Below are 142,749 nucleotides of genomic sequence, written 5' to 3'. Positions count from 1 at the left end.
AACTTGTCATAATATGAATTGTAATGATATATTATTCATATAACTTTTTCTTAATTTTGAAACCTCTTTTTTCTCTCTCGTAAAGCCAATGTACATAAGGAACTCGGCTCATTGCAAAGATAAAGCAGCTGGAACGTAGTCCTTTGCCCCTACTCTCATCTCTCAGATCTCCTCTGGAGCTTGGGGCCCAGCCCCAGCAGGCAGAAGGGATACAGGAGCCAAGGGCACAGTTGTCACATGGGACAGGACAACACCAATGTTCACGTAGATGTTTGACCATGCAGAGCAAGGACACGCTGCAGTGGGTGTGTGGTGCACAGCCCAGTCTCCTGGAAGGCAGCTGAGACAGGCAAGTGCAGGAAAGAGGAGGCTGGTCCATTCCTTTGGTGGCATGGACAGTCCCAGAAGGTGCCCCAGGGCACCCATCACCCCCCAGCCTCCTTTGTCAGATATTTCTAGCACTACAAACTCACACCAGTTTGTGGGTGGTTTTGCTCTGTGGCCATCTCCATCCTCCTGCTGGTCTCGGCACCTGTGCTGGGGGAAGAGCCAGCCCTGCTCAGCCGCTCTTCTCACCCAGACCTTGGCCACCCTAGAGCAGGGCTGTTGGTGAGCCCTTGCATGGACACAGCTGGGGCTTGGCTGGATCTGGGCACTGGGGGACTACAAACGAAGGAGGGCTGATGGGGATGGACACTGAGGTCTGGCATGGGGGGTCTGGTGACAGCAGTTTCCCCACCCCAAACACACCCTGTCCTGTGCAGTATCTGATGAGGGAGGACCGTGGGGGCGTGTGTTGGGCAGTGGGGCTGGGCTGGCTCCGGAACGGGTCACAGATTGGAGCCACAACCCAACAGTCAGGAGGTGGAAGCAAGGACAGCCCATGAAGGAGAAATTTGGAAGTGTGACCTCTGCGTACAGGCACGTGTTTAGGAAAGCTGGCAATCACCTGGAGCTGACGGGGGCTGCAGGAAAGGTCAAGAGAAAAATGAAGAGCTTCAGTCACTGAGTTTGCAGTGAAGGCTGAGCAAGGAAGGTGCTGCTGAGTGATGGGGTGGAGGGGGCATAACTGCAGACACAGACGGGGCTGAGGCACTCGATGCCTTCTTTGCCTCAGGCTTTGCTGATAAGATCCCACAAGGACAAGTGCCAGTTCCTGGCCCTGCAGGGCACTCACCCTGGCCGTGGCACAGGCTGGGGAGCAGCTCTGTGGGAAAGGACTTGGTGGGCAGGGAGCTGGACAGGAGGCAGATATGTGCCCTGGTAGCAAGAGAGGAGAGCAGTGCCCTGGGCTGTACAACCAGGAGCATGGCCAGGACATGGTGGGGGAAAGCACTCCCCCTCTATGTGGAGGTTGTTAGGCCACACCCAGAACACTGTGTCCAGTTTTGGGAACCCCAGCACTGGAAAGGTTTGGCAAGCTGAAACAGGTTTAGTGAAGGGCCCTGAAGATGATCAGAGGCTGGATCACTTTCCCTGTGAGGAAAAGCTGATGAAGCTGGGCTTGTTCAGCCTGCAGAAGGGATGGCTGAGGGGCACCTCACAGCAAGGGGGAGGGCTCATCTTTTTTACCATGAGGCTAGCCAGACATTGCAACAAGCTTTGGTCACCACAAGACATTGTGAAATCCTCCATCCTTGGAGATTTTCAAGACCCAGGGACCAAGCCCTGAGCAAGCAGGTCTGGCCATATACCTGACCCTGTTTTGAGGTTCTATAGATCTTCCAAGGTCTGCTTTGAACCTCAGTGTTTTTATCATCCTGGGATCTCTTGTCTGATACCTATTCAGCAGATGAGAGAACAGATGTACATGGGGCACAAACCCTCCTGTTTTTTATGTGACCATGTAAACCAAGTCAGGTGAACTTCTCCTCCCCTCCATTTTCTGCAAGCAGAACCTGGGAGACACTGCGTCAGACAGCTCCGCATTACCCCTGAAGCTCATTGCATCAAGTTTTAGCACCCTCAAAGGCCATGGTCTGGACCCTGAAGCTCTTACCTGTTGATTTTGGAGAGTGCCCAGAGGAGGTCTCCCAAGATGGGGTTCAGAGCCTCAAGCTTATGGTCTATGTATAGAGAAGGAGAGACCTGGCATCTTTGGCCCAGTGGCAGACAGGCTCAGAGCAGTGTAGGAGTAGCCTGAGAGTGCTTGAAGGGTGGTTTCAGAGACGGTGGACCTTTGCTTCACAGTGAGAAACAACATGAGACAAAAAGAAAAGGAGAAAGTACAGCTTAGGAGGTTGAGATTTGACATGAAGAGAAAGAAATGTCTCTCCAAATGCTGTTCTGTGCTACAACAGGTCACTCTGAGGGAATTGAGATTAGTCCGTGTCTTCGTGTTTCGAGGAACAATCAGGGAGCACAGAGAGAGATGGGTAATGTTAGGGATATGGTCTGGTGAGATCAGGAGAGGGAAGCAAGGAAGATTTTGACAGCGTGCAGGGAAAGAGCCGCAGATATGAGACTCTGTAGGACAGGCTGTAGTGGAGATGGTCCAGGGCTGTGGCAAGGCTAGAAGCTCCCAACAGAGCCAAGGTCTTTACCCCCACTATGGCTGTTGCCTGGATCACCAAGGCCTGTCAGGAGACACCACAACTTGGTGGCACCAGGATATGAAGGCCTCCTGACCCCACCAAGGAGAGACCCATAGGCATCATACCGTACTCCTGCACATGGCACCACACATTCCCACATCACACTGCCCCAGGAAAAACCCTGAGCAAGGTGTGACCCACAGGATCTCCCTTCCCAGGGGCTGGGGGTCAGGCCATGGCCCTTTGTCTTCATGCAACACATGGAGGTTCACTCAGCATCAGAGCCACCTTTACATGGCCTTTGCCTTCCTCTCATCTCTGCCTCCCATTTTCTCCTGTAACCAGTCCCCAGGGAGGCTTTGTTGGTAACGATCCTCAGTGGGACCCATTAATACTCCCTGAGACTGTAGGGGTTGCTTCTGACATTGGCTCCTTCAGGGGTTTGTCCAGGCTCCTCTCAGTGTCTGAGGTTCATGGTCTCAGCATCAAATGCACCCTGGGGCTCATTAAAATGCAAAAAGCCATGTCTCTTCCATTTATTTCCTACAGTCTTAAGGTCTTGGACAGCTAATTGGAGGGTCTCCAGAGTGGACATAAAGGGGAAGATTTTTCTGAGTATTCAACATAAAAGTATTTTTTATTTTTAAGTTTCTTATTTTTTTTTCAATTTTATTACTTTTTCAGTTGTCAGAAGGAGTGATTGCAGCACTGCCCAGTTGATATGGATGCAGGGGATTTGCCAATGTTATCAGGATGGGTAGGACCAGCTCCTCCTGGAGGTCAGACACTGCATGGACAACCTGATTCCACACCCCTTCAGCCCTGCCATTTCTCTCATCACCCCCCTGGGACTTGCATCACTTTTCCTGACATCAGACTTCTGCACCCAGGTCTGCAGCTCCTCTGCACCAACTCCCACCTGCTTTTCTGAGAGACCTGGCTGCACACAGGCACAGCAGGGTTTCCTTCATTGCAAACAAAGGGAAGGAGAGAATGGTAAAGTTTAATAAACAAGAACCACATTTGGCAAATGTATGCTAAGTCTAAGGTGCTTCCAGTGAGGTTCACCACCCACAGGGATAACCTCACCGGAGATGCTTTTCACAGGTAGATACAAACACAGTGAACGAGCTGCATGAAGAGATAATCCTGTTGCTGACAGACGAGGCGAGGCTTCTCACTCTCTGAAGCTCAAAGAAGCACCTGGGTACTTGAGAGGGATCTGATTCTGATCAAGGTGCAAGGGCAGGGGGAAACTGGAGAGCATTGGAAAGGCCGTAGGTCCCCATGCGGCACCTGGGCTCTTGGCTCCTTGTGTCTCTCTACACAAGGAGTTTAGCTCCATTTTTACATGAGGTGTTTGGATCAAAAAAAAACAGGAATCAAATGCCGAGAATAATATTATTTAAGCGGAAATTTTAGAATCCTGGAATATTTAGGTTTGGAAGGAACCTTTAAATGTTGTCTAGTCTAACACCTCTGCAGGGAGCAGGGACATCTTCAACCAGATCAGGTTCCTCAGAGCCTCATCCAACATGGCCTTGAATTTTACCAGGTACGGGACATTCACCACCTCTCTGGGCAACCTGGGCCAGTGCTCCACCACCCTCAGTTTAAAAAAAAAATTCCTAATATCTAATCTAAATCTACCTCCCTTGTCAGAGACTGAAAATGTTAATTAATGTCTCAACATCGCTAAACGATGGATGGAACCGAGCAAAATGTCGACAAACCACAATGCTAAAAACTTCAATAACTGTGAAAGAGTCTAGACAAATATCCTGGTTTTGTAGCTGAAGCAGCAACATTTGCTTATAAACTCCAAGAACTGCAAAACGGGGTGTCTTGTTTTTGTACCCTTCCCCCAGAATAGAGCCAAACCCTGTGCATGAGCTCAGGCCCTGGACAGTACCAAGCATTGTGGGTCGTTAGGGTATGGCGACCGGAAGATATCGTGCTGTACGGAAAGATAGGGCCCCTCTCCTGATGACCCATAGCAGTCAGTTAGTGATGTAAGCAGAGGGAAATAACGTTGTAAACCCAAGCTATATAACGCCGTGTTACCCGTCAATAAACGCCATTTGCCGTCCACCACACTTGTGTCTGCGAGCTGATGGACCGAGCGGCCTGGGGGTGGTCATCGTGCCGTTCCTGAACCAGGTCGCCACGCCAACAAAGGCAACAAGTGGTGCCGAAACCCGGGAAGTCGCCTGGATGGGTGAACGGCGGCCAGAGCGGCAGGACCAGCCCGGCAGGGAGGATGCTCCCGGACCAACAAGGAGTATGGAAGGCCTTGTGAAGGTTGTATCACAATTACATAAGCAGTGGGGTATTGATTGTAAGCCCAAAGATTTTACTCTCGCAGTTGCGAGGCTTTTACAAATTGAGGTCATTGACCAGCCGGTGGCTATTCTCCGCCCCAAAGCGTGGGATAAATGCACTAAAGCATTAGCCGAGGAGACGATGTCCTCGGGTAGTGGGAAAAACCTTAAGTCGTGGGGGAAAGTCGTACAGGCCCTGCAGAAGGCCTTACAAGAGCAGGAAACATGGAGGGCGGCAAGGGACTCTTTGTTAGTCACTCCGAAATTGGGAGTCGGGGCAGCTACGCAGACTCCGCACCCCCCAAATGGCGATGATTCCGCGGAGTCTAAAAACTTACAAGAGGGCGACACACCCTCTCTACCCCTGAACCCTTTGCCCCCTCAATCCCCGAACCCTGACCCTATTACGGAGGGGCAGAAGCGCACACTGTCCTTCTGGAGTGGGTTAGCTGAGGATGCCGGGGGCGCCGAAGCCCGGGCGAGACCACCACCTTGTGCGCCTCAAAATGGCGCTGAACCCCGGGGGGAGGGTGGGGCGAAGATGTCCCCGCCAGGAACAGGGATTAAGCACTAGAGCTAACAAGCGCGCACAAAAGGGAAGGGGAGGAGAACGAGAAGGAGAAGGGTGGTAGGGGCGACCGGGAAGGGGAGGGGAGTGCGGGCGAAGGGCAGACAGCCAATCAGAGCGGCCCGCCGAGCAGAAGGTGGGGCGAACCAAGACAGAGGGACAAGCCAAGGGGGAGGGAACGGCCCGCCCACAAAGGAAGTGGGCGGGGCCCAACAAAAAAGCACCGGAACCTGGAAGTAACCAGTCAGTCCAGTTCTGATTCGGAATCAGGCAGTAGCTGGGATGAGTGGCTTGTAACTCATTCAGACTCAGAGGAGGAGGACACGAGGGTAAATAGAGTCAAAAGCAAAAATACCCCCAGCCAAAATAAAAAGGAATTGCGAGGGGAAGAAATTCCTCTCACGGATTGGAGGGAAATAAAGATTGCCTGTGCGGATTGGGTCCCAACAGCCACGCTGGCGTTCCCGGTCCGGGTGGCAGACGGGGGACAAAGGGTTTACTCGCCAATAAACCCCAAGGACATACAAGCGATTGTTAAAGCAATTGCGGACAAAGGGCTCAATTCTGCCTTGGTCTCTACCCGTATAGACGGTGTCTTCGGTGGGGACGACATGCTCCCATTTGATATAAAACAAACTTGTAGACTGATCTTTGACGGGGCAGGGATGATCGTTTTTAAACAAGAATGGGAGGACAACTGTGCAAAGCAACTAGCCCAAGTAACCGGGGCGGATCACCCACTACATGGCTCCAGCCTGCAGCGGCTGATGGGTTCTGACCCGACAATGATTACCCCCCAGGCGCAGGCCCAGGGCATGTGGGCCCATGAAGTTACGACAACTACGCGTGCGGCCAGAGAAGCTATTCGCACAGCCTCTAGAGCTATTGTCAAGCCATCGCCATGGTCCACAATAAAGCAAAATGAAAGCGAAAGCTTTACGCAATTTGTGGATCGCCTCCGGGCAGCGGTCGACTCCTCAACCCTGCCTTCAGAAGCGAAAGGCCTGGTTGTTGCAGATTGCTTACGTCAGCAGTGTAATTCAACAACCAAAGAAATCCTACGATCACTGCCAATGGGGTCAGATATCACGGACATGATTAAGCATGTCATGAATGAAGAGCATTTAGCCCCGATCCAGGCGGCTGTCCGCACCGCAATAGCTAATGTGATGGCATGTTTTAAATGCTGCCAGGTGCGCCACGTTGTAGCAAACTGCCCTCGGTTGGGGAACCTGCCAACAGCATCCCCCCAGCACCAAAATCAATCCAGAGGACCATGTTGGGCCTGTGGAAAGAAAGGAAACTTCGCCGATATCCACCCCCGTTCCAACCAGTCCCCTACCACCTGAACCAGTAGTTCCCTTAAGCAAATCAAATGTAAACCCCTACTACCAGCCCAACAAGCCGTTTCTTGATGTGTTAAACGCTGCCTTCTGGTCGCTGAATCAGTCAAACCCGAATATTACGAGTTCTTGCTGGTTATGCTATGATATGAATCCCCCCTTCTACAAGGGCGTCGCCCTCAATGCTTCATTTGACTATTCATCAGATATCAACCCTATCCAGTGTAGGTGGAACACACCACAAAAAAGAATTACCCTGAGCCAAGTCAGAGGCCAAGGCGTGTGTTTTGGTAATATCTCACTGGCAAACTGGGTTAGTGCTGTTTGTGCGAAAACCATTACGATTAATAGAACCTATAAATGGGCGATCCCGTCTACGTTCGGAATGTGGATCTGTCATCAATTGGGGGTAACCCCCTGTGTGTCCCTTGAACTTTTTAATGATTCCGCTGACATTTGTGTGCAAGTTTTGATTGTTCCTAGGGTCCTATATCATACAGAAGAAGAGATGTGCTATCATTGGGGAGAAGCTAACATCAGACTTCAAAAAAGAGAAGTACTGACAGCGGTAACGATAGCGATGTTGCTCGGTATGGGAGTAGCCGGCACGGCCACGGGAGTGACCTCCCTGGTTACGCAGCGACAAGGCCTGACTCAACTACAAATCGCCATCGATGAGGACCTGCAAAAAATCGAAAAATCCATAAGTTTTCTGGAACAATCCCTCTCCTCGCTCTCAGAAGTTGTTTTACAAAACAGACGGGGATCAGACCTCCTGTTCATGCAACAAGGAGGCCTCTGCGCCACCTTGAAAGAGGAATGTTGCTTTTATGTGGACCACACTGGAGTGGTCAGAGACTCGATAGCCACATTGCGAGAGGGATTGGAAAAACGGAAAAGGGAACGAGAGGCACAACAAAGTTGGTTTGCATCATGGTCTAGCTATTCACCGTGGTTAACCACCCTGATATCTACCCTGATAGGGCCGATCGCAATGATCGTGATAGCATTGATCTTCGGACCCTGTATATTAAACAGACTCGTGTCGTTCGTTAAGAGCCGGTTAGAGACAGTTAACATCATGTTAGTGGAACACAGGGAACACCGACAACTGCTTTAAGGTTGTGTTTGTTTAGAGTTATCCCCAATTACTCAGTTACTCCTAGTTATTCCCCATTTACCATCTGCCCAGTGTGCCTTATGCTCACTATCGCGAGATGATTACACAGTATTTTAAATTTGGTTTATTAGTAGTATTAGGTTTGCCTTTGCTTTTATACCCACTCACAAAGTGCCATTAATCGATCTTTTTAAGGTAACAACTGTTTTAAGATATATATATTTTAAGATTGTTGTAAAGCATAGAACAAGAACAGAATGTTTTAGCTAATTTAGTTATACACTTAGTATGTTTTTTATCCAAAATTACGGTGTATATATTCTTTTTGTATGCAAAGATTGAATTGGATCCAAAGTGTGTGTTTGTAACCGCGGTAGTAGTTTATTGTGTTCTGTCATTGTAGATTCTTTTGCTCCCTTGTTGTGGGACCCCGACGGTCCTGAATGGTGTCCTTTACACCACGATAACTCTTGTAAACTTGTGTTTGTTCCAGAGTGTAAGTGCTGTAATGAAAAGTTGTGGATAGTGTTTGGCTGGAATTTTGAGTGTCCTAGGTGAGTAAAGAGAGGGCTGTGTATGTGCACGCTGGAAAAGAGGAAGTCAGACTGAGGGAAAAGAGGAAGTAGTTGCCCAGTCGGATTCTGGGGGAGTGGCAGCCCCCGTCAGACTCTGGGGAAGGGGTGGTACAGCAACTGAGTTGCTGGACACGGAGCAAAGACAGGATGAGAGAATAAATCAATAAATATGGGAGGGGGTCAGAGTGGAGGAATATTAGAGAAAAGTTCTCTAGGTTGTGTACTCGCTCACTGGAAAGATATTGTTGGGACTGGAGGTACGGAAAGTAAAAAGACCTCTACCCAGAAGTGGCGAACCCATATACCCTACTGACTGTGTTGACACCTGAACCACTTTGGCTTGCTGCTCTGGATTTGAAGGATGCTTTCTTTTGCCACCCCCTCCATGAAGCCAGTCAAAATTGTTTGCTTTCGAATGGGAAAAGATTGTGATCTTTTAGCCAATTTAATTATGCATAGGGAGGGGGGAAATGTGGGTAGTTAGGGTCTGGTGACTGGAAGATATCGTGCTGTACAGAAAGATAGGGCCCCTCTCCTGATAACCAATAGCGTTTAGCTTGTGATGTAAGCAGACGGAAGTGACGGTGTAAACCCAAGCTATATAAGGCCGTGTTACCCATCAATAAAGGCCATTTGCTGTCCACCACAATGGTGTCTGCGAGCTGATGGACCAAGCGGCCTGGGGTTGGTCGCCGTGCCGTTCCTGAACCAGGTCGCCACGCCGTCAAAGGCAACACCCCCAGCCTCACTCATTGGCCATCTCCAGCATGGGCTGCTCACCCTAGGTTTATAGGGCAGTTTTGCTGTGAGGCCATCTCCATCCTCCTGCTGGGCCAAGGGCCGGTCTGGGGGAATGGCGAGCCCTGCCTGGACTCTGTCCTTTCCCAGATCCCAACAGACCCCAGAGCTGGGCAGTCTGCGAAGCCCCACATTGGACATGGCTGGGGCACCGCAGGGTTTGGGTGCTGGGGGAAGCTGTAAAAATCGGAAGGTCACGGGGGAGCTGTGATCTGATGGCTGTCATTGGGATCATAATGGGGGGACATTTCCCCACCCCTGAGGGTACCCTTCCCCATACCGAGCCTGCCCAGTGAGGCTGTGGGACTGTATGGGCAGCAGGGCTGAGCCAGCAGAGGGGCAGGACATTGACAGGGGCCATGAAGCAGCTGCCAGGAGGTGTCAACAAGGACAGAGGCAAAGGAGAAATACCTATATATTGCATTCACTGTGGAGGCATGTTTGAAGGAAAGGCAAAGCTCACCTGGAGATGCTGGTTGCCAGGGAAGTCAAGAGCAAAAAGAAGAGCTTTGATTGTTCCCCAGAGACTGAGACTGAACATGGAAAATGCATGGCTGCTGGTGAATGGGGAGGGGGATTTCACGACAGCAGATGCTGGAGGAGCTGAGGGACTCAGTGAGGCTGTCTCAGTCGTTACCTGAGTCTTTCCTGAAAAGGTCTCCAGGCATCTGTGCTCAGGGAAAGGGTTCAAGAAGCAGGACAGCACGTATTACCAAAAACCATCAGGAAATCCCACAGGGACAAGTGCCCGTTTCTGTCTCTGCAGGGCCCTCACCCTGGCCAGGGCACAGGCTGGGGCTGCCTGGCTGGGAGCAGCTCTGAGGGAAACGTTCTGATGGACAGTGAGCTGAACAGGAGACAGCTGTGTGCCCTGGTAGAAAGGGAGGAGAGCAGTGCCCTGGGCTGTTTGACCAGATCATGAGCCCCTTCCCAAATATTGTGTCCTGATTTCAGAGGCCAATATAGGGAAGATGATGGCAAACTGGAGCAGGTTTAGGAAAGGGCCCCAGAGATGGTTGAGGGCTGGAGTACTTGGCCTTTGCAAGAAGGCTGAGGGAGCTGGGCTTGTCCAGCCTGGAGAAAGGAAGATCTTGGGGGAACATGCAGCAGCATTGCACTGTTTCCAGGAAGAGTGAGTCAGGCTCACATCCATCATACACAAGACACAAGGACAGAAGGCAATGAGCTGAACACGAGGCTTAGGTTACATATAGAGAAAAAATTTTCCAACTTGAAGATAGTCAAGTGCTGGAAGCTGTTTCCCAGCTGTATGTGTCAACTCTGTCCCGCCAAGTCACCAAGATGTGTTTGGGTACAGCCCTGAGTAATCTGGTCTTGCCCTGATTTGAGCAGGAGGTTGGCTGAGACCCACCCTGAGGTCCTTTCCAGCCTGCATGATGCTGTCCTTCCTCCCTTTTCATGTTTTCAAATTAGGGAAAGACCTCAGGATCTGCTTGACCACAGAAATAATTCACAGAGGGATCAGGGCTGCTTCACAGGTGCCCTCAAAGAGCCCTGACCATATCCTTTGCTTCCCTTTTAATTCCCTGCACCCGAGGTCTTCCCTGTTACTGTCATAATACACTCAAAAAAAACCAACCTACACATTTAACCCTTTCCCCATTGGCTGTACGTTCCTTGTGTTGTTGTCTATTCTGTCATTTCTGAGATGCTTGCTGTGGTATTTTTTACCTTGGGCAGCAACTCCATCACACACATCAATGTCTTTCATTACCTGTAGTGTTCTGCAACTCCTCCTATTGTTCTCTTGTTTGAGGCATTGGCCCACACACCTTACATGTTGATGTGTTGGAGTTTCAGTCCAGAAGAACCTTGACACACGTGAGGCCTTAAGCAACAGAAACCTGAAGTTTTACAAGGCAAAGGGGTCAATGTCTGCATTGGGGGCAGAACAACCTCATGCAGCAGGGCAGGCTGTGACCTGACTGGCTGAAGAATGCCCTGGGCAGAAGAGCATTGCAGTTATGGGGAATGCCCTATGAGTCGGTGGGTTTCCCATTTAGAAAAGAAAATCAGGAGAAAGTCCAGAGGAAGTCTGTCATGATGGTGTTAGGGGCACATGAGCTGTGTGGAGAGGCTGAGGGAACTGGGGCTCTTTAATCTTCTGAAGGGGAGGCGCAGGGCAATCTAAAAGCAGGTGACACCTGCCTAGGCAGGTGGTAGGGCCAAGATTTTCTGCAGTGGCAGGTGGTATGGCAGGGACAAGAGCTAGAAGCTTGTTCCTGGGAGCTTCACACTGGGCCTTAGGAAAAAACTGGCTAGAAGGGTGGTGCTGCTCTGGAGCAGCACACGCAGAGACTCTCTGTGATCTCCATCTTTGGAGGTTTTCAGGTTTCAGCTCAACAAAGCCACAGCCAACCTGTCCCATGGCTGGTGATTACCCAAACTTGGGTGGGAGGCTGGACCAGAGACCATCAGCAGTCCCTTTTCCGACCATCCATTCCAAGTGCTTGTTCCTTGCAGTGTGCCCTGAGAGAAAGGACTCAACTGGAAGTGAGGGTGTCTGGCTCCTGGGGAAATTCGGGGTGGAATTCTCCTGTGCTCAGAAGCTCTCTAGTCCTTCCTTTCGTTCCAAGCAGGGCCAGCTCTGAGGTCTAAGAAGATTGCTCCACAAAAGTCAGCATCCATGTACAGTCTCCACTCGAGCCAGGCATCAATGCCACCACTGCAGAAATGGAGATGATGCATTGGACCGTCTCCTTGAACCCAGAATTTGGTATCCCGTGCCACCTGAGGTTCCTGGGAACACCCAAGCGTGTTGTCCAGAGAAGTGTGACTCCTCTTTAGATGTCCTTTGAGAGCGGCAAAAATAAGGCAAGCTGCATTGTCTGAACTCACAAATTCTCCAGTTAAGTTCCACAGCCTACAAGACATTTTCATTATTTGGCCTTATAGGAAGTGGAGTTCCTTGGGTCTCTTGTCTCCAGCCGGCTGCATTCACATTTCCAGCAAGGGGAAAAATTTTATTTCAGGTATCAATTTTTTTTTTCCGATCCTGCATGGAGGGCCAGGGCAGTTCTTTCATACAGTAGTGAGTGCTAGAAGGAAGATGGAGGTAGTGTGAATTGAAATGATTTGAACTCAAATGGAAGCTCAGATCCTGAGCTGGCAGGACAGCATTGGCTGCAGTTAGACATAAGCTACCTGAGACAGCTGTGAGTTCAGATCTCGTTGGCAGAGTTTCTCAGCTCAATGAGGAGGACAGGTTGTTGGGGACAGGGAAGATTCTTCCCTTACCCAAATCCCAGGATAGTGTCCAAACCATCCTTCCCTTGGCCGCCAGCATCCCATTTCCTGAGATGTGAAGATGATTGGGTCAGAGTCCTTCAATCTTTCATGTGTTTGTGTGATTTCTCTAAGAATATCAGTATTTAGAAAAAGAAAAAAAAGCCTTCCTCTGACTAAATATAAATTTATGTAATATAGCAGCCAGCTTCTGTAGTAGCAACTCAGAGCAATGCCAATTGAATCAGTGTTTGCAACACAAAGCATGATAACGCACCTAGTAGGACACATCTAAACTGGGTCAGATGAAGGGTGGTCTTGCGAAGGTCGCTCTTTGTGTCCCCAAGTGGTGTGAAAACTGCTCTTTTTTTTTTTTTTTTCCTACAGAAGGGCAGAGCATGAATCCCTGTCTCAGGCCAAGCTCCTTGCCAGGAAGCCACAGGCATGGGGGTAGCTCATTGGGTTCTTGCTGATGTTTCACTCGGCATCTGTTTGGATCGTGCTTTTCTGTGAGTACAGAAAAAGACAAGCATTTCATAAGAGGTGGTCGTAAAAGCTCTGTTACAGACAAGAAAGTTGACCATGAGGTCTGGAGGAAGCAAAGAAGATTGTAACAAGCACCAGGAAGATCCAGGAAGCTCAAGGTCTCTTCTGAAGAGGGATTGACCCTGAGCAGCAATGATTGGCCATGTGCAGGCCTGGGAGGGAAGGTCAGGGGATGTCAATGAGAAACAAGGCAAAGGCTGATGGCTTCAGCAAATCCTTAAACTATGTCTGAGGCCATAAATGGAAAGCAGCTGATGTTTACAAGTGGAGGAGGAGGAGAAGGTTTGTGCTTGGTATATGGCAGGAAGGAAGGTCCCTCATGGATGATAGAAGCACTTCTATCTTATACGCCTAGAAGATGGGGACTGCTCGCTTCTGGGAGTGGCTGTGCTCCTGCATGCTCCATGAACTGATGCTGTTCTCCTCCCCTCCTGTACTGCCCGCACCTGGATGGACCTCAGGAAACATCCATGAGCCTGGAGGATGCACAAACCACCTGGGCTGAGGTCTCATCACTGCACGGGAAGAGTGAAAACTTTGTGAGATATGGGAGTGCAGGAAGAGAGCAGAGTACGTGTGCCAGCAAGTGTGTAAAACACAGAAGACTTGAAATAGCAGGGGGTGGAGGGGTGTAGTGCTGAAGTGAAACAGGTTCAGTTTTGATTCTGAGGCAGCAGAAAAAGGAGGACATGCTGTTCAGTTCTGGGATATGGAGACAGAGCATTCAAGCAGATCTGGAGGGTTGGGACATCTGGGGTGATGGGGAAGCATTAGTAGCGCTTTGGAAGCTGAAGAGGTGATGGGGAACTCACAGCCAGTGGCAAAACCTCAGAAAATGATAATTTTGTTTTTGAGGAAATAGTCTGTGAGGACAGAGAGTCATCAGTAAATCTTGGGACAGCATGGAGCCACAGTGAAGTAGGGAAGCAGGGGTGGTGGTTAAAAATCTGTGGAGAAACAGGCACAGGCATAGGACAGCATAGAACAGCCTGTGGTGGGGATGGTCCCTTTGCTGGGGCTGAGACCCCCCAACAGATCAGAAATCCTTGTGCACTTGACTCGGACTGCCATCTCTTCCACTAAAGTCCCCTGAGGGGACACCAACTCCTTACAGCCACAGGGCCTTGTTTCCTCCTCTCCCACTCTCCAGAGAGCCTGGGAGGTGTCCTACTGCTGTTCTGCACTCAACGTCACACACCTCCTCATCCCACTGCCCCCAGGAAGAGCCCTGAGCAACCCACGAGGGAACGAATCCCCCTGACAAGGGTATGAGGGGCAGTGCCTGAACATCCTGCTTGATGAAACACTTCAAATGCTGTCACAGCCACTTCCACATTTGATTTTCAGCCTGTAAGCAGTGCCTCTGACTTTCTGCTTCAGGGACAGTCATCATGTCTCCTCATTCCTCCATGGTCCCTTCAGTGATGGCCCTCAGTGGGGACTGCTAACATCCTCAGAGACTTGAAAGTTTGCTGCGGACTTTTACTGCTCTAGAGGGCACTTGAATCCACTTTCGGTACCTGCAGTACAGGAACTTGGCACCAGAGAGCTCATTAACATGCAAAATTCCCTAACTAGCCAAGTCTCTGGGCATCAATTAATTCCTCAGTTCTTATGTGATTAATTAGGGAGTTTTCACAAGTGAAAAGATTTCAATAGTAAATAACAATAGGAAAGGATTTATTTTTCTTCCACTTTTCTTCATTTTTCAGCTTACACATTAAGTGATATCCGCAATCTCCAAATGGTATGGGAACCAAACATATTCGAGGGTGAATATGTAGGGAAGTCAAGACCCGGTATGTCAAACACTCTATGGGCAGTCTTCGTCCCTGCCTTCAACCTCACATTTCTCTCATCGGCCACCTGGGACTTAGAGCATCTTTGTTCAGATAGAGCTTTCTCCATTGTAGATAAAGTGCTAAAAGTAGCTGTGAGTTTCAACCCATTGGCCCGAGTTTCCACTGTTTTACTGGGAGAACGAGCTGCATCCAGACACAGAAGGCTGTGGGTGGACAAGGGACGAGCAACGAATATCATCTACCTGGACTTGTGCAAAGCTTTTGACACTGTCCCGCACAACATCCTTCTCTCTAAACTGGAGAGACATGGGTCTGATGGACGGACCACTCGGTGGATAAGGAGTTGGCTGGATGGCCGCACTCAGAGAGTGGTGGTTAACGGCTCAATGTCCATGTGGAGACCAGTGACGAGTGGCGTCCCTCAGGGGTCCATGCTGGGCCCAGCCCTGTGCAACATCTTTGTCGGTGACATGGACAGTGGGATAGAGTGCACCCTCAGCAAGTTCGCCCATGACACCAAGCTGTGTGGTGCCGTCAACACTCTGGAAGGGAGGGATGCCATCCAGAGGGACCTTGACAGGCTGGAGAGGTGGGCCCGTGCCAACCTCGTGAAGTTCAACCAGGCCAAGTGCAAGGTCCTGCACCTGGGTCATGGCAATCCCAGGCACAAATCCAGGCTGGGCGGGGAATGGATCGAGAGCAGCCCTGAGGAGAAGGACTTGGGAGTGCTGGTGGATGAGAAGCTCAACATGAGCAGGCAATGCGTGCTTGCGGCCCAGAAGGCCAACCACATCCTGGGCTGCATCCAGAGGAGTGTCGTGGGAGGTGATTCTGCCCCTGTACTCTGTCCTGGTGAGACCCCATGTGAAGTACTGTGTCCAGTTCTGGAGCCCCCAACACAAGAAGGACATGGACCAGTTGGAGAAGGTCCAGAGGAGGGCCACAAAGATGATAAAAGGGCTGGAGCACCTTTCCTATGAGGACAGGCTGAGAGAGTTGGGGCTGTTCAGCCTGCAGAAGAGGAGGCTCCGGGGAGACCTGATAGCGGTCTTCCAGTACCTGAAGGGGGCCTACAAGAAAGATGGGGAGAGGCTGTTCAGTAGGGCCTGTTGTGATAGGACAAGGAGTAATGGTTTTAAAATAGAGGGGAGTAGATTTAGATTGGATATTAGGAAAATTTCTTTACAGTGAGCGTTGTAGAACACTGCAACATGTTGCCCTGCGAGGTGGTGGAAGCCCCATTCCTGGAAACCTTCAAGGCCAGGCTGGATGAGGCTCTGAGCAACCTGATCTAGTCAGGGATGTCCCTGCTTCTTGCAGGGGGCTTGGACTAGATGACCTTTGAAGGTCCCTTCCAACCCTAACCATTCTATGATTCTATGATTCTATGTTTCTTAATTGCCAAAAAAAAAAAAAAGAAAAACAAATAAAGATATGGTTAAAAAAAAAATAATACGCTCGAGTGTTTCCACTGTTTTACTGGGAGAATGAGCTGCACCCAGACACAGAAGGATGTTTCTTAATTGTCAAAAAAAGAAAAACAAAGAAAGATATGCTTAAAAAAATATATTAAATACACTCCTTTTTGGTATGTTAAGTCCACCTTACGTCTTCTGAAGTCCACTCTCCACAGTGAATGGCCGTTGACCAATGGAAAACATGTTTTTGTGCCAAGCATGGTTTCTAAGACCCCCCAAAGCACCCCCTGCTCTGGACCCTGTTGAGTGAGCTCTGAAATGAGTTGTCTCAACTGAGATGCTTTGGCCTACCCTACCTGTCCACCAGCTCCTGCTCCAGAAATGCTCCCATAGCTCCAGGGTCACATTTCCCAGTCCCATGTGGGGGCTTCAGGCACCCCTGGGTATCCTGGAGGCAGTGGCCACCTCTGTGTGGGCCACTGCATCAACGCCGGAATGAAGATGTCAGGCAGAATTTGAAACGTGTAGGAAAAGATCTCAGTGTAATAAATGTGTAGGAATTCTTCAGTTTCAGAATATTGATGCTGCTTGTCTGTATATTCTTATGATTTTTTCATAGGTCATGGATCAGCAAACTGATGACCCTTTCTCTCACTCTGTGTGAACACTGATCTTGTTTGATCTTGGAAAAGAGAATATAGTGGGGGGCAGTGTTGAAAGCCCTGCTGGTGTCCTGGTAAATGACAGTGCTCTCCCCTCACCCAGAGGTGTGGAAGCAATGGTGATGGTCAGGCATGATCAGCCCTGGCTTCATCCAGTCACCTTCTCTTTCACACACCCGGGAAAGCAACACAAGAGGACACCCTCAGGGAGACATGTTCCTCATCCAATGTGGAGCTCAGCAGCTCCACCTCTGGACCTTTTGGAAAGATGCATGCAACGTACACTTTTTGCCTGTGGTTAGGGAGCCCCTCCAGTCTCCATGACCTTTCAGTGATGGAGAGTGGCCTTACTGTGACATCATGATGCTCTATCAGCACCCTTGGATGTAGCCCCTCCAGTAGCTTCTGACTGATAACATTTGAGTGTGCATCCTTGAAGACCAGTTCTAGTGAGCTCTGCTGCCTCTCAGTGCTTGTGACCATTGGATCCCCACTACACCTCCCTAGAAGAGGCCAAAGTCTGCTCCTCTAACATTCAGCATCTGCAGTCATCTATCCTCCTTCCCCACTCCCCTCGGGAGCTGGAACCCCTCTATCACAGGATCACAGCACCCAGTCTGCACATACCTGAGCAGGTCTCCATGCCTCCAGGTTTGCATTACCCTTGTTGGCCCATCTGGCAGCTGGGCAACTTGTTCCAAGTCACACCAGAAACCTCCTGGACTATTTTCCTCCTGCTGGATTCCCCTTCCAGAAAATGCCAGACTCATCTGGAAAAAAAAAACCTATGACAACTTCTCCACCGTGACTGTGGGTTCCTTATGTCCCACCATGAGAGGTCACCTTTACTGGTCTCTTCTCTGACCCTTCCCCACAAGAGCTCACTAAACATTTCACGCGCCCCACAGAGGAGCTTCATACTCAAAGTTAATTTCTTCACTTGCAGGGAACTCCACCCTAGATCCTTCCAGCCTGTCTTTCCTGAGAAAGTGGTACTGATCCATTGCAGCACTCTTGGGCATGGATGCAAAGGATGAGGAAAGGGTTGAGGTACTTAATGCCTTCTTTGCTTCAGCCTTTAATAGTAAGACCGGTTGTTCTCTGGGTACCCAGCCCTCTGAGCAGGATAGACCCCTGCAGGGCCCTACTGGCTAGGTGCCTCCAAACAGAGTTCCACACATTGACCACATCTCTCCAGCCTTACCACCCAGCTGGTATTTTGCCCATCTACTTATCCACTCATGCAGACTATGAGATCCTAACTTGACCACAAGAATAGTGTGGGGGATCATGCAGAAAGCCTTGCTGCTTTCCAGGTCAAAGACCACCACCACTCTCCTCGTGTCCAGTAGTCCTGTCCATTCATCACAGACAGCCAAGAGAATGGCCAGGGACAACCTAACTGGGCTAAATCCAGCCAGCTACTCTTTAAGGTACCCAAAAATGGGATCCATGTGGACATGCTCTGGATATCCAGCCTTTAACTCTTCTGCTCATTTTTGACAGATCCATGCAATATTTGGGTGCTGCAAGCCTCCAGGGAGCTCCACCAGTCTCCATGACATTTTGAAGCTGTTTGAGTGTGGCTTCATTGTGACACTAGCCTGGTGTCTCAGCAGAAATGGAATCTGAGACATTAAGGGCATAAGGGCCATTAAAGTCTCCAATAAGACCTGGAAGCTTTGATCTGGAGACCTCCTTGGGTTGCTACACTTCCTTACCCTGATGGCAGGTTCTTCCTCTCCCACCAGGATGTCACACCAACAGGCCTCTCCTCTCACCCTCACACACAAGGGCTCACCACATCCCACAGATGAGCTCCATACACACGATGAGCTCCTGCACACGGAGGGCATCCCCCTCTGGATCATTCCAGCCTGCCTCTCCTGAAAAGCCCGTGTGCACCACTGCAGCACCTCCAGCAGTGTGAGCTGTCCCACCACACCTCACCGTTTATTCCACCGATGCCAAAAGTCTGTGGTGGCACATGGGACTCCTGCTCCTCCTGCCTGTGCCCCAGGCTGAGGGCATTGGTGCCTGGTTGGGCTGCAGCACCTCAGCTGTGGCACCGGGGCCAAGCTCAGACTTGTCACAGGCAAGCATGGTAACAAGTGCCCAAGACCCCATGTGTGCAAATGCTTTGCTGGAGACCAGAGACATGCTGGAGTGCGTGGCAGATGACAGGGTAAAGATGAAATGAGGGACCCACTGAGTCCCCAAGGCCAGAGAAAACCAGGATTGGGCTCTGGAGCCCTGGCAGGAGAAGGCTTTGCTGTCTGTAGTGTCTCTGCTGCCCCTGAGGGGCTGTGGTGGAGGAGAAGCTGAGCTCCAGGAGGTCAAGGTGCTGCTGAAAATGTCCTTGGCTTTGGACATGCTGTGACGCACGAACACAGTCTAAATCATTTGACACTTCCTTGGTTGTATTGTCAATGGTCTGAGCAAAGGTTTGATGGAAAGAAGAACCAACCATGTTTGGGAGTAGCAAAATGATTTGAGACAGCAGTGTGATGGGCTTCCTGTTCATGAACTGGATGAACTTGGGTCACCCCTTGCCTCTCTGCAGTGGTGGGATTCAGTCAGTGGCTGACAGAAACTGAATCTCTCTGAGATGCCACCTGGGCTGGTGCAAAGGCTTCAAATTTGTTGGTGATGCTGTCTGGGGTATCTGCCCTGCACCTGCTCTGACAGGAATGGCAGAATTTCCCGCAGGGCCTGTGCTGTCCCTGCCAGCCCCATGCAGTTGTGCTGCAGCATGCTGGCATCTCCTGTAGCACTACAGGCCTGTAGCTGAGCAGCTGCCCTGCATCAGGTCAGGCAATGTGGGGATGTCCATGAGAAAACTGCCACTACAGGCAGTGGAGATCTAGGACACAGAGCTGAGGGAGACTTGGTTCCATTTCCTCAGCTGACTGCCTCTGTAGGCTACTTCAGACATAATGAACAGGGGAGGTTTTTGTTGCCCTAACTGCTGTCATTTCCATCTACCAAGCAAATTCCCCACCAGGCTCCAGAAGGATGCCCCAAGATGCTGTCCTCTCCATCAGCACTGCTTCAATTGGAGCTTGCAGCTGCCTGCACACCTCTTGGACAAACTCTGGTGTCACTTCAAATGTCACCAGGTGTTCAGAGCTGAACAACACCCTCAGTCACCAGGAATTACAAAGGGAGCTGAGAAAAACAGCTCACGTGCAGGTGCAGCTCTTTGTGCACAGCTGAATGGAGGCAAGAGGCATCCCACCTCCTCTGGGTCTGGGGTGTGCGTGGGAGGGAGATGGGTCCTGTTCCAGCCCTAGGACTGCAAACCCAGGGTGAGATGCCGTGACTGACTCTGCTGAGTCCTTTCCCTCAGCAGGGGTAAAGGAGATCCCTCCTTGTCACTGTCTGGGCACCCTGCCTAACAGAGGGACAAGGAAAGGTGATTCTCATGGCCAACTCTTCTCCGGAGAGGAGCAATGACACTGCTGGAAGGAAGTGTCTCTTCCCAGCTGCGGGAGGGAACATCCGTGATGACTTCAGCCTGTTTCCCAGCAGGTTCAGTGTTCAGAGAGGGACAGTCAGGGATTACTTCAGTCTGTTGCAAATGCTGTTCCCCAGGGATGACCCTTGTGCCTGTCAGGAGCTGTCAGCCCTGCAGCCCCAGGGACAGCTGGAGGGAGCCCAGAGGGGACAGAGAAAGTGCTGCCCTGGGCTGGGCCTCTGCTGCTGAGCTGGGCCGGGCTCCTGGGATGGAGGGAGCTGATGGTAACAGGGCAGCGCTGCAGAGAGACAGCTCTGCCCAGGAGCAGCTCCTCTGCCAAGCGCAGCAGGGCTGAGGGCTCTGCCTGCAGGAGCTGAGGGGAGAGGAGCGAGGCAGAGAGAGGATAAAGGCAGCCTGCGGTGGGAGGATGCCGAGAGCTCGGTGAGGCAGAAATCTTCACAGCCCTCTTTACGGTAAGTCCCTGGCTGCAGGGCATTGAAGCTGGTGTTCCTGGAGGGATCTCCTGGAGCTCGTTCATCCCACAGCCTGTAGGAACTGCCAGGACGATTCTCACAGTTTCCCCTGTGTAGGGGAGGAGGGGGACGAGCTCTTGAGCAGGGCTTCCCTGCTGCACCATCAGTAGGAGAGGGCATGATGTCTGCCCTGTGTGGGGGGTGAGTGCAAGGGTGCAAAGCCAGATGTGCAGCCAGGGGTGCCCAGGGCTGTCCTTCCGAGCTGGGTCCCTTCACCACTGTGTGTAGTGTGATGCGGCAGGGACTCAGCTGCCAGGGCTGTGGGGAGAAGCTGTGGGTGGAAGGAGAGACCCCTGACAGGACAGGGTCCTTCTGCTGTCGAGAGTGTGCTCCATGGGTCAGCGCTGCTTTAAGCTCCATGCTACCCCCAGGTCATTTCCAAAGGGATTTGTAAAGGGGATGGTCAAAGTGTGGTTTCCCTGAAAGGGAAGGAGTCTGTGCTTTGGGATCAGTCCTCTTGGTTGGCTGGGTGGGAAGTGGGAGAGGGGAATTTATTGTTCCACTCTTGAGGAGACACAGAGATGCCCGTTCTCTTTAGGACTCTCTGAGCTGCTCCTTAGCCCTTGCACAGGCAGAGCTGCCCCCACAACAGTTCCCTGCTGCCAGGAGGTGTTTGCAGGGCAGAGCTGAGCACACGGGGAGTGGGATGGGGCTCTGGTTCTGTGAGCACTGCCAGGGAAGAGACCTGGGCACAGAGAAGCGGTTCCCAGCAGAGACAGCTGCAGGTGGCAGACATTGTCAGAGAGGGAGAGGGAGCTGATGCCAGAAACATGGTGGGAGCGGGGATTCGGGCACCTCCCTGCCATGCCCTGCAGTGAAGGGACTGTTCCTGGAGCAATTCTCTGGTCTTCTTTTGTACACAGCAAAGCCTCCCCTGCCTCAGTGAAGGGGAACCTTGCCATCAGTTGCCTTCCCAGAAACCTGACCACCGAAGAGAGGGGTGAGGATGGCCACCAAAGAGGTTGAGCCAAGACACCAGCTCCATAGGTTTTGTCATGGAGATTTTTCCATGGAGGAAAAGCAACCAAACCTTCTCCTAACCTTTAGGGCCATAGACAATGCAATGTGTGCAGCTGGAAAAGCTCTGACTTTTTCTTCAGGACACTCCAGCTTTAGGATATTTGACTCTTTCCCCGGGGAGTCCTGCAGGGCTCCAGGCTGCCCTTCAGAGGGGCGCAACTGTCCCACGGTATCACTGCTTTTCCAGGTGCCCAGTGCAGGAAAATTTCCAGGGCTAGAGCCATGGAAATGCTGCTGAGCAGCTGTGTGCAGGCAGCTGTAATAAGCCCTCAGTGTCCCTGCCTGGGAGGAGAGCACCAAGATCGTCCCTGATTTTGAAGAGAAGGAGTGAGGTATAGGGTGGTGTACACTTGGAAACTGAATTCCTCTGCTCTCAGAAGTGTCCAGGTTTTTGGGGGGGAGAAACACGCGAGTGTGATTGTCCTCCAGCTCAAAAGAGGTGCCAGCACAGGGCAGCTGAGACCAGGGTCTGTCCTCATTCCACACTAAGGGACAGTTCCTTCACCTCTTGGCACTCACAGGATTTCACTTGGAGTGCAGCAGGAATGACAAGGACTCCAACAGTCCTCAGCTGTGGTGGAGCAACCAGAACAGAAAAAACCAAAGACAATCCCCACAGCTCACCTCCAGAGCTGGGAGAACTGGTAGTGACAATGCAGAAAGCTCTCTGAAAAGAGAAGTGGATTTCATGTGAGTTCACTCCATCTTCCTATTTACTTATTGCCATAGTGCAGGACTGAATCCTGCAGAGACCACGGCACAGCTCCCTGCTCCCAGAGTCACCCTCAGCCAGCACCAAATACAGATCATGGAGGGGACTGGGAAAAGGTCTTCCTGAAAGGGGAGATGAATTCTTGGAGGTATCTATGAGTAACTGAATAGATTTTGCCTAAATAAATCTGTCCTAATTTATTCATGCATTTTCCTCCTTGGACAGCCTTAAATCGCAGTGGAAGGAAATGTCCAACAGCAGCTCCATCACTGAGTTCCTCCTCCTGGCATTCGCAGACACACGGGAGCTGCAGCTCTTGCACTTCTGGCTCTTCCTGGGCATCTACCTGGCTGCCCTCCTGGCCAACGGCCTCATCATCACTGCCACAGCCTGCGACCACCGCCTCCACACCCCCATGTACTTCTTCCTCCTCAACCTCTCTGTCCTTGACCTGGGCTCCATCTCCACCACTGTTCCCAAATCCATGGCCAATTCCCTCTGGGACACCAGGGACATCCCATATGCAGGATGTGCTGCACAGGTTTTTCTTTTTTTCTTTTTCGTGTCAGCTGAGTATTATCTTCTCACAGTCATGGCCTATGACCGCTATGCTGCCATCTGCAGACCCCTGCACTACGGGACCCTCCTGGGCAGCAGAGCTTGTGTCCACATGGCAGCAGCTGCCTGGGGCAGTGGGTTTCTCCATGCTCTGCTGCACACTGCCAGTACATTTTCACTGCCACTCTGCAAGGGCAATGCTGTGGACCAGTTCTTCTGTGAAATCCCCCAGATCCTCAAGCTCTCCTGCTCAGACTCCTACCTCAGGGAAGCTGGGCTTCTTGTGCTCAGTGTCTGTTTCTCATTTGGCTGTTTTGTGTTCATTGTTGTGTCCTATGTGCAGATCTTCAGGGCTGTGCTGAGGATCCCCTCTGAGCAGGGACGGCACAAAGCCTTTTCCATGTGCCTCCCTCACCTGGCTGTGGTCTCCCTGTTTCTCAGCACAGGTATCTTTGCTAACCTTAAGCCCCCCTCCATCTCCTCTCCGTCCTTGGACCTGGCAGTGTCATTTCTGTACTCGGTGGTGCCTCCAGCAGTGAACCCCCTCATCTACAGTATGAGGAACCAGGAGCTCAAGGATGCCCTATGGAAACTGGCCCAATGGACAACATGTCTCTATCAGGAGTCTGCCTCCCCTTGTCCTCATGTTTCCCAGAGTTTATCTTAAGCCACATGTCTGGATGTATTTCCCTGTGGTAATTCTATCTATATATAATTTTCTAGGTTTATACTGCTTCTCCCAAGGCTTGATCCTGTTAAGCCTTGCACAGCACTCTGTCAGATGTGACCAGTCCACTAGCTGTTCCTCAATAAATGGAAATCTCCTGGGTGTAGTGTCTGAAGGCTGGTTTCTTCCTCCAAAAATGTTGCAAAAGTAAATTGGTCTTTTAAAAAGGTTTTCCTCTCTGCGTTCTCCTGGTGTTTGGGGTTATGCTCACAGTACAATTCATTTCCATTGGACCAAAAAGTTCTGCTTTTAAAGGCTGTCTTCTTGGGGTCCAATGGCCGTAGAGATGGTGCATGGGCTCCCCAATTACCTCCTCAGACTGTTTCAGGTATGACTGGCTGATGGTATATACAATGTCTCTGGAAATTAATTTGGAAAGATAAGGACAGAATGGGGATGTGCCATGTGCCTTGGGCTGGGAGTGAATGGAAACTCAGAAGGTGAAACACCTTCAAAGTTCAAGTCCTTCAAAAGTGAAGCATTAAATCACCAAACCCACAAATGAGGACTCTGTATTGCCATGGCAGTCAGTGGGGACCCAGCGGGTAGAAGGAGGGGAGATGTGGGTGCTGCCTGAGAAGCCCCAGGGCCAGGACTCTGGTCCTGGGTAATGGGGCTGGTGGGGGCAGAGAAGAGGGCAAATGGAGCTGGTATTGAGGATCACTTACAATACGTCTGCAGGAGACCCTGAGACTGACTGGCCTGTGTTTCCTTCTGTCATTATTGCAAGCAGCAGCCCTAGGGCCAATGGGGAGGCTGAGACCTCTCTGTGTCCTCCAGGAGCTGCTGTGCCCTTCAGAGGGGCTGGGGCTGCAGTGTGAGTGCCCAGAGCTCTGCAGCACCCTGCAGTGGGCAGTGCCATGGGGCCAGCCCAGACTGGGCTGCAGTCCTGGGCTGAGCTGTGCTGGAGAAAGGACAGGGGAGGTGGGGAGAGGTGGGGAGTGGCCGGGCTTGAAAGAGACTGGGAGAGGAAAACTCCGGTATACAACCAAGCTGTGTGAGTGTGCAACATGGAGCACACAGCAGGTTTCGCACTGTGCAGAACCAGGTGACCCAGTAAAGGAAGCAAGGCACCGTGGGCACAGAAGGACCCTCAATTGTCGCCATGTTCCCTTGACACTCCAAGGAAGCTGCTTTAGGAGAATTGTCCCAGATCAGTCCCACAAGCGACCATTTCTATCTCTGCCCATACAGTCCATCCTTGAGAAGGGACCTTAGCTGTATGCTCACCGACATCCTCCTCCATAGCTCACTTGTGCTCAACTCCACCACCACTATTAATAAAAAGGAAACCTCTGATGCAACAAATCTCATAGCTGTTGTCACAGCTGGTCTGTCAGCCAAGCCCTTTCTCAGACAGCTCCAGCTAGATCAGGTGCTCATGGCCTTGTCTTGACACCTATCAAAAATCTCCATTGATGGAGATCCCACCAGCTGCTCTGGGTCCTTGCTCCAGTGTTTGGCTCTGAGGGATTTCTCAAAAACCCAGATCTCTCAGCCTCTCCATGTCCATAACGTGCTCCAGGCCCCAAGCATCTTTCTGCCCTCTGCAGGACTCGCTCCCGTCTGTCAGGGCCTTCCTTGTGCTGGTGAGCCCCATCCTGGACACAGCAGTCCTGTGCCCCTGCCAACTTCTTGCATACCTCCAGCCTACCTGCTGTGGGGCAGAGTGTGAGAAAGAGGAAGCCTTTGTGCTCTGCCAGGGCTGTTCAGCAACAGCCAAAATGCTGCTGTGTTATCAGCACTGGGTCAGTTACAGATCCAAAGCACAGCACGCTGTGCACTTCTACAAAGGAGTTAACTCTATCCTTGCCAGATCCAGGAAAGAGTTACAGTTCATAGAGACGAGGAGTGAACGATGCCTTTTAAATGACCTGAGGAAATCTGTGGATCATGGACCCTGGCTCTTATGGGGGACTCAGTGTCCCCAGTATTCACTGGCCAAGTGAGACAGAAGGATGCAAAACAGCCCAGGAGGTTTTTTGTGGTGCTTCTGGAACATTTCTTAGCACAGCTGCCAAATGGGGCACCCAGTCTTCTGCTCCCCTGGACATGGTACTCCCAAAAGAGGAAGAGCTTGTGAGGGATGTGAAGACCAGTGTCCACCTTGGCTCTAGTGACCATGAAATTGTGGTCTCCCAGATCCGCAGGAAATGGCGAAGGAGAGTAGCAGAGCACAGACCCTGGACATGCTCCAATGAGAACTCGGCTTATTGAAGACGCTGTCAGTTGGGATCCTGTGGGGTAACGTTAGCAGGGCTGCATGTATGCAGGAGGGGCAGTCCGCGGTGATTCGCGCGCTAGGCGCGGATAGGTCCATGGGCGCAGGGGGCAGGTGCATCCATGTACGTGGTGGGCATGGATAAGTCCATGGGCGCAGGGGCAGGTGCGTGGGGGGCACGGATAGATCCATGGGCGCAGGGGGCGGGTGCGTTCGCGTGCGTAGCGGGTGTACGGGTATTTAACCCTGTGTTGCGCAGCATTAAATTGAAGGCTTGGCTTGATGGTATCCGTGTGATGCCCTGCTTTCCCCGGAGCGGGGCTCTGGTGCATGCGGGGTAGGTGAGCTGGCAAGAGAGCCGGCAAGTGGTGACCCTGACGTGTGATGGTCTGGATGGTTTTGAGCTGGGGCCGCACGGCGGTCGTGCCTGCCTGCTCTTAGGATGGCATCCGTCTCTGATACAGTGAAGGTATTAAAGGCGTTGGGTAAAGATCTGAATTGTCCGGTGCACAGGGCACCGTTGACGGAGTTCATCCTATGGATGCAGAAAAGGGGCTTGATGAACAAGCCGGGAGAGGTGATGGAAGTGGTGCAGTTGCAGGTGGCGGGGAAGGAGTTACTGGAAGAAGGGGGTGTCGGAATGAAGAGTGTGGTGACGCAGCTAGAGACGTTAGATTAGGTTCGGTGAAAAGACTGCTGGCTAAGGCTTGAGAGGCGTGCGAAGTGTAGGTTGCGGCTTTAACTGCAATCAAAGGAGAAGGGCGGCCCTCGGAAGGGGAGGGGGACGAACAGGGTCGAGATGGTGCGGAGGGGATGAGGGGTGGAGCTCAGGTGGTCTGCCTGGTTCGGCCGGGAGCCTCTGATGGTGGTAAAGGGACGATGGAATTTGGGTGTACTCCCCCGTGTATCATGCCTTCCTTGCTGGAGGAGCCTGACCCGAAAGAACAACCCCCCAAATACGAGGACACAGAAATGCCCTCTGTCTCTCCTTCTGCCCCATCGGCTCCACCGCTTGTAAATTTGCAGAGGGGTGATAGTGAGGTGGGAGCCAGTTTCGAGGTGGCGCCCGAGGAGTCGCGGGATGCGGAGCGGGGTCCTAGCGCTTTCCCGGTGGGGAAAAGAGCCGCGGTCCCCGAGATCAAGGAGAAAGCGGCGGGTGATAGAGCCGCGGTCCTCCAGACCAGAACGACGAGATTGCACTGCTTCAAAGGAACATAAATCAGTTTTAACGAGTCTAACAAAAGTGTTAGAGGAGCAGAACTGTGCTATTAATAACACTGACCTGAAGAGCTTGTTGACTTGGGTGTCCGCTCACGTATCAAACGCAAACCTCTGTAATATCTATACAGTGGGCTCCCGGAACACCATAGGTATTGGACTGTGGGACTGTGTAATGCAGGGTGACCCTGCTGTTCAAAAGTTATTACCGGTGTGGCGTGTAATGTTTGAAGCCTTGAAGAATCACGCGCAGAAAGGAGATTCAACAGCACCCGTTACCCCGTCCGCTCCTTCGTCCATGGAAACAAAGACCAACAGCGAGCCGGAAAATCCCTTTGATCCAGGTCCCAGAGATCCGGAAAAGGAGCCTGCAGTCTTTGGAGCTTCCTTGTTATAGAGGTGGCGTGTTTGTGTGTGTGTGCGTATAAGCATGAAGTAAATGGTATGAAATAAGGGGTGAATACTGTCTTGGTTTCAGCAGGGATGGAGTTAATTTTCCTCTCAGAAGCTTTGGATTTTGTGTGTGAAGAATGTTGATAAAATGCTCTGATAATAAGGGTTGTTGTGAATGAGACCAAGGACACTGTCTGGCTTTCCAAGTCTCGTTAATGAGCAGGTGCACAAGAATCTGGAAACAGGTAATTGGGAAGGACCATTCCCTCTTATGATGTGGGGGAAAGGATATGCTTGTGTCTCTACAGCAGCAGTGAACAAGTGGATCCCTGCACGATGGGTACGACCAGCGCTCCAAGCTGCCTTGCGTCCGTCGGATTGTTAACAACCTGTGTGGTAGCTCCATGGACATCAGTTATGGAAAGAACAAATGTGTGGGTAATTATGGTTAATGCCACAGGACAGGACATCATTTTTTTGTCTATATCATCTTCAAATAAGCCTTTTAGAACATGCTTGGTCAATCTGCCAGATCAGATAGCGGTAGGACGACAATTCTGTGTAAAATAACAGCAGCCGTGAGTGCTGAGTGCTAAATAACAAAGATGGAACTTTTGGGATCCCTAAAGATGGACTTCTGCCTATTTTCTTTAACTATTCAGGAGCTAATGTTACTAGAGGGGTAGTGATTGTAAATGCTTTAAGACCTATACATTGCAACGGTACAGCATGGTGTAATCACGCGAGCACATATCAAAATCCAGACAGCATAAAAGACCTAAACGAAGTACACACAGCTTTGAATCTGATTGCCAAGATAATATAGAGTTTTGGAAACCAGGTGAAATTATTGCTGCTTCAGTCTTTGCACTTGATGTGGCAAGTGGCTAGGCATTAACTATGCTAAATAAATTGGGCTTTTGGCTTGCTAAGTAAACACATGCAATTATATCAGTACTATTAACACTGTTAATTGATATAGGTTCTATACGCTATACTATTTCACAAAACAGAACCGCTGTTAGCCTGCAGAGCACATATTTGACAGGCCTTGTTGCATGTGCTGGCCACACATGCAGCAACATCTGGTCAGGCCTTGTTGTATGCGTTGGCCACGCATGCAGCAACGTCTAGTGGCTACTCTTTCACTGAATCTGCTGAGGATAAAACGGGGGTGACTCGGGGTGGGGGCGGGGAGAGGATCCGGAGCACACTTTATTAATAGCAGGGGACGCCCTGAAGGTGCTGTATCTGTCTCCTTTCTCTGCTCTGACCCAGCTGATAATTATCCTCTTGCTCGGCGGTGGTGTTATTGGCATAGTAGGGTGGGTAACAGAGTAGATAACAAAATCATGATTGTCAGGATTTTGATGGGCTTTGCTGCATGAATATGTTTGACTGAAAAAAAAAATCGAAAGTTAAGACTGATAGAAGCTTATTACAAATAGCTGTAAGATGTTTTACTCATTCATGCTTTTATATATTTATTTTAATTTGTATTTTGTGTGTATTAAAATGTGTGCAGATTGTAATAGATAAAGCGTTGAAACAAGCCTCTTCTCGTAAACAAACAAGGGGAGATGTAGGTCAGTGAAAACACACTGACCTTGGAAGTGGGATACAATCATAGTCGTTGGGAGAAAGCCACGGAATGAGAAGGGAACTTTAAATACAAGACATTGTTAATGGAATTTATGGCTGGTTTCAACAGAGGCCTGCAAAATTAGTCACTGGCTTTGTAGATAAGAAAGTTATTGAAGTTATTATGTTTGTAGTAATAGAGAATATCATAATAGAAAATTAGTAGAAAATAGTGAAATTTAGGGGGTTTTCTTAGATATATATATATAAGGTGTCATTAGTAATCTTATTAGCTTGTGTAGGGCATAGCTAGGTGGTTGCTACCCTTAGCTAAAAAATTGTGATACAAGGCATCATACTAGGTATAATCATTAACATTCCGTGCTTGGTCACCTGTCTATAAAAGTGATACAGAGAATAATACATCAGAACGCACACGCCATACGACGTCAGTTCCGACTGCCCATCTCACACGGTTGGGCTGTAGTGCCAGCCTGTCCAGCATGTCAAGCAGCAAAGCCGAACCAGGCCTTATACTACCCAGGCGTTAACCCTGGAGGTATGCTCCGAACCAGGTACGACAACTAGATATCACAGACTATGCGCTATTTGGCTGTTTCAAATACATTCATGTTGCGATCGACACTTGCTCCTGAGCTCTCTTCTTGTGTCCATTCACAACGTCCATAACACAAAATCCATCCTGCACCAGAGCTGGGCTTTTGCCTGCCTAGGGGTGCCTCGGGAGATAAAGACTGACAATGGGCCGAATTATCGATCACGGGTATTTTGCCACTTCCTGCAGACGTGGGGAGTTTGTCATACGTTTGGCATTCCTCTGAACAGCACCGGGCAAACAATTGTAGAACACGCACACAAAACCCTGAAAGCATAGCTAACGTGCTTAAGAGAGGGGGGAAAGAGCGGTGCGCCGGGGGTCTTGGTCAGTGAAGCGCTTGTGGTACTGAATCATATGTCCTTCGCTGACCCCCAATCCGTTTCCCCTATCCAAAACCATTTTTCCTCGCATCAGCCGCTGTTTGGGGGCAAGGCACTCCCAAAGGTCTGGTTCCGCCTTCCCAGGCTGGGAAGGTCCCGTTGATTTGCTAACATGGGGACGAGGGTGTGCTTGTATCTCCACAGGTGCGGGGACCCGATGGATCCCAGCCTGGTTGGTACAGCTATGGCTGGAGGATCAGCAGGGTAACCGAGCGGTGTGGCACTCTCCAGCTCATCCTAGTGGGATTAATCCTGATTGTGAGTCTTCCAGTGCCAGTGATAACGACTAATTTCTGGGAGCGGTTCACGAACTCAGCACGCGACGAAGGACTGACACAAATGAAGTTGGCATTAGATTATGCCCTTGCGAGGCCTGGCATCGGTTACAGCGACTTGGAGGGAGTCCTAGGTCTCCTAAGCTACTGCTGTTTGGACTTCAGCAAAAATGCTTCCTTGGCCTCGGAGAAGACAAGTGCGCATGCTGCCCAGTTAGTATTCAACGTCAGGGCTCTAAAAGACTGGGGGTAGTTTTCGGACCTCTTCAGTTTACCTAGATGGCTAAGAAATATTGTGTCCATAGGTCTGACGATCCTAGTAGTTGCTTTGATAAGGCTTTGTTTGTTTCTGTTATTGTTACCTTTCTTGCATGCTATGATTGAGGGGTTACTAGGCAACTATTCGTGATCAACTATGTTATAGCGGCATCCGCCTCAGGGTACCAGCCATTAGACTAGAATTATTTAGCATAGAGGAGGGGAATTGTGGGGAAACGTTAGAAGTGATGCACGTACGCTGGAGGGGCGGTCCGTGGTGACTCACACACTGGACGCGGATGAATCCATGAGTGCAGGGGTTAGGTGTGTCCATGTACGTGGTGGGCACGGATAAATCCATGAGTGTAGGGGTAGGTGTGTGGCGGGCACGGATGGGTCCATGGGAGCAGGGGGGCGGGTGCGTTCGCGTGTGTAGCGGGTGTACGGGTATTTAACCTGTGTTGCGCAGCATTAAATTGAAGTCTTGGCTTGACGGTATCCGTGTGATGCCCTGCTTTCCCCGGAGCGGGGCTTCGCTGCGTGCAGGGTAGGTAAGCCGGCAAGAGAAGACTGCAAGACACCTTCAGGTGCTGCCCTGTCTCTCAGCACTGCCTCATGACAGCTTGCAGCCAGCTCCATGGAGAGGGATGCAAGATTTGCTTCTTGCTTCCTCCACTCATTATGACATCACAAAATGTCTCGGAACAGCCCTGCTATGACATCATCCTGGTCTCTCAGCATCCTAAGATCCATCCCATCTGGTGCAACGGACTCTTCAGGACTGACCTTACCTAAGTAACCTCTGACTCCATCTCCATCCACTGCTGTGTTCTGGCTGGGCTCTGCCTTTTAGGCACACGCAACTCAGAGACCTTGCTGGAGAAGACAAAGGCTGAGAGTACCTCAAACCTATCTAGTCCTCCTCTTACTAAACCCAGCAGTGGCCACACATTCTCTTCCTTTCTTCTTGACCTTTTCCTCAAGTGGGAACAGCTGATTGTTGTGCCCCTGAACTCCCTTGCAAGTCTCAACTCTGCAGCTTTCCTAAAACCAACCCTATTTCTGAATCCCTTCTCTGTTTCAAGTCTCTGCAGCCATCTCCTGTATGCTTCCTTTTTGCCATGGAGCTTTCCCATGAGTTTCCTGCTTCCTCAAGCTTCTCTCCTGAATACCTCTTCTTCTTTTCCTGACTCTTGGTGCAGAAGGTCTTGGACTTGAAAAGCGCTGTCCTTGAAGACCAGAGTCAGCCTTAGTCGTCACGATCATTAGATACCAGGGTCTCACCTCCCCAGGAGAATGAGGAAGGACAATAGAAAAGTGCAGATGCCCGACCTCAGAGGAGGAGGCTTTGGCCTAGTGGTGTGGTTTGTAGTGGGGGAGCCCATGTGAGCAGCACAGAAGGGCAGCAGAGCTCAGTAGAGCTGGTCCAGAAAGCAAAGCACATCCTGCGCTACATCAAGAGAAGCGTGGCCAGCAGGTCGAGGAAGTATTGCATCCAGTTCTGGAGCCCCCAACATAAAGACAAGGACCAGTTGGAGAGGGTCCAGAGGAGGCCATGAAGATGATAAGAGGGCTGGAGCACCTCTCCTATGAGGAAACACTGGGAGAGCTGGGGCTGTTCAGCCTGGAGAAGAGGAGGCTCCCAGGAGACCACTCTAGTGGCCTTCCACTTCCTCAAGGGGGCCTACAGCAAAGACAGGGAGAGACTGCTCAGTAGGGCTTGTTGTGACAGGATGAGAAGTAACGGATTTAAAATAGAGGGAGGTAGATTTAGGTTAGACATTAGGCAAAGTTTTTTTTTTACACTAAGGGCGGTAGAACATTGGAACAGGTTGCTCAGAGAGGTGGTGGATGCCCCATCCCTGGAAACATTCAAGGCCAGGCTGGATGAGGCTCTGAGCAACCTGATCTAGTCGGGGATGTCCTATCTCCTTGAAAGGGAGTTGGACTAGATGACCCTTGAGGGTCCCTTCTACCCCTTCTCCTCAGGGCTGCTCTCAATCCATTCTCCGCCCAGCCTGTATTTGTGCCTGGGATTGCCACGACCCAGGTGCAGGACCTTTCACTTGGCCTGGTTGAACTTCATGAGGTTGGCACGGGCCCACCTCTCCAGCCTGTCAAGGTCCCTCTGGATGGCATCCCTCCCATCCAGTGTGTCAACAGTACCACACAGCTTGGTGTCATCGGCGAACTTGCTGAGGGTGCAATCCGCCCCACTGTCCATGTCGCCGATAAAGATGTTGAAGAGGGCCGGGCCCAACATGGACCCCTGAGGGACACCACTCGTCACCTGTCTCCACATGGACATTGAGCCATTGACCACCACTCTCTGTGTGTGGCTGACCAGCCAATTCCTTATCCACCGAGTGGTCCATCCATCAAACCCATAACTCTCCACTTTAGAGAGCAGGATGTCATGCGGGACAGTGTCAAAAGCATTGCACAAATCCAGGTAGATTATATCCATTGCTTGTCCCTTGTCCACCAAAGGTGTCACCCCGTCATAGAAGGCCACCAACTTGGTCAAGCACGATCTGCCTTTGGAGAAGCCGTGTTGGCTGTCACCAACCACCTCCTTGCTCTCCATGTGCCTTAGCATGGTTTCCAGGAGAATCTACTCCATGACCTTGCCAGGCACAGAGGTGAGGCTGACAGGCCTGGAGTTGCCCTGCATCTATCTCCTGTATGCTTCCTTTTTGCCATGGAGCTTTCCCAGGAATTTCCTGCTTCCTCCAGCTTCTCTCCTGAATATCTCTTCTGCTTTTCCTGACTGTTGGTGCAGAGGGTCTTGGACTTGAAAAGCGCTGTCCTTGAAGACCAGCTCTACTGAGCTCTTGCTGCCCTTCTGTGCTGCTCACATGGGCTCCCCCACTAAAATCACAAGACTAGGCCAAAGTCTCCTCCTCTGAGGTCGGCCATCTGCACTTTTCTATTTTCCTTCCTCTTTCTCCTTGGGAGGTGAGACTCTGATCGTGACAACTAAGGCTAACTCTGGCTTTCACATCCATAGCCCTACCTTCCTTCTTTGTGAGTAACAGGTGCAAATGAGTTTCATCATTGTCGGCCCATCTGACACCCGATCTACAGACACCCGTTTCCCAAACTGTCTCAAGACACTCCAGAAACCTCCAGAATTTTTTGCATGCTGTTTTGCTCCCCTTTCAGGTACTCCCAGGGTCATTGGTCATTAAATTATCCATGAGGACTTGAACGGGTTCTTTGTCTCCCACAGAAGTGTCCTCCTCAGCCTGAGGACATTGGTGCATGTCTGCCCTGGAGGTGAAGCGGACAATAGCAAGGAAGAGAGGATTTTGAAAGTGGTTTTGGGTGTGGACATCCTGTGATACAGGAACATCGTGAAGCCTGTTGGATTAATCCATGATGGTATCATCAATGGGAAGGATAAACGATGGGGAAGAGAAGAACCAGGAGGGTTTGAGAGTGACGGAACACTTGCAGAGACCTCCGTGGGAGATGTTTTGTGTTCATGTGCTCTTGTATATCTACTGGATGGAGACGTTAAGGCCTTGAGTCTCTGCAGTGGTGGGATTCAGACACTGGCCAAAGGCACTGAATTGGTCTGAGATGGCCTGGCTGGTGCCCGTCACACCGCTGCTCTGAATGGGGCTGGGCTTCCTGCACAGGGCCGCTGCTGTCTGTGCCAGCTGCATGCAGCTGTGCTGCAGAGCCCTGGCGTCTCGCGTAGCACTACAAGCCCATGCTTGGCCATCAAACCCACATTCAACTGCCCTGATTGAGGTCAGGCAGAGGAAGGACGTATGTGGGACAAGTGCCATTCTACCCAAAGGACAGGTGGAAAATACAGCTGATGGTGAAGAGAAAGGCAAACTGAGCTCTCCCTGTGCTACTCCACGTGCTCAGCTGAACACCTCTGCCCTCTGTCTGAACATCATGACTTGGGAAAGGTTCGCTTGTCCTGCATGTGGGCTTCTGCTATCCTTTCACCTCCTCAAAGGGATTCCCCACCAGCCCCCAAGAGACACCTTCAGGTGCTGGCCTGTCTCTCAGCACTGCCTCATGACAGCTTGCAGCCAGCTCCACGGAGAGGGATGCAGGATTTGCTTCTTGCTTCTTCCACTCATTATGACATCACAAAATGTCTTGGAACAGCCCTGCTATGACATCATCCTGGTCTCTCAGCATCCTAAGATCCATCCCATCTGGTGCAACGGACTCTTCAGGACTGACCTTACCTAAGTAACCTCTGACTCCATCTCCATCCACTGCTGTGTTCTGGCTGGGCTCTGCCTTTTAGGCACACGCAACTCAGAGACCTTGCTGGAGAAGACAAAGGCTGAGAGTACCTCCAACCTATCTATTCCTCCTCTTGCTAAACCCAGCAGTGGCCACACATTCTTTTCATTTCTTCTTGACCTTTTCCTCAAGTAGGAACAGCTGATTGTTGTGCCCCTGAGCTTCTTTAGCCCCCAACATAAAAAGGACATGGACCAGTTGGAGAGGGTCCAGAGGAGGCCACAAAGATGATAAAAGGGCTGGAGCACCTCTCCTATGAGGACAGGCTGAGAGAGTTGTGGCTGTCCAGCCTGGAGAAGAGGAGGCTCCGGGGAGACCTGATAGCGGTCTTCCAGTACCTCAAGGGGGCCTACAAGAAGATGGGGAGAGGCTGTTCAGTAGGGCCTGTTGCCATAGGACAAGAGGTAATGGTTTTAAAATAGAGGGGGGTAGATTTAGATTGGAAATTAGGAAAAAAATTTTTACAATGCTAGTTATAGAACACTGGAACAGGTTGCCCAGAATGGTGGTAGAAGCCCCATCCCTGGAAACGTTCAAGGCCAGGCTGGATGAGGCTCTGAGCAACCTGACCTAGTCAGGGATGTCCCTGCTCCTTGTAGGGGGGTTGGACTAGATGACCTTTGAAGGTCCCTTCCAACCCTAACCATTCTATGATTCTATGATTCTTCCCTGAAAATTGTTGCACTAGTCTCCAATAGGCAGAGTAGAAGGAATAGCTTTGGTTCTGACCCTCTTGAAGGGACCTCTCGTGCTTATTTAAAAGAAATGAACAATGAATACTGTGGCCAGGATTAGAGAGGCCCTGCCTCCAGCCAGGTGGAGAAGAGGGACAACAGAGTTTATTGGACTGTGTGGATCCGATGGCCTGGCACATCAGACCCACAAGAGTACAAAGCTCTAGTGGATACTGGTGCACAATGTACCTTGATGCCATCAAGATATAATGGGGCAGAACCCATTTGTATTTCTGGAGTGACAGGAGGATCCCAAGAGTTGTCTGTATTGGAGGCTGAAGTGAGCCTGACAGGGAATGAGTGGCAAAAGCACCCCATAGTGACTGGCCCAGATGCTCCATGCATTCTTGGTATAGATTACCTCAGAAGGGGGTATTTCAAGGACCCAAAAGGTGGGCTTTTGGTGTAGGTGCTTTGGAGATGGAGGAAATTATACAGTTGTCCACCTTGCCTGGTCTGTCAGAGGATCCTTCTGTTGTGGGGTTGCTGAAGGTTGAAGAACAACAGGTGCCAATTGCTACCACAACTGTGCACCGGTGGCAGTATCGCACCAACCGAGACTCCCTGATCCCCATCCATAAGCTGATTCATTGGCTGGAGAGCCAGGGAGTGATCAGCAAGTCCCGCTCACCTTTTAACAGTCCCATACGGCCAGTGAGAAAATCAAGTGGAGAGTGGAGGTTAACAGTGGACTATCGTGGCCTGAATGAGGTAACACCACCACTGAGTGCTGCTGTGCCAGACATATTAGAACTTCAGTATGAGCTGGAATCCAAGGCAGCCAAGTGGTGCGCCACCATTGATATTGCCGACGCGTGTTTTTCAATCCCATTGGCAGCAGAATGCAGGCCACAGTTTGCTTTCACTTGGAGGGGGGTCCAGTACACTTGGAATCGACTGCCCCAGGGGTGGAAACACAGCCCCACTGTCTGCCATGGGCTGATCCTGACTGCACTGGAAAAGGGTGGAGCTCCAGAGCACCTGCAGTACATTGATGACATCATCGTATGGGGCAACACAGCAGCAGAAGTTTTTCAAAAAGGGGAGAAAATAATTAAAATCCTCCTGAAAGCTGGGTTTTCCATAAAATGATGTAAGGTGAAAGGACCTGCAAGAGAGATACAGTTTTTGGGGATAAAATGGCAAGATGGGCGTCGTCAGATTCAAATAGATATAGTCAACAAAATAACAGCTATGGCTGCACCGACTGACAAAAAGGAAACGCAAGCTTTCCTGGGCGTTGTGGGTTTCTGGAGGATGCATATTCCAAATTACAGTATGATTGTAAACCCTCTCTATGAAGTGACTCGAAAGAAGAATGATTTTAAATGGGGCCCTGAACAACAGCAGGCTTTTGAACAAATTAAACAAGAAATTGTTCACGTGGTGGCTCTTGGGCCAGTCTGGACAGGGCAAGAGGTAAGAAATGTGCTCTACACCACAGCTGGGGAGAATGGCCCTACCTGGAGTCTCTGGCAGAAAGTGCCAGGGGAAACCCGTGGTCGACCCCTTGGGTTTTGGAGCCGGGGATATAAAGGATCTGAGGCCTGCTATACTCCAACCGAAAAAGAAACCCTGTCAGCATACGAAGGAGTTTGAGCTGCTTCAGAAGTGATTGGTACTGAAGCACAGCTCCTCCTGGCACCCCAACTGCCAGAGCTGGGCTGGATGTTCAAAGGAAGGGTCCCCTCTGCGCATCATGCAACGGATGCGACATGGAGCAAGTGGGTTGCACTGCTCACACAGTGGGCCCGAATAGGAAACCCCAATCACCCAGGCATATTAGAAGTAATTACAGACTGGCCAGAAGGCAAAGATTTTGGAAAGCCACCAGAGGAAGAGGTAACGTGCTGAAGAGGCCCCACCATATAACAACCTCCCAGAAAATGAGCAGCAGTATGCCCTATTTACTGATGGGTCCTGTCGTACTGTAGGAAAGCATCGGAAGTGGAAAGCTGCTGTGTGGAGTCCTACACGACGAGTGGCAGAAGCTGCTGAAGGCCAAGGTGAATCGAGTTTGCGGAGGTGAAGGCCATCCAGCTGGCTTTAAACATTGCTGAATGGGAAAAATGGCCTGTGCTCTATCTCTACACCGACTCATGGATGGTGGCAAACGCTCTGTGGGGATGGTTAAAGCAATGGAAGCAGAGCAACTGGCAGCGCAGGGGCAAACCTATCTGGGCTGCCACTTTGTGGCAAGATATTGCTGCCCGGTTAGAGCATCTGGTTGTAAAAATACGTCACGTAGATGCCCATGTACCCAAGAGTCGGGCCACTGAAGAACATCAAAACAACCAGCAAGTGGATCAAGCTGCTAAAATTGAAGTGGCTCAGGTGGATCTGGACAGGCAGCATGAGGGTGAACTATTTTTAGCTCAGTGGGCCCATGATACCTCAGGCCATCAGGGAAGAGATGCAACATACAAATGGGCTCGTGATTGAGGGGTGGATTTAACCATGGACACTATTGCACAGGTTATCCTTGAATGTGAAATATGTGCTGCAATCAAGCAAGCCAAGCGGTTAAAGCCTCTGTGGTATGGAGGACGATGGCTGAAGTATAAATATGGAGAGGCCTGGCAAATTGATTACATCACACTCCCACAAACTCGCCAAGGCAAGTGCTATGTACTTACAATGGCTGGAAACATATCCTGTACCCCATGCCACTGCCCGAAACACCATCCTGGGCCTTGAGAAACAAGTCTTATGGCGACATGGCACTCCAGAAAGAATTGAATCAGACAATGGTACCCACTTCCGAAACAACCTTCTAGACACCTGGGCCAAAGAGCATGGCATCGAGTGGGTATACCACATCCCCTATCACGCACCAGCCTCTGGAAAAATTGAAAGGTATAATGGGCTGCTGAAAACTACAATGAAAGCAATGGGTGGTGGAACCTTCAAAAATTGGGATAAACATTTAGCAAAAGCCACTTGGCTAGTCAACACTCGGGGGTCCACCAATCGAGCTGGCCCTGCCCAATCTGAACTTCTACATACTGTGGAAGGGGATAAAGTCCCTGTGGTGCATGTAAGGAATATACTGGGGAAGACAGTCTGGGTCACTTCTCCCTTGGGCAAAGGCAAACCCATGCATGGGATTGCTTTTGCTCAAGGACCTGGGTGTACTTGGTGGGTAATGCAGGAGGATGGGAAAGTCCGATGTGTACCTCAAGGAGATCTAATTTTAGGTGAAAAGAGCCAATAATTTGAAGTGCTTGATGTCAGTTACTATACAGTACTGTATGTCATTATCTAGCTATTAAATGTCCCTCCTTGCTTTTTCCTGCTCCATGCCCTGAGAGACTTATGTTGTGTCAAAAGTATTATAGTAAAATCATCTAGACCAACAAAGAATGAACTTTAATAAAACAGGAACAATTGCAGCAGTGATGCAACCAGAACTGGCTCTTGCTACTAGCACCTACCAACAGATCTTCAGCCTGCAGACTATGAACTTGCTAAATCACTTGTACCAGATAGACTACCTGAGGAAACACTGTGTTGTCTGTCCTACACTGAGAGACGGTTATGACAGATGGAGCCCTAAGTTATGGACTGGATAAACTCAACAGACCTTTTGAAGACTGGGCCATGGACCAAGAGAGTTACATCTGTGTGTCTGCATACAAGTAGATCAAAGGAAGAAAAAGTTGATGATGAATCGGAAAGTGTAGGATCTGGGCATGGTGTAGATGGTATGGAATAAGGGGTGGATAATGGTTCTGGCTAGGATAGAGTTAATATTTACCTGAGCTGGGTGGAGAACTGAAGCTGGTAGCCCCTATGGCTGGGATAGTTAACTAATTAACTAACAGCTGGGGTTAATTTACCCAAATTGGCCAAAGGGCTATTCCATCCCATCTGACATCTGCTCAGTATAAAAGTGAGGAGGGTGTTGAAGGGAGTCTCCCTGCTATTTGGAAGAGACTGGATGTGGAGATCTGTTGTGAGCTATTGTACTGTATTTGTGTTCCATCACTGTTTTGTTTTCTTCTGTCATTACTGCTAAATTTACTTTTTGTTCAGTCTCAACGCACGTGTTTGTTTTTTTTTTTCTTCTGGTTTTCTTTTGTTTACCAAATCTCGTCCTATTCTCTCGGAAAGTGGGGGGAGTGAGAGAGAGACTGCGTAGTCTGGTCCCTGTCGGGGCTGAACTACGACACCCTGGCAGAGTGGCAGTGAAAATGTATTGGCAGTGTGCAGCACAGCAGTGAGAAACCCACTGCCCCAGACAGCTGCTGCCATGTGGACACCAGCTCTGCTGCCCAGGAGGGTCCTGTAGTGCAGGGGTTTGCAGATGGCAACATAGTGGTCATAGGCCATGATGGTGAGAAGAAAATACTCTGCAGATATAAAACAGAAAAAAAAGAATAGCTGGGCTACACATCCTTGGAAAGAGATTTTCCTGCTGTCCCAGAGGGAATTGACTGTGGATTTGGGGACAGTGGTGGAGATGGAGCCCAGGTCAAGGAGGGAGAGGTTGAGGAGGAAGAAGTACATGGGGGTGTGGAGGCGGTGGTCGCAGGCTATGGCAGTGATGATGAGGCCGTTGGCCAGGAGGGCAGCCAGGGAGATGCCCAGGAAGAGCCAGAAGTGCAAGAGCTGCAGCTCCCGTGTGTCTGCGAATGCCAGGAGGAGGAACTCAGTGATGGAGCTGCTGTTGGACATTTCCTTCTTCTGGGCACTGGGGCCTGTCCAAGGAGGAAAAGGCAATGAAAGGTTAGGACAGACAAATCTGAGCAATACCTCTTCCATTTCTCACAAAACTCCCACTCCTCTAGCCTTTTCCCTTCCAGAAAACCATCATGCAGCTCCCTAGCTGAGCTCTGTTTTATTGGCGGGTGAGGGTGCAGATGATTAAAATGTAGATGGTCTCCACACTCCCCTCTCCAGGGAAGAGCTGTCAGCTCCTGGATGCCCTAAAGATGGGGTGTCCTTAACAGAGAGCCAGTTTCATCCACACCTTATGGACTGCATTGCCCAGAGACCCACAGGCCAGAAGAGGGCTTGGCCACCTTGCTCCCATGGACACATCTGCACGGCAAGGCCTGCAGAGTCACTGGCTGAGCTGCTGCTGAGTCCCCACCCCCAGAGAGCCCGAAAACAAGAGCAGCAGCAGCAGGGGCAGGTGGAAAAAGAAGGAGAAATGCCCCAGTGCTTCTGCCCAGGGAGGCAAGGCCAGGGAGGGACTGAGGGGCACTGGAGAGGCTCTCCTGTGCTGTAGCTCTGGCTGAAGATTCTAAAACTCACAGAGCCCATCCCACCCACTGTGTGCTCACCTCAAGGCACCTCCTGGCAGGAGGACACTGCCCTGGCCCATCTTTCTGTTGGCCAGCCCTAAGGAGCAGGTCAGAAAAACACTGAAGAGATGACTGATCTTTCTGTAGGCAAAGGAATGGATGAAGGAGCTTTATCAAGTTCCTCGCAGACCTGCTGATCTGTCAGTGTAATGCTATAGGAGCCTCCTTCTCTTGTCCAAACCCAACAGCTGCATTGCTGTTCCCTCACAGTCACAGCAGGAAACCGAGAGCACAGACCCTGGAAAGCACCTTTCCTTTCAGGTAGCCCCTGCCTGCTTGTGCTTCTTGACAAGCTGCCTCTGCCCATGTCCTGGGAGTGACCTGGAGCTGTGAGAAGCTCTGAGCCATGCAGCACCCTCTGGACAGCAGAAGGACCCTACCCTGATGGGGGTCTGTCCTCCCACCCACAGCTTCTTTACCCAGCGCCGTGGGGAGTTCACAAAAGGAGGCTGAGTGCTGAGCTTGGCAGAGGCAGGGTCCCTGCCCCAGCACACAGCCCCTGGGGCGCAGGGACCCTGCTCTGAAGGACAGCCCTGGGCACCCTTGGCTGCACACACACATTCACACCCTGCAGCCGTCCCTGGGAGAAGGCAGCCATCGTGCCCTCTCCTTCTGGCAGTGCAGCAGGGAATCCCTGCTCTGGAGCATCTCCTCCTCCTCCTCTACACTGCAGAGAGATCTCTGTGGGCCAAGGCAGCTGGACGAGACCCCTCCAGGAACCTCCTGTTCGTTGCCCTGCAGCCAGAGACTTACCGTGCAGAGGGCTGTGAAGGTTTCTTCTCCAGTGAGCTCTCAGCCCAGGCTGCCTTTAACCTCTCTCTGCCCTGCCTGTCCCCACTCAGTGCCTGCAGCAGTGCCCTCAACCCTGCTGCGCTTTGCAGAGCAGCTGCTCCTGGGCAGAGCTGTCTCTCTGCCGTTCTGCCTCCTTGCCGTGAGCTCCTTGTGTCCCAGGGGCCTGGAGCAGCTCAGCAGCAGAGGCATTGTAATGACCTCTCTGGTGGGTTTGGGGACAAGTTCATGAACCTCGGACATGGTGGGGAATCATAGAATCATAGAATGGTTAGAGTTGGAAGGGACCTTCAAAGGTCATCTAGTCCAACCCCCCTGCAAGGAGCAGGGACATCCCCGATTAGATCAGGTTCCTCAGAGCGTCATCCAATCTGGCCTTGAACGTTTCCAGGGATGGGGCATCAACCACCTCTCTGGGCAACCTCTTCCAGTGTTCTATAACCCTTAGTGTAAAAATTTTTTTCCTAATGTCCAATCTAAATCTAACTCCCTCTATTTTAAAACCATTTCCTCTCATCCTACTGCAGCAGGCCCTACTAAACAGCCTCTCCCCATCTTTCTTGTAGGCCCCCTGGAGGTACTGGAAGACCGCTATAAGATCTCCCCAGAGCCTCCTCTTCTCCAGGCTAAACAGCCCCAACTCTCTCAGCCTGTCCTCGTAGGAAAGGTGCTCCACCCTTCTTATAATCTTTGTGGCCCTCCTCTGGACCTTCTCCAACTGGTCCATGTCCTTCTTGTGTTGGGGGCTCCAGAGCTGGACACAGTACTCCAGGTGGGATCTCACCAGGGTGGAGTAGAGGGGAAGAATCACCTCCCTCGACCTGCTGGCCATGCTTCTCTTGATGCAGCCCAGGATGCGGTTGGCCTTCTGGGCTGCAAGGGCGCGTTGCCTGCTCATGTTGAGCTTCTTGTCCACCAGCACTCCCAAGTCCTTCTCCTCAGGGCTGCTCTCAATCCATTCCCCGCCCAGCCTGGATTTGTGCCTGGGATTGCCACGACCCAGGTGCAGGACCTTGCACTTGGCCTGGTTGAACTTCATGAGGTTGGCACGGACCCACCTCTCCAGCCTGTCAAGGTCCCTCTGGATGGCATCCCTCCCTTCCAGCATGTCGACGGCACCACACAACTTGGTGTCATTGGTGAACTTGCTGAGGGTGCACTCTATCCCACTGTCCATGTCGCCGACAAAGATGTTGAACAGGGCCAGGCCCAACACGGACCCCTGAGGGACACCACTCTTCACCGGTCTCCATTTGGACGTTGAGCCGTTAACCACCACTCTCTGAGTGCGGCCATCCAGCCAACTCCTTATGCACCGAGTGGTCCGTCCATCAAACCCATGTCTCTCTAGTTTAGAGAGAAGGACAGTGTGGGACAGTGTCAAAAGCTTTGCACAAGTCCAGGTAGATGATGTCTGTTGCTCATCCCTTGTCCACCGATGCTGTCACCCTGTCATAGAAGGCCACCAAATTGGTCAGGCACAATCTGCCCTTGGTGAAGCCATGTTGGCTGTCACCAACCACCTCCTTGCTCTCCATGTGCCTTAGCATGGTTTCCAGGAGAATCTGCTCCATGACCTTGCCAGGCACAGCGATGAGGCTGACCAGCCTGTAGTTGCCCGGGTCTTCCTTGTTCCCCTTTTCAAAAATGAGGTTATGTTACCCCTCTTTCAGTCATTGGGGACCTCACCAGACTGCCATGACTTTTCAAATACAAAGGCCAGTTTCCCTTTATATCATATAATTATTGGCATCCTATCTTCTTGATATTTTTTGATCCACATACCTCATGTACAAATGGAGCCAGACTGCACTGTAGAGAGACACAATAAAGAAGCCAGTACAAAATTATTTCTTCAAACACCCATCTCTATACAACTTCTCTGGAGCAAGGTACAGCTGCAGCATGCAGGAGGGGTTCAGGAGCCAAGAGCCCAAATGCCCTGTGGGGACCTACGGCTTTTCCATTGCTCTCCAGTTTCCCTTTCCACTTGCACCTTGTTCAGAATCAGATCCCTCCCAAGTACCCAGGTGCTGCTTTAAGCTTCAAGGAGTCAGAAGCCTCGCCTCGTCTGTCAGCAACAGGATTATTTCTTCAGCCAGCTCCTTCACTGCATTTGTATCTATCTATCTCTGACAAACATCTCTAGTGAGGTTATCCCTTGTGGGTGGTGAACCTCACTGGAAACACCTTGGACAGATGAGAAGGGTGGGTTCTTATTTATTAAATTTTATCATCCTCTCGTTCCCTTTGTTTGCAATGAAGGAAACCCTGCTGTGCCTGTGTGCAGCCAGGTCTCTAGGAATGCAGGTGGGAGTTGGTGCAGAGGAGCTCTCACCTCCAGCTGCAGACCTGGGTGGAGAAGTCTGATGTCAGGAAAAGTGATGCAAGTCCCAGAGCATCAGATGAGAGAAATGGGGCTGGAGTGGTGAGGAATCAGATTGTCCGTGCAGTGCCTGACCTCCAGGAGGAGCTGGTCTTACCCATCCTGAGAACATTAGGACACCTCCCGCATCCAAATCAACTGGAGAATGCTGCAATCACTCCTTCTGACCACTGAAAAAGTAATAACATTGAAAGAAAAATGAGAAACTTAAAAAAAAATACTTTTGTATTAAATGTTCATTGAAAGCTTCCCCTTTACCTACACTCTGGAGACCTCTCCAATTATCTCTCCAAGAGTTGAAGATTGTAGGAAATAACTGGAAGAGACATGGCCTTTTGCATTTTAACGAGCCCCATGGTGTATTTGATGCTGAAACCATGAACCTCAGACACTGAGAGGAGCCTGGACAAACCCCTGAAGAAGCCAATGTCAGAAGCAACCCCTGCAGTCTCAGGGAGTATTAATGGGTCCCACTGAGGATCGTTACCAACAAAGCCTCCCTGGGGGCTGGTTAGAGGAGAAAATGGGAGGCAGAGATGAGAGGCAGGCAAAGGCCATGTAAAGGTGGCTCTGAGGCTGAGTGAACGTCCATGTGTTGCATGAAGACAAAGGGCCATGGCCTGACCCCCAGCCCCTGGGAAGGGAGATCCTGTGGGTCACACATTGCTCAGGGCTTTTCCTGGGGCAGTGTGATGTGGGAATGTGTGGTGCCATGTGCAGGATTATGGTGCGATGCTTATGGGTCTCTCCTTGGTGGAGTGAGGAGGCCTTCATGTCCTGGTCCCATCAGGGTATGGTGTCTCCTGGTAGGCCTTGGTGGTCCACATAACAGCCATAGTGGGGATAAAGACCTTGTCTCTGTTGGGGGCTCTAAGCCTTGCCACAGCCCTTGACCATCTCCACCACAGGGTGTTCTACAGAGTTTCACACCTACAGCTCTTTCCCTGCACGCTGTCAAAATCTTCCTTGCTTCCCCACCTCGCTCTCACCTAAGGATCTTACTGCACTTACTGGTATCTTTCCATCCTCTCTAGCTGTTCCTTGAAACAGAAAGCGATGGGATGGTCCAGGATCTCTGTTGGTGACCTGTACAGCACAGAACTACCCTTGGAGAGACATTATTTCCTTGTCATGCTTTTACTACTGTGAAGCAAAGCTCCAGCATCTCTGAAACCACCCTTCAAGCACTCTCAGGCTACTCCTAGACTGCCCTGAGCCTCTCCACTGCTGAGCCAAAGATGCCCAGGTCCCTCAGCCTCTATACACAGAATGTGGGGTTGAGGCTCTGAACCCCTTCTTGGCAGACCACCTCTGGGCACTCTCCAGCTCCTCCCAACTCCTCCACATGTGGAACTGCAGACAGGGACACACCTGTGTATGGAGCCACACCAGTGCTGAGGTGAAGGGGAAGGTAACTCAAGTTGTCTGATTTGACACATTCTTCCTAATGCAGCCCCAGCTGGCCTTGTTCATGGGGAGCATGCACCACTGGCTTGTATGGCATCCCTCAGTGCCTTCTCCTCAGAGTCACTTCTCAGCATGTCAGCTTACAGTTGGCCCAATAAATGGGGTTATTCTCCCCTCCGATGCAGGACTGGCTACTTCTTCTGGTAAACTTCAAGAGGTATCTCTTCGCCAATTCCCCAAGGTACTCAAGGTTCCCCAAGCTCCATTTGGTCGGCTGTTAATGTCTGTGTGCTGATGGCTCACCCTGACTGAGGTGTGTCTGACACAATAACAGCAGGAGGAGTTTCGGGATACTATAGAAAATAAAAGGATACACTAGTTTAATTTCTGGCCTAGGTAAGAATTATTGTGACAACCGTCTCTGCAACAGCAAATGAGGATACAAAGCAAGCAAATCAAGCACCAGTGGAAATAGACTTGATGAAGATTGGTGTGCCAGGCTGTGTTAGTGGAAAAAGGTTTACCCATATAGAGAGACAGACAATATGACTCCCTCCAGGAGCTGGTCTTCCACCCTTCATATAACCAGGAGCTGGCCTAAGTTCTTCTGCCTTCTCCTGCAGACCCCTCAGCTCTCAGCTGACCACGATGCAAAAATCATAGAATCATAGAATGGTTAGAGTTGGAAGGGACTTTCAAAGGTCATCTAGTCCAACCCCCCTGCAAGGAGCAGGGACATTCCAACTAGATCTGGTTTCTCAGAGCCTGATCCAACCTGGCCTTGAACGTTTCCAGGGATGGGGCCTCCACCACCTTTCCGGGCAACCTGTTCCAGTGTTCTATAACTCACATCGTAAAAAAATTTCTCCTAATTTCCAATCTAAATCTACCCCCCTCTATTTTAAAACCATTACCCCTCATCCTATTGCAACAGGCCCTACTAAACAGCCTCTCCCCATCTTCCTTGTAGGCCCCCTTGAGGTACTGGAAGACCGCTATCAGGTCTCCCCGGAGCCTCCTCTTCTCCAGGCTGAACAGCTCCAACTCTCTCAGCCTGTCCTCATAAGAGAGGTGCTCCAGCCCTTTTATCATCTTTGTAGCCCTCCTCTGGACCTTCTCCAACTGGTCCATGTCCTCCTTGTGCTGGGGGCTCCAGAACTGGACACAGTACTCCAGGTGGGATCTCACCAGGGTGGAGTAGAGGGGGAGAATCACCTCCCTCGACCTGCTGGCCACGCTCCTCTTGATGCAGCCCAGGATGCGGTTGGCCTTCTGGGCCACAAGGACGAATTGCCTGCTCATGTTGAGCTTCTCATCCACCAGCACTCCCAAGTCCTTCTCCTCAGGGCTGGTCTTGATTGATTCTCCGCCCAGCCTGGATTTGTGCCTGGGATTGCCACGACCCAGGTGCAGGACCTTGCACTTGGCCTGGTTGAACTTCATGAGGTTGGCACGGACCCACCTCTCCAGCCTGTCAAGGTCCCTCTGGATGGCATCCCTCCCTTCCAGCGTGTTGACGGCACCACACAACTTGGTGTCATCGGCGAATTTGCTGAGGGTACACTCTATCCCACTGGCCATGTCACCGACAAAGATGTTGAAGAGGGCCGGGCCCAACACGGACACCTGAGGGATGCCACTCGTGACCGGTCTCCACATGGACATTGACCACTACTCTCTGAGTGCAGCCATCCAGCCAATTCGTTATCCACTGAGTGGTTCATCTAGGTTAGAGAGAAAGATGTCATGCAGGACAGTGTCAAATGCCTTGAACAAGTCCAGGTAGATGATGTCCGTTGTTCGCCACTTGTCCACCAATGCTGTCTCTGCATCATAGAAAGCCACCAAATCTGTCAGGCACGATCTGACCCTGGTGAAGCCATATTGGCTGTCACCAAACACCTCCTTGCTCTCCATGTGCCTTAGCATGGTTTCCAGGAGAATCTGCTCCATGACCTTGCCAGGAACAGAGGTGAGGCTGACCAGCCTGTAGTTACCCTGCATCCATCTCCTGTAGGATTCCTTTTTTTCCATGGAGCTTTCCCATGAGTTTCGGGCTTCTATTTTTGTTCCTCATTCTAACCGGGAGGTGACAACCAATGTTTTAACGATCATGATGACTAAGGCTGACTCTGGCTTTCACATCCCTCACCAGATCTTCCCTCTTGGTGAGTAACAGATGCAAATGAGTTTCACCATTGTTGGCCCATCTGACACCCCATCTACAGAGACCTGTTTCCCAAAGTGTCCCAAGACCCTCCAGCAACCTCCACAATATTTGGCATGCTGATTTGCTCCCCTTCCAGGTACTCTCAGGGTCACTCGGAGTGAAAATCTCATGAGGACTTGAATGGCTTCTTTGTCTCCCATAACAGTGTGCTTCTCAGCCTGAGGACATTGGTGCATGTTTGGCCTGGAGGTGAAGCCCATCCCAGCAAAGAAAGAGAGGATTTTGAAAGCGGTTTTGGGTGAGGACATCCTGTGATACAGGAACATCGTGAAACCTGTTGGATGAATCCATGATGGTATCATCAATGGGAAGGTTAACCGATGGGGAGAGAAGAACCAGGAGGGTTTGAGAGTGACGGAACACTTGCAGAGACCTCCGTGGGAGATGTTTTGTGTTCATGTGCTGTCATCCGTCTAGTGGATGGAGAAGGGACAGACCTTGTGTCTCTGCAGCGGTGGGATTCAGTCACTGGGCAAAGGCACTGAATTGGTCTGAGATGGCCTGGCTGGTGCCCGTCACACCGCTGCTCTGAATGGGGCTGGGCTTCCTGCACAGGGCCGCTGCTGTCTGTGCCAGCTGCATGCAGCTGTGCTGCAGAGCCCTGGCGTCTCGCGTAGCACTACAAGCCCATGCTTGGCCATCAAACCCACATTCAACTGCCCTGATTGAGGTCAGGCAGAGGAAGGACGTATGTGGGACAAGTGCCATTCTACCCAAAGGACAGGTGGAAAATACAGCTGATGGTGAAGAGAAAGGCAAACTGAGCTCTCCCTCTTCTATTCCACGTGCTCAGCTGAACACCTCTGCCCTCTGGCCTGAACATCATGACTAGGGAAAAGTTCGCTTGTCCTGCATGTGGGCTTCTGCTGTCCTTTCACCTCCTCAAAGGGATTCCCCACCAGCCTCCAAGAGACACCTTCAGGTGCTGGCCTGTCTCTCAGCACTGCCTCATGCCAGCTTGCAGCCAGCTCCATGGAGAGGGATGCAAGATTTGCTTCTTGCTTCCTCCACTCATTATGACATCACAAAATGTCTCGGAACAGCCTTGCTATGACATCATCCTGGTCTCTCAGCATCCTAAGATCCATCCCATCTGGTGCAACGGACTCTTCAGGACTGACCTTACCTAAGTAACCTCTGACTCCATCTCCATCCACTGCTGTGTTTTGGCTGGGCTCTGCCTTTTAGGCACACGCAACTCAGAGACCTTGCTGGAGAAGACAAAGGCCGAGAGTACCTCCAACCTATCTAATCCTCCTCTTGCTAAACCCAGCAGTGGCCACACATTCTCTTCCTTTCTTCTTGACCTTTTCCTCAAGTAGGAACAGCTGATTGTTGTGCCCCTGAACTCCCTTGCAAGTCTCTGCAGCTTTCCTAAAACCAACCCTATTTCTCAATTCCGTCTTTCTTTCAAGTCTCTGCATCCATCTCCTGTATGCTTCCTTTTTGCCATGGAGCTTTCCCAGGAATTTCCTGCTTCCTCCAGCTTCTCTGCTGAATATCTCTTCTTCTTTTCCTGACTGTTGGTGCAGACAGTCTTGGACTTTATTTATCATGATCTCTGTTTATTGAGGGCTTTGTCTACATATTTATAGGGCTATTAAGGTTGCACACGAGGGTAGGCTTAAACTCATTGGTTATAAGGCTTGTAGCACGCTCCGCTACTATGTGACTGATTGGCTATATGCAAATATGCATGAGCATCTACGTCTTGTTCTTCTCCCCTACTTGCAATTACATCTTATTCAGCATTCTCCCTCTTCATTGCAGTGTGGCTGTTTGTCACGTACTCGACTACGTGACCTTCAGATCTCCGTTACTGTAGCTAAAGGCTGGGTTGTGCATGCAGGCCTCAGCCAGAATAGCATGCTCTTGCTCAGTAAGAATACTCTCTACAATTCCCTCTTTTTCTTTTTGCACAACCCAGGCTTTGGCCATTACACGTTCCAAGTTCCTCTTTATACACGACATGGCACAACTTAATACAATCAGACCTATCAATATGACCAAAAGAATTCTTCCTCCTTCAAATATCAATGATTGTAACTAGCCTATGATTCCCCATTCAGAAAACAATTTACTAAGCCATCCGAGGCCATCACTGACCTGCAATTTTTGCACTTGATCCTTCATGGTTTGGATGGCTTTATGAATTGATTCAGAATGGTCTGATAAATTCATGCAGCACATCCCATCCAAATCTTCACATCCATGACCATGTGCTAACAATAAGAAGTCTATAGCAGCCCGATTTTGCATTGTAGCATGTCTTATACTATCCACATCGCTAAGCGAGCCACCTAGTGCTATTGAGGTTAAATTGCTCTGTTTGGCTAACCAACATCCCAGTTTCCGCAGACTGGTTAGTGCACTTGCCACACCTACTCCTGGAACCAGGAAACTGGTGGCTATAATTTCTCCCGGAGACCAGAATTCTGCGTTAGAGTCACATTGTGTATCAAAGGCGTGTGTGCTTCGTCTAGCTCTGCTATGGTTTCTCCTATGTTGCCAAATTTGTGTATCGTTAGGGAGGAGTATCGTTAGGTGGCCTAAACTACATGGTCCGCCCTGTAATCGAGAAGTATTGCTGGAAAGAGACAAGTTGATACTTGTGTAGTTGCACCAATCACTTGCGTTGCGATATACTGGCAAGGTTGCATTGACAATTTGCCCCTTTTTCATGGTATTACTGCTGTAATTGAACATTACGCAGTAATCCATTTTTATAGAACCAAGAAGTTCCAATTCTTGTGGCTCTACTACTAACCCAGGTAAATGAGGTATAATTCTATCCCAGTTGTCAGTCTTGTTCTTGCCTGAGCACACCTCTTTTAGGCTCAGAGGGCAGGGCCATGCCTGGTCATCCAGTGGTGCTCCTACCAAACACGTGGAAATGGGTTGCCGGGACTAGCCAAAGATAAGCACAAGGTTGATGTGTTAGTAAGGTTAGCAAGCGTGATCCATATGTTAGTTTTAGGCAAAGCTGGAGGCCATAAGGCCCCAGCAATACCCCATAATGTGAGTACAAATAAAAACAGTTTCACCATTCTGAGAAGAGGTGATGCCGCTCAGTCGTTCCTTTGAATCATGAGTCGTCTAGTCCATCTGCTGGGCACCCAAATAGGTCTGCAGTCTCTTCCTCCTGTCAGACGTAGATAGTTCAATACATACAGCGCTTTTGCAAGTCTCTCAGGCCTTCTAGTAATTTTCTACTACAGCATTCTTCTACTATTACAGACATAACAACTCCAGTAACTTTCTTATCTGCAAGGCCAGTAACTAGCTTTTTTTTGCAGGCCTTTGTTGAAACAAGCCATAAATTCTGCTAACAGTGTCTTGTATCTTAAAGTTTCCCTTCTCATTCCATGGCTTTCTTCCTGCGAGCACGATTGTATCCCTCTCCCAAGGTCAGTTTGCTTTCACTGACACCATACTGGCTCGAGAAATACCACGTCTCCCCCTTTTTCTTTCATGAGAAGAGGCTTGTTTCAACGCTTTATCTATTAAAGTTTGCACGCATTTTAACACACAGAATACAGATCAAAATACATATATAAGAAGAATGAATAAGCATCCTACAGCTATTTGTAATAAACTTACATCAATCCACCAAAAAGATTTCTGAATATATCAAAATCATTACTTTGTTACAGTTTCTGTACTCCTTTTTGCAAGTTTTGAATGCTTTTGTGAATAGATTCCGAATGATCAGACAGGTTCATGCAGCAAAGCCCATCAAAATCCTGACAACCATGATTTTGTGCTAATAATAAAAAATCTATTGCTGATCTATACTGTTACCAACCCAACTATGCCAAAGACACCACCGAGCAGGAGGGTGATTATCAGCCGGGTCAGAGCAGAGAAAGGAAGGAGGCGCAGCACCTTCAGGGCATCCCCTGTTGCAAATAAAGTGTGCTCTGGGTCCGTTCTCTCTCCTCTGCTCTGAGCCACCTCTGTTGATACCCTCAGCAGATTCTGTAAAAGAGTACTGACTAGACGTTGCTGCACGCGTGGCCAGTGCATACAACAAGGCCTGTCAAATATGTGCTCTGCAGGCTAACAGCGGTTCTGTTTTGTAAAGTAGCATAGTATATAGAATCTACATCAGTTAACAGCGTTAATAGTGCTGATGCAGTTGTATGCGTTTGCTTAGCAAGCCAAAAGCCCAATTTATTTAGCGTAGCTAACGCCTGGGCACTTGCCACATCAAGTGCAAAGACTGAAGCAGCAATAATTTCACCTGGTTTCCAAAACTCTATATTATCTTGGCAATCAGATTCAAAGCTGTGTGTACTTCGTTTAGGTCTTTCATGCTGTCTGGATTTTGATATGTGCTCGCATGATTACACTATGCTGTGTCGTTGCAATGTATAGGTCTTAAAGCATTTACAATCATTACCGCTGTAGTAACATTAGCTCCTGAATAGTTAAAGAAAATAGGCAGAAGTCCATCTTTAGGGGTCCCAAAAGTTCCATCTTTTGTAGTTTTAGCACTCAGCACTCGCGGCTGCTGTTGTTTTGCTCAGAGTTGCCGTCCCACTGGTATTTGGCAGATTGCCCAAGCAAGTTCTGAAAGGCTTATTTGCAGATGATACAGACAGACAAAGTGTCCTGTCCCGTGGCATTAGCCATAGTTACCCATACATTTATTCTCTTCGTTACTGATAACCATGGGGCTGTCACACAGCTTGTTAACAGTCCGATGAACGCAAGGCAGCTTGGAGCGCTGGCCGTACCCATCGTGCAGAGATCCACTTGTTCACTGCTCCTGTAGAGACACAAGCATATCCTTTCCCCCACGTCATAAGAGGGAATGGTCCTTCCCAATTACCTGTTTCCAGATTTTTATTTTCACCTCTTTTTTTTTAATTTTTTTTTTTTTTTAAACTGGTCATACTGTTACATGACATAAATGTTGAAAATTAAATATCAGTATGAGGTGATTCTTGCTAACTGTAGAACTGTAGTCTCATAGGTTAACTTTTATACGAAATCTATTTGTCCTTAGAGGGAGTGGGACCCTAGAGATATTATAATACGCATTTGTTAGAAGCTAGCCTAGCATATCTTTAATATAATGGTAAGTCCCAAACACCCCCAAACACCACCTGCAGAAATAGGCCCTGAGCCATCACTTTGGAGCCAGGAAAATCAAGGAGCATCGCGACCTGTTCTCAAGACCATATATGGAGATTTCAAGGAGGAGTTTGACCAGCGAATTTGAGGAGGGGGCGTTTTGACGACCACCAAGACCACCAAAACACCCTCGACTCAAAAGACTGGGCATGCGCGAGTGGGTAGGGAAATGATGTAATGGTTTCTCAGAAAATTTATGTTTATGCATATTATTTCTTGGAATTTAATGAATATGTATAATTAATGTGTATTTAACCCGTGCTGTTGATCAAATGGGTGCGCACGCTAGGTGGAGCGATCCCCCGTGTGCCCAGCGCTGCAATAAAGAAGTGCCTGCTTCTTAACTTCTCATTGCTGTTAAGGAGTTTTATTCCGGATTTCGGTAACAGTTTTGGCGACCCAGATGGGACCTTGCGAGTGAGACTGAACGAGATCGAGTGTTGATCGAACTCCAGCCGGCACCGAGGTATTCTCGGGGAGACCCATCGCTCTCGACTCACAAAGCTCCTCGCAACGTTACCTGGAGAAAAGGGTAAGGCACTTCTTCTTTGAAATCTGTCTGCTCTGGATAGCCTGCCCATAAGGCGCGGCGAAAGCTTCGCAGGGTTGGGGCTTAGAGGGTACCCGTTTGGTTTGGAAGCCTAGGCGTCTGCCCGTAAGTCATAAGCGAAAGCTATTGCTGGGTTGGACATTTGTGTATTTGGGACAATTGTCATTTGCATTTGTTTGGTTTTTGTATTTGGGACAATTGTCATTTGCATTTATCTGGTATTTGGCATTTAATCTAAATTGTTTAAGAGTAAGAGTATGGGGAGTATTGGTAAGATTTGTACATAGCTTGGAAAGGGGCCCCAGGGTGTTTTAGAAGTGATTTACAAGCTGGTAATTGTTGCTTCAGTGCGTTTTTGTTTTGTTTTTTTTAAGGCTGTATGCATGTGTTGCAGTGTACGGGACTTGAATGATATACAGTATTGCATTTGGGGTTTTAAACTTTTCTTGGTGACGGGATTGACTTTGTTTGTAGAACAGTGTTATTGTCTTTTTGGTACCAAAAACTCCTTTGTAAAATATGGGAAAACACATATCTTCTATGTCTACCTCAATGGTAGGGGAAATATTAATGAAGTCTCCACTGGGATGTGTTCTTAAACATTGGGAGGATATAAGGGGAGACCCAGTAACTAGAAAAAAAAATTGATACAATATTTTACAGTTGATGTTATCTTGTAGAAGGGAAGGAAAGTGAGATGTGGTCCCCGATGTTAATTTGTTCTTTACTTTGGGAAATCATCCCAAGTGGCAGAAAGATTGCAGATACGTCCCCAAGGATCCGATGGTTTTGGCATAAAAAAAAAAAAAACAAAAAAAAAAAAAAAAAGGAAAAAGGTTGACAAGATCCTGGCTTGTAGTATAGAAAGTGATGTTTAAAATGTGGAACTGAAGAGGAAAACATAGAATTCATGTGTTAAATTTCTGTGTTAAATTTCTGTATTATCTTTATGTGTGGTCTGGAAGTGTTGATGCAGGTTTAACAAATGAAACAGTAGAAAAAGGGGCCAGAACACCGAACCCCTGGTGGGAGCTGTAGAGTGGGACAGTTGAATTATGAGGGTTTCAGTCCTATTGCAGGGAGAACTGGAAGCTGACAAGACCAGATAGAACAAGGAGCGGCTCAAGCCTTGCCCCCCCTACCACTTTGACAAGCAGTAGGGGAACAAACCGGGGATGAGGTCGGGGTGTGGTAGAGGAATGGATAAAATAACTGCAATAGGAGAGAGATTGGGAATATCAGTGTGCAAAGTGTGAAGCATGGTGGCACTGGAAAAATGCGTGTCCTTATTCTGAAAAAGAAACAAAAAACTGGCAGCACAGCAGATGCCTTTGTCAGAGGTGCAAAGAGGACTGGGGGAGAATTCCCCAGCAGAACCCCTGGTTACAATCCAGCTGGGGACCCAAACCATGGATTTTCTATTTTGATACTGGAGCTATTCATTTTAAGTACTGGTAGAAGAAAATTGAGTAAAAAGCATGTAGACAAAATTGGTGCCACAGGGAAAGCTGAAAATAAATTTTTCATTCAATCCTTAACTTTAAGGTGGGTAAAAATGGGGAACTGGCCAATTTTTATATATACCAGAGTGTCCTGTTGCCTTATTGGGGAGAGATTTATTGAGCAAATTGAAAGCACAAATTAATTTTTAAAACTGTGACATTCAATTAAATATACCCTAATCAAAAGCCAGAGAGGCAAGAATTTTTATATTGCAGACAACTTCAGAGCCATATGAAATCCCTCAAGAAGTGGACAATGCAGTAACCCTTTGGTGTGGGCTGGCGAAGTTCCCAGACATTCAAAAGCAGCAGAACCGGTAAAGATTTTTCTAAAGGAGAGCACCAAACTGGTAAGACAAAAACAGTACCCTTTAAAATTAGAAGCTAGAAGAGGCCTTGAGAAAATGATTGAAAATTTTTTTAAAAAATATCGACTATTAGTCGAATGTGAATCAGAATTCAATACTCCCATTTTACCCGTGAAAAAGCCAGAAAGTGAGGAATATAGGTTAGTACAAGATTTTAATAGCAATAAATTTAATAGTTCAAGATATTCACCCCTCAGTGGCAAACCTGTATCCTTGTTGACAGCTTTAAAAGAAAATCACAAGTGGTTCACTGTATTGAACTTATAGGATGCCTTTTTCTGTATTCTTCTTGACAAAAATAGTCAGGCATATTTTGCCTTTGAACTGCAAAATCCCACAACTGGGCAGAAGACTCAGCTCACCTGGGCAGTGCTACCTCAAGGATTTAAAAATAGCCCAATGATCTTTGGAAATCAATTGGCTAAGGAATTAGAAACATGCAAAATAATTTATCCTGAAAGACTGGTGTTGCAATATGTAGATGATATTTTAATAGCCACAGAAACCAGAGAAGAATATTTCAACTTGACTACTAACCTGCTAAATTTCTTGGGCCAAAGTGATAACAGATTTTCCAAGAAGAAAGCACAGATTGGAAAAGAGACTGTCATGTATTTGCGATTTGAAATCACACAGGGACAAAGACAACTTGGAAATGAGAGAAAAGAGGCAATTTGCCAAATGCCGGAGCCAAAAGGAGCTAAGGAGCTGCGAACATTTCTGGGAATGGCTGGCTGGTGTCACCTGTGGATTAAAGGAATTGAAGGAGGGACCCCTTGTGTGAGAACCTGAAGCTCGAAAGGCATTCCAGAATGTAAAGGTAGCTCTGATGTTCACTCCTGCTCTAGGGTTGCCTGATTTAACCAAACTCTTTGAACCGTTTGTTCATGAAAGACAACATTTGGCCCTCAGAAGAATCCTTTCTCAGAAAAATGGAGAATGAAGAAGACCGGTTGGTTATTTCTCCAAACAATTGGACAATGTTAGCTAAGTATGACCAGGTTGTCTATGGGCTGTAGCAGCAACTGTCCTCCTGACTTAAGAAGCTTGTAAGCTGACAACGGGACACCCAAGAACAGCTTATGTACTGCATATGGTACTTTCTGTTCTGGAACAGAAAGGAGGACACTGGTTATCCCCAAGCAGGATGCTCAAACATCAAATTGTCCTGTTGGAACAAGATGATGTCAAATCAAAAACAACTACAACAATAAATCCTGCCATCTTTTTAAGTTCAATAGAAGAAGAAGTTCTAAGTCATGACTGTCTACAGACCATCAAACAAGTTTATTCCAGCAGAAGTAACAGAAGAGTGAACATACCTGACCCAGAATTCGAGATATGTACTGATGGAAGCAGCCTCGTGAGAAATGGAAGAAGATTGGCTGGATATGCAATAACAATAACAAACTCTGTTATTGATGCAAAGCCGCTCTCAGTGAACACCTCAGCACAAAAGGCTGAATTGATAACTAGCCCTCATAAAAGCCCTAACATGGACATAACATAAAAAGTGAATATATGGACTGATTTAAAGTATGCTTTTGGAGTAGTACATGCCCATGGAGCCACATGGAAAGAAAGAGGAATGCTGACAGCACAAGGAACATCCATGAAACACCAAGAAGAAATTCTGCAATTGCTCCAAGTGGTGCAGAAACCCAAAGAAGTTGCAATAATGCACTGCAAAGCCCACCAATTTGGGAATTTCCCAGTGAATATTGGAAATAAATTAGTCAATAAAAAGGCAAAGAAGAGAGCAGAAAAAGGCATCATGACAATAATACTAGTTAAAGAAGTGAAATTTGAACAACAAACCCCAAATTACAGTAAGGTTGATTTGGAATTAGCTAAATCAATTCAAATAAATATGAAAAATGATCATTAGTCCTAAAAATCAAGTTGTGGTCTCACCACAATCAAAGCTAAAAGCATAGAAAAATTCATTGGGAAACAGAGGCAATGATCAGTGATTTAAGAAGACAGGTGATTAGTGTTAGGATGATAAAGCTAATAAAATCAGTAACAAAAAGTGTGAAACTTGTTTAAAGAATAACCCGAGAAATATTAAATAACCACCCCCAGGAACCATATATATGGGAAACTTGCCTGAAAATTATTGGCAGATTGATTTTTCAGAATTGCCACAACAAAATGGATATAGATATCTATTGGTATTAGTAAATATGGCCAAAAGATTTTCTTTTCCTGTCGCACCAATAGGCAAGAGAAGTGGCTAAAAATATGTTAAAAGAAATAATATCATGGTTTGGAATTCCCAAAAGAATATAATCAAATAGAGGTCCTCATTTTGTGTCTGAAATTATTCAAATATTGAGGAAAATTCTGGGAATCAAATTGAATTTACACACTCCTTGAAGGCCACAATCTAATAGACAAGTAAAATTTGTCAGAAAATATCTTTAAAATGGCCTCATGCTCTTCCTTAAGCACTTCCGAGAATCAAGATTCAATCCAGATCTAGGACTAAAATTAGTCCATATGTTAATGTATGGAAAATCTTATCAGACTCTAACCCTTGTTCAAAATGTGACTGCTACTGGGGATAATGAAATGGAATTGTATTTGATATCCCTTGGAAGAACTCTGATATGGATATGGAACTGCCACAGAGCCTCTTTCTTTAGATTCCCCAGTTCATCATTTTAACCAGGAGATTACGTGTACCTGAAAATTTGGGAATCAGAAACTCTTCAATAAAAATGGAAAGAACCATATCAGGTGCTTCTAGCAATATATACAGCCCCTAAATTTGAAGATATTGATTCTTGGATTCATTATTTGAGAGTCAAGAAGCACAGCCTCCAAAACAGAAACAATGGATTTCTAAAGAAATATGTCATTTAAAGTTAACAGTCTCTCATTTTTAATGAATTAGACAAAATCATATCAAAATAATGAAATCTATCAAAGGAATTTTAGTAGTAATGCTAATAATACTTTTTGTTTTACTGATTATGGAGATTAGTTATAAGTAAATGAGACTTATTGAAAAAAATTAAATAAGTCTCAAAGGGGGGAAATGTTACATGACATAAATGTTGAAAATTAAATATCAGTATGAGGTGATTCTTGCTAACTGTAGAACTGTAGTCACATAGGTTAACTTTTATACGAAATCTATTTGTCCTTAGATGGAGTGGGACCCTAGAGATATTATAATACGCATTTGTTAGAAGCTAGCCTAGCATATCTTTAATACAATGGTAAGTCCCAAACACCCCAAACACCACCTGCAGAAATAGGCCCTGAGCCATCACTTTGGAGCCAGGAAAATCAAGGAGCATCGCGACCTGTTCTCAAGACCATATATGGAGATTTCAAGGAGGAGTTTGACCAGTGAATTTGAGGAGGGGGTGTTTTGACGACCACCAAAAGACCCTCGACTCAAAAGACTGGGCATGCGCGAGTGGGTAGGGAAATGATGTAATGGTTTCTCAGAAAATTTATGTTTATGCATATTATTTCTTGGAATTTAATGAATATGTATAATTAATGTGTATTTAACCCGTGCTGTTGATCAAATGGGTGCGCACGCTAGGTGGAGCGATCCCCCGTGTGCCCAGCGCTGCAATAAAGAAGTGCCTGCTTCTTAACTTCTCATTGCTGTTAAGGAGTTTTATTCCGGATTTCGGTAACAATACAATAAAATAAACAAATTAATTTGTTTTAACATTGTCCATTCAGTGCATTGTATCACATTGACCACATAGGCAGAATCTGAGACAATATTGATGGATTCATCTTTTCACTTATACAAGGCTCGTACCACCACTGCAAGTTCTACAATTTGTGTTGAACCTTCTACCAATTGTACGTCATGATGCCACTTATCATTTTTCTTCCACACAATTACAGATTTGTGTGTTTTTCCTGATCCATCTGTAAATATTGTTAAGGCATTTTTTATGGGAGTGCAGCTTAAATGAGTTGCTGGATACAACATTAATTCTCTTAAAAATTTCAGCTTTTGGTTGCTTACGCCAATGAATGGAGACTTGTAGCAAAACTGTTTGTAATGCAGTTTGTGCTTCTGGAGTCAGTCTCCTTTAAGTATTTGGAGTAGTGGAGAAAGCAATTTTGTAGAGAGGCCTAATACTGGGCGTACCCAGCTGATAGCTCCCAGAAATTTCTGCAAATCGTTTAAGGTAAACACTGTTTGAAGGATTTTTAACTTTTGTGGCATAATTTTTTTTTACATAATTTGTCAGCCGAGATACTGCTAGGGACATACCTTTTGAATCTTTTCTTGAGCTATAACCAATTTAAATCCGGATAATGCACTGGTGATATCATTAAGAACTCTGTCCACCAGAGAATCATCAGGTGCTGCAATTAAGATATCATCCCTATAACGATAAACGAGGCTATTCTTATACAAGCGCCTTACTAGTGCTATGGCCTGTGCGACGTACCATTGGCAGATGGGTGGACTGTTTTTCATACCCTGTGGAAGTACCGTCCAGTGATACCGCTGATTAGGTTCTCCCATATTGATTGAAGGCATAGAAAATGTGAATTGTGGAGCATCCGATTTTTCTGTATTACAAACACAGGTGTATTCTAGGAACAGTCTGTTGGCTTTGTACGTCCAAGTTGTAATCGCTCGTCAACACACTCATTCAAATGGTGCCGCTTTTTTCTTGCTAAAACCACTGGCCAACTCAGACGGGAGTATCCGTAAACTATGGCAGTTTTTGGGTAAGCTGCCCCCGCCCCCGCCAGGGGCGCCTGGCGGCGGCCGCGGCAAAAGATCCTTAAAGCCACTGTTACAGGCAAAACAGACTCAACCTGGGGAAAATTATTCATTTATTACTAAAACCAAAGCAGGATAATGAGAAAGGGAACAAGACAACCTCCTCCCCGTCCCCTCCCTCTTCCCGGGCTTAACACCATCTCCACCTCCTTCCCCGGCCCCCTGAGCGGGACTGGGCAGGGGGGGAAGAAGGAATAGGGGCCACGGTCAATCACACCTTACCTTATGCTGCAGTTTACTAAGAGGAAACCTACAACAACAACAAAGTAGAAGAACATTAATACAGACAAAATGAACAGTGTACAATTTCTCACCACTCGATGTCCAAATGAACGATACTTGGTCTGGGTTTTTTTTGTTTTTTTTTTTTTTTTTGGCCCAGCTTCCTGCACCTGCTCGTTAACGAGACTTGGAAAGCCAGACAGTGTCCTTGGTCTCATTCACAACAACTCTTATCATCAGAGCATTTTATCAACATTCTTCACGCACAAAATCCAAAGCTTCTGAGAGGAAAATTAACTCCATCCCTGCTAAAACCAAGACAGTATTCACCCCTTATTTCACACCATTTCCTTCATGCTTATACGCACACACACACAAAAGCACCACCTCTATAACAAGGAAGCTCCAAAGACTGAAGGCTCCTTTTCTGGATCTCTGGGACCTGGATCAAACGGATTTTCTGACTCGCTGTTAGTCTTTGTTTCCATGGACGAAGGAGCAGACGGGGTAACGGGTGCTGTTGAATCTCCCTTCTGTGTGTGATTCTTCAAGGCTTCAAACATTACACGCCACACCGGTAATAACTTTTGAACAGCAGGGTCACCCCGTGTTACACAGTCCCACAGTCCAATACCTATGGTGTTCCGGGAGCCCACTGTATAGATATTACAGAGGTTTGCGTTTGATACGTGAGCGGACACCCAAGTCAACAAGCTCTTCAGGTCAGTGTTATTAATAGCACAGTTCTGCTCCTCTAACACTTTTGTTAGACTCGTTAAAACTGATTTATGTTCCTTTGAAGCAGTGCTTCTTGTCGTTCTGGTCTGGAGGACCGCGGCTCTATCACCCGCCGCTTTCTCCTTGATCTCGGGGACCGTGGCTCTTTTCAGCACCAGGAAAGCGCTAGGACCCTGCTCCGCGTCCCGCGACTCCTCGGGCGCCACCTCGAAACTGGCTCCAGCCTCACTATTGCCCCTCCGTGAATTTACAAGCGGTGGAGCCGATGGGGCAGAAGGAGAGACGGAGGGCACCCCCGCGTCCTCACATCCGGGGGGTCGCCCCCTCAGCCCAGGCCCCCCCAGCAAGCAAGGCGCAACACACGGGGGAGCACACCCAAACTCCATCGCCCCTTATCACTGTCAGAGGCTCTCGGCCGAACCGGGCAGGCCACCGGAGTGCCACCCCCTAGTCTCATCCACGCCGTCTCGACCCTGTTCGTCCCCCTCCCCTTCCGAGGGCCACCCTTCTTTGATTGCAGTTAAAGCCGCAACCCACACTTCGTGTGCCTCTCGAGCCTTAGCCAGCAGTCTTTTCACCGAACCTAACGTCTCCAGCTGTGCCGCCACACCCTTTGTTCTGACCCCCCCTTCTTCCAACGACTCTTTCCCCGCCACCTGTAACCGCACCACTTCCATCACCTCTCCCGGCTTGTTCATCAAGCCCCTTTTCTGCATCCATAGGATGAACTCCGTCAATGGTGCCCTGTGCACCAGACAATTAAGATCTTTACCCAACGCCTTTAATACCTTCACTGTATCACAGATGGATGCCATCCTAACAGCAGGCAGGCACGACCGCCGCGCGGCCCCAGCTCAAAACTGTCCGAACGTGTCACACATTGGGGTCACCGCTTGCCGGCTCTCTTGCCAGCTAACCTACCCCGCACGCAGTGGAGCCCCACCCCGGGGAAAGCAGGGCATCACACGGATACCGTCAAGCCAAGCCTTCAATTTAATGCTGTGCAACACAGGGCTAAATACCCGTACACCCGCTACGCACGCGAACGCACCCGCCCCCTGCGCCCATGAATCTATCCGTGCCGGCCACGCACCTGCCCCCTGCGCCCATGGACTTATCCGTGCCCACCATGTATGTGGATGCACCTGCCCCCTGCGCCCATGGACCTATCTGCGCCTAGCGCGCGAATCACCGCGGACTGCCCCTCCTGCATACATGCAGCCCTGCTAACGTTACCCCACAGGGGGAGATAATATAAGAAAAAAAGACTTGAGGTTTGAGATAAGGACAGGGAGAAAATCCTTAAAGTTACTGTTTCAGGCAAAACAGACTCGACTTGGGGAAAACTATTCATTTGTTAATAAAACCAAAGCAGGATAATGTGACAGAGAACAAGATAACCTCCCCCCACCCCTCCCTCTTCCCAGGCTTAACATTATCTCTACCACCTTCCCCTCCCCGAGTGGCACAGGGGGGAAAAGGGAATGGGGGTTGCGGTCAGTCCATCAGACGTTGTTTTACACCACGGCTTCAGTGTTGGGGAAAGAACTCCTCACATTCCTCCCCTGCTCTAGCGTGGGGTCCCTCCCACGGGCTGCAGTCCTTCGTGAAACTGCTCTGGCGTGGGTCATCTCTTCCATGGAGTGCAGTATCTCCAGAACAGCTGCCCCAGAGGGGCCTCCATGGGCCACAGCCTCCTTCAGGCATCCACCTGCCCTGGGCTGGGGTCCTCCATGGGCTGCAGGGGGACAACCTGCTCCACCATGGCCATCACCATGGGCTGCAAGGGAATTCTGCCCAGGAGCTGCATTACTGCTCATCTTCCTTCTTTACTGACCTTGGCGTCTACAGCTGTTCCGCTCACAAGAAAAAAACTTCACAGCAGGAAGGCAGACGCCTCTCAGGATCTCTTCACATCTCATCTCCTCTCCTCTTCTTTCAGCTGGGCCGGGCCGAGTTGGGCCCAGTCGGCAGCCCGGCGGGAGGCCAGAGGGTGAGGCCTGCAAGGCCCACGAGGCTCATGCCTCCGCCTCTCTGCCCCTGCTTCAGCTTCTTCACATCCTCTCTCCTTTTTTTTTTTTTTTTTTTCTTTCCCTGTCTTAAATACATTATTGCAGAGGCGTTATCACAGAACATTCTGCTGCCTTGGCCACTCAGCTCTAGGCCCGGCCGAGTCCACTGAACAAAGGGGAAACAACTTCTAGCAGTTTCCTACAGAAGCTACCACCATAGTCCCCCCTTAATAAATAAAATGAGAACACCAGGGGTGCCTGAAGCGCCCACATGGGACTAGGAAATGTGACCCAGGGCTGATGGGAGCATTTCTGGAGCAGGAGATGGTGGACAGGCAGGGTAGGCCAAAGCATCTCAGTTGAGACAACTCATTTCTCTCCCTTGAGGAGAAGGGAAAATATGAATAATGGCACCCGAGCTGTCCAGTGTTGGAGGAGAATGAGAAATGAGTGGGTCTCGATGCTGCAGAGCCTGCCTGAAGACATTTCTATAGCCCAGATCTGCTGCGATTAGCGCAGGCTGTTCAAAAAAGAGCTTTTCACTGACTTTGTCTCTTTGCTTCCCTCTGTGAATCGAGGGAGCTCATGGCTTCAGAGTGTGACATGCTGTGAGCAAATATGGACAAACAGCGTCCAGCGCAGGGAGTGCTTTGGGGGCTCCTGGGCTCTGTGCTTGGCACAAAATGTATTTTCCTTTGGTCTAAGGCCATCCACGGTGGAAAGTGAACTTCAGAGGAGGTAAGGTGGGCTTAATATACAGCAGAGGAGTGCATTTTTTTAAAAATTGAACTGGACATTCACTTAATTTTGTTTGGTTTTTTTTTTTTATAATTAAGAAACATCATTCTGTATCCAGGGGCACGTCATTCCCCAAGTAAAACAAGTGGAAACTGGTGTCAATGGGCGAAATCAGGCAGCTACAGGCTGGAGTGGAGAAAGCTCTGATCTGAACAGAGGTGCTGTCAGTCCCAGGTGGCTGAGGAGAGACATGTGAGGTTGTACATGGGGATGAAGACTGCCCATAGAGTGTCTGACATACAGGGTCTTGACTTCCCTACATATTCAGATTCAATCAGGACTCCAGATCAGTATCAATAGGAGTTTGCTGATGGCACGTAATGCATAAGCAGAAAAAATGGCGTGGTGCATAAAGAATAAATTGTTTCTTACTGACATTGATCACTGAGAACTTTGTACTTTGACTACACTCCTGTAGCCTCTCAAATTAGCCACATAAGAGCGGAGGAATTGAATTAAGTCCAGAGACTTGGCTTGTTAGGGCATTTTGCATGTTAATGAGCCCTCTGCTGCCAAGTTCCTGAACTGCAGGTACCGAAAGTGGATTCAAGTGGCCTCTGGAGCAGTCAAAGTCAGCAGCAAACCTCCAAGTCTCTGGGGATGTCAGTGGGCTCCACTGAGGGCCATCACTGAAGAGCCCATGAAGGAATGAGGAGATAAGGTTGCTGTCCCTGCGAGCTGGTGAAGTAGGAAGTCAGAGGCACTGCTTACAGGTTGAAAATCCAGTGTTAAGGCAATTGTGAAAGCCCTGATGTGTTTCATTGAGCAGGATGATCAACTACTGACCCCATACCCTGGGCAGTGGGATCCTTTCTCTCACGGGATGCTGAAGGCCATTCCTGGGAGCACTGAGAAGTGAGGGTGTGTGATGCTGAGTGCAGGAGAGCAGTAGGACACCTCCCAGCCTCTATGGAGAGTGGGGAATGGGAAAAAAGCCTTGTGGCTGTAAGGAACTCATGTTTTCTCAGGGGTCTCACTGGAAGAGACAGCAGCCAGAGTAGAAAGGGAAATTATTTCAGTTCTGTTGCGGGCTTCCAGTCTCAACAAAGAGACCATCTCCACCCCTGCTTCCCCACCTCACTCTGACCCCATGCTGTCCCAAGTTTGACTGAACTCACAATGGCTGTGAGTTCCCCATCACCCGTGCAGCTTCTTCCAAAGCCCCGCTAATGCTCCTCAGATACTGAAGGTGCCAACCCCTGACTCCCTTGACTCCTCTTTTTAGCTCCATGTCCCAGCCCTGAACTGCTCATCCACCTCTTTCTTCTGCCTCAACATCAAAACTGAACATATTTCGTCTGAGGATGACACACTCCCACCCCTCGCCATCTTCTTCCTCTCTTTTACACGCACACTGCCACACACACCCCACTGCATCCCTGCACTCCCATGTGTCTCACAATCTTTCCTCTTCCCCCGCAGTGATGGGAGCTCAGTCCAGGAGGTCTGTGCTTCTTCCATGCTCATGGATGTTTCCTGAGGTCCATCCAAGCATGGAGAGTGAAGGAAGAAAACAGAGGTGTCTCAGGGCTGAAGGCCACCCATGGCATGAAGAGACAGAGGACAGTGTCTCCGTGTGTCCCTTGTGCCTGTCTCCCAGACATCCTTCTTGTCCACTGCCAACAAGTTGTTCTGTGCCAGCCCCTCTCCCAGGAAAAGACTCCTGGCCCAGGGACTCCTCAGGCTGCTGCAGCTCCCCAGCAATAGAGAAAGCTGCCCCGACCTGGTGCATTCAGAAATAGGTTTCTCTTGGTCATTGACCCCCTCCTGGAAGCACAGAGTTGCTCCTTTGCTCTTCCCCAGGAATGTCCCTGCCCCCAGAGAGCCGTTCTCCAGGGCAATGTGTCCATGCTGACCTGACGTGCTGCCCCTGACCCCTCCCTGTACTCTCCACATGGCCCTGAGCTGCTGGCCCTGCTCTGCAGAGTGAGGTGGTGACAACACCATGAGGTGGTGACAACGCCATGTGGTGAGTGTGGTGACAACGCCATGTCGTGACAGTCCCAGGCAGACCCCTGTTGATCACTGTCTCCAGGGTAACCAGACACCCACATGCTAAGGCTCAGCCCATTCTCGAACACGTTGCCCTACGCCCTCCTCCCCTCATCCCATGGAGAACCCCGGCACAGCACCATGGTGCTGTGGGGAGAACTCCTTCAGCTTGACCTCACCTTTGGAAGAAGAGCCCAACCTCCAGACACAGATATTGTAGGAACTTTCTTTTATTATCGTGATGCAACATGGGAGGCTAGCTCTACCATTGTGTCAGACACATGTGAACAGACCTCTGGGTCAGACAGGCTGGGTCCATGCCTCTGGTGAAGTGGAGTGCGTGTAGGCATGGACAAACATGCTTAGCATAGATAAAATACCCAAAGCACAGAAGAACGCCAAGGTGAATTTGCAATGACTTCTGTAGAGACATGGGCAGCTTAATGCTTCTGAGGAAGGGCTGATTGAATCAGCTTCTTCACTGTGTCTTTCAGCTCCTGGTTCCTCATGCTGTAGATGAGGGGGTTCACTGCTGGAGGCACCACCGAGTACAGAAATGACACCACCAGATCCAACAATGAGGAGGAGATGGAGGGGGGCTCTAGGTAGGCAAATGTGCCAGTGCTGATAAACAAGGAGACCACAGCCAGGTGAGGGAGGCACGTGGAAAAGGCTTTGTGCCGTCCCTGCTCAGAGGGGATCATCAGCACAGCCCTGAAGATCTGCACATAGGACACAACAATGAACACAAAACAGCCAAGACCAAAACAGGCACTGAGCACAACAAGCCCATCTTCCCTGAGGTAGGAGTCTGAGCAGGAGAGCTTGAGGATCTGGGGCACTTCACAGAAGAACTGGTCCACAGCATTGCCCTGGCAGAGTGGCAGTGAAAATGTATTGGCAGTGTGCAGCAGAGCATAGAGAAACCCACTGCCCCAGGCAGCTGCTGCCATGTGGACACAAGCTCTGCTGCCCAGGAGCGTCCCGTAATGCAGGGGTCTGCAGATGGCAATGTAGCGGTCATAGGCCACGACAGTGAGAAGCCAGTACTCTGCTGACATCAAAAAGGAAAAGAAAAAGACCTGAGCCGCACATCCTGAGTAGGAGATGGTCCTGCTGTTCCAGAGGGAATTGGCCATGGATTTGGGGACAGTGGTGGAGATGGAGCCCAGGTCAAGGAGGGAGAGGTTGAGGAGGAAGAAGTACATGGGGGTGTGGAGGCGGTGGTCGCAGGCTGTGGCAGTGATGATGAGGCCGTTGGCCAGGAGGGCAGCCAGGTAGATGCCCAGGAAGAGCCAGAAGTGCAAGAGCTGCAGCTCCCGTGTGTCTGCGAATGCCAGGAGGAGGAACTCCGTGATGGAGCTGCTGTTGGACATCTGCTGCTTCTGGACATGGGAACACCTGAAAGGACAAAAAGTCATTGAAAAGCTTGAGAGACTTTTCTGAGCCAAACCAAAAAAGTTTCATACAGACTCTTCCCTTCCTAAACATCTTGTCCTTTTTTTTTTTCTTCTTCCATTTCTGAAGACCTTCCTTCTCCTCCATGGCTGTAGCTCTGGTTTGGTGCTGGCTGAATGTGCCCTGAGGAGCTGGGCCTCTGCCCGCTGGCTGCCCAGGTGTCAGATGTGCTCTGCAGCAGTGAGTTCATGGGAACGGTAGAAGAAGGGGCCAGCTCTGGTGCTCAACATTGTGAAAGGAAACCACCCCTAACGCAGAAGGGCTTGTCAGCATCTGCATTTCCTGTTCCAAGGAAAGAAGATGGTAGAAGGCAGACTGAATATGTAGGTTTTTGGGGGTTTGATTTTTTTTTTAAATATTTGCCATATTAATAGGAAATTATTTTGAGATACCAGTAACACCCAACATCTCTGCTGCACTCAGAGAGAACAGAATGAGTCTTGTATGAGAAGAGAATTGCTGTGGCTTAGTGCAGAGTGAGGGGAGCTGGTCTGTCCCTCAGTCCCAGGGGCTCTGGGCTTGCAGCATTCTGAGATTAAATGCAATCGCACTACTATGTTTCCAAAAAAGCCAGCAAGCACTGCTGAAAGTACAGGGATGCACTGCAGACCACTAAATGCCTCACCCTTACTCGAAATCTCAGTACCCCGCTTCTAGCCCACAGCACTCAGGGCTCATTTCACCAAAACAACAGCAGGGTTTTGGCCTCAGCATCTCTGTGCTGAACCATGGGGTGTTCTGGTAACACAAAGATGTTATGGTAGATGTTTTCATCCTGAAAGGAAACTCACAGCTTGGAAGGATACTAGAAGAAGTTACACTAAGTGTTTCATGATGGTATCTCACTGAGGGAAAAGCAGCTGATGCCCCAGCCCCACAGCCTGCAGTGCCCACAGCCCCACAGGTGAAAGCTGGGACAGTTGTTCCCATGGACACAGCTGCAGGAAAGGACCCACAAGATCAGGGGGTGACTCTGCAGCTGGAACTCCCCTCCCCAGACAGCCTGACAGCAAGAACAAGATCCCAGCAGCAACACCACAGAGAGGTGGAGGCACAAGGGCAAATACAGCGAGGGTGGGGCTGAGAGAGGACAGGGCAGAGGCAGGTGGGCACTGGAGCTAGCATCCCCCTCCCCTAGCTGTGCGTGCCCCCTCCCTGACACCACCATTGCGGGGCAGCTGCTCTCAGCCCCTGTGCTCTGCAGAGGGCCGTGGGCACGTGGCTGGAGAGCTGCAGCACGGCTCTGCTGGAGCTCTGGCTGCAGAGGAGGGGGTTCATGGCTGGGACCCCACAGCCCTGAGGGCAGAGGCTTGGGTGGGTGGGAGAGGAGGCCAGGGGGTTTGCTCAGAGGAAGGGGTCTGCCCTGGAGGGGATGATAGAGAGATTTCTGAATTCTCCCTCCCCACCAAAACTCTGGTTTCAGTTTCCTCTCATTCCCTCATCATATCCCTGATGCCTGGAGATTTTCCTCCTGGGAGGTGTTTCCCTGTGCCATCTCTTTTCCCTGTCAGCACTCACAGACCCCATCCCAACCTCTGTGCACTCACCCTGGCCCTACACACACCTGCCTGTTTGCAGGGCGCTGGCTGGGTGCCTGTTCCTGTTTGGAGGTTCCAAAGGCCAGGGCAGGACAACGCTGCTGGGTGCAGCAAGGGTGATGCTGGTGCTGTCCCTGGGCAGAGGAGTGGCTGAAGGCACTTGAGGAGGCTCTTAGCAGACCAACTGACCACTCACAGTTACAGCTCAGAGGTCTCAAGGACTCGTCCAAGCTTGACAGCTCCTTTTCTATTTCTTTCCCTCCCTTCTCCTCACCTGCTATCTGTCCCCTACCCTCAGAGCAGGAAAAAAAAAATCACACTCAGGAAATCTCTTTATCTCTACAGCAAACCCTGCCTTGACCTTCCTCTTGAAACATCCCCTTGGAAGTTTCCCAGTGGTGATGTGGAGGTGTGAGCAGCACTGACCGACACAGCACCCTCTCGACAGCAGAAGGGCCCTGCTCGGCCAGAAGTTGTTCCTCCCACCCACAGCTTCTTTCCCCAGCGCCGTGGGGAGCTCACAAAGGGAGGCTGAGTGCTGAGCCTGGCAGAGGCAGAGTCCCTGCCCCAGCACACAGCCCCTGGGGCGCAGGGACCCTGCTCTGAAGGACAGCCCTGGGCACCCCTGGCTGCACACACACATTCACACCCTGCAGCCGTCCCTGGGAGAAGGCAGCCATCATGCTCTGTCCCTCTGACAGAGCGGCAGGGAATTCCTGCTGTGTAGCACGTCCTCCTCTCTGCTCTGGAGAAAATGAGAGACTCCTCCTTGAAGATCATATATGCTTTGGGATAGCTTTTGGGTGTCCCTCCAGCTGCATTGCCCTGCATCCAGAGACCTACCATATCCAGGGCTGTGAAGATTTCTCCATCACCAAGGTCTCGGCATCCTCCCACCCCAGGCTGCCTTTCACCTCTCTGTGCCTCGCTCCTCTTCCCTCAGCTCCTGCAGGCAGAGCCCTCAGCCCTGCTGCGCTTGGCAGAGGAGCTGCTCCTGGGCAGAGCTGTCTCTCTGCAGCGCTGCCCTGTTACCAGCAGCTCCCTCCATCCCAGGAGCCCGGCCCAGCTCAGCAGCAGAGGCCCAGCCCAAGGCAGCACTTCCTCTGTCCCCTCTGGGCTCCCTCCAGCTGTCCCTGGGGCTGCAGGGGAACCTGCTGGGAAACAGCCTGAAGCCATCACTGATGGTTCCTCTTTCAGCTGCGGAAAGAGACTGATTTTCAGCAGTGTAATTCCTTTTTTACTGAGAGAGTCTCTGTAAATATAAACTCTTCTTGGCACATTGTTAGGCAGGACACCCAGATAGAGATGGGCAGGGATCACATTTGCCTTTGCTGAGGGAAGGGATTCAACTGAGTTTGTGAATGCATCTTCTCCTCAGTTTGTGTTCCTGGGGCTGGAAGGAGACTCAGCTCCCTCCCATGCCCGCAACAAATGCCCAGGAAGTGGGATTCCTCTTGCCTCTCTTCAAGTGGTCATTAAATAGGCGCCTGCATGTCACCTCCTTAGGTCCCTTCCAGATGGTGGGGACCGCAGGGGATGAGGCACTGAAGAGGACTCTGACCCACACACAGCACGCCATGCAGACCTCACCCATAGACGACATTCCTCTGTTGTGATCAAGCTACTGTAGGAATGCCTCTCAAAAGAAAAACTCTTTTCACCATCTCTACAGTCAGACAGAAATGATGTTCTCATGAGAACACCTTCCCGCATTGTTGGATACAGGCAAGGCCACGCAGGAGGCGTAAGGGCCGGCGCTGAGGGGGAGCTGCCCGCAGGCTCCGCTGTGACAATGAGCTGCTGAAGTTGTCCTGCAGCCAAAGGCTCTGCTCTGCACAGCACAGGCGTGAAGGCCAAGCTGCACATGCAGCGCAGCACAGCTCCATGTACAACGGTCTGCTGGTCAGGGTCACTGCTCAGGTTTCCCTCTGAGAAGTCTGCACTCCACCCTGGTGCCACGGCTGAGCCGCTACGGCCCAGATGTGCACAGCCAGGAGGAGATGGGTCACAGGCAGGAGGAGCTGGAGCCCCAGGGCTTGTCACACAACTGTGGTGGTTTAGGATTAAATGAGATGTGGTGGGACAGCTTCCTCACATGGGGTTTTGCAATGCAGGAATAGAGGCTCTGCTGGAGAGACAGTCAGGGAGGATGAGCATGGAGGATGCCCTCTGTGTTGAAGGCTATGGTTTGTTGGTTCTCTTGCTATAGAGGTGAACAACCAGTGGTGGATGAGGATCAGCTCAAGGGTTACTTGAGCAAACTGAACCACCATGACAGAAATGGAGATGGGTGTTTTGATCAGATCCCTGAACACAAGTGTTGGGATGCCATTACATTTGAGACTCCATTTTTTGGTCCAGAGGACTATGACGCCTCTTGAGGTGTCCTGAAATATCTGCTGACCCATGTGGTGCTTTAGTCTGTGAAGAGAATCAAAACAACACCTCTGACTGCAGTAATATCTTCTTCAGTACTGACATACAGAGCAGACAGAGGGGTCTCAGACCTTCCAGACACTCTGCTGAAAAGTTAGGTCTTCAGAGCTCCAAAGCTAATGGTGGTGTACCAGTGTCCATCCCATGAATATTTGCCCTTCTTTGTGCTTTTCACCAGTTTGAGACATGTCCCTTGACATTTCTGGGTAGCAAAATAAACTCCTCTCACACAAAGTTCAAATAAGGATGAAAGAGAGCAGAAAGGAATGAGGGGCAATATTGTCTGAGAGGTGTTACCATGAAATGATAACGCACACTGCAGTGAGAGGAAAAGCACTGTTCTAAAAACTCCATACCAGAGGCTAAACTCTGTTATGTTACAGCTCCCCAGTCAAGTAAGAAGGCATGACAGGAATAAAAGTAAAGAAATTACATTTATCATCATCAAGAAGGGGAAGAAATTGTAGAGCATGGTACTGTTACTCTTTGAAGTGAAAACAGAAATACGTCCATAACGTGGCTGTTAAGCCCCCATCCAGCTGCTCGCTCACTCGTCTCTCCTGAGGGATGAGGAGAGAATCAGAAAGGGCAAAGTGAGAGAAACTCCTGGGTCAAGACGATGAAAGTTGAACAAATAAAGTAAAAGCTGTGCCCAGAAACAAAATAAACCGAGGGATTCATTCATGACTTCCCATTGGCAGACAGGTGCTCAGGAAAGCAGGATTCCAGCACAAAACTCAAAATATCTGCCTCTTCCTTCTTCCTCCAGCTTGTATTGCTGAGCATGACATCATGTGGTACAGAATATCCCCGTGGTCAGTTGGGGTCAGCTGTGCTGGCTGTGTCCCCTCTCAACTACTTGCCCACCTCCAGGTAGGGAAGTGTGAGGAACAGAAAAATTCTTGGCACTGTGCAAGCACTGCTCGGCAACAGTTAAATCAATGATGCATTACCAACACTGTTTTGGTCACAGATCCCCAGATTGCAACTACGCGGACTGCTATGAAGACAATTAACTCCATCTCAGCCAGGCAGGGTAGGCTAGAGGTCTTGGAAGCCGTGAGGATGGTAACAGTGAAGAACTTGTGAGGGAGAAAATGAGCCAGTAAATTAAAGGTGAGGCCAAGGATGTCAAGATATCTGTGGAGTAACAGCTTACTCAAAGCAGGATCACACCAGGTTGCTCTTGGCTTTATGCAGACGGGTATGAGAAACTTCCAGGGATGGATGAAGCGCACACTCTCCGGGAAATGGCTTCCCATGTCTCACTGTCCACGTGTTGCAACAGTGTCTCCCTATATTGAGCCTGACCATCCCTTCTTTTCACTCCTTGCCTCCTGTGCTCCTGCCTTTCACCAAAGTGTCTTCTGATAAACCTCACCGTAGGTAGTACAAGTCTGTGACATCCTCCCCTCAAAGCCCTCCATCCTCCTCACACCACAGGAGTGAGAGCTCCTCTTGGGAGGTGTATTTTTCATTTTGTGGTTTTGTCTTTTGTTTAGTATACATTGCACACTGAACAGTGTACAATGTGAAATATCTCTCTCGTAAGAACATCAATACAGCTTCATGCTGTAAAGACTCAATGACATGAAAGGGAGGGAAATGTTCATAGCACTCTGCAGACACACACACAGTGTGGTTCCCTCCAGGAGCTGGTTTTAGACCCTCTGTCTATTCAGCAGCTAGCCCTGGGATCCCCTCATCCCCCCTGTTCCCCCATGCCCACACAAGCACACACACACAAATGGCTCTCTCCAGCCCAGAATTTCTGAACCATTGAGGCTGGAAGGCAGTCAGCTTCCACCCTCTCTGTGCTGCCTCTTCATGCTTTGTTTTAGTCAGGAGCTCCTTTCTCATCCATGCCAGCCCCCTGACAACTATGCATGACTTCCTGTCTCTTGGGGTGGGCTGTTCTGCAGCTGGGAGAGACCCTTGACCATCCAACAGCTCTCTGCACCCTTTTTCTCTACAGTGCCATATCCCATGGGATTCATCAAGGCAGGTCCCTCAGTAGGCCAGAGCCTGATGTCCTGAAGCCCTGCTCTTGGCCTTGTCCCTTTCTTTCAGGAACCTCTACCTTCTTACCCCTGGCTTCTACATTTCTGACCACCTCTTCCTTGTTTGTAAGTATGACGTCCCACAGGGCAACTCACCTCACTGGCTGCTCTGTCACCTTTGTCAGGAAGACGCTGTCAATGTGCTCCAAAAACCTCCTTGCTATGTTGCCCCTTCAGCAAATACTGGGATAGTTCAGGTCTGCCATGAGGACCAGGGCCTGCAAACACGAGGCTTCTTTTTACAATGAGAGTGGTGAAACACTGGACCAGGTTGCCCAGAGAGGTGGTAGATGCCTCATCTGTGGAAACATTCAAGACCAACTTGGACAGGGCACTGAGCAACCTGATCTGGTTGAAGATGTCCCCGTTCCTTACAGGACGGATGAACTACATGACCCTTAAAGGTCCCTTACAACCCAAAATAGGCTATGATTTTAGGATTCTATGATACTTGTAGTTTTCTGCAGAAGGCCTCATCTACTTCCTCTTCCTGATCACGGCGTCACCACCAGACATCCACCAACCACAATGCTGCCCATGTTGTTCTGCCCTCTCATGTTGACCACTCAGCTCTCAGCTGACTCATTGTCCCCAGGCAGAACTCCAGGCCCTCCTGCTGCTCTCTCCCATAAAGGGCAACTTCCCCTCCGAGCACACATCTGTGGCCTTGTGACTTGTAGATCCCCCCGGCCCCACAGTTTCTCCCAGAGGTGTTATTTGTAGTGCCCTGCAACTCCTGCTGCTGTTACCTTGTGAGAGACCCCACCATCATGGTGAGCCATCTGCACACAAACATGAACAGCTGGCTCAGTGCAGAGGAACCTTGAGAAAACCTGGGATTGGACCAACAGAAACCTCTGGAAGTTTTACAAGGAGTAGTGTCCAGTTCTGCAAAGGGGAGAGATTAACCAAATTCATAAGGACAGGCTGAGACCTGACACGGACCCTGAGGAGAAGGGTCTGGACACTATGAGGGACACCACAGGAGCCAGTGGTGCACGCTCACCATGAACAAGGCCAGCTGCATATGACGCTGTATTAAGGAGGAGCATGGGCTACCCAGACAACCTGAGTTAACATCCTTCTCATCTCAGAAGTTGTGTAGCCCCACACACACAGGTGTGTCCCAGTGTGGGGATCTCCATTTTAAAGTGGGAAGGAATTGGAGAGTGTCCAGAGAAGGTCTGCTGCCATGGTGTTTGGGACCTGGTGCATGTGACCTTTGTGAGACAGCTGAAAGACAAGGGCTTCTTTGGCCCAAAGTTCTGGATGCTCCAGAGAATACAGGAGTAGCCTGAGAGTTCTTGAAGGGTGGTTTCAGAGATGGTGGTGCTGTTCTTTGTAGTGCAATACAGTATAAGAAAGAAATAATGCCCTAATGTTCATCTTGGAAGGTCCAGAGTGGTCATAAGGAGAAAGAAATGTCACTCAAGAGCAGTGTTGTTGTGCAGCAGGTCACCCTGGATCAGCCCAAGGCTCTGTGTTTCACGGGAGGGCCAGGGAGGACAGAGAGATATCAGTAAAGGAAGGAAGATGCTCAGGTGAGAGCGAGGTGCAGTAGCAGGGTGGATGTGCACAGGCTGTGGGGAAGGAGGCAGAGGTGAGGCAATGCTGTAGGGCAGCCCGTGGTGGAGATGGCAGGGGGACGTGGAAAGGCTTAAAGTCCCCTAAAATGATGAGGTCTTTTTCCCGTTGTCAATGGCTGTTGTGTCTGCCACTGATGGCTATGAGACACCCTATCCGCAGAGCATTAGGGCGTCCTTGCCTCCTTGTCCATATCCAGCAGCCTGGGAGGTGTCGTACCATAGTCCTGCCCTTGGCACCACAGCTTCCCAGATCACAGTGCCCCAGGAAGAGCCCTGAGCCACTTGTGAGGGACAGCATCTCCCTTCCTAGGGCCTGGGATTTAGGGCTGGACACTTTGGCTTAATGTGACACACCCAGGTTCACTCAGCATCAGAGCCACCTCGACATTGCCTTTGCCTGTCACCTCTGCCTCCAGGTTCCTGCTCTCACCAGCCCCAGGGAGCCTTTGTCAGTAATGTCCCTCAGTGGGACCCATTAAAGCTCGAAGAAACTTTGGAGTTTGCATCTGACTTGGCTTCTGGAGTGGTTTCCTCAACTTCATTGCAGTGTCTGAGGTTCATGGACTCCTCCCAAAACCCACCAGAGAGGTTATTAAAATGCCTTGGGCTGGTCCTCTGCTGCTGAGCTGTCCTGTCCCTGGGGCTCCTTAGGTGGCTCCCACATCTCTCCAGTCTCACCTCCCTGTGCCTGTTTGGCACTGACCCGATGTCACTGGAGAGTCTTGTTTGTGGGAACCTTGATTCACTGCTTCACTTGTGAGAAATTTCACCTTTGAGGGAGTTTCACCTTCTGAGTCACCATTCACTCCCAGCCCAAGGCACATGGTGAGTCCCCATCCTGTCCTGACCTCTCTAAACTAATTTGCAGAGAGACTGAACATGCCATCAGTGCAGTCATACATGATGCAGCCTGAGGAGACAATAGGGAGCCCATACACCATCTCCACTGTCATTGGACTCCAAGAAAAGAGCTTTTAAAACCACAATTTTTGGTCCAGTTGAACCCAATTTACTGTGAGCATAACTCAAAACACCAGGAGAAAACAAAGCCCAAAGGTTCTTTAAAAGATCAATTCCTTGGAAATTTTTTTTGGCAGCAACTTTGGCAGAAGTACCCAGCCTTCAGTCACTGCAGACGGTACATATAATTTATTGAGAAGCTGCTATTGGACAGGTCACATCTGACACACTTTAGTACAAGACTCAGACGCAAGAGGATCAAGCCTCAAAAGAAGTAAAAGAACATAGAAAATCACACAGAAGTAGAATTATCACAGAGGAAAAAGATAAGGTAAACTCTAAGAAACATGCAGAGAAGGGGAGGTAGGTTGTTGTTAGTGAAACTACGTCAATTGCATGAGTTTCCATAGGGCATCCTTGAGCTCCTGGTTCCTCATGCTATAGATGAGGGGGTTCACTGCTGGAGGCACCACTGAGTACAGAAATGACACCACGAGGTCCAGGATTGGGGAGGAGATGGAGGGGGGCTTCAGGTAGGCAACCATGGCAGTGCTGCTAAACAGGGAGACCACAGCCAGGTGAGGGAGGCACGTGGAAAAGGCTTTGTGCCGTCCCTGCTCAGAGGGGATCCTCAGCACAGCCCTCAAGATCTGCACATAGGACAGCACAATGAAAACAAAACAGACAAATGAGAAGCACAGACTAACTACAATAAGCCCATCTTCCCTGAGGTAGGAGTCTGAGCAGGAGAGCTTGAGGATCTGGGGGATTTCACAGAAGAACTGGTCCACAGCATTGCTCTGGCAGAGTGGCAGTGAAAATGTATTGGCAGTGTGCAGCAGAGCATGGAGAAACCCACTGCCCCAGGCAGCTGCTGCCATGTGGACACAAGCTCTGCTGCCCAGGAGGGTCCCGTAGTGCAGGGGTCTGCAGATGGCAATGTAGCGGTCATAGGCCATGACTGTGAGAAGATAGTACTCAGCAGATATAAAAAAGAAAAAGAAAAAGAGCTGGGCCATACACCCTGGGTGTGAGATATCTCTGATATTCCAGAGGGAATTGGCCATGGATTTGGGAACAGTGGTGGAGATGGAGCCCATGTCAAGCACAGAGAGGTTGAGGAGGAAGAAGTACATGGGGGTGTGGAGGCGGTGGTCGCAGGCTATGGCAGTGATGATGAGGCCGTTTCCCAGGAGGGCAGCCAGGGAGATGCCCAGGAAAAGCCAGAAGTGCAAGAGCTGCAGTTCCCGTGTGTCTGCGAATGCCAGGAGGAGGAACTCAGTGATGGAGCTGCTGTTGGACATTTCCTTCCTCTGAACATGGGGGCCTGTCCAAGGCAGAAAAGGCGGTGAAGCGTTATGAAAGACAACTCTGAGGAAAACCTCTTCAGTTTCTCATAGAACCATTACCCTCCCCAAAGACTCTGTCCTTCCAGAAAGACCTTCATGCAGCTCCCTGGCTGAGCTCTGGGTTCTGCTGGCTGAGGGTGCAATGGGGAGCAGAGGACTCTGCTGTGGGCTCCTGAGGAGTCCGTGCTGCTGTGCACCAACAGGCAGGTAGGAACCAGGAGTGATCTCTGTTTAAATCTCCTCATGAAATCAGTGACATTTCAGCACTGTCCCTCCCAACTCACCCGGCTGCAGAGCAGAGCTGTGGGGGTTGGATTATGTTTCTTTTACTTTTTGAAGCAGACAGCCTTGACATTTCTGACACACTACAAGTGCTACATTGGGAGAGCTGGGATGCAAACAGGCAGACCCTTAGTGCAGAGTGAGTCCATCAGACTTTCTCCCAGGTGCCCTGGGCTTGCACCTCTTTATTGTGGAGGATGATCATACCCAGCTGTTCCCTTGAAAAGAAGATCGGATACTGCTGAGAGCAGAGGAATCCAGTTTAAAACTCCCCTCCCCAGTAAAACTCTCCTCAGTAAAGATCTGTGAGCTTTCTGATCCCTTGAAGATGGGGTGTCTGGCAAAAAGAGCCAGCTTCATCCCCACCCTCTGGACTGCATTGCCCAGAGACCCAGAGGCCAGAAGAGCACTTGGACACCTTGCTCCCATGGACACATCTGCACCGCGAGACCTGCAGGGTCAGTGGCTGAGCTGCTGCTGAACCCCCATCCCCAGAGAGCCCAAAACCAAGAGCAGCAGCAGCAGGGGCAGGTGGAGAAAGAAGGAGAAATGCCCCAGTGCTTCTGCCCAGGGTGGCAAGGCCATGGAGGGACAGAGGGGCACTGGGGAGAGTCTCCTGTGCTGGAGCTCTGGCTGAAGATTCTAGAACTCACAGAGCCCATCCCACCCACCGTGTGCTCACCCCTGTCATCAGGACAGCTCCTGGCAGCAGGACCCTGCCCAGGCCCATCTTTCTGTTGGCCAGCCCTAAGGAGCGGATCAGAAAAACACTGAAGAGATGACTGAGCTTTCTGTAGGCAAAGGAATGGATGAAGGAGCTTTATCAAGTTTCTCGCAGACCTCCTGATCTGTCAGTGTAACGCTATAGGAGCCTCCTTCTCTTGTCCAAACCCAACAGCTGCATTGCTGTTCCCTCACAGTCACAGCAGGAAACCGAGAGCACAGACCCTGGAAAGCACCTTTCCTTGGAGGTAGCCCCTGCCTGTTGTGCTTCTTGGAAAGCTGCCTCTGCCCATGTCCTGGGAGTGACCTGGAGCTGTGAGAAGCTCTGAGCCATGCAGCACCTTCTTGTCAGCAGAAGGACCCTACCCTGATGGGGGTCTGTCCTTCCACCCACAGCTTCTCCCTCAGTGCCCCTGGGGAGCTCCCTGGGAAGGCTGATTCCAGCAAACATCGGACACCCTGCCCCAGCACACAGCCCCTGGGGCGCAGGGACCCTGCTCTGAAGGACAGCCCTGGGCACCCCTGGCTGCACACACACATTCACACCCTGCAGCCGTCCCTGGGAGAAGGCAGCCGTTGTGCCCTGTCCCTCTGGCAGTGCAGCAGGGAATCCCTGCTCTGGAGCATCTCCTCCTCCTCCTCTACGCTGGAGAGAGATCTCTGGGGGCTGTGGCAGCTGGACGAGACCCCTCCAGGAACCTCCTGTTCGTTGCCCTGCAGCCAGAGACTTACCGTGCAGAGGGCTGTGAAGGTTTGTCCTCCAGTGAGCTCTCAGCTCAGGCCGCCTTCAACCTCTCACCGCCCTGCCTGTCCCCACTCAGTGCCTGCAGCAGTGCCCTCAGCCCTGCTGCGCTTGGCAGAGCAGCTGCTCCTGGGCAGAGCTGTCTGTCTGCCATTCTGCCTCCTTGCCGTGAGCTCCCTGCGTCCCAGGAGCCTGGAGCAGCTGAGCAGCAGAGGACCAGCCCAAGGCATTTAAATGACCTCTCTGGTGGGTTTGGGGCCAAGTCCATGAACCTCGGACATGCTGGGGAATTATAGAATCATACAACGGTTAGAGTTGGAAGGGACCTTCAAAGGTCATCTAGTCCAACCCCCATGCAAGGAGAAGGGACATCCCCAACTAGATCAGGTTGCTCAGAGCCTCATCCAACCTGGCCTTGAACATTTCCAGGGATGGGGCATCCACCACCTTTCTGGGCAACCTGTTCCAGTGTTCTATAACCCTCAGTGTAAAAATTTTTTTCCTAATATCCAATCTAAATCTAACTCCCTCTATTTTGAAACCATTGCCTCTCATCCAATCAAAACAGGCCCTACTGAACAGCCTTTCCCCATCTTTCTTGTAGGCCCCCTGGAGGTACTGGAAGACCACTATAAGATCTCCCCGGAGCCTCCTCTTCTCCAGGCTAAACAGCCCCAACTCTCTCAGCCTGTCCTCATAGGAAAGGTGCTCCAGCCCTCTTATAATCTTTGTGGCCCTCCTCTGGACCTTCTCCAACTGGTCCATGTCCTTCTTGTGTTGGGGGCTCCAGAACTGGACACAGTACTCCAGGTGGGGCTCACCAGGGCAGAGTAGAGGGGGAGAATCACCTCCCTCGATCTGCTAGCCACGCTTCTCTTGATGCAGCCCAGGATGCGGTTGGCCTTCTGGGCCGCAAGGGTGCATTGCCGGCTCATGTTGAGCTTCTCGTCCACCAGCACTCCCAAGTCCTTCTCCTCAGGGCTGCTCTCAACCCATTCCCCGCCCAGCCTGGATTTGTGCCTGGGATTGCCACGACCCAGGTGCAGGACCTTGCACTTGGCCTGGTTGAACTTCATGAGGTTGGCACCGGCCCACCTCTCCAGCCTGTCAAGGTCTCTCTGGATGGCATCCCTCCCTTCCAGCGAGTCGACGGCACCACACAACTTGGTGTCATTGGTGAACTTGCTGAGGGTGCACTCTATCCCACTGTCCATGTCGCCAACAAAGATGTTGAACAGGGCCGGGCCCAACACGGACCCCTGAGGGATGCCACTCGTGACCGGTCTCCACATGGACATTGAGCCGTTGACCACCACTCTCTGAGTGCGGCCATCCAGGCAACTCCTTATCCACCGAGTGGTCCGTCCATCAAACCCATGTCTCTCTAGTTCAGCGAGAAGGATGTTGTGCAGGACGGTGTCAAAAGCTTTGCACAAGCCCAGATAGATGATGTCCGTTGCTCATCCCTTCTCCACTGATGCTGTCACCCTGTCATAGAAGGCCACCAAATTGGTCAGGCACGATCTGCCCTTGGTGAAGCCATGTTGGCTGTCACCAACCACCTCCTTGCTCTCCATGTGCCTTAGCATGGTTTCCAGGAGAATCTGCTCCATGACCTTGACAGGCACAGCGATGAGGCTGACCAGCCAGGGTTGCCTGTTCCCCTTTTTAAAAATGAGGTTATGTTACCCCTCTTTCTGTCATTGGCGACCTCACCAGACCACCATGACTTTTCAAATACAAAGGCCAGTTTCCCTTTATATCATATAATTCTTGGCATCCTATCTTCTTGATATTTTTCTGATCCACGTACCTCATGTACAAATGGAGCCAGACTGCACTGTAGAGAGACACAATAAAGAAACCAGTACAAAATTATTTCTTCAGACACACATCCCTATTTAACTTCTCTGGAGCAAGGTGCAGTTGCAGCATGCAGGACTGGGTCAGGAGCCAAGAGCCCAAATGCCCTGTGGGGACCTCTGGCTTTTCCATTGCTCTCCAGTTACCCCCTGCCCTTGCACCTTGTTCAGAATCAGATCCCTCTCAAATACCCAGGTGCTGCTTTGAGCTTCAAGGAGTCAGAAGCCTCGCCTCGTCTGTCAGCAACAGGATTATCTCTTCAGCCAGCTCCTTCACTGCGTTTGTATCTATCTATCTCTGACAAACATCTCTAGTGAGGTTATCCCTTGTGAGTGGTGAACCTCACTGGAAGCACCTTGGACAGATGAGAAGCGTGGGTTCTTGTTTATTAAATTTTACCATCCTCTCCTTCTGTTGGTTTGCAATGAAGGAAACCCTGCTGTGCCTGTGTGCAGCCAGGTCTCTCAGGAAAGCAGGTGGGAGTTTGTGCAGAGGAGCTGTCACCTCCAGCTGCATTCTTGGGTGGAGAAGTCTGATGTCAGGAAAAGTGATGCAAGTCCCAGGAGGTCGATGAGAGGAATGGTGGGGCTGGAGTGGTGAGGAATCAGATTGTCCGTGCAGTGCCTGACCTCCAGGAGGAGCTGGTCCTACCCATCCTGATACCATTAGCAAATGTCCCGCATCCATATCAACTGGAGAGTGCAGCAATCACTCCTTCTGACAACCGAAAAATTAATAAAATTGAAAAAAAAATAATAAACTTAAAAAAAAAACCTTTCTATTGAATATTCATTGAAAGCTTCCCCTTTACCTACACTCTGGAGACCTCTCCAATTATCTCTCCGAGACTTGAAGATTGTAGGAAATAACTGGAAGAGACATGGCCTTTTGCATTTTAATGAGCCCCAGGGTGTACCTGCTGCGGAGACCATGAAGCTCAGACACTGAGAGGAGCCTGGACAAACCCCTGAAGAAGCCAATGTCAGAAGCAACCCCTGCAGTTTCAGGGAGTATTAATGGGTCCCACTGAGGATTGTTACCAACAAAGCCTCCCTGGGGGCTGGTTAGAGGAGAAAATGGGAGGCAGAGAAGAGAGGCAGGCAAAGGCCATGTAAAGGTGGCTCTGAGGCTGAGTGAACCTCCATGTGTTGCATGAAGACAAAGGGCCATGGCCTGACCCCCAGCCCCTGGGAAGGGAGATCCTGTGGGTCACACATTGCTTAGGGCTTGTCCTGGGGCAGTGTGATGTGGGAATGTGTGGTGCCAAGTGCAGGACTGTGGTACGATGCTTATGAATCTCTCCTTGGTGGAGTGAGGAGGACTTCATGTCTTGGTTCCATCAAGTTATGGTGTCTCCTCACAGGCCTGGGTTGTCCCAGTAACAGCGATAGTGTGGAGGAAGACCTTTTCTCTGTTGTGGGCTTCTCGCCCTTCCACAGCTCTTAATCATCTCCAGCACAGGGTGTCCTGGAGGGTCTCACACCTACAGCTCTTGCCTTGCATGCTGTCAGTCTTCCTGCACGCTCCCAGTCTTCCTTGCTTACCCACCTTGCTCTCTCACTTCAGGATCCCACTACCCTTACTTGTATCTTTCCATCTGCTCTAGCTGTTGCTTAAAACACGAAATGATGGGATGGTCTAGGAGCTCTGTTGGTGACCTGTTGTAGCACAGAATTACCCTTGGAGAGACATTTCTTTGTTTTATTCCCCTCATCTCAACGTCTCCCTTCATCTCAACGTCTTCCATTATTTCCTTGTCATGCTTTTATTACTGTGAAGCAAAGCTCCACCATCTCTGAAACCACCCTTCAAGCACTCTCAGGATACTCCTAGTCTGCCCTGAGCCTCTTTGCTGCTGAGCTGAAGATGCCCAGGTCCTTCTTCCTCTATACTCAGAACATATGGTTGAGGCTCTGAAGCCTGTCTTGGCAGACCTCTTCTGGGAACCCTCCAGCTCCTCCCAACTCCTCCACATGTGGAACTGCAGACAGGGACACACCTGTGTATGGAGCCACACCAGTGCTGAGGTGAAGGGGAAGGTAACTCAAGTTGTCTGATTTGACACATTCTTCCTAATGCAGCCCCAGCTGGCCTTGTTCATGGGGAGCATGCACCACTGGCTTGTATGGCATCCCTCACAGTGCCTTCTCCTCAGAGTCACTTCTCAGCATGTCAGCTTACAGTGGGCCTAATAAATGGGGTTATTCTCCCCTCCGATGCAGGACTGGCTACTTCTTCTGGTAAACTTCAAGAGGTATCTCTTGGCCAATTCCCCAAGTTACTCAAGGTTCCCCAGGCTCCATTTGGTCGGCTGTTAATGTCTGTGTGCTCATGGCTCACCCTCACTCAGGTGTGTCTGACACAATAACAGCAGGAGGAGTTTCAGGATACTATAGAAAATAAAAGACGTACTAGTTTAATTTCTGGCCCAGCTATGAATTATTGTGACAACCGTCTCTGCAACAGCAAATGAGGATACAAAGCAAGCAAATCAAGCACCAGTGGAAATAGACTTGATGAAGGTTGGTGTGCCAGGCTGTGTTAGTGGAAAAAGTTATTCCTATATAGACAGACAGACAATATGACTCCCTCAAGGAGCTGGTCTTCAACCCTTCTGGCCAATGTTCTTCTGCCTTCTCCTGCAGACCCCTCAGCTCTCAGCTGACTCAGATACAAAAATGAGGCATGTAGGTGGTGAAAGCAAAGATGAATAATTGGGAGAAACAAACATCCAAGTATCCAGGAATGAAGTTAGAAAAGCTAATACCCAAATGGAATTGAGTCTGGCCAGGGATGTCAAAGACAACAAGAATGGCCTCAATAAGTACATAGGTGACAAAAGGAAGAATATGGAAAATACGGGCCCATTGCTCAACGATCAAGGGACTGGCTTACACAAGACATTGATACCGTGGACGTACTGAACACTTTCTTCACCTCTGTCTCCACTAGCAAGGCTTTGACGAATCTCAGGTCCTAGAGACCAGTGGGAAAGGTTGGAACAAGGAAAATGCACCCTTCGTAAAAGAGTATCAGGTCAGGGAACAGTGACTTTTTAATGTCATTCTGAGGTCACCCTTGATAATCTTTGATCGATGATGGTGACTGGGAGAAGTGCCTGGAGACAAAAGTAAAGCAAATGTCAGACCCATCTTCAAGAGTGGCACAAAGGGAGAACCAGGGAATTGCAGGTCTGTCAGCCTCACCTTGATCCCTAGGAGGCTGATGGAACAGCTAAATCTGGAAAACAATTACCAGGCACTTTGAAGACAATAAAATGATCAGGAGTTTTCTGCATGGCTTCACCAAGGGGAAATCATGCTTAACAAACTGATAAACTTGTATGATGAAGTGATTGGCCTGGTAGATGAGAGCAGAGCAGCACTCAGAGAGTGGTGGTCAATGGCTCTCTGTCCAGGTGGAGACTGGTGACGAGTGGAGTTCCTCTGGGGTCCATATTGGGGCACATCCTGTTTAAGATCTTTGTCAGTGGCATGGACAGTGGGATAGAGTGCACCCTCAGCAAGTTTGCTGATGACGCCAAGCTGTGTGGTGCCATCGACACGCTGGAGGGTAGGGATGCCATCCAGAGGGACCGTGACAGGCTGGAGAGGTGGGCCTGTGCCAACCTCATTAAGTTCAACCAGGCCTGCATCAAGAGAAGCGTGGCCAGCAGGTCGAGGGAGGTGATTCTCCCCCTCTACTCTGCCCTGGTGAGACCCCACCTGGAGTACTGTGTCCAGTTCTGGAGCCCCCAACACAAGAAGGACATGGACCAGTTGGAGAAGGTCCAGAGGAGGCCACAAAGATGATAAAAGGGCTGGAGCACCTCTCTTATGAGGACAGGCTGAGAGAGTTGGGGCTGTTCAGCCTGGAGAAGAGGAGGCTCCAGGGAGACCTGATAGCGGTCTTCCAGTACCTCAAGGGGGCCTACAAGAAAGATGGGGAGAGGCTGTTTAGTAGGGCCTGTTGCAGTAGGACAAGAGGTAATAGTTTTAAAATAGAGGTGGGTAGATTTAGATTAGAAATTAGGAAAAAATTTTTTACGATGCAAGTTATAGAACACTGGAATAGGTTGCCCAGAAAGGTGGTGGAGGCCCCATCCCTGGAAACGTTCAAGGCCAGGCTGGATGAGCAACCTGATCTAGTTGGGGATGTCCCTGCTCCTTGCAGGGGGATTGGACTAGATGACCTTTGAAGGTCCCTTCCAACCCTAACCATTCTACGATTCTATGATTTCCAAAGACACTACAGGTATCCAGGTCGGCCTCTAGATCCATCCAGCGGTAATTCATTGCGGGTAATAGGAACTTTTCTCTAAGCTGGGCCTGCTGAGTCCCCACTGCATCTTGTGCAATTGTAGAGTCTGTCTTTGTGGATGCCTTGGTTTAGGAATTTACCTTGAGATGACTCCACCGTGGGCAATCCATCACTATGTGAGGTACCAGTCACTCCCCACCCAATGCACATGCTGCTTCAGGAGATCCACTGGGCTCTCCAGGAAGCTCCAGATTCCCCTCTTGAAGGGGTTCTCTGCCATATGGAAAGCCCCAGGTATGTACCTCAGTGAGCATTCACTCTCCCCACTGTGATTAGACACTGACGAGCGAGTTCTAAACCCAACCATTGATAGCAAGGTCACTGTAATGTTTTTGCTCCTGAACCCATGGAGCAACAGACCTGTTTGGAGTCCAGTTTCTTGGACCTGTTCATGACAGCATCTTTAGAAGAAGAGGAAAACCTTCAGGCACTGCACTGCGGAGATTTCGTTTTATTACAGAGGTGCTAGGACACCTATCCCACCTATCTCCCAGCTCTATCGACTATTAGGTAGAATTTTATACAGGCTCAAAACTGAAAAAAAAGCAACGTCATACCTCGGTATAAGTGAGGGGAAAAAATTGTGAAAAGACATAAGAACAATCTACAACATAATGATACCAATACAGTGAATAAAAAGATCCGGTTTTGTCTAGGGCAAATCAACTGTGAAAAAAGACAGGAGGTGTTTGACTGCGGAAAAATGACTAGAGAAATCCATTTCCATGCTCCATCCTTGATAACAGTAATGATAATGATAACCGAAATGATAAAAATAACAATAATGACAATGATAACAATAAAGATAATGATAAGAACACAGATCATGATAAGGGTAATGATAACAATAAGAATGATAAACAAAGCACCAGAGTCATCTGTGGTTAGTGATGAGAAGTGTATCACTATTCAGAAACATCCATGAAATCACTTTATTAATGGCATCCTTGAGCTCCTGGTTCCTCATGCTGTAAATGACGGGGTTCAGTGCTGGAGGCACCACGGAGTACAGAAATGACACCACCAGGTTCAGAGAAGGGGAGGAGATGGAGGGTTGCTTCAGGTAGGTAAACATGGCAGTGCTGGTAAACAAGGAGACCACAGCCAGGTGAGGGAGGCACGTGGAAAAGGCTTTGTGCCGTCCCTGCTCAGAAAGGATCCTCAGCACAGCCCTGAAGATCTGCACATAGGACACAACAATGAACACAAAACAGACAAATGCGAAACAGACACTGAGCACAAGAAGCCCAATTTCCCTGAGGTAGGAGTCTGAGCAGGAGAGCTTGAGGATCTGGGGGACTTCACAGAAGAACTGGTCCACAGCATTGCCCTGGCAGAGTGGCAGTGAAAATGTATTGGCCGTGTGCAGCAGAGCATTGAGAAACCCACTGCCCCAGGCAGCTGCTGCCATGTGGACACAAGCTCTGCTGCCCAGGAGGGTCGCGTAGTGCAGGGGTCTGCAGATGGCAATGTAGCGGTCATAGGCCATGACAGTGAGAAGCCAGTACTCTGCTGACATCAAAAAGAAGAAGAAAAAGACCTGTGCAGCACATCCTGCATAGGAGATGACCCTGGTGTCCAGAGGGAATTGGCCATGGCTTTGGGAACAGTGGTGGAGATGCAGCCCATGTCAAGGACAGAGAGGTTGAGGAGGAAGAAGTACATGGGGGTGTGGAGGCGGTGGTCGCAGGCTATGGCAGTGATGATGAGGCCGTTGCCCAGGAGGGCAGCCAGGTAGATGCCCAGGAAGAGCCAGAAGTGCAAGAGCTGCAGCTCCCGTGTGTCTGCGAATGCCAGGAGCAGGAACTCAGTGATGGAGGTGCTGTTGGACATCTCTTATATTTTTGATGAGCCACTATCTGAAAAGGTAAAGACAGTGCGAGAATAGGGCAGACTTCTCTGAGAAAAATTTTGTAGGTCCTTAGACAAGGTAACTGTCCCATACTGCAGGATGAGGAGAGATGTTCTGCTGTCAGGGCTGGTGTCAGCTGACCTGTGCTGGCACCTCTTTGAACTGGAGGAGGCTCACACACAGACATTTCCCCAAAAAGTATCCGGACACTGCTGAGAGCGTAGGAGTCCAGTTTCCAAGTGCAGACCTGCAAACTCCTCACCTCATCTCATCGCACCCAAGCAGGATCTCATCTCTCCTCGCACAGCCAGGGACACAGAGGGCTCATTGTAGCTGCCCACATAGAAATGCCCAGTAGCATTTCCATGACCTCAGCATAGAGGTGTCTTCTCCATGGGGCAGCTATGTTTCACAGAAAGCCCATGGTAGAGCTGTGCCCTTGGGGAAAGCAGCCTCCATCCAGCAGGACCCTCCAGGGAAACAGCTGAATGTTTCAGTGGTGGGATGTGCTGACGGGAGGGTCAGATCATTGCCAGCCCCACAAGCTACATCTCCCAGACCCCAAAATATAAGAACGAATTTGGATGCTTTTCCTCCATTGATATATCTGCATGAGAGGACCCCCAGCATCAGTGTCTGAGCTGCCAATTAACCCTCAACCAGGACACAGTGAATCCAAGGGGAAGAAGAAGGGAGCGCGGAGAAGAGAGGAGCATGCCAAAGAACTCCTGTCAATAGAGGAAGACAAGGAGACATGGTCGGACACTTGAGCATTTCTCCTCTGTGGTGGTTGGGCTGGTGGGAAGGCAACTCATACCCAAGTCTCCATGATGTTAAAGGGTGGGCTGCTCTGCTGAGGGGGAGAGGAGACCGGGAGGGTTCTCTGGGAAAGGCATCTGCCCTGCAGGGAAATGCCTACATCCCCTCTCGCAGTGCATTTCTGTGAGCAGCTCCCTACACTCCCTGCCCCTCCCTGTGCATCCTGGAGCTGTCCCTGCCAGAGGCTGTTCCCCTCTCCCCGTGTCTCTGTCAGTGGTCACAGACCCCATCTCACCCGCTGAGTGCTCAGCTCTACCCTGCAGAAACCTCCTGGCAACAGGGCACTGCCCAGCAACGTCTCTGTGGATGCAGGGGCTAAGAAGCTGCTCAGAAAAGTCCTCATGAGAATTTGTGTCTCAGTGCCTTCTCCAGAGCAGAGAAATGAATTTCCACCTCCCACTGCCAACCAAACAGAACAAGAGCAAACACAAAGCACAGGCTCATTTCACTTTCAGATAAATGCTGCCTTTATGTCCTTCTTGAACAGGACCCTCTGTAAATGGGGCTATCTGGGGCTGTGAGCAGCCCTGACCCATGCAGCACCCTCAAACTGGAGAAGCACCTTACTATGACAGAGGTCACTCCTTGCCCCCTCAGCTTCTCCCCACAGAATCACAGGGAGCTCCCGGGGCCAGCTGAGTGCTGAGCCTGGCAGAGGCAGAGTCCCTGCCCCAGCACACAGCCCCTGGGGCACAGGGACCCTGCTCTGAAGGACAGCCCTGGGCACCCCTGGCTGCACACACACATTCACACCCTGCAGCCGTCCCTGGGAGAAGGCAGCCGTCATGCTCTGTCCCCCTCACAGTGCAGCAGGGAATCCCTGCTCTGGAGCATCTTCTCCTCCTCCTCTCCAGCAGAGAAGGTCTGAGAGTGGTACTTACAGAGCCCGCAGGCTGGGGGAGGTGCCAGCTTTACAAAATCCCTCAGAAACTGAAGCTTCAATGACCTGCAGCCAGACACTTAATATGTCAAGGGCTGTGAAGTTTTCTCCTCCCGTGGGCTCTTAGTGTTCCCTCACCCCAGGCTGCCTTTAACCTTTCTGCCTCGCTCCTCTCCCCTCGGTGCCTGCAGGCAGAGCCCTCAGCCCTGCTGCGCTTGGCAGAGGAGCTGCTCCTGGGCAGAGCTGTCTCTCTGCGGTTCTGCCTGTTTGCTGTGAGCTCCCTTTGTCCCAGGAGCCCGGCCCAGCTCAGCAGCAGAGGACCAGCCCAAGGTGGCACTTCCTCTGCCCTCCTGGTCTCCCTGGAGATGTCCCTGGGGCTCCAAGGTCTGACAGCACCTGGGAGGCAGCCGTGTCTCTCCTGGGGAGTGTAGGCTGATGCAGAGTGAAGTAATCACTGTCCCTCTCTGAACATTGTCAAGACTGATTTTGGAAGTGAGATTTGTCCTTCCATGGTGTTGTCATCTAGGAGAGATGTCAGAGGAGAGATGTCCCTGTCCCATTGCCAGGCAGGACACCGCGGCAGGGACAGGCAGGGGTCATTTCTACCCACGCAGGGCAGGGATTTGAGTCTGTACAGGTGTCTCCTCTCTGGTGAGAAGCCCAGAGCCTGGAGTGGGGTTCACCTCTGCCCCATACAACCCACAGACCCACAGGAGTCAGGAATTCTCTCGCCTCAGCTCAGTGTGCACAAAATAGGGGCTACAGGCCAGCCACTTCCCTGAGCTCCCACCATCATCCATGGGGATGGACGGTGGCAGTGAGCAGCTCACACACAAACACCCGCTAGGCACTGGAGGTGCCGGGGGTGGTCCAAGACTGATGGACTCACTCTGCACTAAGGGTCTGCCTGTTTGCAGACCAGCTCTCAATGTAGCACTTGTAGCGGAACAGAAAATTCAAGGCTGTCTGCCTTCAAAAAGTAAAACAAACACAACCAACCCCCACAGCTCTGCTCTGCAGCCGGGTGAGTTGGGAGGGACAGTGCTGAAATGTCATTGATTTCAATAGCGGATTTAAACAGAGATCACTGCTGGTTCCTACCTGCCTGTTGGTGCACAGCAGCACTGACTCCTCAGGAGCCAACAGCAGAGTCCTCTGCTCCCCATTGCACCCTCAGCCAGGAGAACACAGAGCTCAGCCAGGGAGCTGCACGAAGGTCTTTCTGGAAGGACAGAGGCTGGGCGAATGATGGTTCCTTGAAAAATGGAGTCAGTTTTGCTTAGTGAACTCAGTCCTGACCTTTCACTGTCTTCTCCTGCTTTGACAGACTCCCATGCCCAGAGGAAGCTAATGTCCAACAGCAGCTCCGTCACTGAGTTCCTCCTCCTGGCATTCGCAGACACACGGGAGCTGCAGCTCTTGCACTTCTGGCTCTTCCTGGGCATCTACCTGGCTGCCCTCCTGGGTAACGGCCTCATCATCACTGCCATAGCCTGCGACCACCGCCTCCACACCCCCAGGTACTTCTTCCTCCTCAACCTCTCTGTGCTTGACATGGGCTCCATCTCCACCACTGTTCCCAAAGCCATGGCCAATTCCCTCTGGGACATCAGGGCCATATCCTACTTGGGATGCACTGCACAGGCCTTTTTATTTATCTTCTTGATCTCAGCTGAGTATTTTCTCCTCACCATCATGGCCTATGACCGCTACATTGCCATCTGCAAACCCCTGCACTTCTGGACCCTCCTGGGCAGCAGAGCTTGTGTCCACATGGCAGCAGCTGCCTGGGGCAGTGGGTTTCTCTATGCTCTGCTGCACACTGCCAATACATTTTCACTGCCACTCTGCCAGGGCAATGCTGTGGACCAGTTCTTCTGTGAAATCCCCCAGATCCTCAAGCTCTCCTGCTCAGACACCTACATGAGAGAAGCTGGGGTACTTGTGGTCAGTGTCTGTTTTGGTTTTGGCTGTTTTGTGTTCATTGTGGTGTCCTATGTGCAGATCTTCAGGGCTGTGCTGAGGATCCCCTCTGAGCAGGGACGGCACAAAGCCTTTTCCACGTGCCTCCCTCACCTGGCCGTGGTCTCCCTGTTTATCAGCACTGGCACGTTTGCCTACCTGAAGCCCCCTCCATCTCCTCCCCACCTCTGAACCTGGCAGTGTCATTTCTGTACTTGGTGGTGCCTCCAGAAGTGAACCCCATCATCTACAGCATGAGGAACAAGGAGCTCAAGGATGCCCTGAGGAAACTATATGAATACAACCTCTTCCATCATTAATAAGGAACCACCAGCTATATATATCTCCCAGGAATGCAGTAAAATCCCAGTCTGTCTTTTGTTCGTCTATTTGGTTTTTTTAAAATTTTTTTTAAACTTGTCATAATATGAATTGTAATGATATATTATTCATATAACTTTTTCTTAATTTTGAAACCTCTTTTTTCTCTCTCGTAAAGCCAATGTACATAAGGAACTCGGCTCATTGCAAAGATAAAGCAGCTGGAACGTAGTCCTTTGCCCCTACTCTCATCTCTCAGATCTCCTCTGGAGCTTGGGGCCCAGCCCCAGCAGGCAGAAGGGATACAGGAGCCAAGGGCACAGTTGTCACATGGGACAGGACAACACCAATGTTCACGTAGATGTTTGACCATGCAGAGCAAGGACACGCTGCAGTGGGTGTGTGGTGCACAGCCCAGTCTCCTGGAAGGCAGCTGAGACAGGCAAGTGCAGGAAAGAGGAGGCTGGTCCATTCCTTTGGTGGCATGGACAGTCCCAGAAGGTGCCCCAGGGCACCCATCACCCCCCAGCCTCCTTTGTCAGATATTTCTAGCACTACAAACTCACACCAGTTTGTGGGTGGTTTTGCTCTGTGGCCATCTCCATCCTCCTGCTGGTCTCGGCACCTGTGCTGGGGGAAGAGCCAGCCCTGCTCAGCCGCTCTTCTCACCCAGACCTTGGCCACCCTAGAGCAGGGCTGTTGGTGAGCCCTTGCATGGACACGGCTGGGGCTTGGCTGGATCTGGGCACTGGGGGACTACAAACGAAGGAGGGCTGATGGGGATGGACACTGAGGTCTGGCATGGGGGGTCTGGTGACAGCAGTTTCCCCACCCCAAACACACCCTGTCCTGTGCAGTATCTGATGAGGGAGGACCGTGGGGGCGTGTGTTGGGCAGTGGGGCTGGGCTGGCTCCGGAACGGGTCACAGATTGGAGCCACAACCCAACAGTCAGGAGGTGGAAGCAAGGACAGCCCATGAAGGAGAAATTTGGAAGTGTGACCTCTGCGTACAGGCACGTGTTTAGGAAAGCTGGCAATCACCTGGAGCTGACGGGGGCTGCAGGAAAGGTCAAGAGAAAAATGAAGAGCTTCAGTCACTGAGTTTGCAGTGAAGGCTGAGCAAGGAAGGTGCTGCTGAGTGATGGGGTGGAGGGGGCATAACTGCAGACACAGACGGGGCTGAGGCACTCGATGCCTTCTTTGCCTCAGGCTTTGCTGATAAGATCCCACAAGGACAAGTGCCAGTTCCTGGCCCTGCAGGGCACTCACCCTGGCCGTGGCACAGGCTGGGGAGCAGCTCTGTGGGAAAGGACTTGGTGGGCAGGGAGCTGGACAGGAGGCAGATATGTGCCCTGGTAGCAAGAGAGGAGAGCAGTGCCCTGGGCTGTACAACCAGGAGCATGGCCAGGACATGGTGGGGGAAAGCACTCCCCCTCTATGTGGAGGTTGTTAGGCCACACCCAGAACACTGTGTCCAGTTTTGGGAACCCCAGCACTGGAAAGGTTTGGCAAGCTGAAACAGGTTTAGTGAAGGGCCCTGAAGATGATCAGAGGCTGGATCACTTTCCCTGTGAGGAAAAGCTGATGAAGCTGGGCTTGTTCAGCCTGCAGAAGGGATGGCTGAGGGGCACCTCACAGCAAGGGGGAGGGCTCATCTTTTTTACCATGAGGCTAGCCAGACATTGCAACAAGCTTTGGTCACCACAAGACATTGTGAAATCCTCCATCCTTGGAGATTTTCAAGACCCAGGGACCAAGCCCTGAGCAAGCAGGTCTGGCCATATACCTGACCCTGTTTTGAGGTTCTATAGATCTTCCAAGGTCTGCTTTGAACCTCAGTGTTTTTATCATCCTGGGATCTCTTGTCTGATACCTATTCAGCAGATGAGAGAACAGATGTACATGGGGCACAAACCCTCCTGTTTTTTATGTGACCATGTAAACCAAGTCAGGTGAACTTCTCCTCCCCTCCATTTTCTGCAAGCAGAACCTGGGAGACACTGCGTCAGACAGCTCCGCATTACCCCTGAAGCTCATTGCATCAAGTTTTAGCACCCTCAAAGGCCATGGTCTGGACCCTGAAGCTCTTACCTGTTGATTTTGGAGAGTGCCCAGAGGAGGTCTCCCAAGATGGGGTTCAGAGCCTCAAGCTTATGGTCTATGTATAGAGAAGGAGAGACCTGGCATCTTTGGCCCAGTGGCAGACAGGCTCAGAGCAGTGTAGGAGTAGCCTGAGAGTGCTTGAAGGGTGGTTTCAGAGACGGTGGACCTTTGCTTCACAGTGAGAAACAACATGAGACAAAAAGAAAAGGAGAAAGTACAGCTTAGGAGGTTGAGATTTGACATGAAGAGAAAGAAATGTCTCTCCAAATGCTGTTCTGTGCTACAACAGGTCACTCTGAGGGAATTGAGATTAGTCCGTGTCTTCGTGTTTCGAGGAACAATCAGGGAGCACAGAGAGAGATGGGTAATGTTAGGGATATGGTCTGGTGAGATCAGGAGAGGGAAGCAAGGAAGATTTTGACAGCGTGCAGGGAAAGAGCCGCAGATATGAGACTCTGTAGGACAGGCTGTAGTGGAGATGGTCCAGGGCTGTGGCAAGGCTAGAAGCTCCCAACAGAGCCAAGGTCTTTACCCCCACTATGGCTGTTGCCTGGATCACCAAGGCCTGTCAGGAGACACCACAACTTGGTGGCACCAGGATATGAAGGCCTCCTGACCCCACCAAGGAGAGACCCATAGGCATCATACCGTACTCCTGCACATGGCACCACACATTCCCACATCACACTGCCCCAGGAAAAACCCTGAGCAAGGTGTGACCCACAGGATCTCCCTTCCCAGGGGCTGGGGGTCAGGCCATGGCCCTTTGTCTTCATGCAACACATGGAGGTTCACTCAGCATCAGAGCCACCTTTACATGGCCTTTGCCTTCCTCTCATCTCTGCCTCCCATTTTCTCCTGTAACCAGTCCCCAGGGAGGCTTTGTTGGTAACGATCCTCAGTGGGACCCATTAATACTCCCTGAGACTGTAGGGGTTGCTTCTGACATTGGCTCCTTCAGGGGTTTGTCCAGGCTCCTCTCAGTGTCTGAGGTTCATGGTCTCAGCATCAAATGCACCCTGGGGCTCATTAAAATGCAAAAAGCCATGTCTCTTCCATTTATTTCCTACAGTCTTAAGGTCTTGGACAGCTAATTGGAGGGTCTCCAGAGTGGACATAAAGGGGAAGATTTTTCTGAGTATTCAACATAAAAGTATTTTTTATTTTTAAGTTTCTTATTTTTTTTTCAATTTTATTACTTTTTCAGTTGTCAGAAGGAGTGATTGCAGCACTGCCCAGTTGATATGGATGCAGGGGATTTGCCAATGTTATCAGGATGGGTAGGACCAGCTCCTCCTGGAGGTCAGACACTGCATGGACAACCTGATTCCACACCCCTTCAGCCCTGCCATTTCTCTCATCACCCCCCTGGGACTTGCATCACTTTTCCTGACATCAGACTTCTGCACCCAGGTCTGCAGCTCCTCTGCACCAACTCCCACCTGCTTTTCTGAGAGACCTGGCTGCACACAGGCACAGCAGGGTTTCCTTCATTGCAAACAAAGGGAAGGAGAGAATGGTAAAGTTTAATAAACAAGAACCACATTTGGCAAATGTATGCTAAGTCTAAGGTGCTTCCAGTGAGGTTCACCACCCACAGGGATAACCTCACCGGAGATGCTTTTCACAGGTAGATACAAACACAGTGAACGAGCTGCATGAAGAGATAATCCTGTTGCTGACAGACGAGGCGAGGCTTCTCACTCTCTGAAGCTCAAAGAAGCACCTGGGTACTTGAGAGGGATCTGATTCTGATCAAGGTGCAAGGGCAGGGGGAAACTGGAGAGCATTGGAAAGGCCGTAGGTCCCCATGCGGCACCTGGGCTCTTGGCTCCTTGTGTCTCTCTACACAAGGAGTTTAGCTCCATTTTTACATGAGGTGTTTGGATCAAAAAAAAACAGGAATCAAATGCCGAGAATAATATTATTTAAGCGGAAATTTTAGAATCCTGGAATATTTAGGTTTGGAAGGAACCTTTAAATGTTGTCTAGTCTAACACCTCTGCAGGGAGCAGGGACATCTTCAACCAGATCAGGTTCCTCAGAGCCTCATCCAACATGGCCTTGAATTTTACCAGGTACGGGACATTCACCACCTCTCTGGGCAACCTGGGCCAGTGCTCCACCACCCTCAGTTTAAAAAAAAAATTCCTAATATCTAATCTAAATCTACCTCCCTTGTCAGAGACTGAAAATGTTAATTAATGTCTCAACATCGCTAAACGATGGATGGAACCGAGCAAAATGTCGACAAACCACAATGCTAAAAACTTCAATAACTGTGAAAGAGTCTAGACAAATATCCTGGTTTTGTAGCTGAAGCAGCAACATTTGCTTATAAACTCCAAGAACTGCAAAACGGGGTGTCTTGTTTTTGTACCCTTCCCCCAGAATAGAGCCAAACCCTGTGCATGAGCTCAGGCCCTGGACAGTACCAAGCATTGTGGGTCGTTAGGGTATGGCGACCGGAAGATATCGTGCTGTACGGAAAGATAGGGCCCCTCTCCTGATGACCCATAGCAGTCAGTTAGTGATGTAAGCAGAGGGAAATAACGTTGTAAACCCAAGCTATATAACGCCGTGTTACCCGTCAATAAACGCCATTTGCCGTCCACCACACTTGTGTCTGCGAGCTGATGGACCGAGCGGCCTGGGGGTGGTCATCGTGCCGTTCCTGAACCAGGTCGCCACGCCAACAAAGGCAACAAGTGGTGCCGAAACCCGGGAAGTCGCCTGGATGGGTGAACGGCGGCCAGAGCGGCAGGACCAGCCCGGCAGGGAGGATGCTCCCGGACCAACAAGGAGTATGGAAGGCCTTGTGAAGGTTGTATCACAATTACATAAGCAGTGGGGTATTGATTGTAAGCCCAAAGATTTTACTCTCGCAGTTGCGAGGCTTTTACAAATTGAGGTCATTGACCAGCCGGTGGCTATTCTCCGCCCCAAAGCGTGGGATAAATGCACTAAAGCATTAGCCGAGGAGACGATGTCCTCGGGTAGTGGGAAAAACCTTAAGTCGTGGGGGAAAGTCGTACAGGCCCTGCAGAAGGCCTTACAAGAGCAGGAAACATGGAGGGCGGCAAGGGACTCTTTGTTAGTCACTCCGAAATTGGGAGTCGGGGCAGCTACGCAGACTCCGCACCCCCCAAATGGCGATGATTCCGCGGAGTCTAAAAACTTACAAGAGGGCGACACACCCTCTCTACCCCTGAACCCTTTGCCCCCTCAATCCCCGAACCCTGACCCTATTACGGAGGGGCAGAAGCGCACACTGTCCTTCTGGAGTGGGTTAGCTGAGGATGCCGGGGGCGCCGAAGCCCGGGCGAGACCACCACCTTGTGCGCCTCAAAATGGCGCTGAACCCCGGGGGGAGGGTGGGGCGAAGATGTCCCCGCCAGGAACAGGGATTAAGCACTAGAGCTAACAAGCGCGCACAAAAGGGAAGGGGAGGAGAACGAGAAGGAGAAGGGTGGTAGGGGCGACCGGGAAGGGGAGGGGAGTGCGGGCGAAGGGCAGACAGCCAATCAGAGCGGCCCGCCGAGCAGAAGGTGGGGCGAACCAAGACAGAGGGACAAGCCAAGGGGGAGGGAACGGCCCGCCCACAAAGGAAGTGGGCGGGGCCCAACAAAAAAGCACCGGAACCTGGAAGTAACCAGTCAGTCCAGTTCTGATTCGGAATCAGGCAGTAGCTGGGATGAGTGGCTTGTAACTCATTCAGACTCAGAGGAGGAGGACACGAGGGTAAATAGAGTCAAAAGCAAAAATACCCCCAGCCAAAATAAAAAGGAATTGCGAGGGGAAGAAATTCCTCTCACGGATTGGAGGGAAATAAAGATTGCCTGTGCGGATTGGGTCCCAACAGCCACGCTGGCGTTCCCGGTCCGGGTGGCAGACGGGGGACAAAGGGTTTACTCGCCAATAAACCCCAAGGACATACAAGCGATTGTTAAAGCAATTGCGGACAAAGGGCTCAATTCTGCCTTGGTCTCTACCCGTATAGACGGTGTCTTCGGTGGGGACGACATGCTCCCATTTGATATAAAACAAACTTGTAGACTGATCTTTGACGGGGCAGGGATGATCGTTTTTAAACAAGAATGGGAGGACAACTGTGCAAAGCAACTAGCCCAAGTAACCGGGGCGGATCACCCACTACATGGCTCCAGCCTGCAGCGGCTGATGGGTTCTGACCCGACAATGATTACCCCCCAGGCGCAGGCCCAGGGCATGTGGGCCCATGAAGTTACGACAACTACGCGTGCGGCCAGAGAAGCTATTCGCACAGCCTCTAGAGCTATTGTCAAGCCATCGCCATGGTCCACAATAAAGCAAAATGAAAGCGAAAGCTTTACGCAATTTGTGGATCGCCTCCGGGCAGCGGTCGACTCCTCAACCCTGCCTTCAGAAGCGAAAGGCCTGGTTGTTGCAGATTGCTTACGTCAGCAGTGTAATTCAACAACCAAAGAAATCCTACGATCACTGCCAATGGGGTCAGATATCACGGACATGATTAAGCATGTCATGAATGAAGAGCATTTAGCCCCGATCCAGGCGGCTGTCCGCACCGCAATAGCTAATGTGATGGCATGTTTTAAATGCTGCCAGGTGCGCCACGTTGTAGCAAACTGCCCTCGGTTGGGGAACCTGCCAACAGCATCCCCCCAGCACCAAAATCAATCCAGAGGACCATGTTGGGCCTGTGGAAAGAAAGGAAACTTCGCCGATATCCACCCCCGTTCCAACCAGTCCCCTACCACCTGAACCAGTAGTTCCCTTAAGCAAATCAAATGTAAACCCCTACTACCAGCCCAACAAGCCGTTTCTTGATGTGTTAAACGCTGCCTTCTGGTCGCTGAATCAGTCAAACCCGAATATTACGAGTTCTTGCTGGTTATGCTATGATATGAATCCCCCCTTCTACAAGGGCGTCGCCCTCAATGCTTCATTTGACTATTCATCAGATATCAACCCTATCCAGTGTAGGTGGAACACACCACAAAAAAGAATTACCCTGAGCCAAGTCAGAGGCCAAGGCGTGTGTTTTGGTAATATCTCACTGGCAAACTGGGTTAGTGCTGTTTGTGCGAAAACCATTACGATTAATAGAACCTATAAATGGGCGATCCCGTCTACGTTCGGAATGTGGATCTGTCATCAATTGGGGGTAACCCCCTGTGTGTCCCTTGAACTTTTTAATGATTCCGCTGACATTTGTGTGCAAGTTTTGATTGTTCCTAGGGTCCTATATCATACAGAAGAAGAGATGTGCTATCATTGGGGAGAAGCTAACATCAGACTTCAAAAAAGAGAAGTACTGACAGCGGTAACGATAGCGATGTTGCTCGGTATGGGAGTAGCCGGCACGGCCACGGGAGTGACCTCCCTGGTTACGCAGCGACAAGGCCTGACTCAACTACAAATCGCCATCGATGAGGACCTGCAAAAAATCGAAAAATCCATAAGTTTTCTGGAACAATCCCTCTCCTCGCTCTCAGAAGTTGTTTTACAAAACAGACGGGGATCAGACCTCCTGTTCATGCAACAAGGAGGCCTCTGCGCCACCTTGAAAGAGGAATGTTGCTTTTATGTGGACCACACTGGAGTGGTCAGAGACTCGATAGCCACATTGCGAGAGGGATTGGAAAAACGGAAAAGGGAACGAGAGGCACAACAAAGTTGGTTTGCATCATGGTCTAGCTATTCACCGTGGTTAACCACCCTGATATCTACCCTGATAGGGCCGATCGCAATGATCGTGATAGCATTGATCTTCGGACCCTGTATATTAAACAGACTCGTGTCGTTCGTTAAGAGCCGGTTAGAGACAGTTAACATCATGTTAGTGGAACACAGGGAACACCGACAACTGCTTTAAGGTTGTGTTTGTTTAGAGTTATCCCCAATTACTCAGTTACTCCTAGTTATTCCCCATTTACCATCTGCCCAGTGTGCCTTATGCTCACTATCGCGAGATGATTACACAGTATTTTAAATTTGGTTTATTAGTAGTATTAGGTTTGCCTTTGCTTTTATACCCACTCACAAAGTGCCATTAATCGATCTTTTTAAGGTAACAACTGTTTTAAGATATATATATTTTAAGATTGTTGTAAAGCATAGAACAAGAACAGAATGTTTTAGCTAATTTAGTTATACACTTAGTATGTTTTTTATCCAAAATTACGGTGTATATATTCTTTTTGTATGCAAAGATTGAATTGGATCCAAAGTGTGTGTTTGTAACCGCGGTAGTAGTTTATTGTGTTCTGTCATTGTAGATTCTTTTGCTCCCTTGTTGTGGGACCCCGACGGTCCTGAATGGTGTCCTTTACACCACGATAACTCTTGTAAACTTGTGTTTGTTCCAGAGTGTAAGTGCTGTAATGAAAAGTTGTGGATAGTGTTTGGCTGGAATTTTGAGTGTCCTAGGTGAGTAAAGAGAGGGCTGTGTATGTGCACGCTGGAAAAGAGGAAGTCAGACTGAGGGAAAAGAGGAAGTAGTTGCCCAGTCGGATTCTGGGGGAGTGGCAGCCCCCGTCAGACTCTGGGGAAGGGGTGGTACAGCAACTGAGTTGCTGGACACGGAGCAAAGACAGGATGAGAGAATAAATCAATAAATATGGGAGGGGGTCAGAGTGGAGGAATATTAGAGAAAAGTTCTCTAGGTTGTGTACTCGCTCACTGGAAAGATATTGTTGGGACTGGAGGTACGGAAAGTAAAAAGACCTCTACCCAGAAGTGGCGAACCCATATACCCTACTGACTGTGTTGACACCTGAACCACTTTGGCTTGCTGCTCTGGATTTGAAGGATGCTTTCTTTTGCCACCCCCTCCATGAAGCCAGTCAAAATTGTTTGCTTTCGAATGGGAAAAGATTGTGATCTTTTAGCCAATTTAATTATGCATAGGGAGGGGGGAAATGTGGGTAGTTAGGGTCTGGTGACTGGAAGATATCGTGCTGTACAGAAAGATAGGGCCCCTCTCCTGATAACCAATAGCGTTTAGCTTGTGATGTAAGCAGACGGAAGTGACGGTGTAAACCCAAGCTATATAAGGCCGTGTTACCCATCAATAAAGGCCATTTGCTGTCCACCACAATGGTGTCTGCGAGCTGATGGACCAAGCGGCCTGGGGTTGGTCGCCGTGCCGTTCCTGAACCAGGTCGCCACGCCGTCAAAGGCAACACCCCCAGCCTCACTCATTGGCCATCTCCAGCATGGGCTGCTCACCCTAGGTTTATAGGGCAGTTTTGCTGTGAGGCCATCTCCATCCTCCTGCTGGGCCAAGGGCCGGTCTGGGGGAATGGCGAGCCCTGCCTGGACTCTGTCCTTTCCCAGATCCCAACAGACCCCAGAGCTGGGCAGTCTGCGAAGCCCCACATTGGACATGGCTGGGGCACCGCAGGGTTTGGGTGCTGGGGGAAGCTGTAAAAATCGGAAGGTCACGGGGGAGCTGTGATCTGATGGCTGTCATTGGGATCATAATGGGGGGACATTTCCCCACCCCTGAGGGTACCCTTCCCCATACCGAGCCTGCCCAGTGAGGCTGTGGGACTGTATGGGCAGCAGGGCTGAGCCAGCAGAGGGGCAGGACATTGACAGGGGCCATGAAGCAGCTGCCAGGAGGTGTCAACAAGGACAGAGGCAAAGGAGAAATACCTATATATTGCATTCACTGTGGAGGCATGTTTGAAGGAAAGGCAAAGCTCACCTGGAGATGCTGGTTGCCAGGGAAGTCAAGAGCAAAAAGAAGAGCTTTGATTGTTCCCCAGAGACTGAGACTGAACATGGAAAATGCATGGCTGCTGGTGAATGGGGAGGGGGATTTCACGACAGCAGATGCTGGAGGAGCTGAGGGACTCAGTGAGGCTGTCTCAGTCGTTACCTGAGTCTTTCCTGAAAAGGTCTCCAGGCATCTGTGCTCAGGGAAAGGGTTCAAGAAGCAGGACAGCACGTATTACCAAAAACCATCAGGAAATCCCACAGGGACAAGTGCCCGTTTCTGTCTCTGCAGGGCCCTCACCCTGGCCAGGGCACAGGCTGGGGCTGCCTGGCTGGGAGCAGCTCTGAGGGAAACGTTCTGATGGACAGTGAGCTGAACAGGAGACAGCTGTGTGCCCTGGTAGAAAGGGAGGAGAGCAGTGCCCTGGGCTGTTTGACCAGATCATGAGCCCCTTCCCAAATATTGTGTCCTGATTTCAGAGGCCAATATAGGGAAGATGATGGCAAACTGGAGCAGGTTTAGGAAAGGGCCCCAGAGATGGTTGAGGGCTGGAGTACTTGGCCTTTGCAAGAAGGCTGAGGGAGCTGGGCTTGTCCAGCCTGGAGAAAGGAAGATCTTGGGGGAACATGCAGCAGCATTGCACTGTTTCCAGGAAGAGTGAGTCAGGCTCACATCCATCATACACAAGACACAAGGACAGAAGGCAATGAGCTGAACACGAGGCTTAGGTTACATATAGAGAAAAAATTTTCCAACTTGAAGATAGTCAAGTGCTGGAAGCTGTTTCCCAGCTGTATGTGTCAACTCTGTCCCGCCAAGTCACCAAGATGTGTTTGGGTACAGCCCTGAGTAATCTGGTCTTGCCCTGATTTGAGCAGGAGGTTGGCTGAGACCCACCCTGAGGTCCTTTCCAGCCTGCATGATGCTGTCCTTCCTCCCTTTTCATGTTTTCAAATTAGGGAAAGACCTCAGGATCTGCTTGACCACAGAAATAATTCACAGAGGGATCAGGGCTGCTTCACAGGTGCCCTCAAAGAGCCCTGACCATATCCTTTGCTTCCCTTTTAATTCCCTGCACCCGAGGTCTTCCCTGTTACTGTCATAATACACTCAAAAAAAACCAACCTACACATTTAACCCTTTCCCCATTGGCTGTACGTTCCTTGTGTTGTTGTCTATTCTGTCATTTCTGAGATGCTTGCTGTGGTATTTTTTACCTTGGGCAGCAACTCCATCACACACATCAATGTCTTTCATTACCTGTAGTGTTCTGCAACTCCTCCTATTGTTCTCTTGTTTGAGGCATTGGCCCACACACCTTACATGTTGATGTGTTGGAGTTTCAGTCCAGAAGAACCTTGACACACGTGAGGCCTTAAGCAACAGAAACCTGAAGTTTTACAAGGCAAAGGGGTCAATGTCTGCATTGGGGGCAGAACAACCTCATGCAGCAGGGCAGGCTGTGACCTGACTGGCTGAAGAATGCCCTGGGCAGAAGAGCATTGCAGTTATGGGGAATGCCCTATGAGTCGGTGGGTTTCCCATTTAGAAAAGAAAATCAGGAGAAAGTCCAGAGGAAGTCTGTCATGATGGTGTTAGGGGCACATGAGCTGTGTGGAGAGGCTGAGGGAACTGGGGCTCTTTAATCTTCTGAAGGGGAGGCGCAGGGCAATCTAAAAGCAGGTGACACCTGCCTAGGCAGGTGGTAGGGCCAAGATTTTCTGCAGTGGCAGGTGGTATGGCAGGGACAAGAGCTAGAAGCTTGTTCCTGGGAGCTTCACACTGGGCCTTAGGAAAAAACTGGCTAGAAGGGTGGTGCTGCTCTGGAGCAGCACACGCAGAGACTCTCTGTGATCTCCATCTTTGGAGGTTTTCAGGTTTCAGCTCAACAAAGCCACAGCCAACCTGTCCCATGGCTGGTGATTACCCAAACTTGGGTGGGAGGCTGGACCAGAGACCATCAGCAGTCCCTTTTCCGACCATCCATTCCAAGTGCTTGTTCCTTGCAGTGTGCCCTGAGAGAAAGGACTCAACTGGAAGTGAGGGTGTCTGGCTCCTGGGGAAATTCGGGGTGGAATTCTCCTGTGCTCAGAAGCTCTCTAGTCCTTCCTTTCGTTCCAAGCAGGGCCAGCTCTGAGGTCTAAGAAGATTGCTCCACAAAAGTCAGCATCCATGTACAGTCTCCACTCGAGCCAGGCATCAATGCCACCACTGCAGAAATGGAGATGATGCATTGGACCGTCTCCTTGAACCCAGAATTTGGTATCCCGTGCCACCTGAGGTTCCTGGGAACACCCAAGCGTGTTGTCCAGAGAAGTGTGACTCCTCTTTAGATGTCCTTTGAGAGCGGCAAAAATAAGGCAAGCTGCATTGTCTGAACTCACAAATTCTCCAGTTAAGTTCCACAGCCTACAAGACATTTTCATTATTTGGCCTTATAGGAAGTGGAGTTCCTTGGGTCTCTTGTCTCCAGCCGGCTGCATTCACATTTCCAGCAAGGGGAAAAATTTTATTTCAGGTATCAATTTTTTTTTTCCGATCCTGCATGGAGGGCCAGGGCAGTTCTTTCATACAGTAGTGAGTGCTAGAAGGAAGATGGAGGTAGTGTGAATTGAAATGATTTGAACTCAAATGGAAGCTCAGATCCTGAGCTGGCAGGACAGCATTGGCTGCAGTTAGACATAAGCTACCTGAGACAGCTGTGAGTTCAGATCTCGTTGGCAGAGTTTCTCAGCTCAATGAGGAGGACAGGTTGTTGGGGACAGGGAAGATTCTTCCCTTACCCAAATCCCAGGATAGTGTCCAAACCATCCTTCCCTTGGCCGCCAGCATCCCATTTCCTGAGATGTGAAGATGATTGGGTCAGAGTCCTTCAATCTTTCATGTGTTTGTGTGATTTCTCTAAGAATATCAGTATTTAGAAAAAGAAAAAAAAGCCTTCCTCTGACTAAATATAAATTTATGTAATATAGCAGCCAGCTTCTGTAGTAGCAACTCAGAGCAATGCCAATTGAATCAGTGTTTGCAACACAAAGCATGATAACGCACCTAGTAGGACACATCTAAACTGGGTCAGATGAAGGGTGGTCTTGCGAAGGTCGCTCTTTGTGTCCCCAAGTGGTGTGAAAACTGCTCTTTTTTTTTTTTTTTTCCTACAGAAGGGCAGAGCATGAATCCCTGTCTCAGGCCAAGCTCCTTGCCAGGAAGCCACAGGCATGGGGGTAGCTCATTGGGTTCTTGCTGATGTTTCACTCGGCATCTGTTTGGATCGTGCTTTTCTGTGAGTACAGAAAAAGACAAGCATTTCATAAGAGGTGGTCGTAAAAGCTCTGTTACAGACAAGAAAGTTGACCATGAGGTCTGGAGGAAGCAAAGAAGATTGTAACAAGCACCAGGAAGATCCAGGAAGCTCAAGGTCTCTTCTGAAGAGGGATTGACCCTGAGCAGCAATGATTGGCCATGTGCAGGCCTGGGAGGGAAGGTCAGGGGATGTCAATGAGAAACAAGGCAAAGGCTGATGGCTTCAGCAAATCCTTAAACTATGTCTGAGGCCATAAATGGAAAGCAGCTGATGTTTACAAGTGGAGGAGGAGGAGAAGGTTTGTGCTTGGTATATGGCAGGAAGGAAGGTCCCTCATGGATGATAGAAGCACTTCTATCTTATACGCCTAGAAGATGGGGACTGCTCGCTTCTGGGAGTGGCTGTGCTCCTGCATGCTCCATGAACTGATGCTGTTCTCCTCCCCTCCTGTACTGCCCGCACCTGGATGGACCTCAGGAAACATCCATGAGCCTGGAGGATGCACAAACCACCTGGGCTGAGGTCTCATCACTGCACGGGAAGAGTGAAAACTTTGTGAGATATGGGAGTGCAGGAAGAGAGCAGAGTACGTGTGCCAGCAAGTGTGTAAAACACAGAAGACTTGAAATAGCAGGGGGTGGAGGGGTGTAGTGCTGAAGTGAAACAGGTTCAGTTTTGATTCTGAGGCAGCAGAAAAAGGAGGACATGCTGTTCAGTTCTGGGATATGGAGACAGAGCATTCAAGCAGATCTGGAGGGTTGGGACATCTGGGGTGATGGGGAAGCATTAGTAGCGCTTTGGAAGCTGAAGAGGTGATGGGGAACTCACAGCCAGTGGCAAAACCTCAGAAAATGATAATTTTGTTTTTGAGGAAATAGTCTGTGAGGACAGAGAGTCATCAGTAAATCTTGGGACAGCATGGAGCCACAGTGAAGTAGGGAAGCAGGGGTGGTGGTTAAAAATCTGTGGAGAAACAGGCACAGGCATAGGACAGCATAGAACAGCCTGTGGTGGGGATGGTCCCTTTGCTGGGGCTGAGACCCCCCAACAGATCAGAAATCCTTGTGCACTTGACTCGGACTGCCATCTCTTCCACTAAAGTCCCCTGAGGGGACACCAACTCCTTACAGCCACAGGGCCTTGTTTCCTCCTCTCCCACTCTCCAGAGAGCCTGGGAGGTGTCCTACTGCTGTTCTGCACTCAACGTCACACACCTCCTCATCCCACTGCCCCCAGGAAGAGCCCTGAGCAACCCACGAGGGAACGAATCCCCCTGACAAGGGTATGAGGGGCAGTGCCTGAACATCCTGCTTGATGAAACACTTCAAATGCTGTCACAGCCACTTCCACATTTGATTTTCAGCCTGTAAGCAGTGCCTCTGACTTTCTGCTTCAGGGACAGTCATCATGTCTCCTCATTCCTCCATGGTCCCTTCAGTGATGGCCCTCAGTGGGGACTGCTAACATCCTCAGAGACTTGAAAGTTTGCTGCGGACTTTTACTGCTCTAGAGGGCACTTGAATCCACTTTCGGTACCTGCAGTACAGGAACTTGGCACCAGAGAGCTCATTAACATGCAAAATTCCCTAACTAGCCAAGTCTCTGGGCATCAATTAATTCCTCAGTTCTTATGTGATTAATTAGGGAGTTTTCACAAGTGAAAAGATTTCAATAGTAAATAACAATAGGAAAGGATTTATTTTTCTTCCACTTTTCTTCATTTTTCAGCTTACACATTAAGTGATATCCGCAATCTCCAAATGGTATGGGAACCAAACATATTCGAGGGTGAATATGTAGGGAAGTCAAGACCCGGTATGTCAAACACTCTATGGGCAGTCTTCGTCCCTGCCTTCAACCTCACATTTCTCTCATCGGCCACCTGGGACTTAGAGCATCTTTGTTCAGATAGAGCTTTCTCCATTGTAGATAAAGTGCTAAAAGTAGCTGTGAGTTTCAACCCATTGGCCCGAGTTTCCACTGTTTTACTGGGAGAACGAGCTGCATCCAGACACAGAAGGCTGTGGGTGGACAAGGGACGAGCAACGAATATCATCTACCTGGACTTGTGCAAAGCTTTTGACACTGTCCCGCACAACATCCTTCTCTCTAAACTGGAGAGACATGGGTCTGATGGACGGACCACTCGGTGGATAAGGAGTTGGCTGGATGGCCGCACTCAGAGAGTGGTGGTTAACGGCTCAATGTCCATGTGGAGACCAGTGACGAGTGGCGTCCCTCAGGGGTCCATGCTGGGCCCAGCCCTGTGCAACATCTTTGTCGGTGACATGGACAGTGGGATAGAGTGCACCCTCAGCAAGTTCGCCCATGACACCAAGCTGTGTGGTGCCGTCAACACTCTGGAAGGGAGGGATGCCATCCAGAGGGACCTTGACAGGCTGGAGAGGTGGGCCCGTGCCAACCTCGTGAAGTTCAACCAGGCCAAGTGCAAGGTCCTGCACCTGGGTCATGGCAATCCCAGGCACAAATCCAGGCTGGGCGGGGAATGGATCGAGAGCAGCCCTGAGGAGAAGGACTTGGGAGTGCTGGTGGATGAGAAGCTCAACATGAGCAGGCAATGCGTGCTTGCGGCCCAGAAGGCCAACCACATCCTGGGTTGCATCCAGAGGAGTGTCGTGGGAGGTGATTCTGCCCCTGTACTCTGTCCTGGTGAGACCCCATGTGAAGTACTGTGTCCAGTTCTGGAGCCCCCAACACAAGAAGGACATGGACCAGTTGGAGAAGGTCCAGAGGAGGGCCACAAAGATGATAAAAGGGCTGGAGCACCTTTCCTATGAGGACAGGCTGAGAGAGTTGGGGCTGTTCAGCCTGCAGAAGAGGAGGCTCCGGGGAGACCTGATAGCGGTCTTCCAGTACCTGAAGGGGGCCTACAAGAAAGATGGGGAGAGGCTGTTCAGTAGGGCCTGTTGTGATAGGACAAGGAGTAATGGTTTTAAAATAGAGGGGAGTAGATTTAGATTGGATATTAGGAAAATTTCTTTACAGTGAGCGTTGTAGAACACTGCAACATGTTGCCCTGCGAGGTGGTGGAAGCCCCATTCCTGGAAACCTTCAAGGCCAGGCTGGATGAGGCTCTGAGCAACCTGATCTAGTCAGGGATGTCCCTGCTTCTTGCAGGGGGCTTGGACTAGATGACCTTTGAAGGTCCCTTCCAACCCTAACCATTCTATGATTCTATGATTCTATGTTTCTTAATTGCCAAAAAAAAAAAAAAGAAAAACAAATAAAGATATGGTTAAAAAAAAAATAATACGCTCGAGTGTTTCCACTGTTTTACTGGGAGAATGAGCTGCACCCAGACACAGAAGGATGTTTCTTAATTGTCAAAAAAAGAAAAACAAAGAAAGATATGCTTAAAAAAATATATTAAATACACTCCTTTTTGGTATGTTAAGTCCACCTTACGTCTTCTGAAGTCCACTCTCCACAGTGAATGGCCGTTGACCAATGGAAAACATGTTTTTGTGCCAAGCATGGTTTCTAAGACCCCCCAAAGCACCCCCTGCTCTGGACCCTGTTGAGTGAGCTCTGAAATGAGTTGTCTCAACTGAGATGCTTTGGCCTACCCTACCTGTCCACCAGCTCCTGCTCCAGAAATGCTCCCATAGCTCCAGGGTCACATTTCCCAGTCCCATGTGGGGGCTTCAGGCACCCCTGGGTATCCTGGAGGCAGTGGCCACCTCTGTGTGGGCCACTGCATCAACGCCGGAATGAAGATGTCAGGCAGAATTTGAAACGTGTAGGAAAAGATCTCAGTGTAATAAATGTGTAGGAATTCTTCAGTTTCAGAATATTGATGCTGCTTGTCTGTATATTCTTATGATTTTTTCATAGGTCATGGATCAGCAAACTGATGACCCTTTCTCTCACTCTGTGTGAACACTGATCTTGTTTGATCTTGGAAAAGAGAATATAGTGGGGGGCAGTGTTGAAAGCCCTGCTGGTGTCCTGGTAAATGACAGTGCTCTCCCCTCACCCAGAGGTGTGGAAGCAATGGTGATGGTCAGGCATGATCAGCCCTGGCTTCATCCAGTCACCTTCTCTTTCACACACCCGGGAAAGCAACACAAGAGGACACCCTCAGGGAGACATGTTCCTCATCCAATGTGGAGCTCAGCAGCTCCACCTCTGGACCTTTTGGAAAGATGCATGCAACGTACACTTTTTGCCTGTGGTTAGGGAGCCCCTCCAGTCTCCATGACCTTTCAGTGATGGAGAGTGGCCTTACTGTGACATCATGATGCTCTATCAGCACCCTTGGATGTAGCCCCTCCAGTAGCTTCTGACTGATAACATTTGAGTGTGCATCCTTGAAGACCAGTTCTAGTGAGCTCTGCTGCCTCTCAGTGCTTGTGACCATTGGATCCCCACTACACCTCCCTAGAAGAGGCCAAAGTCTGCTCCTCTAACATTCAGCATCTGCAGTCATCTATCCTCCTTCCCCACTCCCCTCGGGAGCTGGAACCCCTCTATCACAGGATCACAGCACCCAGTCTGCACATACCTGAGCAGGTCTCCATGCCTCCAGGTTTGCATTACCCTTGTTGGCCCATCTGGCAGCTGGGCAACTTGTTCCAAGTCACACCAGAAACCTCCTGGACTATTTTCCTCCTGCTGGATTCCCCTTCCAGAAAATGCCAGACTCATCTGGAAAAAAAAAACCTATGACAACTTCTCCACCGTGACTGTGGGTTCCTTATGTCCCACCATGAGAGGTCACCTTTACTGGTCTCTTCTCTGACCCTTCCCCACAAGAGCTCACTAAACATTTCACGCGCCCCACAGAGGAGCTTCATACTCAAAGTTAATTTCTTCACTTGCAGGGAACTCCACCCTAGATCCTTCCAGCCTGTCTTTCCTGAGAAAGTGGTACTGATCCATTGCAGCACTCTTGGGCATGGATGCAAAGGATGAGGAAAGGGTTGAGGTACTTAATGCCTTCTTTGCTTCAGCCTTTAATAGTAAGACCGGTTGTTCTCTGGGTACCCAGCCCTCTGAGCAGGATAGACCCCTGCAGGGCCCTACTGGCTAGGTGCCTCCAAACAGAGTTCCACACATTGACCACATCTCTCCAGCCTTACCACCCAGCTGGTATTTTGCCCATCTACTTATCCACTCATGCAGACTATGAGATCCTAACTTGACCACAAGAATAGTGTGGGGGATCATGCAGAAAGCCTTGCTGCTTTCCAGGTCAAAGACCACCACCACTCTCCTCGTGTCCAGTAGTCCTGTCCATTCATCACAGACAGCCAAGAGAATGGCCAGGGACAACCTAACTGGGCTAAATCCAGCCAGCTACTCTTTAAGGTACCCAAAAATGGGATCCATGTGGACATGCTCTGGATATCCAGCCTTTAACTCTTCTGCTCATTTTTGACAGATCCATGCAATATTTGGGTGCTGCAAGCCTCCAGGGAGCTCCACCAGTCTCCATGACATTTTGAAGCTGTTTGAGTGTGGCTTCATTGTGACACTAGCCTGGTGTCTCAGCAGAAATGGAATCTGAGACATTAAGGGCATAAGGGCCATTAAAGTCTCCAATAAGACCTGGAAGCTTTGATCTGGAGACCTCCTTGGGTTGCTACACTTCCTTACCCTGATGGCAGGTTCTTCCTCTCCCACCAGGATGTCACACCAACAGGCCTCTCCTCTCACCCTCACACACAAGGGCTCACCACATCCCACAGATGAGCTCCATACACACGATGAGCTCCTGCACACGGAGGGCATCCCCCTCTGGATCATTCCAGCCTGCCTCTCCTGAAAAGCCCGTGTGCACCACTGCAGCACCTCCAGCAGTGTGAGCTGTCCCACCACACCTCACCGTTTATTCCACCGATGCCAAAAGTCTGTGGTGGCACATGGGACTCCTGCTCCTCCTGCCTGTGCCCCAGGCTGAGGGCATTGGTGCCTGGTTGGGCTGCAGCACCTCAGCTGTGGCACCGGGGCCAAGCTCAGACTTGTCACAGGCAAGCATGGTAACAAGTGCCCAAGACCCCATGTGTGCAAATGCTTTGCTGGAGACCAGAGACATGCTGGAGTGCGTGGCAGATGACAGGGTAAAGATGAAATGAGGGACCCACTGAGTCCCCAAGGCCAGAGAAAACCAGGATTGGGCTCTGGAGCCCTGGCAGGAGAAGGCTTTGCTGTCTGTAGTGTCTCTGCTGCCCCTGAGGGGCTGTGGTGGAGGAGAAGCTGAGCTCCAGGAGGTCAAGGTGCTGCTGAAAATGTCCTTGGCTTTGGACATGCTGTGACGCACGAACACAGTCTAAATCATTTGACACTTCCTTGGTTGTATTGTCAATGGTCTGAGCAAAGGTTTGATGGAAAGAAGAACCAACCATGTTTGGGAGTAGCAAAATGATTTGAGACAGCAGTGTGATGGGCTTCCTGTTCATGAACTGGATGAACTTGGGTCACCCCTTGCCTCTCTGCAGTGGTGGGATTCAGTCAGTGGCTGACAGAAACTGAATCTCTCTGAGATGCCACCTGGGCTGGTGCAAAGGCTTCAAATTTGTTGGTGATGCTGTCTGGGGTATCTGCCCTGCACCTGCTCTGACAGGAATGGCAGAATTTCCCGCAGGGCCTGTGCTGTCCCTGCCAGCCCCATGCAGTTGTGCTGCAGCATGCTGGCATCTCCTGTAGCACTACAGGCCTGTAGCTGAGCAGCTGCCCTGCATCAGGTCAGGCAATGTGGGGATGTCCATGAGAAAACTGCCACTACAGGCAGTGGAGATCTAGGACACAGAGCTGAGGGAGACTTGGTTCCATTTCCTCAGCTGACTGCCTCTGTAGGCTACTTCAGACATAATGAACAGGGGAGGTTTTTGTTGCCCTAACTGCTGTCATTTCCATCTACCAAGCAAATTCCCCACCAGGCTCCAGAAGGATGCCCCAAGATGCTGTCCTCTCCATCAGCACTGCTTCAATTGGAGCTTGCAGCTGCCTGCACACCTCTTGGACAAACTCTGGTGTCACTTCAAATGTCACCAGGTGTTCAGAGCTGAACAACACCCTCAGTCACCAGGAATTACAAAGGGAGCTGAGAAAAACAGCTCACGTGCAGGTGCAGCTCTTTGTGCACAGCTGAATGGAGGCAAGAGGCATCCCACCTCCTCTGGGTCTGGGGTGTGCGTGGGAGGGAGATGGGTCCTGTTCCAGCCCTAGGACTGCAAACCCAGGGTGAGATGCCGTGACTGACTCTGCTGAGTCCTTTCCCTCAGCAGGGGTAAAGGAGATCCCTCCTTGTCACTGTCTGGGCACCCTGCCTAACAGAGGGACAAGGAAAGGTGATTCTCATGGCCAACTCTTCTCCGGAGAGGAGCAATGACACTGCTGGAAGGAAGTGTCTCTTCCCAGCTGCGGGAGGGAACATCCGTGATGACTTCAGCCTGTTTCCCAGCAGGTTCAGTGTTCAGAGAGGGACAGTCAGGGATTACTTCAGTCTGTTGCAAATGCTGTTCCCCAGGGATGACCCTTGTGCCTGTCAGGAGCTGTCAGCCCTGCAGCCCCAGGGACAGCTGGAGGGAGCCCAGAGGGGACAGAGAAAGTGCTGCCCTGGGCTGGGCCTCTGCTGCTGAGCTGGGCCGGGCTCCTGGGATGGAGGGAGCTGATGGTAACAGGGCAGCGCTGCAGAGAGACAGCTCTGCCCAGGAGCAGCTCCTCTGCCAAGCGCAGCAGGGCTGAGGGCTCTGCCTGCAGGAGCTGAGGGGAGAGGAGCGAGGCAGAGAGAGGATAAAGGCAGCCTGCGGTGGGAGGATGCCGAGAGCTCGGTGAGGCAGAAATCTTCACAGCCCTCTTTACGGTAAGTCCCTGGCTGCAGGGCATTGAAGCTGGTGTTCCTGGAGGGATCTCCTGGAGCTCGTTCATCCCACAGCCTGTAGGAACTGCCAGGACGATTCTCACAGTTTCCCCTGTGTAGGGGAGGAGGGGGACGAGCTCTTGAGCAGGGCTTCCCTGCTGCACCATCAGTAGGAGAGGGCATGATGTCTGCCCTGTGTGGGGGGTGAGTGCAAGGGTGCAAAGCCAGATGTGCAGCCAGGGGTGCCCAGGGCTGTCCTTCCGAGCTGGGTCCCTTCACCACTGTGTGTAGTGTGATGCGGCAGGGACTCAGCTGCCAGGGCTGTGGGGAGAAGCTGTGGGTGGAAGGAGAGACCCCTGACAGGACAGGGTCCTTCTGCTGTCGAGAGTGTGCTCCATGGGTCAGCGCTGCTTTAAGCTCCATGCTACCCCCAGGTCATTTCCAAAGGGATTTGTAAAGGGGATGGTCAAAGTGTGGTTTCCCTGAAAGGGAAGGAGTCTGTGCTTTGGGATCAGTCCTCTTGGTTGGCTGGGTGGGAAGTGGGAGAGGGGAATTTATTGTTCCACTCTTGAGGAGACACAGAGATGCCCGTTCTCTTTAGGACTCTCTGAGCTGCTCCTTAGCCCTTGCACAGGCAGAGCTGCCCCCACAACAGTTCCCTGCTGCCAGGAGGTGTTTGCAGGGCAGAGCTGAGCACACGGGGAGTGGGATGGGGCTCTGGTTCTGTGAGCACTGCCAGGGAAGAGACCTGGGCACAGAGAAGCGGTTCCCAGCAGAGACAGCTGCAGGTGGCAGACATTGTCAGAGAGGGAGAGGGAGCTGATGCCAGAAACATGGTGGGAGCGGGGATTCGGGCACCTCCCTGCCATGCCCTGCAGTGAAGGGACTGTTCCTGGAGCAATTCTCTGGTCTTCTTTTGTACACAGCAAAGCCTCCCCTGCCTCAGTGAAGGGGAACCTTGCCATCAGTTGCCTTCCCAGAAACCTGACCACCGAAGAGAGGGGTGAGGATGGCCACCAAAGAGGTTGAGCCAAGACACCAGCTCCATAGGTTTTGTCATGGAGATTTTTCCATGGAGGAAAAGCAACCAAACTTTCTCCTAACCTTTAGGGCCATAGACAATGCAATGTGTGCAGCTGGAAAAGCTCTGACTTTTTCTTCAGGACACTCCAGCTTTAGGATATTTGACTCTTTCCCCGGGGAGTCCTGCAGGGCTCCAGGCTGCCCTTCAGAGGGGCGCAACTGTCCCACGGTATCACTGCTTTTCCAGGTGCCCAGTGCAGGAAAATTTCCAGGGCTAGAGCCATGGAAATGCTGCTAGGCAGCTGTGTGCAGGCAGCTGTAATAAGCCCTCAGTGTCCCTGCCTGGGAGGAGAGCACCAAGATCGTCCCTGATTTTGAAGAGAAGGAGTGAGGTATAGGGTGGTGTACACTTGGAAACTGAATTCCTCTGCTCTCAGAAGTGTCCAGGTTTTTGGGGGGGAGAAACACGCGAGTGTGATTGTCCTCCAGCTCAAAAGAGGTGCCAGCACAGGGCAGCTGAGACCAGGGTCTGTCCTCATTCCACACTAAGGGACAGTTCCTTCACCTCTTGGCACTCACAGGATTTCACTTGGAGTGCAGCAGGAATGACAAGGACTCCAACAGTCCTCAGCTGTGGTGGAGCAACCAGAACAGAACAAACCAAAGACAATCCCCACAGCTCACCTCCAGAGCTGGGAGAACTGGTAGTGACAATGCAGAAAGCTCTCTGAAAAGAGAAGTGGATTTCATGTGAGTTCACTCCATCTTCCTATTTACTTATTGCCATAGTGCAGGACTGAATCCTGCAGAGACCACGGCACAGCTCCCTGCTCCCAGAGTCACCCTCAGCCAGCACCAAATACAGATCATGGAGGGGACTGGGAAAAGGTCTTCCTGAAAGGGGAGATGAATTCTTGGAGGTATCTATGAGTAACTGAATAGATTTTGCCTAAATAAATCTGTCCTAATTTATTCATGCATTTTCCTCCTTGGACAGCCTTAAATCGCAGTGGAAGGAAATGTCCAACAGCAGCTCCATCACTGAGTTCCTCCTCCTGGCATTCGCAGACACACGGGAGCTGCAGCTCTTGCACTTCTGGCTCTTCCTGGGCATCTACCTGGCTGCCCTCCTGGCCAACGGCCTCATCATCACTGCCACAGCCTGCGACCACCGCCTCCACACCCCCATGTACTTCTTCCTCCTCAACCTCTCTGTCCTTGACCTGGGCTCCATCTCCACCACTGTTCCCAAATCCATGGCCAATTCCCTCTGGGACACCAGGGACATCCCATATGCAGGATGTGCTGCACAGGTTTTTCTTTTTTTCTTTTTCGTGTCAGCTGAGTATTATCTTCTCACAGTCATGGCCTATGACCGCTATGCTGCCATCTGCAGACCCCTGCACTACGGGACCCTCCTGGGCAGCAGAGCTTGTGTCCACATGGCAGCAGCTGCCTGGGGCAGTGGGTTTCTCCATGCTCTGCTGCACACTGCCAGTACATTTTCACTGCCACTCTGCAAGGGCAATGCTGTGGACCAGTTCTTCTGTGAAATCCCCCAGATCCTCAAGCTCTCCTGCTCAGACTCCTACCTCAGGGAAGCTGGGCTTCTTGTGCTCAGTGTCTGTTTCTCATTTGGCTGTTTTGTGTTCATTGTTGTGTCCTATGTGCAGATCTTCAGGGCTGTGCTGAGGATCCCCTCTGAGCAGGGACGGCACAAAGCCTTTTCCATGTGCCTCCCTCACCTGGCTGTGGTCTCCCTGTTTCTCAGCACAGGTATCTTTGCTAACCTTAAGCCCCCCTCCATCTCCTCTCCGTCCTTGGACCTGGCAGTGTCATTTCTGTACTCGGTGGTGCCTCCAGCAGTGAACCCCCTCATCTACAGTATGAGGAACCAGGAGCTCAAGGATGCCCTATGGAAACTGGCCCAATGGACAACATGTCTCTATCAGGAGTCTGCCTCCCCTTGTCCTCATGTTTCCCAGAGTTTATCTTAAGCCACATGTCTGGATGTATTTCCCTGTGGTAATTCTATCTATATATAATTTTCTAGGTTTATACTGCTTCTCCCAAGGCTTGATCCTGTTAAGCCTTGCACAGCACTCTGTCAGATGTGACCAGTCCACTAGCTGTTCCTCAATAAATGGAAATCTCCTGGGTGTAGTGTCTGAAGGCTGGTTTCTTCCTCCAAAAATGTTGCAAAAGTAAATTGGTCTTTTAAAAAGGTTTTCCTCTCTGCGTTCTCCTGGTGTTTGGGGTTATGCTCACAGTACAATTCATTTCCATTGGACCAAAAAGTTCTGCTTTTAAAGGCTGTCTTCTTGGGGTCCAATGGCCGTAGAGATGGTGCATGGGCTCCCCAATTACCTCCTCAGACTGTTTCAGGTATGACTGGCTGATGGTATATACAATGTCTCTGGAAATTAATTTGGAAAGATAAGGACAGAATGGGGATGTGCCATGTGCCTTGGGCTGGGAGTGAATGGAAACTCAGAAGGTGAAACACCTTCAAAGTTCAAGTCCTTCAAAAGTGAAGCATTAAATCACCAAACCCACAAATGAGGACTCTGTATTGCCATGGCAGTCAGTGGGGACCCAGCGGGTAGAAGGAGGGGAGATGTGGGTGCTGCCTGAGAAGCCCCAGGGCCAGGACTCTGGTCCTGGGTAATGGGGCTGGTGGGGGCAGAGAAGAGGGCAAATGGAGCTGGTATTGAGGATCACTTACAATACGTCTGCAGGAGACCCTGAGACTGACTGGCCTGTGTTTCCTTCTGTCATTATTGCAAGCAGCAGCCCTAGGGCCAATGGGGAGGCTGAGACCTCTCTGTGTCCTCCAGGAGCTGCTGTGCCCTTCAGAGGGGCTGGGGCTGCAGTGTGAGTGCCCAGAGCTCTGCAGCACCCTGCAGTGGGCAGTGCCATGGGGCCAGCCCAGACTGGGCTGCAGTCCTGGGCTGAGCTGTGCTGGAGAAAGGACAGGGGAGGTGGGGAGAGGTGGGGAGTGGCCGGGCTTGAAAGAGACTGGGAGAGGAAAACTCCGGTATACAACCAAGCTGTGTGAGTGTGCAACATGGAGCACACAGCAGGTTTCGCACTGTGCAGAACCAGGTGACCCAGTAAAGGAAGCAAGGCACCGTGGGCACAGAAGGACCCTCAATTGTCGCCATGTTCCCTTGACACTCCAAGGAAGCTGCTTTAGGAGAATTGTCCCAGATCAGTCCCACAAGCGACCATTTCTATCTCTGCCCATACAGTCCATCCTTGAGAAGGGACCTTAGCTGTATGCTCACCGACATCCTCCTCCATAGCTCACTTGTGCTCAACTCCACCACCACTATTAATAAAAAGGAAACCTCTGATGCAACAAATCTCATAGCTGTTGTCACAGCTGGTCTGTCAGCCAAGCCCTTTCTCAGACAGCTCCAGCTAGATCAGGTGCTCATGGCCTTGTCTTGACACCTATCAAAAATCTCCATTGATGGAGATCCCACCAGCTGCTCTGGGTCCTTGCTCCAGTGTTTGGCTCTGAGGGATTTCTCAAAAACCCAGATCTCTCAGCCTCTCCATGTCCATAACGTGCTCCAGGCCCCAAGCATCTTTCTGCCCTCTGCAGGACTCGCTCCCGTCTGTCAGGGCCTTCCTTGTGCTGGTGAGCCCCATCCTGGACACAGCAGTCCTGTGCCCCTGCCAACTTCTTGCATACCTCCAGCCTACCTGCTGTGGGGCAGAGTGTGAGAAAGAGGAAGCCTTTGTGCTCTGCCAGGGCTGTTCAGCAACAGCCAAAATGCTGCTGTGTTATCAGCACTGGGTCAGTTACAGATCCAAAGCACAGCACGCTGTGCACTTCTACAAAGGAGTTAACTCTATCCTTGCCAGATCCAGGAAAGAGTTACAGTTCATAGAGACGAGGAGTGAACGATGCCTTTTAAATGACCTGAGGAAATCTGTGGATCATGGACCCTGGCTCTTATGGGGGACTCAGTGTCCCCAGTATTCACTGGCCAAGTGAGACAGAAGGATGCAAAACAGCCCAGGAGGTTTTTTGTGGTGCTTCTGGAACATTTCTTAGCACAGCTGCCAAATGGGGCACCCAGTCTTCTGCTCCCCTGGACATGGTACTCCCAAAAGAGGAAGAGCTTGTGAGGGATGTGAAGACCAGTGTCCACCTTGGCTCTAGTGACCATGAAATTGTGGTCTCCCAGATCCGCAGGAAATGGCGAAGGAGAGTAGCAGAGCACAGACCCTGGACATGCTCCAATGAGAACTCGGCTTATTGAAGACGCTGTCAGTTGGGATCCTGTGGGGTAACGTTAGCAGGGCTGCATGTATGCAGGAGGGGCAGTCCGCGGTGATTCGCGCGCTAGGCGCGGATAGGTCCATGGGCGCAGGGGGCAGGTGCATCCATGTACGTGGTGGGCATGGATAAGTCCATGGGCGCAGGGGCAGGTGCGTGGGGGGCACGGATAGATCCATGGGCGCAGGGGGCGGGTGCGTTCGCGTGCGTAGCGGGTGTACGGGTATTTAACCCTGTGTTGCGCAGCATTAAATTGAAGGCTTGGCTTGATGGTATCCGTGTGATGCCCTGCTTTCCCCGGAGCGGGGCTCTGGTGCATGCGGGGTAGGTGAGCTGGCAAGAGAGCCGGCAAGTGGTGACCCTGACGTGTGATGGTCTGGATGGTTTTGAGCTGGGGCCGCACGGCGGTCGTGCCTGCCTGCTCTTAGGATGGCATCCGTCTCTGATACAGTGAAGGTATTAAAGGCGTTGGGTAAAGATCTGAATTGTCCGGTGCACAGGGCACCGTTGACGGAGTTCATCCTATGGATGCAGAAAAGGGGCTTGATGAACAAGCCGGGAGAGGTGATGGAAGTGGTGCAGTTGCAGGTGGCGGGGAAGGAGTTACTGGAAGAAGGGGGTGTCGGAATGAAGAGTGTGGTGACGCAGCTAGAGACGTTAGATTAGGTTCGGTGAAAAGACTGCTGGCTAAGGCTTGAGAGGCGTGCGAAGTGTAGGTTGCGGCTTTAACTGCAATCAAAGGAGAAGGGCGGCCCTCGGAAGGGGAGGGGGACGAACAGGGTCGAGATGGTGCGGAGGGGATGAGGGGTGGAGCTCAGGTGGTCTGCCTGGTTCGGCCGGGAGCCTCTGATGGTGGTAAAGGGACGATGGAATTTGGGTGTACTCCCCCGTGTATCATGCCTTCCTTGCTGGAGGAGCCTGACCCGAAAGAACAACCCCCCAAATACGAGGACACAGAAATGCCCTCTGTCTCTCCTTCTGCCCCATCGGCTCCACCGCTTGTAAATTTGCAGAGGGGTGATAGTGAGGTGGGAGCCAGTTTCGAGGTGGCGCCCGAGGAGTCGCGGGATGCGGAGCGGGGTCCTAGCGCTTTCCCGGTGGGGAAAAGAGCCGCGGTCCCCGAGATCAAGGAGAAAGCGGCGGGTGATAGAGCCGCGGTCCTCCAGACCAGAACGACGAGATTGCACTGCTTCAAAGGAACATAAATCAGTTTTAACGAGTCTAACAAAAGTGTTAGAGGAGCAGAACTGTGCTATTAATAACACTGACCTGAAGAGCTTGTTGACTTGGGTGTCCGCTCACGTATCAAACGCAAACCTCTGTAATATCTATACAGTGGGCTCCCGGAACACCATAGGTATTGGACTGTGGGACTGTGTAATGCAGGGTGACCCTGCTGTTCAAAAGTTATTACCGGTGTGGCGTGTAATGTTTGAAGCCTTGAAGAATCACGCACAGAAAGGAGATTCAACAGCACCCGTTACCCCGTCCGCTCCTTCGTCCATGGAAACAAAGACCAACAGCGAGCCGGAAAATCCCTTTGATCCAGGTCCCAGAGATCCGGAAAAGGAGCCTGCAGTCTTTGGAGCTTCCTTGTTATAGAGGTGGCGTGTTTGTGTGTGTGTGCGTATAAGCATGAAGGAAATGGTATGAAATAAGGGGTGAATACTGTCTTGGTTTCAGCAGGGATGGAGTTAATTTTCCTCTCAGAAGCTTTGGATTTTGTGTGTGAAGAATGTTGATAAAATGCTCTGATAATAAGGGTTGTTGTGAATGAGACCAAGGACACTGTCTGGCTTTCCAAGTCTCGTTAATGAGCAGGTGCACAAGAATCTGGAAACAGGTAATTGGGAAGGACCATTCCCTCTTATGATGTGGGGGAAAGGATATGCTTGTGTCTCTACAGCAGCAGTGAACAAGTGGATCCCTGCACGATGGGTACGACCAGCGCTCCAAGCTGCCTTGCGTCCGTCGGATTGTTAACAACCTGTGTGGTAGCTCCATGGACATCAGTTATGGAAAGAACAAATGTGTGGGTAATTATGGTTAATGCCACAGGACAGGACATCATTTTTTTGTCTATATCATCTTCAAATAAGCCTTTTAGAACATGCTTGGTCAATCTGCCAGATCAGATAGCGGTAGGACGACAATTCTGTGTAAAATAACAGCAGCCGTGAGTGCTGAGTGCTAAATAACAAAGATGGAACTTTTGGGATCCCTAAAGATGGACTTCTGCCTATTTTCTTTAACTATTCAGGAGCTAATGTTACTAGAGGGGTAGTGATTGTAAATGCTTTAAGACCTATACATTGCAACGGTACAGCATGGTGTAATCACGCGAGCACATATCAAAATCCAGACAGCATAAAAGACCTAAACGAAGTACACACAGCTTTGAATCTGATTGCCAAGATAATATAGAGTTTTGGAAACCAGGTGAAATTATTGCTGCTTCAGTCTTTGCACTTGATGTGGCAAGTGGCTAGGCATTAACTATGCTAAATAAATTGGGCTTTTGGCTTGCTAAGTAAACACATGCAATTATATCAGTACTATTAACACTGTTAATTGATATAGGTTCTATACGCTATACTATTTCACAAAACAGAACCGCTGTTAGCCTGCAGAGCACATATTTGACAGGCCTTGTTGCATGTGCTGGCCACACATGCAGCAACATCTGGTCAGGCCTTGTTGTATGCGTTGGCCACGCATGCAGCAACGTCTAGTGGCTACTCTTTCACTGAATCTGCTGAGGATAAAACGGGGGTGACTCGGGGTGGGGGCGGGGAGAGGATCCGGAGCACACTTTATTAATAGCAGGGGACGCCCTGAAGGTGCTGTATCTGTCTCCTTTCTCTGCTCTGACCCAGCTGATAATTATCCTCTTGCTCGGCGGTGGTGTTATTGGCATAGTAGGGTGGGTAACAGAGTAGATAACAAAATCATGATTGTCAGGATTTTGATGGGCTTTGCTGCATGAATATGTTTGACTGAAAAAAAAAATCGAAAGTTAAGACTGATAGAAGCTTATTACAAATAGCTGTAAGATGTTTTACTCATTCATGCTTTTATATATTTATTTTAATTTGTATTTTGTGTGTATTAAAATGTGTGCAGATTGTAATAGATAAAGCGTTGAAACAAGCCTCTTCTCGTAAACAAACAAGGGGAGATGTAGGTCAGTGAAAACACACTGACCTTGGAAGTGGGATACAATCATAGTCGTTGGGAGAAAGCCACGGAATGAGAAGGGAACTTTAAATACAAGACATTGTTAATGGAATTTATGGCTGGTTTCAACAGAGGCCTGCAAAATTAGTCACTGGCTTTGTAGATAAGAAAGTTATTGAAGTTATTATGTTTGTAGTAATAGAGAATATCATAATAGAAAATTAGTAGAAAATAGTGAAATTTAGGGGGTTTTCTTAGATATATATATATAAGGTGTCATTAGTAATCTTATTAGCTTGTGTAGGGCATAGCTAGGTGGTTGCTACCCTTAGCTAAAAAATTGTGATACAAGGCATCATACTAGGTATAATCATTAACATTCCGTGCTTGGTCACCTGTCTATAAAAGTGATACAGAGAATAATACATCAGAACGCACACGCCATACGACGTCAGTTCCGACTGCCCATCTCACACGGTTGGGCTGTAGTGCCAGCCTGTCCAGCATGTCAAGCAGCAAAGCCGAACCAGGCCTTATACTACCCAGGCGTTAACCCTGGAGGTATGCTCCGAACCAGGTACGACAACTAGATATCACAGACTATGCGCTATTTGGCTGTTTCAAATACATTCATGTTGCGATCGACACTTGCTCCTGAGCTCTCTTCGTGTGTCCATTCACAACGTCCATAACACAAAATCCATCCTGCACCAGAGCTGGGCTTTTGCCTGCCTAGGGGTGCCTCGGGAGATAAAGACTGACAATGGGCCGAATTATCGATCACGGGTATTTTGCCACTTCCTGCAGACGTGGGGAGTTTGTCATACGTTTGGCATTCCTCTGAACAGCACCGGGCAAACAATTGTAGAACACGCACACAAAACCCTGAAAGCATAGCTAACGTGCTTAAGAGAGGGGGGAAAGAGCGGTGCGCCGGGGGTCTTGGTCAGTGAAGCGCTTGTGGTACTGAATCATATGTCCTTCGCTGACCCCCAATCCGTTTCCCCTATCCAAAACCATTTTTCCTCGCATCAGCCGCTGTTTGGGGGCAAGGCACTCCCAAAGGTCTGGTTCCGCCTTCCCAGGCTGGGAAGGTCCCGTTGATTTGCTAACATGGGGACGAGGGTGTGCTTGTATCTCCACAGGTGCGGGGACCCGATGGATCCCAGCCTGGTTGGTACAGCTATGGCTGGAGGATCAGCAGGGTAACCGAGCGGTGTGGCACTCTCCAGCTCATCCTAGTGGGATTAATCCTGATTGTGAGTCTTCCAGTGCCAGTGATAACGACTAATTTCTGGGAGCGGTTCACGAACTCAGCACGCGACGAAGGACTGACACAAATGAAGTTGGCATTAGATTATGCCCTTGCGAGGCCTGGCATCGGTTACAGCGACTTGGAGGGAGTCCTAGGTCTCCTAAGCTACTGCTGTTTGGACTTCAGCAAAAATGCTTCCTTGGCCTCGGAGAAGACAAGTGCGCATGCTGCCCAGTTAGTATTCAACGTCAGGGCTCTAAAAGACTGGGGGTAGTTTTCGGACCTCTTCAGTTTACCTAGATGGCTAAGAAATATTGTGTCCATAGGTCTGACGATCCTAGTAGTTGCTTTGATAAGGCTTTGTTTGTTTCTGTTATTGTTACCTTTCTTGCATGCTATGATTGAGGGGTTACTAGGCAACTATTCGTGATCAACTATGTTATAGCGGCATCCGCCTCAGGGTACCAGCCATTAGACTAGAATTATTTAGCATAGAGGAGGGGAATTGTGGGGAAACGTTAGAAGTGATGCACGTACGCTGGAGGGGCGGTCCGTGGTGACTCACACACTGGACGCGGATGAATCCATGAGTGCAGGGGTTAGGTGTGTCCATGTACGTGGTGGGCACGGATAAATCCATGAGTGTAGGGGTAGGTGTGTGGCGGGCACGGATGGGTCCATGGGAGCAGGGGGGCGGGTGCGTTCGCGTGTGTAGCGGGTGTACGGGTATTTAACCTGTGTTGCGCAGCATTAAATTGAAGTCTTGGCTTGACGGTATCCGTGTGATGCCCTGCTTTCCCCGGAGCGGGGCTTCGCTGCGTGCAGGGTAGGTAAGCCGGCAAGAGAAGACTGCAAGACACCTTCAGGTGCTGCCCTGTCTCTCAGCACTGCCTCATGACAGCTTGCAGCCAGCTCCATGGAGAGGGATGCAAGATTTGCTTCTTGCTTCCTCCACTCATTATGACATCACAAAATGTCTCGGAACAGCCCTGCTATGACATCATCCTGGTCTCTCAGCATCCTAAGATCCATCCCATCTGGTGCAACGGACTCTTCAGGACTGACCTTACCTAAGTAACCTCTGACTCCATCTCCATCCACTGCTGTGTTCTGGCTGGGCTCTGCCTTTTAGGCACACGCAACTCAGAGACCTTGCTGGAGAAGACAAAGGCTGAGAGTACCTCAAACCTATCTAGTCCTCCTCTTACTAAACCCAGCAGTGGCCACACATTCTCTTCCTTTCTTCTTGACCTTTTCCTCAAGTGGGAACAGCTGATTGTTGTGCCCCTGAACTCCCTTGCAAGTCTCAACTCTGCAGCTTTCCTAAAACCAACCCTATTTCTGAATCCCTTCTCTGTTTCAAGTCTCTGCAGCCATCTCCTGTATGCTTCCTTTTTGCCATGGAGCTTTCCCATGAGTTTCCTGCTTCCTCAAGCTTCTCTCCTGAATACCTCTTCTTCTTTTCCTGACTCTTGGTGCAGAAGGTCTTGGACTTGAAAAGCGCTGTCCTTGAAGACCAGAGTCAGCCTTAGTCGTCACGATCATTAGATACCAGGGTCTCACCTCCCCAGGAGAATGAGGAAGGACAATAGAAAAGTGCAGATGCCCGACCTCAGAGGAGGAGGCTTTGGCCTAGTGGTGTGGTTTGTAGTGGGGGAGCCCATGTGAGCAGCACAGAAGGGCAGCAGAGCTCAGTAGAGCTGGTCCAGAAAGCAAAGCACATCCTGCGCTACATCAAGAGAAGCGTGGCCAGCAGGTCGAGGAAGTATTGCATCCAGTTCTGGAGCCCCCAACATAAAGACAAGGACCAGTTGGAGAGGGTCCAGAGGAGGCCATGAAGATGATAAGAGGGCTGGAGCACCTCTCCTATGAGGAAACACTGGGAGAGCTGGGGCTGTTCAGCCTGGAGAAGAGGAGGCTCCCAGGAGACCACTCTAGTGGCCTTCCACTTCCTCAAGGGGGCCTACAGCAAAGACAGGGAGAGACTGCTCAGTAGGGCTTGTTGTGACAGGATGAGAAGTAACGGATTTAAAATAGAGGGAGGTAGATTTAGGTTAGACATTAGGCAAAGTTTTTTTTTTACACTAAGGGCGGTAGAACATTGGAACAGGTTGCTCAGAGAGGTGGTGGATGCCCCATCCCTGGAAACATTCAAGGCCAGGCTGGATGAGGCTCTGAGCAACCTGATCTAGTCGGGGATGTCCTATCTCCTTGAAAGGGAGTTGGACTAGATGACCCTTGAGGGTCCCTTCTACCCCTTCTCCTCAGGGCTGCTCTCAATCCATTCTCCGCCCAGCCTGTATTTGTGCCTGGGATTGCCACGACCCAGGTGCAGGACCTTTCACTTGGCCTGGTTGAACTTCATGAGGTTGGCACGGGCCCACCTCTCCAGCCTGTCAAGGTCCCTCTGGATGGCATCCCTCCCATCCAGTGTGTCAACAGTACCACACAGCTTGGTGTCATCGGCGAACTTGCTGAGGGTGCAATCCGCCCCACTGTCCATGTCGCCGATAAAGATGTTGAAGAGGGCCGGGCCCAACATGGACCCCTGAGGGACACCACTCGTCACCTGTCTCCACATGGACATTGAGCCATTGACCACCACTCTCTGTGTGTGGCTGACCAGCCAATTCCTTATCCACCGAGTGGTCCATCCATCAAACCCATAACTCTCCACTTTAGAGAGCAGGATGTCATGCGGGACAGTGTCAAAAGCATTGCACAAATCCAGGTAGATTATATCCATTGCTTGTCCCTTGTCCACCAAAGGTGTCACCCCGTCATAGAAGGCCACCAACTTGGTCAAGCACGATCTGCCTTTGGAGAAGCCGTGTTGGCTGTCACCAACCACCTCCTTGCTCTCCATGTGCCTTAGCATGGTTTCCAGGAGAATCTACTCCATGACCTTGCCAGGCACAGAGGTGAGGCTGACAGGCCTGGAGTTGCCCTGCATCTATCTCCTGTATGCTTCCTTTTTGCCATGGAGCTTTCCCAGGAATTTCCTGCTTCCTCCAGCTTCTCTCCTGAATATCTCTTCTGCTTTTCCTGACTGTTGGTGCAGAGGGTCTTGGACTTGAAAAGCGCTGTCCTTGAAGACCAGCTCTACTGAGCTCTTGCTGCCCTTCTGTGCTGCTCACATGGGCTCCCCCACTAAAATCACAAGACTAGGCCAAAGTCTCCTCCTCTGAGGTCGGCCATCTGCACTTTTCTATTTTCCTTCCTCTTTCTCCTTGGGAGGTGAGACTCTGATCGTGACAACTAAGGCTAACTCTGGCTTTCACATCCATAGCCCTACCTTCCTTCTTTGTGAGTAACAGGTGCAAATGAGTTTCATCATTGTCGGCCCATCTGACACCCGATCTACAGACACCCGTTTCCCAAACTGTCTCAAGACACTCCAGAAACCTCCAGAATTTTTTGCATGCTGTTTTGCTCCCCTTTCAGGTACTCCCAGGGTCATTGGTCATTAAATTATCCATGAGGACTTGAACGGGTTCTTTGTCTCCCACAGAAGTGTCCTCCTCAGCCTGAGGACATTGGTGCATGTCTGCCCTGGAGGTGAAGCGGACAATAGCAAGGAAGAGAGGATTTTGAAAGTGGTTTTGGGTGTGGACATCCTGTGATACAGGAACATCGTGAAGCCTGTTGGATTAATCCATGATGGTATCATCAATGGGAAGGATAAACGATGGGGAAGAGAAGAACCAGGAGGGTTTGAGAGTGACGGAACACTTGCAGAGACCTCCGTGGGAGATGTTTTGTGTTCATGTGCTCTTGTATATCTACTGGATGGAGACGTTAAGGCCTTGAGTCTCTGCAGTGGTGGGATTCAGACACTGGCCAAAGGCACTGAATTGGTCTGAGATGGCCTGGCTGGTGCCCGTCACACCGCTGCTCTGAATGGGGCTGGGCTTCCTGCACAGGGCCGCTGCTGTCTGTGCCAGCTGCATGCAGCTGTGCTGCAGAGCCCTGGCGTCTCGCGTAGCACTACAAGCCCATGCTTGGCCATCAAACCCACATTCAACTGCCCTGATTGAGGTCAGGCAGAGGAAGGACGTATGTGGGACAAGTGCCATTCTACCCAAAGGACAGGTGGAAAATACAGCTGATGGTGAAGAGAAAGGCAAACTGAGCTCTCCCTGTGCTACTCCACGTGCTCAGCTGAACACCTCTGCCCTCTGTCTGAACATCATGACTTGGGAAAGGTTCGCTTGTCCTGCATGTGGGCTTCTGCTATCCTTTCACCTCCTCAAAGGGATTCCCCACCAGCCCCCAAGAGACACCTTCAGGTGCTGGCCTGTCTCTCAGCACTGCCTCATGACAGCTTGCAGCCAGCTCCACGGAGAGGGATGCAGGATTTGCTTCTTGCTTCTTCCACTCATTATGACATCACAAAATGTCTTGGAACAGCCCTGCTATGACATCATCCTGGTCTCTCAGCATCCTAAGATCCATCCCATCTGGTGCAACGGACTCTTCAGGACTGACCTTACCTAAGTAACCTCTGACTCCATCTCCATCCACTGCTGTGTTCTGGCTGGGCTCTGCCTTTTAGGCACACGCAACTCAGAGACCTTGCTGGAGAAGACAAAGGCTGAGAGTACCTCCAACCTATCTATTCCTCCTCTTGCTAAACCCAGCAGTGGCCACACATTCTTTTCATTTCTTCTTGACCTTTTCCTCAAGTAGGAACAGCTGATTGTTGTGCCCCTGAGCTTCTTTAGCCCCCAACATAAAAAGGACATGGACCAGTTGGAGAGGGTCCAGAGGAGGCCACAAAGATGATAAAAGGGCTGGAGCACCTCTCCTATGAGGACAGGCTGAGAGAGTTGTGGCTGTCCAGCCTGGAGAAGAGGAGGCTCCGGGGAGACCTGATAGCGGTCTTCCAGTACCTCAAGGGGGCCTACAAGAAGATGGGGAGAGGCTGTTCAGTAGGGCCTGTTGCCATAGGACAAGAGGTAATGGTTTTAAAATAGAGGGGGGTAGATTTAGATTGGAAATTAGGAAAAAAATTTTTACAATGCTAGTTATAGAACACTGGAACAGGTTGCCCAGAATGGTGGTAGAAGCCCCATCCCTGGAAACGTTCAAGGCCAGGCTGGATGAGGCTCTGAGCAACCTGACCTAGTCAGGGATGTCCCTGCTCCTTGTAGGGGGGTTGGACTAGATGACCTTTGAAGGTCCCTTCCAACCCTAACCATTCTATGATTCTATGATTCTTCCCTGAAAATTGTTGCACTAGTCTCCAATAGGCAGAGTAGAAGGAATAGCTTTGGTTCTGACCCTCTTGAAGGGACCTCTCGTGCTTATTTAAAAGAAATGAACAATGAATACTGTGGCCAGGATTAGAGAGGCCCTGCCTCCAGCCAGGTGGAGAAGAGGGACAACAGAGTTTATTGGACTGTGTGGATCCGATGGCCTGGCACATCAGACCCACAAGAGTACAAAGCTCTAGTGGATACTGGTGCACAATGTACCTTGATGCCATCAAGATATAATGGGGCAGAACCCATTTGTATTTCTGGAGTGACAGGAGGATCCCAAGAGTTGTCTGTATTGGAGGCTGAAGTGAGCCTGACAGGGAATGAGTGGCAAAAGCACCCCATAGTGACTGGCCCAGATGCTCCATGCATTCTTGGTATAGATTACCTCAGAAGGGGGTATTTCAAGGACCCAAAAGGTGGGCTTTTGGTGTAGGTGCTTTGGAGATGGAGGAAATTATACAGTTGTCCACCTTGCCTGGTCTGTCAGAGGATCCTTCTGTTGTGGGGTTGCTGAAGGTTGAAGAACAACAGGTGCCAATTGCTACCACAACTGTGCACCGGTGGCAGTATCGCACCAACCGAGACTCCCTGATCCCCATCCATAAGCTGATTCATTGGCTGGAGAGCCAGGGAGTGATCAGCAAGTCCCGCTCACCTTTTAACAGTCCCATACGGCCAGTGAGAAAATCAAGTGGAGAGTGGAGGTTAACAGTGGACTATCGTGGCCTGAATGAGGTAACACCACCACTGAGTGCTGCTGTGCCAGACATATTAGAACTTCAGTATGAGCTGGAATCCAAGGCAGCCAAGTGGTGCGCCACCATTGATATTGCCGACGCGTGTTTTTCAATCCCATTGGCAGCAGAATGCAGGCCACAGTTTGCTTTCACTTGGAGGGGGGTCCAGTACACTTGGAATCGACTGCCCCAGGGGTGGAAACACAGCCCCACTGTCTGCCATGGGCTGATCCTGACTGCACTGGAAAAGGGTGGAGCTCCAGAGCACCTGCAGTACATTGATGACATCATCGTATGGGGCAACACAGCAGCAGAAGTTTTTCAAAAAGGGGAGAAAATAATTAAAATCCTCCTGAAAGCTGGGTTTTCCATAAAATGATGTAAGGTGAAAGGACCTGCAAGAGAGATACAGTTTTTGGGGATAAAATGGCAAGATGGGCGTCGTCAGATTCAAATAGATATAGTCAACAAAATAACAGCTATGGCTGCACCGACTGACAAAAAGGAAACGCAAGCTTTCCTGGGCGTTGTGGGTTTCTGGAGGATGCATATTCCAAATTACAGTATGATTGTAAACCCTCTCTATGAAGTGACTCGAAAGAAGAATGATTTTAAATGGGGCCCTGAACAACAGCAGGCTTTTGAACAAATTAAACAAGAAATTGTTCACGTGGTGGCTCTTGGGCCAGTCTGGACAGGGCAAGAGGTAAGAAATGTGCTCTACACCACAGCTGGGGAGAATGGCCCTACCTGGAGTCTCTGGCAGAAAGTGCCAGGGGAAACCCGTGGTCGACCCCTTGGGTTTTGGAGCCGGGGATATAAAGGATCTGAGGCCTGCTATACTCCAACCGAAAAAGAAACCCTGTCAGCATATGAAGGAGTTTGAGCTGCTTCAGAAGTGATTGGTACTGAAGCACAGCTCCTCCTGGCACCCCAACTGCCAGAGCTGGGCTGGATGTTCAAAGGAAGGGTCCCCTCTGCGCATCATGCAACGGATGCGACATGGAGCAAGCGGGTTGCACTGCTTACACAGTGGAGCCGAATAGGAAACCCCAATCACCCAGGCATATTAGAAGTAATTACAGACTGGCCAGAAGGCAAAGATTTTGGAAAGCCACCAGAGGAAGAGGTAACGTGCTGAAGAGGCCCCACCATATAACAACCTCCCAGAAAATGAGCAGCAGTATGCCCTATTTACTGATGGGTCCTGTCGTACTGTAGGAAAGCATCGGAAGTGGAAAGCTGCTGTGTGGAGTCCTACACGACGAGTGGCAGAAGCTGCTGAAGGCCAAGGTGAATCGAGTTTGCGGAGGTGAAGGCCATCCAGCTGGCTTTAAACATTGCTGAATGGGAAAAATGGCCTGTGCTCTATCTCTACACCGACTCATGGATGGTGGCAAACGCTCTGTGGGGATGGTTAAAGCAATGGAAGCAGAGCAACTGGCAGCGCAGGGGCAAACCTATCTGGGCTGCCACTTTGTGGCAAGATATTGCTGCCCGGTTAGAGCATCTGGTTGTAAAAATACGTCACGTAGATGCCCATGTACCCAAGAGTCGGGCCACTGAAGAACATCAAAACAACCAGCAAGTGGATCAAGCTGCTAAAATTGAAGTGGCTCAGGTGGATCTGGACAGGCAGCATGAGGGTGAACTATTTTTAGCTCAGTGGGCCCATGATACCTCAGGCCATCAGGGAAGAGATGCAACATACAAATGGGCTCGTGATTGAGGGGTGGATTTAACCATGGACACTATTGCACAGGTTATCCTTGAATGTGAAATATGTGCTGCAATCAAACAAGCCAAGCGGTTAAAGCCTCTGTGGTATGGAGGACGATGGCTGAAGTATAAATATGGAGAGGCCTGGCAAATTGATTACATCACACTCCCACAAACTCGCCAAGGCAAGTGCTATGTACTTACAATGGCTGGAAACATATCCTGTACCCCATGCCACTGCCCGAAACACCATCCTGGGCCTTGAGAAACAAGTCTTATGGCGACATGGCACTCCAGAAAGAATTGAATCAGACAATGGTACCCACTTCCGAAACAACCTTCTAGACACCTGGGCCAAAGAGCATGGCATCGAGTGGGTATACCACATCCCCTATCACGCACCAGCCTCTGGAAAAATTGAAAGGTATAATGGGCTGCTGAAAACTACAATGAAAGCAATGGGTGGTGGAACCTTCAAAAATTGGGATAAACATTTAGCAAAAGCCACTTGGCTAGTCAACACTCGGGGGTCCACCAATCGAGCTGGCCCTGCCCAATCTGAACTTCTACATACTGTGGAAGGGGATAAAGTCCCTGTGGTGCATGTAAGGAATATACTGGGGAAGACAGTCTGGGTCACTTCTCCCTTGGGCAAAGGCAAACCCATGCATGGGATTGCTTTTGCTCAAGGACCTGGGTGTACTTGGTGGGTAATGCAGGAGGATGGGAAAGTCCGATGTGTACCTCAAGGAGATCTAATTTTAGGTGAAAAGAGCCAATAATTTGAAGTGCTTGATGTCAGTTACTATACAGTACTGTATGTCATTATCTAGCTATTAAATGTCCCTCCTTGCTTTTTCCTGCTCCATGCCCTGAGAGACTTATGTTGTGTCAAAAGTATTATAGTAAAATCATCTAGACCAACAAAGAATGAACTTTAATAAAACAGGAACAATTGCAGCAGTGATGCAACCAGAACTGGCTCTTGCTACTAGCACCTACCAACAGATCTTCAGCCTGCAGACTATGAACTTGCTAAATCACTTGTACCAGATAGACTACCTGAGGAAACACTGTGTTGTCTGTCCTACACTGAGAGACGGTTATGACAGATGGAGCCCTAAGTTATGGACTGGATAAACTCAACAGACCTTTTGAAGACTGGGCCATGGACCAAGAGAGTTACATCTGTGTGTCTGCATACAAGTAGATCAAAGGAAGAAAAAGTTGATGATGAATCGGAAAGTGTAGGATCTGGGCATGGTGTAGATGGTATGGAATAAGGGGTGGATAATGGTTCTGGCTAGGATAGAGTTAATATTTACCTGAGCTGGGTGGAGAACTGAAGCTGGTAGCCCCTATGGCTGGGATAGTTAACTAATTAACTAACAGCTGGGGTTAATTTACCCAAATTGGCCAAAGGGCTATTCCATCCCATCTGACATCTGCTCAGTATAAAAGTGAGGAGGGTGTTGAAGGGAGTCTCCCTGCTATTTGGAAGAGACTGGATGTGGAGATCTGTTGTGAGCTATTGTACTGTATTTGTGTTCCATCACTGTTTTGTTTTCTTCTGTCATTACTGCTAAATTTACTTTTTGTTCAGTCTCAACGCACGTGTTTGTTTTTTTTTTTCTTCTGGTTTTCTTTTGTTTACCAAATCTCGTCCTATTCTCTCGGAAAGTGGGGGGAGTGAGAGAGAGACTGCGTAGTCTGGTCCCTGTCGGGGCTGAACTACGACACCCTGGCAGAGTGGCAGTGAAAATGTATTGGCAGTGTGCAGCACAGCAGTGAGAAACCCACTGCCCCAGACAGCTGCTGCCATGTGGACACCAGCTCTGCTGCCCAGGAGGGTCCTGTAGTGCAGGGGTTTGCAGATGGCAACATAGTGGTCATAGGCCATGATGGTGAGAAGAAAATACTCTGCAGATATAAAACAGAAAAAAAAGAATAGCTGGGCTACACATCCTTGGAAAGAGATTTTCCTGCTGTCCCAGAGGGAATTGACTGTGGATTTGGGGACAGTGGTGGAGATGGAGCCCAGGTCAAGGAGGGAGAGGTTGAGGAGGAAGAAGTACATGGGGGTGTGGAGGCGGTGGTCGCAGGCTATGGCAGTGATGATGAGGCCGTTGGCCAGGAGGGCAGCCAGGGAGATGCCCAGGAAGAGCCAGAAGTGCAAGAGCTGCAGCTCCCGTGTGTCTGCGAATGCCAGGAGGAGGAACTCAGTGATGGAGCTGCTGTTGGACATTTCCTTCTTCTGGGCACTGGGGCCTGTCCAAGGAGGAAAAGGCAATGAAAGGTTAGGACAGACAAATCTGAGCAATACCTCTTCCATTTCTCACAAAACTCCCACTCCTCTAGCCTTTTCCCTTCCAGAAAACCATCATGCAGCTCCCTAGCTGAGCTCTGTTTTATTGGCGGGTGAGGGTGCAGATGATTAAAATGTAGATGGTCTCCACACTCCCCTCTCCAGGGAAGAGCTGTCAGCTCCTGGATGCCCTAAAGATGGGGTGTCCTTAACAGAGAGCCAGTTTCATCCACACCTTATGGACTGCATTGCCCAGAGACCCACAGGCCAGAAGAGGGCTTGGCCACCTTGCTCCCATGGACACATCTGCACGGCAAGGCCTGCAGAGTCACTGGCTGAGCTGCTGCTGAGTCCCCACCCCCAGAGAGCCCGAAAACAAGAGCAGCAGCAGCAGGGGCAGGTGGAAAAAGAAGGAGAAATGCCCCAGTGCTTCTGCCCAGGGAGGCAAGGCCAGGGAGGGACTGAGGGGCACTGGAGAGGCTCTCCTGTGCTGTAGCTCTGGCTGAAGATTCTAAAACTCACAGAGCCCATCCCACCCACCGTGTGCTCACCTCAAGGCACCTCCTGGCAGGAGGACACTGCCCTGGCCCATCTTTCTGTTGGCCAGCCCTAAGGAGCAGGTCAGAAAAACACTGAAGAGATGACTGATCTTTCTGTAGGCAAAGGAATGGATGAAGGAGCTTTATCAAGTTCCTCGCAGACCTGCTGATCTGTCAGTGTAATGCTATAGGAGCCTCCTTCTCTTGTCCAAACCCAACAGCTGCATTGCTGTTCCCTCACAGTCACAGCAGGAAACCGAGAGCACAGACCCTGGAAAGCACCTTTCCTTTCAGGTAGCCCCTGCCTGCTTGTGCTTCTTGACAAGCTGCCTCTGCCCATGTCCTGGGAGTGACCTGGAGCTGTGAGAAGCTCTGAGCCATGCAGCACCCTCTGGACAGCAGAAGGACCCTACCCTGATGGGGGTCTGTCCTCCCACCCACAGCTTCTTTACCCAGCGCCGTGGGGAGTTCACAAAAGGAGGCTGAGTGCTGAGCTTGGCAGAGGCAGGGTCCCTGCCCCAGCACACAGCCCCTGGGGCGCAGGGACCCTGCTCTGAAGGACAGCCCTGGGCACCCTTGGCTGCACACACACATTCACACCCTGCAGCCGTCCCTGGGAGAAGGCAGCCATCGTGCCCTCTCCTTCTGGCAGTGCAGCAGGGAATCCCTGCTCTGGAGCATCTCCTCCTCCTCCTCTACACTGCAGAGAGATCTCTGTGGGCCAAGGCAGCTGGACGAGACCCCTCCAGGAACCTCCTGTTCGTTGCCCTGCAGCCAGAGACTTACCGTGCAGAGGGCTGTGAAGGTTTCTTCTCCAGTGAGCTCTCAGCCCAGGCTGCCTTTAACCTCTCTCTGCCCTGCCTGTCCCCACTCAGTGCCTGCAGCAGTGCCCTCAACCCTGCTGCGCTTTGCAGAGCAGCTGCTCCTGGGCAGAGCTGTCTCTCTGCCGTTCTGCCTCCTTGCCGTGAGCTCCTTGTGTCCCAGGGGCCTGGAGCAGCTCAGCAGCAGAGGCATTGTAATGACCTCTCTGGTGGGTTTGGGGACAAGTTCATGAACCTCGGACATGGTGGGGAATCATAGAATCATAGAATGGTTAGAGTTGGAAGGGACCTTCAAAGGTCATCTAGTCCAACCCCCCTGCAAGGAGCAGGGACATCCCCGATTAGATCAGGTTCCTCAGAGCGTCATCCAATCTGGCCTTGAACGTTTCCAGGGATGGGGCATCAACCACCTCTCTGGGCAACCTCTTCCAGTGTTCTATAACCCTTAGTGTAAAAATTTTTTTCCTAATGTCCAATCTAAATCTAACTCCCTCTATTTTAAAACCATTTCCTCTCATCCTACTGCAGCAGGCCCTACTAAACAGCCTCTCCCCATCTTTCTTGTAGGCCCCCTGGAGGTACTGGAAGACCGCTATAAGATCTCCCCAGAGCCTCCTCTTCTCCAGGCTAAACAGCCCCAACTCTCTCAGCCTGTCCTCGTAGGAAAGGTGCTCCACCCTTCTTATAATCTTTGTGGCCCTCCTCTGGACCTTCTCCAACTGGTCCATGTCCTTCTTGTGTTGGGGGCTCCAGAGCTGGACACAGTACTCCAGGTGGGATCTCACCAGGGTGGAGTAGAGGGGAAGAATCACCTCCCTCGACCTGCTGGCCATGCTTCTCTTGATGCAGCCCAGGATGCGGTTGGCCTTCTGGGCTGCAAGGGCGCGTTGCCTGCTCATGTTGAGCTTCTTGTCCACCAGCACTCCCAAGTCCTTCTCCTCAGGGCTGCTCTCAATCCATTCCCCGCCCAGCCTGGATTTGTGCCTGGGATTGCCACGACCCAGGTGCAGGACCTTGCACTTGGCCTGGTTGAACTTCATGAGGTTGGCACGGACCCACCTCTCCAGCCTGTCAAGGTCCCTCTGGATGGCATCCCTCCCTTCCAGCATGTCGACGGCACCACACAACTTGGTGTCATTGGTGAACTTGCTGAGGGTGCACTCTATCCCACTGTCCATGTCGCCGACAAAGATGTTGAACAGGGCCAGGCCCAACACGGACCCCTGAGGGACACCACTCTTCACCGGTCTCCATTTGGACGTTGAGCCGTTAACCACCACTCTCTGAGTGCGGCCATCCAGCCAACTCCTTATGCACCGAGTGGTCCGTCCATCAAACCCATGTCTCTCTAGTTTAGAGAGAAGGACAGTGTGGGACAGTGTCAAAAGCTTTGCACAAGTCCAGGTAGATGATGTCTGTTGCTCATCCCTTGTCCACCGATGCTGTCACCCTGTCATAGAAGGCCACCAAATTGGTCAGGCACAATCTGCCCTTGGTGAAGCCATGTTGGCTGTCACCAACCACCTCCTTGCTCTCCATGTGCCTTAGCATGGTTTCCAGGAGAATCTGCTCCATGACCTTGCCAGGCACAGCGATGAGGCTGACCAGCCTGTAGTTGCCCGGGTCTTCCTTGTTCCCCTTTTCAAAAATGAGGTTATGTTACCCCTCTTTCAGTCATTGGGGACCTCACCAGACTGCCATGACTTTTCAAATACAAAGGCCAGTTTCCCTTTATATCATATAATTATTGGCATCCTATCTTCTTGATATTTTTTGATCCACATACCTCATGTACAAATGGAGCCAGACTGCACTGTAGAGAGACACAATAAAGAAGCCAGTACAAAATTATTTCTTCAAACACCCATCTCTATACAACTTCTCTGGAGCAAGGTACAGCTGCAGCATGCAGGAGGGGTTCAGGAGCCAAGAGCCCAAATGCCCTGTGGGGACCTACGGCTTTTCCATTGCTCTCCAGTTTCCCTTTCCACTTGCACCTTGTTCAGAATCAGATCCCTCCCAAGTACCCAGGTGCTGCTTTAAGCTTCAAGGAGTCAGAAGCCTCGCCTCGTCTGTCAGCAACAGGATTATTTCTTCAGCCAGCTCCTTCACTGCATTTGTATCTATCTATCTCTGACAAACATCTCTAGTGAGGTTATCCCTTGTGGGTGGTGAACCTCACTGGAAACACCTTGGACAGATGAGAAGGGTGGGTTCTTATTTATTAAATTTTATCATCCTCTCGTTCCCTTTGTTTGCAATGAAGGAAACCCTGCTGTGCCTGTGTGCAGCCACGTCTCTAGGAATGCAGGTGGGAGTTGGTGCAGAGGAGCTCTCACCTCCAGCTGCAGACCTGGGTGGAGAAGTCTGATGTCAGGAAAAGTGATGCAAGTCCCAGAGCATCAGATGAGAGAAATGGGGCTGGAGTGGTGAGGAATCAGATTGTCCGTGCAGTGCCTGACCTCCAGGAGGAGCTGGTCTTACCCATCCTGAGAACATTAGGACACCTCCCGCATCCAAATCAACTGGAGAATGCTGCAATCACTCCTTCTGACCACTGAAAAAGTAATAACATTGAAAGAAAAATGAGAAACTTAAAAAAAAATACTTTTGTATTAAATGTTCATTGAAAGCTTCCCCTTTACCTACACTCTGGAGACCTCTCCAATTATCTCTCCAAGAGTTGAAGATTGTAGGAAATAACTGGAAGAGACATGGCCTTTTGCATTTTAACGAGCCCCATGGTGTATTTGATGCTGAAACCATGAACCTCAGACACTGAGAGGAGCCTGGACAAACCCCTGAAGAAGCCAATGTCAGAAGCAACCCCTGCAGTCTCAGGGAGTATTAATGGGTCCCACTGAGGATCGTTACCAACAAAGCCTCCCTGGGGGCTGGTTAGAGGAGAAAATGGGAGGCAGAGATGAGAGGCAGGCAAAGGCCATGTAAAGGTGGCTCTGAGGCTGAGTGAACGTCCATGTGTTGCATGAAGACAAAGGGCCATGGCCTGACCCCCAGCCCCTGGGAAGGGAGATCCTGTGGGTCACACATTGCTCAGGGCTTTTCCTGGGGCAGTGTGATGTGGGAATGTGTGGTGCCATGTGCAGGATTATGGTGCGATGCTTATGGGTCTCTCCTTGGTGGAGTGAGGAGGCCTTCATGTCCTGGTCCCATCAGGGTATGGTGTCTCCTGGTAGGCCTTGGTGGTCCACATAACAGCCATAGTGGGGATAAAGACCTTGTCTCTGTTGGGGGCTCTAAGCCTTGCCACAGCCCTTGACCATCTCCACCACAGGGTGTTCTACAGAGTTTCACACCTACAGCTCTTTCCCTGCACGCTGTCAAAATCTTCCTTGCTTCCCCACCTCGCTCTCACCTGAGGATCTTACTGCACTTACTGGTATCTTTCCATCCTCTCTAGCTGTTCCTTGAAACAGAAAGCGATGGGATGGTCCAGGATCTCTGTTGGTGACCTGTACAGCACAGAACTACCCTTGGAGAGACATTATTTCCTTGTCATGCTTTTACTACTGTGAAGCAAAGCTCCAGCATCTCTGAAACCACCCTTCAAGCACTCTCAGGCTACTCCTAGACTGCCCTGAGCCTCTCCACTGCTGAGCCAAAGATGCCCAGGTCCCTCAGCCTCTATACACAGAATGTGGGGTTGAGGCTCTGAACCCCTTCTTGGCAGACCACCTCTGGGCACTCTCCAGCTCCTCCCAACTCCTCCACATGTGGAACTGCAGACAGGGACACACCTGTGTATGGAGCCACACCAGTGCTGAGGTGAAGGGGAAGGTAACTCAAGTTGTCTGATTTGACACATTCTTCCTAATGCAGCCCCAGCTGGCCTTGTTCATGGGGAGCATGCACCACTGGCTTGTATGGCATCCCTCAGTGCCTTCTCCTCAGAGTCACTTCTCAGCATGTCAGCTTACAGTTGGCCCAATAAATGGGGTTATTCTCCCCTCCGATGCAGGACTGGCTACTTCTTCTGGTAAACTTCAAGAGGTATCTCTTCGCCAATTCCCCAAGGTACTCAAGGTTCCCCAAGCTCCATTTGGTCGGCTGTTAATGTCTGTGTGCTGATGGCTCACCCTGACTGAGGTGTGTCTGACACAATAACAGCAGGAGGAGTTTCGGGATACTATAGAAAATAAAAGGATACACTAGTTTAATTTCTGGCCTAGGTAAGAATTATTGTGACAACCGTCTCTGCAACAGCAAATGAGGATACAAAGCAAGCAAATCAAGCACCAGTGGAAATAGACTTGATGAAGATTGGTGTGCCAGGCTGTGTTAGTGGAAAAAGGTTTACCCATATAGAGAGACAGACAATATGACTCCCTCCAGGAGCTGGTCTTCCACCCTTCATATAACCAGGAGCTGGCCTAAGTTCTTCTGCCTTCTCCTGCAGACCCCTCAGCTCTCAGCTGACCACGATGCAAAAATCATAGAATCATAGAATGGTTAGAGTTGGAAGGGACTTTCAAAGGTCATCTAGTCCAACCCCCCTGCAAGGAGCAGGGACATTCCAACTAGATCTGGTTTCTCAGAGCCTGATCCAACCTGGCCTTGAACGTTTCCAGGGATGGGGCCTCCACCACCTTTCCGGGCAACCTGTTCCAGTGTTCTATAACTCACATCGTAAAAAAATTTCTCCTAATTTCCAATCTAAATCTACCCCCCTCTATTTTAAAACCATTACCCCTCATCCTATTGCAACAGGCCCTACTAAACAGCCTCTCCCCATCTTCCTTGTAGGCCCCCTTGAGGTACTGGAAGACCGCTATCAGGTCTCCCCGGAGCCTCCTCTTCTCCAGGCTGAACAGCTCCAACTCTCTCAGCCTGTCCTCATAAGAGAGGTGCTCCAGCCCTTTTATCATCTTTGTAGCCCTCCTCTGGACCTTCTCCAACTGGTCCATGTCCTCCTTGTGCTGGGGGCTCCAGAACTGGACACAGTACTCCAGGTGGGATCTCACCAGGGTGGAGTAGAGGGGGAGAATCACCTCCCTCGACCTGCTGGCCACGCTCCTCTTGATGCAGCCCAGGATGCGGTTGGCCTTCTGGGCCACAAGGACGAATTGCCTGCTCATGTTGAGCTTCTCATCCACCAGCACTCCCAAGTCCTTCTCCTCAGGGCTGGTCTTGATTGATTCTCCGCCCAGCCTGGATTTGTGCCTGGGATTGCCACGACCCAGGTGCAGGACCTTGCACTTGGCCTGGTTGAACTTCATGAGGTTGGCACGGACCCACCTCTCCAGCCTGTCAAGGTCCCTCTGGATGGCATCCCTCCCTTCCAGCGTGTTGACGGCACCACACAACTTGGTGTCATCGGCGAATTTGCTGAGGGTACACTCTATCCCACTGGCCATGTCACCGACAAAGATGTTGAAGAGGGCCGGGCCCAACACGGACACCTGAGGGATGCCACTCGTGACCGGTCTCCACATGGACATTGACCACTACTCTCTGAGTGCAGCCATCCAGCCAATTCGTTATCCACTGAGTGGTTCATCTAGGTTAGAGAGAAAGATGTCATGCAGGACAGTGTCAAATGCCTTGAACAAGTCCAGGTAGATGATGTCCGTTGTTCGCCACTTGTCCACCAATGCTGTCTCTGCATCATAGAAAGCCACCAAATCTGTCAGGCACGATCTGACCCTGGTGAAGCCATATTGGCTGTCACCAAACACCTCCTTGCTCTCCATGTGCCTTAGCATGGTTTCCAGGAGAATCTGCTCCATGACCTTGCCAGGAACAGAGGTGAGGCTGACCAGCCTGTAGTTACCCTGCATCCATCTCCTGTAGGATTCCTTTTTTTCCATGGAGCTTTCCCATGAGTTTCGGGCTTCTATTTTTGTTCCTCATTCTAACCGGGAGGTGACAACCAATGTTTTAACGATCATGATGACTAAGGCTGACTCTGGCTTTCACATCCCTCACCAGATCTTCCCTCTTGGTGAGTAACAGATGCAAATGAGTTTCACCATTGTTGGCCCATCTGACACCCCATCTACAGAGACCTGTTTCCCAAAGTGTCCCAAGACCCTCCAGCAACCTCCACAATATTTGGCATGCTGATTTGCTCCCCTTCCAGGTACTCTCAGGGTCACTCGGAGTGAAAATCTCATGAGGACTTGAATGGCTTCTTTGTCTCCCATAACAGTGTGCTTCTCAGCCTGAGGACATTGGTGCATGTTTGGCCTGGAGGTGAAGCCCATCCCAGCAAAGAAAGAGAGGATTTTGAAAGCGGTTTTGGGTGAGGACATCCTGTGATACAGGAACATCGTGAAACCTGTTGGATGAATCCATGATGGTATCATCAATGGGAAGGTTAACCGATGGGGAGAGAAGAACCAGGAGGGTTTGAGAGTGACGGAACACTTGCAGAGACCTCCGTGGGAGATGTTTTGTGTTCATGTGCTGTCATCCGTCTAGTGGATGGAGAAGGGACAGACCTTGTGTCTCTGCAGCGGTGGGATTCAGTCACTGGGCAAAGGCACTGAATTGGTCTGAGATGGCCTGGCTGGTGCCCGTCACACCGCTGCTCTGAATGGGGCTGGGCTTCCTGCACAGGGCCGCTGCTGTCTGTGCCAGCTGCATGCAGCTGTGCTGCAGAGCCCTGGCGTCTCGCGTAGCACTACAAGCCCATGCTTGGCCATCAAACCCACATTCAACTGCCCTGATTGAGGTCAGGCAGAGGAAGGACGTATGTGGGACAAGTGCCATTCTACCCAAAGGACAGGTGGAAAATACAGCTGATGGTGAAGAGAAAGGCAAACTGAGCTCTCCCTCTTCTATTCCACGTGCTCAGCTGAACACCTCTGCCCTCTGGCCTGAACATCATGACTAGGGAAAAGTTCGCTTGTCCTGCATGTGGGCTTCTGCTGTCCTTTCACCTCCTCAAAGGGATTCCCCACCAGCCTCCAAGAGACACCTTCAGGTGCTGGCCTGTCTCTCAGCACTGCCTCATGCCAGCTTGCAGCCAGCTCCATGGAGAGGGATGCAAGATTTGCTTCTTGCTTCCTCCACTCATTATGACATCACAAAATGTCTCGGAACAGCCTTGCTATGACATCATCCTGGTCTCTCAGCATCCTAAGATCCATCCCATCTGGTGCAACGGACTCTTAAGGACTGACCTTACCTAAGTAACCTCTGACTCCATCTCCATCCACTGCTGTGTTTTGGCTGGGCTCTGCCTTTTAGGCACACGCAACTCAGAGACCTTGCTGGAGAAGACAAAGGCCGAGAGTACCTCCAACCTATCTAATCCTCCTCTTGCTAAACCCAGCAGTGGCCACACATTCTCTTCCTTTCTTCTTGACCTTTTCCTCAAGTAGGAACAGCTGATTGTTGTGCCCCTGAACTCCCTTGCAAGTCTCTGCAGCTTTCCTAAAACCAACCCTATTTCTCAATTCCGTCTTTCTTTCAAGTCTCTGCATCCATCTCCTGTATGCTTCCTTTTTGCCATGGAGCTTTCCCAGGAATTTCCTGCTTCCTCCAGCTTCTCTGCTGAATATCTCTTCTTCTTTTCCTGACTGTTGGTGCAGACAGTCTTGGACTTTATTTATCATGATCTCTGTTTATTGAGGGCTTTGTCTACATATTTATAGGGCTATTAAGGTTGCACACGAGGGTAGGCTTAAACTCATTGGTTATAAGGCTTGTAGCACGCTCCGCTACTATGTGACTGATTGGCTATATGCAAATATGCATGAGCATCTACGTCTTGTTCTTCTCCCCTACTTGCAATTACATCTTATTCAGCATTCTCTCTCTTCATTGCAGTGTGGCTGTTTGTCACGTACTCGACTACGTGACCTTCAGATCTCCGTTACTGTAGCTAAAGGCTGGGTTGTGCATGCAGGCCTCAGCCAGAATAGCATGCTCTTGCTCAGTAAGAATACTCTCTACAATTCCCTCTTTTTCTTTTTGCACAACCCAGGCTTTGGCCATTACACGTTCCAAGTTCCTCTTTATACACGACATGGCACAACTTAATACAATCAGACCTATCAATATGACCAAAAGAATTCTTCCTCCTTCAAATATCAATGATTGTAACTAGCCTATGATTCCCCATTCAGAAAACAATTTACTAAGCCATCCGAGGCCATCACTGACCTGCAATTTTTGCACTTGATCCTTCATGGTTTGGATGGCTTTATGAATTGATTCAGAATGGTCTGATAAATTCATGCAGCACATCCCATCCAAATCTTCACATCCATGACCATGTGCTAACAATAAGAAGTCTATAGCAGCCCGATTTTGCATTGTAGCATGTCTTATACTATCCACATCGCTAAGCGAGCCACCTAGTGCTATTGAGGTTAAATTGCTCTGTTTGGCTAACCAACATCCCAGTTTTCGCAGACTGGTTAGTGCACTTGCCACACCTACTCCTGGAACCAGGAAACTGGTGGCTATAATTTCTCCCGGAGACCAGAATTCTGCGTTAGAGTCGCATTGTGTATCAAAGGCGTGTGTGCTTCGTCTAGCTCTGCTATGGTTTCTCCTATGTTGCCAAATTTGTGTATCGTTAGGGAGGAGTATCGTTAGGTGGCCTAAACTACATGGTCCGCCCTGTAATCGAGAAGTATTGCTGGAAAGAGACAAGTTGATACTTGTGTAGTTGCACCAATCACTTGCGTTGCGATATACTGGCAAGGTTGCATTGACAATTTGCCCCTTTTTCATGGTATTACTGCTGTAATTGAACATTACGCAGTAATCCATTTTTATAGAACCAAGAAGTTCCAATTCTTGTGGCTCTACTACTAACCCAGGTAAATGAGGTATAATTCTATCCCAGTTGTCAGTCTTGTTCTTGCCTGAGCACACCTCTTTTAGGCTCAGAGGGCAGGGCCATGCCTGGTCATCCAGTGGTGCTCCTACCAAACACGTGGAAATGGGTTGCCGGGACTAGCCAAAGATAAGCACAAGGTTGATGTGTTAGTAAGGTTAGCAAGCGTGATCCATATGTTAGTTTTAGGCAAAGCTGGAGGCCATAAGGCCCCAGCAATACCCCATAATGTGAGTACAAATAAAAACAGTTTCACCATTCTGAGAAGAGGTGATGCCGCTCAGTCGTTCCTTTGAATCATGAGTCGTCTAGTCCATCTGCTGGGCACCCAAATAGGTCTGCAGTCTCTTCCTCCTGTCAGACGTAGATAGTTCAATACATACAGCGCTTTTGCAAGTCTCTCAGGCCTTCTAGTAATTTTCTACTACAGCATTCTTCTACTATTACAGACATAACAACTCCAGTAACTTTCTTATCTGCAAGGCCAGTAACTAGCTTTTTTTTGCAGGCCTTTGTTGAAACAAGCCATAAATTCTGCTAACAGTGTCTTGTATCTTAAAGTTTCCCTTCTCATTCCATGGCTTTCTTC

General features: G+C 50.2%; 4 protein-coding genes and 1 pseudogene across 4 annotated transcripts; 2 read left to right on the top strand and 3 right to left on the bottom strand.

The window, feature by feature from the left end:
- The first annotated feature begins 23,247 nt into the window (after nucleotides 1-23,247).
- LOC147599883 (olfactory receptor 14J1-like) lies at nucleotides 23,248-23,880 on the top strand. The gene has a single exon (XM_086753713.1). It carries the CDS (start codon nucleotides 23,248-23,250, stop codon nucleotides 23,878-23,880), a length of 633 nt encoding a protein of 210 aa, XP_086609839.1.
- Nucleotides 23,881-66,553: 42,673 nt separating this feature from the next.
- Nucleotides 66,554-67,489, bottom strand: LOC147599882 (olfactory receptor 14C36-like). The gene has a single exon (XM_086753712.1). The coding sequence runs from the start codon at nucleotides 67,487-67,489 to the stop codon at nucleotides 66,554-66,556; it is 936 nt and encodes a 311-aa protein (XP_086609838.1).
- Nucleotides 67,490-76,525: 9,036 nt separating this feature from the next.
- On the bottom strand, nucleotides 76,526-77,455 carry LOC147599881 (olfactory receptor 14A16-like; annotated as a pseudogene).
- An 8,849-nt stretch (nucleotides 77,456-86,304) lies between these two features.
- On the bottom strand, nucleotides 86,305-132,015 carry LOC147599879 (olfactory receptor 14J1-like). The gene is made up of 2 exons (XM_086753711.1): nucleotides 131,675-132,015; nucleotides 86,305-87,010 (listed from the first exon to the last, which is right to left on the bottom strand). Exons 1-2 carry the CDS (start codon nucleotides 132,013-132,015, stop codon nucleotides 86,305-86,307), a joined length of 1,047 nt encoding a protein of 348 aa, XP_086609837.1.
- On the top strand, nucleotides 114,605-115,237 carry LOC147599880 (olfactory receptor 14J1-like). The gene has a single exon (XM_086753494.1). It carries the CDS (start codon nucleotides 114,605-114,607, stop codon nucleotides 115,235-115,237), a length of 633 nt encoding a protein of 210 aa, XP_086609620.1.
- Nucleotides 132,016-142,749: the final 10,734 nt, after the last annotated feature.

Source organism: Chlamydotis macqueenii, chromosome 8 (assembly GCF_036417535.1).
Source record: "Chlamydotis macqueenii isolate bChlMac1 chromosome 8, bChlMac1.mat, whole genome shotgun sequence".
Taxonomy (NCBI): Eukaryota; Metazoa; Chordata; class Aves; order Otidiformes; family Otididae; genus Chlamydotis; species Chlamydotis macqueenii.
This window is presented reverse-complemented; position numbering and strand designations above follow the sequence as displayed.

What these genes read in the sequence shown, in the direction of transcription:
- LOC147599883 (XM_086753713.1), top strand. Translation starts at nt 23,248, where the DNA reads ATGGCCTATGACCGCTATGCTGCCATCTGCAGACCCCTGCACTACGGG.
- LOC147599882 (XM_086753712.1), bottom strand. Translation starts at nt 67,489, where the DNA reads ATGTCCAACAGCAGCTCCATCACGGAGTTCCTCCTCCTGGCATTCGCA.
- LOC147599880 (XM_086753494.1), top strand. Translation starts at nt 114,605, where the DNA reads ATGGCCTATGACCGCTATGCTGCCATCTGCAGACCCCTGCACTACGGG.
- LOC147599879 (XM_086753711.1), bottom strand. Translation starts at nt 132,015, where the DNA reads ATGGAAGAGGTATTGCTCAGATTTGTCTGTCCTAACCTTTCATTGCCT. An exon ending in TCCACAGTCAATTCCCTCTG is followed by an intron (nt 87,011 to 131,674) that starts GGACAGCAGGAA and finishes CCAATTCCCTCT; the next exon opens with GGACACCAGGGTCATCTCCT.